The sequence below is a fragment of the Haliotis rubra genome, unplaced genomic scaffold (genome assembly GCF_003918875.1).
Source record: "Haliotis rubra isolate DU_JTF1 unplaced genomic scaffold, ASM391887v1 Scf63, whole genome shotgun sequence".
Classification (NCBI taxonomy): Eukaryota; Metazoa; Mollusca; class Gastropoda; order Lepetellida; family Haliotidae; genus Haliotis; species Haliotis rubra.
The window spans coordinates 1,606,231-1,745,742 of record NW_025767335.1 but is presented as its reverse complement, the minus strand read 5'-3'; the positions used below and the strand labels follow the sequence as shown (position 1 = coordinate 1,745,742).

Below are 139,512 nucleotides of genomic sequence, written 5' to 3'. Positions count from 1 at the left end.
TATACACAATCCATTGACATGTTGCACACCGACGTGAAGCTGGTTCCCAGGGCCAACTGGTGGTATCATCAGAAGTGACCTGTCTTTAACGGGTTCGAAGACGGGGCGCTTTTAAGCCCGATTTGACCCGATTTACGGCCGTATTTCACGCTGCAGATGCTTGTTATGTTTCGTACATCGACCACAGGGTTTTGTCGTTACTATGGATCGAAAGACCCGTGTCTTAGCTTTCACGTCATGTGCAACACGTGCGGGTGTCGTCACGTTTTCCCACCCTTAAAGCCCCCCGAAGCTAAGCCACGTGCGTGTGACGGGAGCCAAAACAGCTCAGATTTCATATCAAAAGGGGTTTGATCTCTGCATCCCGCTTGCACTAATCGTCTCGCACCCGGAGAAAGAAACATATGCACGCATATCATATATGAAAATGTTGCCACGTGCACAAGGCACCTGGGATCGTCACGGGGTCGACGTGGGGCACCTGGTTGGACGTCCACGTCCATTTGGCCATCTGATATAGACATGTCTTTTTACCAAGAAAAGAGCCTCGCTCTGCGATCATCTTTTATACGTCGCGTGGACGACAAATATACGCAGCCCATTGACATGTTGCACATCGACGTGAAGCTGGTTCCCAGGGCCAACTGGTGGTATCATCAGAAGTGACCTGTCTTTAACGGGTTCGAAGACAGGGCGCTTTTAAGCCCGATTTGACCCGATTTACGGCCGTATTTCACGCTGCAGATGCTTGTTATGTTTCGTACATCGACCACAGGGTTTTGTCGTTACTATGGATCGAAAGACCCGTGTCTTAGCTTTCACGTCATGTGCGACACGTGCGGGTGTCGTCACGTTTTCCCACCCTTAAAGCCCCCCGAAGCTAAGCCCCGTGCGTGTGACGGGAGCCAAAACAGCTCAGATTTCATATCAAAAGGGGTTTGATCTCTGCATCCCGCTTGCACTAATCGTCTCGCACCCGGAGAAAGAAACATATGCACGCATATCATATATGAAAATGTTGCCACGTGCACAAGGCACCTGGGATCGTCACGGGGTCGACGTGGGGCACCTGGTTGGACGTCCACGTCCATTTGGCCATCTGATATAGACATGTCTTTTTACCAAGAAAAGAGCCTTGCTCTGCGATCATCTTTTATACGTCGCGTGGACGACAAATATACGCAACCCATTGACATGTTGCACATCGACGTGAAGCTGGTTCCCAGGGCCAACTGGTGGTATCATCAGAAGTGACCTGTCTTTAACGGGTTCGAAGCCGAGGCGCTTTTAAGCCCGATTTGACCCGATTTACGGCCGTATTTCACGCTGCAGATGCTTGTTATGTTTCGTACATCGACCACAGGGTTTTGTCGTTACTATGGATCGAAAGCCCCGTGTCTTAGCTTTCACGTCATGTGCGACACGTGCGGATGTCGTCACGTTTTCCCACCCTTAAAGCCATCCCAAGCTAAGCCCCGTGCGCTCAGATTTGACTGATCTGTGCGTCCCGTTTGCACTGATCGTCTCACACGCGGAACCCTTTTGCCACTGCTGTATATCAACACAATGGGCCGAAACGACAATTATAGAGTTTGGGAATTACGATAAAATGATGATCTACCGGACAGGGCATGTGCGTTTAAACGTACCTACACATACACTTACGAATGGAAAGCCAGAACTGGGCATTGGCTTTTGACGTCAAGTGGACGCCATCCTTGCCTAACAGTGCAGGTCCCATCCTCATGTGCTGGCTGTGGTCCCAAAAGGTGGCATCCAGACGGCGTCGCAACATCCTCTTCAAGCGCCGATTCGTCTCCTCCGCCTTCCGCTTGTAGGCAGAGACCGTCATGTTCCTTGGTTTTACCCTCGGGAACAGACTTCCTATCACTGCTCTGGAGCCCGGCCGTTTCCACCGAAGGTAGTCCAGAAGATCCAGCAAGTCCTCAACCAGGTTCTGAGGATCAGTTGACGCCGACACGTCGTTCTCTCCCACTTGAAAGAAAACAATGCCCTGGAAACCTGCATCAAGGGCATCCACCACTGCTTTCATCCGAGCGACAGTCACCCCTCCTATCCCACGCACGGAAGTGATGATGCCACGTGGAGGGGGGACAGACTTGATCAAGTCGCCGCACGAAGCTATGTCCCAGGATGGCAAAGTGGACGGGCTTTGAAACAGGACCTTTAAAAAGTGTGTAGGCCATAGCTTGAATGAAGTCTTCAACAATGTGTTGTGTCAAACAATGTTAGCACAAGTGCCGTGATGCTTGTATCTGACTGCTAGGTATATATAGCCCGAGCGATTGAAAAGTGTTTGTATTAAGCTCTGCATTGAGGTCACAGAGTCAATCAATCATTCATGGATTAAGGCCGGTTGGTAGCTTAAACCTGACACGACTCACTCATCCCATTCACATATGCGATTAAACAACCGATCAACGATTGGCGCTTTCAGTCGTAATTCCCGCCACTTGGTTGGCTTCCATGTCTCACTCAGAAACTCTCGGATTTGGCATTACAATCAAAACATCAGAGCAGAGCCTGTGTGCCCCACCACAACAAGTGCCTCTGCAAACGTGACGCCAATCAAGGCTCATTTGAAGACAATGAGGTGAGTAAGAACTCACTATGAAGCTACTTTAGGAATGTAATTGTGTGAAGGTGACCTTTAGTAACCAACAATAAGAATTAAATATCACAAAAAACGTGTCTCCGTTTTCTCTTCACATGGAAATAAAGACAATACCAAGGCTAAACGCAGCAAAGAAATCGTTTTATTCATCCTTCCAGACAACATCAAACCAAGTGCAAACATAGCAAAAATTCACTTCGCCATCACACCAGGTGGAATTAAAGACAATACCACGGCTAAGCGCAGCAATGAAAAACCAGACAACATCAAACCAAGTGCAAACACAGCAAAAATTCAGTTCGCCATCACACCAGGTGGAATTAAAGACAATACCACGGCTAAGCACAGCAATGAAAAACCAGACAACATCAAACCAAGTGCAAACACAGCAAAAATTCACTTCGCCATCACACCAGGTGGAATTAAAGACAAAACCACGGCTAAGCGCAGCAATGAAAAACGTTTTATTCATCCTTCCAGACAACATCAAACCAAGTGCAAACATAGCAAAAATTCACTTCGCCATCACACCAGGTGGAATTGAAGACAAATATCCGGGCTAGTTCGTAGACATTGAAAGCATGTTCCCCTCACCTGGAAACAATACTATCAATGCCTCGGCCGGCCTACCGACTCAATTCATAGAACTTGAGCCAAGTGTAGAAAATCACTTGAGCCAAGGCCCGACTTTACCTCGATGTTTTTTCCCCGTTTAATTTACTGGTATTGTTAGTTCTTTGTTGTTATTGTTTTAAGTTTATGTCATTGCGGTTTGGGTTAGGGATTCAGCTTAAAGAGAAGGCCGTAGGCTTTTAGTTTTAATTTATGTTTTTTTTTTTTCGGTTTTGGTTTACGTTTTAACCTTCTTTGTTTTAAGTTTATGTCATTGCGGTTTGGGTTAGGGATTCAGCTTAAAGAGAAGGCCGTAGGCTTTTAGTTTTAATTTATGTTTTTTTCGGTTTTTAGGTTAGCGTTTTAGATTAGAGAGAGAAGGACTTATTGCCTTTTCACGCTAGTTTTATGTTACATCGGTTTGTGGTTAGTGTTAGTTTAGAGCGAGACAGTGTTAACTTGTACTTTTATTTTTGCATTCCCCATTTGTAAGACGAACATGATCATGACGAAGCATTTGTGCATCACAGTCATATACCCAGATGGATAACCATAGCTCACGCATTCAATACTCTAACAATTGCATAATGGACAGATGATTCAAACATGCCAGCACAAATATATAATACGAAACATTAAACCTGGAAGGATACAACTTTGATTTCAAAATCCGATTGCTGTGATGGCGCAGTTGAGTCTACGCAGGAAGGTCGTCGTGGTAGATCAGATCTCTGTGAATTCTTCAGGTACTGTTGACAATGGCAGTGGAGCTGCTACACGTGATGAACAATACATACTACAATTTACATCAACATGCATAACAAACGTCAGAAAACGTCAATGTCCGTCTGGCGTGTAATGCCATTGCGCCTACCCATCAATTGGGTGACTCGCATACATAGCTGTAGACACTACAGCAATATACCTCTCCTTTCCCATATGCCACACCTTAGGGAATTGTAAAGATTTGACACGGCAAATCATGCACAGTTACCGCCAAGTCGCCTCTGAGCCACTGCCAGGACTCAAACTGGTTTGGGTGCGCCAGCTACCGTTTTCACACCCTCGCTCCTCCTCCAAGGGTCGCCCCTTCACTCCCATGCAACACCATCATTTCGTCCTGCTTCCAGGAGAAATCCAACACCGTTTGCGCTTGCTTACTGCCAAGTCGCCTCTGAGCCCCTGCCGGGATTCGACCTGGTTGGCCTGCGCCAGCCAACGCTTCGCCACCATCGCCTCTCCTCTATGGGGCGACCCTTCACTCCCATGCAACACCAGCATTTCGTCCTGCTTCCAGGAGAAATCCAACACCGTTTGCGCTTGCTTACTGCCAAGTCGCCTCTGAGCGCCTGCCGGGACTCGAACTGGTTTGCCTGCGCCAGCTACCGTTCCGCCGCTAATGCCTCTCCTCTAAGGGTCGCCCCTTCACTCCCATGCAACACCATCATTTCGTCCTGCTTCCAGGAGAAATCCAACACCGTTTGCGCTTGCTTACTGCCAAGTCGCCTCTGAGCCCCTGCCGGGACTCAATGTGTTTCAGTTCTGCTACACCGTGGCCGCATCGAGCATCTTCGGGAGAACCAATGACGAATAGCATGAGCAACGTCGCGCGCGGTTACACAAGCTAAACACCAAGGCAACGAAAAGCTTGATCATGGTGGAGGTCGGAATTATCCCGTTATGCACTACCTTGGGTTCCCCCATCTTTCCGACCTCCGTGGGCAGACGTGGACGGCAGCGTCGCAATTTTCACATCGCCGTGCCCGTCGCATCGTCTTACCCGGGAACATAGGCAAATTTCTGAGCCAGTGGCCAGCCTGGCTCTTGTCCCCGTATAAAGAATACCCCGTAAATACGTTGGATAGTTAGACTTTCGCCTGAGAGTACTATGCATTTTAAAAAGTTAATAAATACTTTATTTGAAGGGTTAGAAAAACGCCCTTTTGCATGCACCTCCGCCATTGAATGGGCTTTCTGGCAATATAAGCCAATTTGATTTCTGACTTTGGACAGAAAAGTTATATAGGATTTCCTGCGGAAGTATAGCAAAACATGACGATTTTTACAAACAAATTGTACAATATATATTTTAATTTTCAGGATAGATCCAATCTGTGTTCACCACCGTCACCGACGTCAAAAGAGCTTTCTAATGATACCAATACAGGTTTGTTGCAGATAGGTATAACGGAGTTAGAAGCAAACAAAGACGCGATAAGGCAAAGACTGAACAAGGGCGCATTTGAAAGGCCGACCACACAAGAAGCGGCGGTATAAACCGACGTGCGTAACGTCTCAGCAGAACATCGCACATGTATGAGTTATACGTCGTTAGGAGCGTACTTTCGAGGGCTTTCGACTGCATTAGACATAGTGAAAATCGGACCATGGACATATAAATTATAGCCGAACACTACATCTGCTGATGGCGCAGGTGACACGAACACCACAGACGGCGGCAATTTCAGATGTGTGGAGCACCGTTGCAAAATACTCCACATGTGCATGTTATACATCGTTAGAAGCGCACTGGAAAGGCCTTTCAAATGCGTTATAGATATTAAGAATCGTATTATGCATAATGAATTTATGACAAAAAACATCTTCCGCCGATAGCACATGGAACCGGGACACGGACTGGTACCTTTGCACCATTATACATCGAACAAGACTGGAAGGCCTTTCACGCGTTATAGCGAATTTATGACAAAAACATCTTCCGCCGATAGCACATGGGACCCGGATAAGACCATTATACATCGTTAGAAGCGCGCAAATGTGCATGTTATACATCGTTAGAAGCGCACTGGAAAGGCCTTTCAAACGCGTTATAGATATTAAGAATCGTATTGCATAATGAATTTATGACAAAAACATCTTCCGCCGATGCACAACAATATGACCATCTTCCGCCGATGTTAGCACATCGTTAGAAGCGCACTGGAAAGGCCTTTCAAACGCGTTATAGATATTAAGAATCCAACATTGCATAATGAATTTATGTGGAAAATATCTTCCGCCGATAGCACATGGCACACGGAAATTATCATTATACGCGAACAAGACCTTTGCACAGCAGCGCAAATGTGCATGTTATACATCGTTAGAAGCGCACTGGAAAGGCCTTTCAAATGCCTTATAGATATTAAGAATCCAACATTGCATAATGAAATTATGCGGAAAACATCTTCCGCCGATGGCACATTGGAGACGGAAATTACCATTATATACGGACATCTATAGTACCTTTGCACAGCGGCGTAAATGTGCATGTTATACATCGTTAGAAGCGCAGTGGAAAGGCCTTTCAAATGCCTTATAGATATTAAGAATCCAACATTGCATAATGAATATTATAGCTGTCAAGGACCAACATCAGATATAGAAATAATTACCAAACGAAACATGCGCTGATTTTCGCTGATAGCGTCGGCACACCAGATGGGAAATGTCAAATTTGAAAGGGCTTCCATATGCATTATAGATATTATGGATCGCACAACGGATGAAGGACTTATTACGTCCGCTGATAGTGGGCGTGACGCGGGAAAAAAAGAGCGACATGTAGGCTGGTCGTTGGACACGAATTTGGATATAGACATTATAGCTGAAAAAAAGAGACCTTTTAAACATATAATATATATACATATACATTGTCATATGAATGAATGATAAATGTTGCGAAATACACGTACGTCTACGTATCAAATAAGTTGCACAATGGTGATTCATGGCCCGTCGGAACCACCCCAAAGAAACATTTAAGAGCTATTCGTATTAACCAGCACTCACCACGTGGAGGTTGCTCTTTTAAGAGTGCCATTTTCATTTTCCTGCACCATTCCCACAACAGCAAGTTCGAACAGCGAACCCCTTTACTACTGTTGTATAAACCTAATGCGTCAATACTGACATTAGGTTATGGAATTACAGGTTATATCCTATTACTTCTAGCCTATAGTTGATTATGGTTTGATCATCTTTCCCTGTTACTTTTACCTTTCCCTTCCCCCTACCTTCCACTATCCACCTAATTTATTACCTTTTGGGCTTGATGAGTTTGCCTTTGCCTTTACTTTTGCCTTTTCCCCTACCTTTGGGGTTTGGGGCTGGGGCTGGGGCGCTGTTGGAATGGACGCCGAGGCAGGTTCCTCACCGTCGTTTGATGCACTAGCTGCTTGTTTGATGACACCGGCTACAAATGCACACTCACTAGCAGCCTGTAAGGGTGTTTTTTTAGCATAATATTTATCTACTGTTTTTGGGCCATGTGCAAGATAGTCACTGGCCATCTTACGTTTTGCAGCATCATCGGGATGCTGCCTTGCCACTCAGTCTCCAAAGCTTTTCGAACATCCGTGGCTGTAAATGTCTTACGTTTATTTCCCTCGTTGGGTTTAAAGAAACCTCTTTCGCCCTGGAAGCGGGCCAACTCGAGGGACATGTTACCCACTTCGGTACCATTGTCCACCTTTCTGAAGAAAGGCGACTTTTCCGGCTGGACATCTTCAGGCATGTCACCACGTATATACCGGCGGTAATCCCTGAACATGTTGTACTCCTCTTTGCACAAGGTTATGCTGACCAGGAAGCTCGTGGACGTCTTGTGGTCCATGAACGAAATTTGGTACCTGTCGCCAACGGATCGTGCCTTATCAAAGTCAGCCAACTTCATACAGGATGCCACCGAAGGTCTTTGGGCATGACCAAGTTGAATTATCCCACAGGACAGGTACCGCATCACCAGGCGCTGATCGTCATCGGATTGTCGATCTGCCTTGGCCCGATCCAGGATGTCCCTCACCTCCTGTCTGGTTGCAGGATCTGTGTATCCCTTTGAGCAACGGAAATGGATGGCGGTTGCCTGGTTTCATCTCTGAATTCTGCAACAGATTTATGGGCTTCCTCGCGTTTATATTGTTTACTTACACCTGTATATGAACAATTTGTAGCACTTGTAAACCTACGCAAATTATCGCAAACCCTGGGTGACATTTTAACATATGTTTGACAGTAGGTGAGAAAGGATTTGACTGCTGCCATGTAATTTTTAATGGCAACTGCAGAAACCCCGTTTTGCGAAAATACCATGTTGAAATGATGTATTTCATCTACGTGCTCAAATATATCAAAATTGATACAAGCCATATTACTATTTGGGAATACCTGTTTTTGGATAAAATAGAAAAACTTAGAAACGCGGCGACATGTGTCACCAGCATTACGCCCTGCTTTTTTAAGAATATTGGTTAAATATTGCTTAAACCCTGAAAGTGTGGATTCACTTTCAGGGAACCTATCATATAAGCCAGAGTTAGTTAGATTAGCCCTGACTGAGTTGTGTTGGTAATTATACCGAGTACCATTTCTGGTCGACCCAGTTAAACCAGTACTGGTACTCGGCATTGGATTATTATTTGAAGGAGAGGCTACAGGTGCGTCCTCTCCTTGTATTGTGTGGCCAAAGTGTTTTAGTACCCTGATGTACTCAGGGATTTGGTTTTGTTTGTTGTGAATGTGCCACAAAATGCCAATAGAGCCGACATGGATACAAGCTGAGTAGCTGTATAAGACTCGCTTTGGCGGCGATTTTGGGCATGAATGGCGTTTATAGCAGCAATAGAACTGTTAGGATAACATTTTTTTAAATGCGCAACGCCTTTGTAATATGTTTTGCACTTTTGACAAACCACTGATACATTTGTGGAAGGCATACTGGCAAAAATTCACTGTACTATGTTTCTGGGAGCTACAGAAAAGGGCCTTGATGTCACAGTTTTGTACTTGGATATTTTAAGAACCCTATTTATGCTATGTATCAGTTTGATATATTGAGCAGCGTAGATGACTTATTAAAACAAGCAAAAGGTAATAAAAGTAAAGTTCACTTGCCAATAGGGATCGTCAACGCCGACTGGTATTCGTCCACTAAGACACTCGGTCTGTGATGATGATATTGTGAGCATTCACTTATATTACCACGTCCCCGCCAGATAGCCAATGGAATGGTTTAGATGAAGGTCACTGTCATGTGACCAAGTCGGATGATTTTAAGGGAGAGGAGGAAATTGTGAATTGCCCATCTCCATTCTATGCATGACGTCCATTTGGAGGGGCAAGGGCACGCCAAAAGGTGTGAATTGCCCATCCCAATGAAAACCAAGCATTCTATGCACATGGCTGAAATCAGTCGGGCGACAAGATTATAAAATCACAAAGCTGCTTATCAAAAGGAGGATATCTTCACGGTGACGAAATTAAATTTGCTGATTAGTGTTACATCTCCGGAAATTACCTGCCACGCCTCAGACTAAACAGTAAACACAGCAGAGTGATGGACAGCTAATGAAGTGATAATTAGATTTACAGGAAGCTAGAGATGTGCATGTATATACAACGAATCCACGAGGACAGGTCAAACAGACGTTATAAAAACAATGATGATACGTAGATGTGATATATAGAGTGTGATATAAAGCTAATTAAGTGACAATAGAGGCGGCTTTTGTGATAAAGTATAGCTGTCATAACGCCGACGGGCCGACGGAGCATGCACGCCAGATCATAGATTTGATCCGGTTTCAGCAAAATATAACGGCGCGCAGAGCCCGACTATCAGGTGTGACTCGAATGCACATTATACCTTGGCAGAACCGCATTTTCAAGGGCTTTCTGATACACTAACATTATAAATAATAACACTACAGGTATTGCTGTTATGGTTAGATTCCAAACGCTTGTACTTTTTAGTTATGTCAAGCATGTTCATACCTGTATTGCTCAACTATCTAATGTCGCACAACAACAAATTACATATTCCCAGAATCCCACATGAATGATCTTGCACATGCACTATAGATGTAAATATTAACACCGCCGGTAGCCGGTGTACACATTCATCTATATTCCGCCAATCTATATCACGTCCCTTATATTTTGCAGTTCGCACATTAATACTCATATAGCTCCACCACTGAATGTGCAACATGTGCGTATTATACATTGTCTAAAACACGCCTTAATAGGCTTTCAAACGCGCTCTAGAAATGTATATTCTGAGGTGATGTGTTAGAATAGTAGCCGTTATATCACGACTGCGCGATGTTGGCGAAAATTGCTATATCACAGAAGAATTGAACTTCAGTAAAATTACACAAAACATCACGTCGGAGTTTCAATCTGGACTGGTTACCAGGGGCAGCACAATATTCACGTTTGCATATTTGGAGAGAGCGTTTCCCAAGGTTTCCAAGAACGTATAACATGCATAGATATGACAAAGTAGAAGGCTTGAAAAATGCCATGGCGCAGGCGACTTCCACCGGAGGCTGGGTGGAACAAGTTTCTTCCACCGTGGCCTACGTGGAAGAAAAACGCACAGCTTAAAATCACAGAAACCTTAATTGCTCGGCTATAAAGTTGCGTAAAAACAAACGGAAACATTCTCCGTGTAGCCACAGGACACATCTATCCAACGACGCGCGGCATGCGCGTGTAAGGCGATTTATGCAGCCCCCAAGGGAGCCGTGCTGAAATAGGTGATACAATCTGGGAGTACTCTTTCCCAACCTTGGCGTGGACGACGTCATCGTTCCAGGGGCGGTTTGCTTGTCCTTCCAGATCAGTTTGAAATCTGATGATGATAAGCGAGAAGTCGTGGGGAAGCTGGGTCGAGCCATCGGGAAGAGAATGACCATCAAAATCAGCGGAAATTTTGAGCATCGACGACAGCGACGTGTCCTTCAGCTACACGGACCTCTGGAGAACCGCGAGTGAACGGGAAAACATGAAGTACCAGGGGATTTGTCCCAGTGTCCGTCGGGGTACGGTTTCGACCAAGCCGAACTTGCTGCGATGTTAAATAGACACAAGGCCATCGCCGAGGCATTCAGGAAGCGATTTTGCATTCCGCTCGACTTCGAGTTGCTGGAGGGTTACATGCCATTTTACCAAGCTGCACTGGGCGACAGGCTGGAGTAAGAACTCACGTTTAACGAATACAGCAACGTGATCGTGACGGAGAGTGGCGAGGAGGGTCGCTACACCATCGACAATATTTCACTGGAGTTTGACAAAGTGACGAATCCGAATTCGCAACCAGTATTCGGGCATGTTAGCCATCCTGTACGATCGTGTGCTTCGTCTTCGGAAGATCGTCACAAACAAGAGCGACACACTGTGGAATATCAATCTGAGTGTACCCGCGTGATCGATGAAGGCATTTTGATCCTGCCGGTGGAAGAATTGTCGCCGTTTCGAAGGATCAACAAAAAGTGTTTGAACCCTGAGATCACAAAAGTCGAGGTGACCATCGAGGGCGTGCCCAACCAGCTCTTCAGCCAAGGCATGCGCGCTTACCATCAGTGGGACGAGATCCAAAAGTTACTGGCGATCAAGCGCCCGCCAGAAATCACCGCGATCGTCAAGGACCTCGGTCTCGCCCACGTATCAGTAGGAGAGTACCTGACAACCAAGTACGCTGGACAGGCGATCCACGGACGAAGATCGGTTGCACGGCAGCGGGCGTCGCATCGAGAACAGCAGCGAGGGGATCCAATTCGCCAAGAAGGCTCAAAACGCGGGTTAATTAAACCTTTATATGTACGTGATCATGGATGTGCAGCTTAATATAGACAATTGAAAATTCGTCAAGCCATCTATTGATTTGCCTGGCGTTCCGCATTGCGCCATCATGTGAGGTCAGACGGGATGCGGGAAGACCGTGTTTGTCTTGGATATGCTGGAAGGGTACTATCGGAATGTGTTCAATCATATCTTGATTCTTTGCTCTACGTTACACGTCAATTTAAAACGTACATGGAGAGAGCGTGGGTGATGAACGACTCGGAGGTGTACACAATCGACCCGGGAGTACGTTTACAGGACTGGTTGCGAGCCTTTCACGAGAAGTTCGAAGGAGAATAGATGCTGTTTATCCTAGACAATTGCAGTGCGAATAAAGAGATAACCACAAAGAGACACATATTATCGTATTTAGCGTTTTCTGGACGTCACATGAAACACAGCGTTTGGGTCCTCATGCAAAAATTCAACTCGGTCCTGAAAGACCTGAGGGAACAGATGCTATGGGTCACCCTGTTTCACTGCAAGGATAGGACTTCGTTCGAGGAATGTTTAAGGGGAAAACGACATGATTCCGACCAAACCCGAGCGAGAACGCGTGAGAACCTTGGTAGCCGAAAAGAAACACGCCAAACTCGTGCTGAAAACAGACCAACCCGTGGCTTATGTGGTGTGCTAGCTTAGCAAAATCAAGCAACCTACTATGCAAAACCAAGCAACCTGCTTCGCAAAATTAAATGTATACCTCCTATAGATTAAAAACCATGACGACATTTGAAATTCTCGTGTTGTTTTACTTGACATTCATCTCGTTCTGTTTGGGTTATGTCTGATTTTTTTTATATTAGATTTAAAAACAGATTGATGTATTACAAGATGGAGTTTGACCACAGGCTCGTACAAATGATATCCAAGGAGGAGAAGGAGAGTGAAAATGGTCATGTCGGGGATAAACGAGAAAGTCTTGTGGCCCTCGTCGTGGGTGTGAAGGGGAAACGATACTTGGGCGAAAACATGACCACCGATAAAATTTATAAGATATCCGAGGGGGACATCGATAAACTGTACTCAAGATACGAATCCCGATTTTGTGCTGAAATGACGAAAACCATAGGGTCGACTCTAACGCAATGTTACACCGCGATCGCTTCGTCTCTGCTTTCTATTCCACCGGCACGTCGATCTTATTTGTGTGAAAATCTCGACGCGCATCCGTTTATCGGTCATGCCTTAAACACCCCCAGTTTTGAGTTGTATCACCCATACAGTGTATTCTTAGCTCCCATCACAGCAGCGATCATTACGGGCGAGGCACTGCCAATTCCGCCGGTAAAATGGGGGTTAGCTAAGCATCATAAACCGACCCTGCCGTGGATTCCGTATGCCGTGGTAGCCGCTGTTGTATGGTTCCATCAACAAAAGACACCACCACCACCACCGGTGGTGATGACCCAACTTTCGACAGAACCACAATTAGAGGTAGACCCACACGTTATGTTATAATCATGTCTAACCCGGACGGAAAAACGTTCGTCAACGACGCGTATCACGCTGCCTTGGTCAGCGGGCTGGCCATAGGCTAAGCTCGATTGAGCAAAATGATCACCAAACAACTGGCACCCAAACTCGATTTCAACCTGCAAGACATCAACGCCATGTCCTTTTCCGGCAGCAATTACCTTTTTCCCCGATTACGAACGTCCAACGCAGCCGAAATCGAAGCGGAACAGAAACGGCATGATGTGGCAGTGGAGAAATTACAAGCCCCACAAGCCGAGTACGCAAAAAACGCATGAAAAGAATCGATTTCATCAACGCCCAACTTCAACGCAAAAACCATACCCTTCGAACGCTCAAGGACATCGACGACGCCATGCAACAATACTACCTGCTTACCGGCAAACGATTGGAACCTCTCGGCGACGAACCCAGCCTCTCTCAGTATTACATCCCTCCCAAGGCACAGCAAGACCGAGAGCTGATATTTGTGGCCTTAGGATTAGCCGCGACCGTATTCGCCGCCAAGCAATTAGACTAAAATATATCTAAGTGCATATAGCGAAGATGAGACCCGCTCTGTCTCCGTATCATTGTCAATGTCATTGTCAATGGGAAAAGCCGAGACTTGCGGCAAGAAATGCAGGACTGAAGAGTACTGCGGCATACACATGATGTCCAGCCAAAAGGGTTTCGTGAATTACACGTGTTCGGAATGCGTTTTTGGAGTGAAATGACATTATGGTTTATGTAAAGCCCACGGAGCAGACGTGGTCCGAAACCAACTGATTTACGAGAAGAAAAAAGATTATCTCAACGAAATTTATGAGCGCTTCATTTTCAAAAAAAAGAGAAGGTCAATTAGACATTTGACTTTGCATGTGGATATATCAAATCAATTAGACATTTGACTTTGCATGTCGATATATCAAATCATGACGACCGTCGGCGAACTCAAAGCTCTTGCTAAAAGTCGTGGATTGGTGGGTTATTCTCGCATGAGGAAACCCCAACTGCTCACTTTGCTCGACATGAAATATGGCAAGCCTCCTACCATGAGAGACCTCAAACTCCGAGCTAAAGAACGGGGATTGAAGGGTTTTTCTTACATGAGGAAAGCCCAAACGCTCTGTTGGAAGACACCGAGCCGGTCGAGTTGAGATTCGTGCCGACGGACCATGCCATGGGTAAGTATCTGCGAGGATGGAAAATGACCGTGCAGTCTAACATCGACGTCAACAGCGTCAAACTTCTGATCTCTGACAAAGTCGAAGAAGACTTGGATGATTTAAAAAGTATCAAATACCAGTTGACCATCCACATGTCGCTCAACAAACAGCAGACGGATGGCAGTACCGAGTCCATCGAGCCTTACTTCAGAGGCAAGCAGAAAGTCGTACTTCAATCCGACTCGATCCCTTCAACCCTCAATACCTCGCTACAACAAATACAAGAATCGTTGGAAAGATGGACACACAGGGGTTCCGGGTGGGTGGTGGGAAGTATCAACACCATCTACTTTGGATATAGCGAACTACGTACCGTTCAGAGGCGGATCGTACCTGGGCTTGCAAGAATAAAAAAGCCATTTTAACGTTAATAATAACAACGATCACTGCTTAAGATGGGCGCTGAGATCTGCCTTATTCACCCGATTCTTCAGTGGCGAACAGACCTTCAAGCTATCCCGCAGACGATGGGCTGAACTTGGACGGTGTAGTTTCACCCACACCCATCTCTCAAATGATGAAGGTGGAAAAACAAAACCGTTTAGCCATCAACGTCTTCGGACACGAAGGCAATACGACGACCGTGCACCAAATAAGCTCCAGGCCCGATGATGTGCGCAGAATCAATTTCTTTCTCATCGAAAAAGGTGACTGGTCTCACTACGCGTGGATCAAAAGTCTGAGCGGACTGTTGTGCGATCAATCGAACCACAAGGAAAAGAAACATTTCTGCAAACGATGCCTACACGGTTTCAAGCAAGAAGACCTGCTGGAAGCGCACCGGGAGGATTGCCAAGGCGTAGGAAAGAACAGGAAAACATCTTAACGTTCATCATTCGCAAACATCAAATGCCCGTGCCCTACGTCATTTACACCGACTTCGAAGTGCTCATCAAAAGAACACCAAGCCTGCGGCTTCGGGTACGTAGTCGTTCGATGCGACGGACGAACGAACGTTCCCGTGATCTACCGAGGTCCAGACGCGGCCGAAACGTTTCTCACGTTCTTACAACACGAAGAGGGAAACATCAGGGAAGCTTTGTCGGCCCCGGCCCCCATGTATATGACGCCGGAGGATAAACTCGCTCACGAAAAGGCTCAGCGTTGCCACGTGTGCAACCAACCCCTGAACGGGGATGTCGTGAGAGATCATTGGCACATCACTGGTCGAGATCGAGGTGGCGCTCACAAAGCGTGCAACCTCCAGCTTAGAATCAATCCCAAAAAAATCCCCATCCCCGTGGTGTTCCATAATTTGAGAGGGTACGATGCTCACTTGATCATGCTGCCCATCTCGAACATCGATGGCTATATCAAAAGATGAAGGACGAATGCGTGGGGACACCCATCTTGGAATACATCAGATTAAGACCTAAAATGTATTTGATTCAAGAAGCCAATAACGGCGAAATCTGAAAGTCGAAAGTGGTCAAGAAATATGTGGAGAAACACCACATCAAACACACCCTCTTCAAACAGGCTCTCTTTGGTAAACGCACGTACAAACACCCCATGAACGCGTTGAGAAGTGTCAAACACAACATCTACGGCATCACTCTCAACAAAACGTCGCTGTCGCCCATGGATACCAAACGATGGATTGCGAATGATGGCATTCACACTTATAGCTATGGGTACCAACAGTTGACCTCGATGCGTTGGGAGTTTCCGAGACCCCCAATAAAGGAAACTCCACTCGATGCGTTGAGACAATTGAATGAAAGATAGGGTGTATACATCATGGAGAAGGTTTACTACAGCCCTCGGGGTTACTGGAAAGGTGTGAAGGCCATCCCAAAGCTAGCCAAAGCCGCTCGCGTCTACGAGGATACCGCCAAAGCTTGGCTTAAAAAACAAGCCATCTGGCAAGTGTACCTGCCGGCTCCCCGATACATCCCGAGATGAAAGTTGGACATTTCCATACCCAATGGTACCCATCAAGCCGATCTCCTGTTTCTCCTGCATGACAAGGTGAGAAACAAAGCGTACAAGTACGCCCTGACCGTCGTGGATGTTGCCAGTCGCAACAAGGACGTGGAAGCAACCAAAGATTCGCTAAGGCCTTAGAACGTATCTACAAACGCAGTCACTTGATCTGGCCGACCGAATTACAAGTCGATCCTGGACGTGAGTTCATGGGAGCCGTGTCGCAGCTGTTATCGAAGCATAAAGTCCAGGTGAGACGAGGCATGGCTGGAGCTCACCGAAGCCAAGCCATCGTCGAAAGATTCAACAGGACTTTAGCCGAGCGTTTGTTCGGACATCAGTATGCCTGAGAGATGGTCAACCCAGAAAAACGATCCACAGAATGGGTCGTACGCTTACCACGAGTGGTGTCGGGATCAACAACGAAGTCACTCGCCTCCTCGATAAGAGACCCGTCGAAGCCATTCGAATGAAATCCGTGACGACTGAATCGGCTGCACCATCGCCTCACGGCCAAGAGAAATATCTACCGAACCGAGTCGTCGTGAGGTATCTGTACCAGCCCAGTGAACTCGAAGGAGGGGATAAACGTCGCGCCACAGACCCCGTATGGTCCATGAAAATGTAACGCGTCAACCGAGTGGATATCAAAGACAACGAACCGAATTTGTATTACTTGAAAGACGGACCGGGTATGGGATTCGTCCAAGAGGAATTGATGATCGTCCCTCACGACACGGTATTGCCCCCTTCTTATTAAAGATTCGTCTTATGTCTCTCATTATCAACATGTGGAGATTGATCGAGAAACGGTTGTTCAGACGTGTCGGGGTGGACGTCCATGGCCTCGATATTATGCGCCCTGCGTCGAGTCATAAGTCGAGAGAAATTAACTTGCCTGTACGATAGTTTAGGTCTCGTGTGCACCAAACGGTTACAACGCCTCATGGATACGTTAGTCGATTATAGCTTCGAAGTCGATTATAGCTTCGAAACCCAAAAATGCGATGTCGTGTACTCCTTAATCCACTTCGAGGAATTCATGGCAGACCAACTCCATAAATTCGTCGTGGAATATTACGGCTACATTTAAATGGGTCGGTCGGTATAAACCCCGTTGCTAAGCTCGGCCGCCATCTTTGTTTGGCTTAGCAACAACGGTCCTGCAGGGCCGCCGTTACTAGGTTGGACGGCCATCTTGTTTAACATAGCAACGGCGGTCCTATCTTGTTTAACTTGCAAAAGTTTCCACCAATACCCCTTCTTGAACTCGCATCGCTGGATTACAAGTCCTAAGCTCTACCATCACACCACCGGGACTCCCGATCAGTCGGTTTTCGGAACTTTGGGTCTAGGCTGGCGGCACATCGAAGGATGTCTCTCGCTGAACCATCGCCGTTTTTAAGGGGGACTGGGGAACTTATTTCATAAAAATAAGCCTCTAAGCCGCATCTGCGGCAAAACCCCTTCTACTACTACGTCAGCGTTACAATTTTGAGCGTAATGGATTTAAATACCTTGTAACAGATATATCAGATATAAGAGGAAAGCGATAAAGAAAAGAAATATTCCTGCAAAGAAAGCAGGTTAGTATTCCTGAATGAGTTATAGTTAAGTTGCCTGAGATTGGTTTGGATATGGATTCCTGTTTTCATTGCTTGATATATACAGTAATATTATTTTTCCTTGGATAGTGAATCCTTAAAGATCCTGGTTACAAATGTTCTTCATCAACCCATGCTTGTCGTAAAGTGTGAGTAATGGGATCGGGTGGTCAGGCTTACTGACTTGGTTGACAAATGTCATCGTATACCAAATAGGTAAATCTGTGCTTGATCACTGGATTGCCTGGTCCAGACTCGATTATTTACAGACCGTCGCCATATATAAGTGGAATATTGCTAAGTGCGGCGTTAAACAAACAAATTCTTAAAATATGCTATGTTTATATGAGTAATTCTGCTTGGGGCAATATAATAAGTAAATACACCTTCATTAATATAAGCAGTTGACTCTTGCGTCGTTTGCATTAATTTCATGATTTCCAGTATCTGGTTAATGCAGCTGATCTGTATTGTGGTTGCAGTACAGTGTAGTAGTCAGATGGAATTGGATGCTGGAACCGGTGTGTTTAGTGTAGCCTTCTCCATCGACAGCTTCTGCCTGACAGAATGGATGTATATTTGTACATGGTATCATCATAATAACAAATAAACATATTCAACATTTGGAGTTTTATCTTATATTTTGTCTGTATATGTCAGAGTATACTTTATTTGAGTTGGCTCAGAATTGGCTCAAACAGTGCTTACTACAGAAGTCAAAGACTGTGTGTCTGGTTTTCATCCAAAGACCAGATGGAAACTATTTCTGACATCTAAAATTTAGCATTGAAGGCCAACACTCGGTAGAGTACTTGGAACACCATATAAGAATCAATAATGGGGATTTGAGGAAATCTTATCCACGAGGTCCATCTTGATGTCATGAATGAATCAATAAATTGATGACCCCTATAAAAGTTCAAGGTCAATTGGTGTCACACAATTAATCATTGTTTTCAAACAAATTGAATCTTGTTTTCAGTCCTTTGGTTAGAAATATTTCGATGGAAACTTGACTATGTCGGGAGGATGTGACCAAGTGTTAGTTTAGATTTAATTGGCCAGGAGCTAAGTTTGAGATTTCGCGAGACATTATGTTAAAACGTGGGTCAAAACTCACACCTTTAATTCATGAAAATAAAAAACCCAACCACATCACTTTATTCCAGAAATCTGCTTGCCATATGATTACTTGTAGAAACATGAAAGAATATTTAAAATATTCTTCACCCTTCATTCATACATTCAGAATTGTGATATATATGGAATACTGGAATATTTAATCTTTAAAATAACCAAGCAGTACAATTGCGACTATATGTACTGATCACAGCAGTCTTTGCACACACTTTCTGTTTTACACCTCTAGTACATAGTCAAGTTGTATTCAATACAGTTATCTGGCATGTTTGTTCACAAAAAAAAGGATGTTACTAGTCTGATGAGCATATGTTCAGATATATGTATCTCTTCATAGGTGCTTAGTGGCTGTCTTTATGAAAAATATTCTTACGATGCAGAAGGTGGGTAGAAACGTTCAAAATTGATAGAGAAGACTAAATCATCTGTGTTTCGATTTGGTAGGGTGGGTTCGTTATACAGATTTCTGTCTGGAAATAAATAAATCTGAAACATAATTTTAGAAAGTGGTCAAAATTACCAGTTTTCCATTATTGTGGACTCAACCTAATAAAAGTATTAGAATCTGAACTTTACTGGGATGGTGTAACCAGAAATATAGCATGTGTTAAATTCTGGGCTGACTGACATGCCTCGATTTGGACGAAAGTGCATCGCCATGAGACTGTTTAAGCTATCACCAGGTGTAGTCTATTTTAACACTCATTGACAGTTTCTGCACATACAGAATTGTCTCAGATGGAGGCCTAATTTTAGCGTACACCTTTAGAAGCAGGGTCAAGGGCATAGAAAAGCTGGAAAGTACATATTCCTTATTAAGGTGATTAGAGATATGCACTTTCTGTTTTACAGTTGGGGTACATAGTCAAAAGTGTAATTTCGTTACGAGGTAATGTTGTATTCAATACAGGCATGTTTATTCACAAAACTCGTTAGTAGTTTGAAGAGCATATGTTTTTATACATCCATAGAAAGATGCTTCAAAAAACCCAAAACATCTTACGGTGCATAATGTAAGTAGGAGCATTCAATATCGATAGAGAAGACAAAGTACTGCGTTAAAGGAGTTTGTTGCAAGTGTCATAGAGTAAACCATTTCAATAAGTTTCTGTAAAACTTCATATATTCAAACAATGTAATTGTTTCAATATACACGAATGTAATTTACAAAGTGCACCGAAATTCTATACCCTTTTTCTGTTTAGTGTATTCAGCAATCACTCTTTTCATTAACCCCCCACCCCTCCGGGCAGGACCCTTAATTCTTAATGATATCTGTAAATGCCAATCAACACCTTTCTACGTCTGCTTTTGTCCTCCATCTCTTGTCCACCATCCTGAACTACCATCCGAGAGTACCCCGACGAACGCTCTTGGACACAAGGTACAGAAATGCTTTTGTTGAGGGACCTGTCCGTGGTACACTAGTATTTACTTTAGTCGTGCTTGGCCCACTGCATCAATTATATGACTCCTGTAGTTTGTAATACACCTATGAAGACGGTACGACATGGAAATACAATCACTGCCCTGATGTGTCGAAGGTATGGCTGTCTCGAAGTAAATGCTTGATCCCTCCCTATGACGTATTCAGCCATCACTTTGGGTCGTGCTGAACCTCGGATAACTCGAAGTATGTGCATACGCCCCTCCAACTTTGTTTGACGCAACACAAGATAGCAGTGAACCGAAACAGATTCCACTCCGCGTGAAAGGCAAAAAAGTAGTGAAAACTGTATGAATGGATCACTAAACACGGCTTCATTGTGGAAATGCTAAACCTACTTTTCAGTAACATTGGTGTTGATTCTAGAAACAAACGATTGAATTTAAAGCGCCTGTTAAAGGAAGTTTTATGTTGTCAGCCGAGATCCAAAGGAGCTTGTTCCTTCTCGTATTGTACACATTCTTGATTCACGTTACTGCAGGAAAAGAAATTATGTAACATTATCAGATTGGACTAATTATCTCACCTTGGTCTTGTATCAAGGATCATCTCTTGTATTGTGCATTCATGATTCACGTGATCATCTCTTGTATTGTGCATTCATGATTCACAAATTATTAAACATTATTATCAGATACTACTGCTTTTGTCATCCTGACCTTGTGACTATATATATTCTGACCAACAGTGAGTCAGTCAGTACCCAGTCACAGATCCGTATAATGTGGAGGTGCGGTCGTCTAGCAGCGCTTACCCTGCCCTTCTGCCTGTCTATGGTGGGAGGTGTCAACGTCAACCGTGAGTTTGTTTACGTCCTATGCAACCTTACGTTTTTACTAATCTGTTGATATACTACTGGAACAAACTAACTGTGCATTGCGTGATGTCAAGCCACTTTTTAGTGCAAAGAGATAATAACATGATTTGCGGTGTTTTCTTTAATCTCTGTCAACTGCTGACAGGATAATATCGAAATCTGTATGATTTATCACTAGGCTTCGTGACGCTCCCTTGAAGAGATGTGGTGTCAAAAGTCAGGTCACAAATTTAGTCTCGTGTGTGGCGTTGATACAGGCTTGACAACGACGACGCATAGACGACACTAAGCCATTGAAGAAAGCTTGGAGAATGTTGTCCTATCTCTGAACCAACGCTTTGTCCCAGCTCAGATAATGTCAATGACTGATTCGGTATTTAACGTAAACGTCTCTCAATGTCATCCCAAGCCTGCTCGATAGGGGACAGACGCGAACAGACGTGGACGGGTATTATCTTGCAGAAGTGCGACAAGATTGGTTGAAATTAATGTGTTTTCCACAAAATTTAGAGGCTAGAGAATAATCAACCGTTGTTCAATTTTCAATATTAGGTGTGTGAACTTCAGGTGTCAAAACACATTCAAAATGTGAGTAAGTTCCTTGTGCACAAAGTGCGCGTGCCACGCGCGATACGTGACATCAAATTGTGTGCAAAGTGTTTTGCTACATGTTTATTTAGTGTTGTTTTTTTAATCTTTCAAAGCACTTTTTTATGTTATTTTATGTTTTGCACAGTTACTTTTTCCGTTAGTATATTATTTTCAGCGCACTTTTGCCTCATACCCATGGGAAACTGTACTGTTGGATAATTGAGGGTGATTATTTTCTGTCATTTAAGATTTCTTTAATATAAATCACAGACTACCGCCGCGCCGTTTCCCATCCCGTGGCACACATCAACGAACAGTCAATGGGACAAATGGCCTCGGGCACCTCCAGTAAGCTGACTCTGTGTCTCGGCTTTCTCGGGCTTCTCTCAAGTTGGGAATGACAAGATGACGGAGGTTGATTGTCCTACAGGTTACGTCCTGACCGGATGCTCGGGGAAAATATAGGTTAGCCACTGCAACAATGCATTCCTGAAAATAATCCAAAAACTAACTGGTAAATGTACCATGGATGGCTGCTTGTCCGGGGTATTCCATCCTTATCACAGAGACTGGTAGGCTAACTAAGATGAAGATTCACGCGCTTGTCCATACAACCAGCTGAATTTGTTGAAGACGTTCAAATTCGTTTCGCCCATACAGCCTAATAGGCCTGTGCAATATTACCGGTAAACCGGCATATACCAGTTAAGTATCTCGCGATACGATTATCGCGATATGGTTCAGATTCTGCAATATATTGGGTCATCCAGAGTAAGCTCCCTTCGAATTATCTGCCCTTCATTTCCATAGCAACAAAATGAGCTCTAAAAGTGCCAGATTTGCTTTTCTTTCTTTTCTGTTTCATGTAACATTTTACAAGTGGAAGTGTCTTTATAAGTGGCTGCAAAAGTGCCAAATATTCTACCAAATGCTTTAAGGTTTTGGGTTTGAATGGTTTCATATTTGACGTTTTGGAGGAATTAAGTGGCCTCAAATGGACCAATCTTTTACGAAAAGCAAGATTTATGCATGTCAACTGACACAACGTTTCGGAGTGTATGCTTGCTCCTTCATCAGGTCATGAATATCCACAATAAAAAAGTTGTCATCCATAAATCTTGATTTTCTTATGCATTCCACTTCTAATTGCCCTTAAAAATTTGACCAATCTTTTATTTGGACTTATAAGTAGAGCTACTGGGTCTGAGTGACCATTTCACAATTCACATTATTTTGTTATTTTTGTTTTGTTTCAAAATGGGACATATGTTATCAATTTATGATAAAGGCCAAAGTCTCATAAATTTTGTAGGACTGTATAATGACATTCTAGTGAAGGATCTTAGTTATTGGAGGTCACATCGGATTTTAAAGTCAAGTAGTTCACCTAAATCATGTTTTTGTTTCATTTTACAACAGTTCATGTTAACACATGTTTATATTGGAGTTGAATCTGAATGAATCACTGACAAACAGTAACAATAATTACATACATTGAAGTGCATTCTGTTGAAAAAAACAACGCTGACCATGAAAATCATGTTATAGTATTACCTTTATCATTATGTTCACAAAACTTTGTTGCAATCCAGTTGCTTCAATGAAACATTCCACATTTAGGCTCTATATCATTTTCTGTACACCACTGGCATACACCCTTACACAGTGGGGACAGGAAGCCTGAACATATGGTGTAACAGCAACTAAGAAGATGATGTCGCACACAGAGAGCTATTATGAATATATGATGTACACACTTGGACAGAAACCTTCCAGTCAATATATCACAATATGTATTGCAATATCTCTTGAATTATTGCAATATATTGCAATATGGGAATCAGGGCAATATCCAGCCCTACAGCCTAATCACTGGCTGTGAACGTCTATCCCTCGTTAATACCTACAATCTACCTCTTCTTCCAGCAAAACACCATTCATTTAATCATTCACACTTTCAATTTGATTTTTCTGAGAAAACATCGTTAATTGGTTGGTTGGTTGGTTGTTTAAGGCCGCACTGAGCAATATTCCAGCTATATGCCGACGGTCTGTAAATAATCGAGTCTGGACCAGACAATCCAGTGATCAACAGCATGAGCATCGATCTACGCAATCCTGTTAGTCACCTTTTATGAAAAGCCTGGGTTGCTGGAGATCAATTCTTGCCCGAATCTTCCCGGGTATGGATACAACATCGAATAGAAAATACTCCAGCTGTTGTCAGTTTGATCAAGAGATTCCATTGTCTCCATTGTTTATTGCATCGCAGGATAATCGTTATACCCGAGATGGGGAGGCCGTTTACATCAAGAATGGGACCCCCTTTTGTCAGACATATGAAGGGAGTCATGCAACTGCACGTGAGTTACAGAGCATGGTACAAGGGAATTATTGCTTCTGATTCCGTCGAGTGAGATGCGGGAGGAAATGTCATTGGGTAACATGTGATGTGAAAGATCAAAGCCTCCTCCTCGGTTTTGTTTGAAAAAGTGAGCCCGCGGCAGAGGGAAATTGGGGATTTAGTTTTTCAAACAAAACCGAGAAGGAGGTTTTGATTAAACCTATGAACCGACCGAAGATATACTTTAGATACAATTTTAATATTTGGTATTTACTGTTGAAATCAACTGGGATGCGACTTGAAGCCGACACCTTGCCTTGCATGCCAAATGCATGTGCTCTGCACGCACTACCCGTGTCCTGCACGTGCGCTGCACCACCCGTCTTGTGACGAACACATTGTCCATACTGACAAACAATGACGTTCTTCACAGCGATCTTCGTAGCCCAGTGGATAAATCCGCAAGCTTGTAGGCAAGGGTTGCAAGTTCGAAACCAGATATCGCCACAAAATGTTGAAAGTTTTCAATAGTGTGATATTTTACGATCGCATGCAGTAATAGCAAGAGAAAGTTATATCACTCTTTAAACTTGTGCGAGAAAAATAATTCAAAGTCAAGCGCTATTCCTCAGAAAATCACCTAGCATTCTGTAGAAATTCCCGGGATTTCTTGGAGAATTCCTGCGAAACTGCCTGTCGAGGCCAACTACGTAAGTTATCGTAACATGATGGATCATAGATGATTCCCGAACGTTAATAAAGGAAAAACACAAGGGAAAGATTCCAGTTGTAAAACAAAGACAGATAATGTACTGAAGGCCGCAAGGGCCTGCGGATATTTGAAACTGCCGAATTTCGAACGCTGCTTGTGCTTCTGTGTTGGGTCCCAGAGGACCTGTTCTTGTGTTACATGTGTGAGATGCGTGCAGCATGTTCTAGTGTTACAGTTTCTATTGGATATGTTACATCCCAGAGCAGACGTGCAAGGGTTACCTGTAACAGTATGAGATGCAGGAATCATCTCTTGTTACAGCTGATCAGGCGATAGCGAGATGTTGTAAACTGACAGGCCTGAAGTGTGACTACCGGAAGTCAGGGGTCTCACAAGCAGTGCTGGACCAGCGGCTGGAGACCCGGTGTCTCAACAGCATGTTCGCTACAGGTGAGAAGGAGTTGACCTGTGGTCATTTCTGTATCGTGTGCAAAATGTATTCATTTAATACTGGTATAATCAGGACCTCTTTGTAACCACTTTATCGTGTTTAACTTACCAGGTTGTACGGCTCGCAACAGCAACGAGCTCACCGATGGAGCGTTTCCTTCTGCCAATTCGTGTTTTGCACAGAATTCTGAAAACAATGGCGGTAAGATGAGGACAGTTTCCTGTATATTCATCGTAAGCGGATAATTACAATTCACGCAATATGATGTTTTTGTCATAACTACTTTTATTTACACAACCATTAATTAATTAACCTACATGTAGTCATTTTGATCCCCAGTACTCACCCCATTCCTTGTCTTATTCCAGGTGTAACGTCCTATGCCATGTGCTGTTCAACCCCTAATCTCACCTGTCAAGTGAAGACGTCCAAACCCACGGGCAACAAATTAGGGGACGAGGCCGGTGTTTCATGTGACTCGGGATGGGAGATCATGGGCTGCTCAGGATTTTCTGAGGATGGCAAAGTAGGAGGAGCGTTTATTAAAGGTGTGTTAATGGTGGAAGGTGACGGAGATTCCCACCGAGTGACTACGGTAATGTGAATGGGTGACTGTGTGGGGCAGCAAACTTGAGTTGGTTACCTGCTGGAGGAGTAAAATGTGAATGGATGATTTGTTGGAGGAGTTATTTTTATTGGGCGAACGAGTAGAAGAGTTTATGGGTTTGACTTGGAGGAGTTACTTCGTGGGTGACATTGAGTGCTCATAAGCGTGGTTAGCCTTGGGAAGTGAGTGAGTGAGTTTAGTTTTACGCCACACTCAGCAATATTCCAGCAATATATGGCGATGGTCTGTAAATAATCGAGTCTGTACCAGACTATCCAGTGATCAACAGCATGAGCATCGATCTGCACAATTGGGGACCGATGAAATGTGTCAACCAAGCCAGCGAACCTGGGCCTAGATTTTCGAAGCTCTCTTAGCGCTTAGATAGTCGTAAGTGCCATACATTAACATTAACTTATCTTAGCGCTAAGAGAGCTTCGAAAATCTAGGCCCTGACCACCCGATCCCGTTAGTCGCTTCTTACGACAAGCATGGGTTACTGAAGGTTCATTCTAACCCGGACCTTCACGGGTTCTAGGGAAGGAGTTACTGAGAGTGTGTGAAGGAGTTAAGGACCCAGGGAGACCTATTTTGAGGGTGTGACCTTGTCGAGGAGTTAATGAAAGTGGTTAGCCAAAGGAAGGCGTTACTGAAAGTGTGTGTGAACGAGTTTAGCATTTAGCGTGAGTGTTTGACCTAGGGAGGCCTATTTTGGGTGTGTGAGTGAGTGTATGGTTTTGCGCCGCTTTTAGCAATATTTCAGCAATATTACGGTGGGGGACATCAGAATTGGGCTTCACACATTGTACCCATGTGGGGCATCGAACCCGGGCCTTATGCCTTTACCACCTTGCTATCCCACCGCCTCATTGAGTGTGTGGTCTTGTGGAGGAGTTAATGATAGCGGTTAGCCTAGCGGGTCGGTTGGTGGGGTGAATGTGTACCCATGTTGGGAATCGAACCCAGTGTGACGAGCGAACGCTTTAACCATTAGGCTCCCACAGTAAACAGTGAGTGAAACATCTGTTTGTTCCACAATGGTTATTATTCAACTTTCTTTCACGGCCATAATAAAATCAGTTATTTATGTTCAAACAGCGTCTTTCTCTAGCCCTGACGAGTGCGTGGCGTATAATGGAGCCGAGAGACTGAACGGAGAGACGGGGGTCACAGCCTACGCCACGTGTTGCAAAACTCACTGATGGAGTTGTAATAAAGACAACATCACTGGGAGATGTATTTGTGTGGTTCACTTCTATAACGTATCAAGCGTGTCAATCGGCCTCGCGCGGACAGACGAATGACTGACTGAGTTTGGTTTTACGCCGCTTTTAGCAATATTCCAGCAACATCACGGTGGGGGACACCAAAAATGGGCTTCACACATTGTACCCATGTGGGGATTCGAACCCGGGTCTTCGGCGTGACGAGCCAACGCTTTAACCACTAGGCTACCCCACCGCCCACAGACGAATGAAATGAATGGAATTGAAAAGCTGAACTTAAAATGTCTGTGACACAGAGTGCTCTAGAGGGTTGTTCGTATATAGTGATGAGTGAGTCAGCAATATTCCAGCAATATCACCCCACGGGAAACCAAAAATTGGCTTCACACATCTTACCCATGTGGGGAATCGAACCAGTGTCTTGACGAACGAATGCTTCAACCACTAGGTTATCCAACCGCCCCTGTTCGTATATAAGCAGGCGATTGTTGACTGTTGAAAGACAGTAACGGAGAGAAACAAACCTCGATGTTAAGGATTGCTGCTACTGCAGGTATATAGTCGCCAGGACCCAACAGCCATAGTTCGGATCTATTCGGGTCTTATTCAGCTTGTCCGTCATTGGAGAGACCTTAAATGTCAATTTAGACTTATTCTGTATCGTCGCTGTAACCCGGTGCTTCAGTGTGTTTGTAATTATTGTCGGGCTATTCACATATAACTAAAAGACATCATTGTCTGCTTTCAATCATAACCTTTTGAAACCCGGAAGGTATTCACCCTTTAATATTTGACCACCATTAGCCTTGACAAAGGAGAATTGTCACTGTTTGAAATGTAGCTAGGCGACAATCTTACACATGGTAATGCTATAGAAAAGCTTCTCATAATAGTGGATATTAATGACACCGGGTGTGGATGTTTCGAGTACTCAGTGTGACATTGCCTTAACTATCCAGTCGTGACAACCTGACACACATAATCCGTAGTATCGTAGGTTATGCTTGATTTTTGTGTTCATTGGCATATTTGAATACTTGAAATGGTTAGTTTTGATGTCTTGTTGATATTTTACTCCGTCCTGACCGATATTTCGCCTATTTAACCTATCATTTCTCGTCACTATATGGCTGAAATATATTGTCGATGTGTCGTTCGATTTTAACTCACTCACTCATTATAATAGTAGTCACTCCTGAAGATCCGGGTTAGAATTGATCTTCAGCAACCCGTGATTGACGTACATGTATAAATACGACACGCATATAAATACCATTACATATAAATACCACATACATTTAAATACCACTCATTTAAATACCACACACATGTAAAGACCACACACATATATATGCCACATACCACACACATTGAAATACCACACATATTTAAATACTAGTACGACATACATTTATATACTACACACACATAAATACCACACACACACATATAAATACCACACACATATAAATACCACACACATTTAGATACCACACACATATAGATACCACACACATTTATATACCACACACACATAAATACCACACACACATAAATACCACACACATTTAGATACCACACACACATAAATACCACACACATATAAATACCACACACACATAAATACCACACACGTTTAGATACCACACACATATAAATACCACACACATATAAATACGTCACACATATAAATACCACACACATTTAAATACCACATATTTATATACCACACACATATAAATACCACACACATATAAATACCACACACATATAAATACCACACACATTTAAATACCACACACATATAAATACCACACACATATAAATACCACACACATTTAAATACCACACACATTTAAATACCACATATTTAAATACCACACACATATAAATACCACACACATATAAATACCACACACATTTAAATACCACACACATTTAAATACCACACACATATTAAATACCACACACATATAAATACCACACACATATAAATACCACACACATTTAAATACCACACATTTAAATACCACACACATATAAATACCACACACATATAAATACCACACACATATAAATACCACACACATATAAATACCACACACTACCACACACATTTAAATACCACACACATTTAAATACCACACACATTTAAATACCACACACATTTAAATACCACACACATATAAATGCCACACACATATAAATACCACACTCATTTAAATACCACACACATATAAATACCACACACATATAAATACCACACACATATAAATAACGACGTATTCTGAGCAGAAAAGTTTCACCCAGTGCCTACATTCGTTGCCAAAATGGCGCAACTGCAAGGACAGACTGAAAAAAAAAAAAACATCTTGAGATTGTGCAAAACAGATTTGCCCAGATTTAGGTATCTGTACTGAGAACACAGAGTTCAGGTAGAACGCTGTGAACATTCGCTTAAACGCGTCAATATACAACTGATAACTGAGATCGGTTCGATTGCCTGTCTTTGTTGGTCCAAAGCCGCAGAGGAGTGGAAACGAAAAAGTTGTTCTGTCATGAAGAAACAATTTGTTGTCATTGCTTGTTTTAGTGTGGCTACACTATTTGTGTATCTACATTTCAAATGGAATATATTAAACCTATCACAGTAAGTATCATTGCATGATTTAGCTCCCCTCCAATCCCAGTGGATGAACGTCACTGCAAACTATGCAACACTCAGGTGTGTAGAGGACGAGAAACAGTTTGTCACATGTTGTCCGTTCTACAGTGACATTAAGTATGAACTTCTCTCTCAGTTATCCAAAGAAGTGCCTGAATTTTATCATTTGTATCCCAATGGCATATTAATCTATTTAATGGAGAATATAGATATTAATATAGCTAAACTAATCCTAAAAATGTTTTTAAGAAGAAAAATGTTTACTTCCAATGTCACTTGCTTTTAATGTACATAGTTTATATTTGTGTACAAATTGTGTATAGTGAAATGTGTGTCAGTGCGCAGTCTAAGTACAGTGTACATGTATGTACAGTGTTATGAATGGCAGTGTTATGAATGGCGCATTGTATGTTTAGAACTAATTCTCTCTCTCTCTCTCTCTCTCTCTCTCTCTCTCTCTCTCTCTCTCTCTCTCTCTCTCTCTCTCTCTCTCTCTCTCTCTCTCTCTCTCTCTCCTCCTATAGAAACCCTATCACTATTTGAGAGGTTAAAGAAATTGGAATTTTACTTAGGTGTATTAATTAGATCATACCTGACAGCATTCGTATAACGGAGAATCAATCTACCAAGAAAATCACCGCAAGGCTTGTGACATTCACCAACATGGTAAAGTATTTTAAATTAAATGCACTACACATTGCCGCGTAAAACTAAACTCACTCACTCACATATAGCGTATTTTAACTTCTAACAAAAGTTCAAATTGAAGTATATTTTAGAAAGCACGGTGGCTCTGGCAAGTTAATTTTGTGACCAATAGCGAGCTGACATGAAATATCAACTCTTTTTACGGGGTTGAAAATGGGGTGTGTCATTGTTTATATTTCACACATGCCAAGACGTCTTTCGCTTACATAATGCTTTCCTTCAAGCGCGTGAAAATCCGTGTGAGAATTGGTCTTCAGCACCCCATGCTTGTCTAAACGGGATCGGGTGGTCAGGCTCGCTGACTTGGTTGACACATGTCATCGTGTCTCAAATGCGTAGATCGATGTTTATGATGTTGATTATTGGATTGTCTGGTCCAGACTTGATTATTTATAGACCACCGCCATATAGCTGTAATATTGCGGAGTGCGGCGTAAAACAACAAACAAACAATACAACAAAGCAACCGGAATGCGCGTAAGGACTGAGGCACATTGATAAAACATATTCTGAGTACTAAAATCAGTCATGCTATGGGTGGACAGTTCATTTGCATCTTTTTGTGACCTATGACAACGGTGGGTCAGGATGCGCTTGCCTCGTCGCAAGCAACAGCTATCATCACTATGTGAAGATACGTAAGTCCCGAAACATTTAAAGTAAATTTCAACTTACCAGATTCTTACGTTGTATTTTTGTGATTTTAATTTATGGCTAAATTCGACTACAATCTCCAGCGGCTGAAGGGATGATATAAATCCAGCTAGGGTCCATGCAGGTAGCAAAAGTACTATAAGTCTCCATGGTCCCTAGCATGGAGATCTACATTCAGTTGTTGGCATCAATAGCCCATTTTTACATTGTACTGTCCAAAATTAGTTTTCTACTTTTTAAGATAAATGCTAGCTAGTTTTAACTCATTTTGTGATACTGGAGTGATTTTACTGTCCTTCGTTGACAGGGTTTTATATATTATATGTATGCATTATGAATTTAGAACTTGTTTTAGTCACGATATTCATAAACGTATGCTCCTGATACGTTTTGTGTTTTGCATATCACAAACTTGACAAATGATCCACTGATAGTAATGTGTATTTGCTCAATTATCGCAAGAGGTCGGAGTAACAGACATTTCCAGCAAGCATATTTCAGTTACATTTCAGGTAATGTCTTCCTGAAACTTGCTTGCATCTGCCTAAAGAGAATTAAATGACTGAATCAATTTTTGCGAGGGGAGCATTCTGAAATCTCGTCATCAAACAAGAAGCACCAAAATGGAAACTACTGTCTATAAAGAAAAGATCTCCATTCACATATTTTTCATCACTAATTTGACTTTTACGCCAAATATATTCTATCTTGACAGAAAATGTAGTCATATAATTCTCTGGCATTGCTGTTTTGTATGTACAATATATGTTTCTAAATCTATTGGTCTGGCATGTCTTGAACTTACACCATGACTGATCCAATAGTAAGTAATTTGTACTGTTTCAGTGTCTACCTTCCTGCAAGAGGAGTGACCTATCTCACAGAGGAGGCTATGCGTTATGGAACAATCTTTGTGCCTTCCTTGTGTGCTCATCCGAACAAATCACGCATATATCTCAAACGCGCCCACAACGTCTACAATTTAGGAGATCAGGTTGAAGTGCAAATAGATCTGTATGATATGAATGGTAACCGCAAGAGGACTGGAGGCGATTTCTTGAGAGTTTGGATGGAGAAACCAGAGAGAGCAGCTTCCATTTCCGGTCGGGTGGCGGACCTCAATAATGGAAGTTATACTGCTTTGCTTAAAGCTGCATGGCCAGGAAGAGCAACAATTAAGGCATTTATTGGTACGAGAAGGGAAGAAATCGTTCTCAACTACATGATATACCAAAAGCATTGCAGTCTCTGGACACTCTTTGCTGAATATCGAGCAAACAATCTCACAGATGCAACACAGTGCTCAGTTAGGCAAGAAAAATCCTTAAAGAACGAATTGTGTAATTTCACGAATGAGAACGATGGATACACCTATTACTGCAGGAAGTCAAAAATCAAACAGTTGACGTGTAATACATGGTCGCATTCATATAGTGCAAACGGAATTTACGCTCCACTCAATACCACAGAGAGGAGCATCCTTGGTTTGTATGTATTTTTAACCTGTTGTTCCGAAAACTATTGGTTACCTGACGATCAGGTTTACAAATAACTTGGTATGATGGTTAGGTGAAAGGCTACAACGTTTCGTGTTTTTGAATGAAAAACGAAATAACAAGAAAACGATCGAAATAACAAGACATTGTCGAAGGAACGAGAATCATCTCGAACCTTCGAAAATGTAACAGTAATAAATAACGATATAGATAAGTGGCCACAGAAAGCTTTCGGTTACAGTCGCTGTAAAAGTTTTGTTCGGGTAATATGAGAGGAAAAGCCTCTTTTACTCAAAGTAATTTTAATCAAGTTATTCAATATGTTTTGTTTATATCGCAGATCCGTGGCGAATCCCCAAAACGATATTTTACAGAGTTCAATGAATGTGTCTGTCAAAGGAGGTAAGTACGCGTTTCGTTTTGTATACCGTTCACATTCACCCATAGTGGTGACACAAAAGATGCAATGTGTCACTACGGAACAAATCGCCCACCGCGAGTGTCACTTGACAAATCGCCCATTCACAGTGTTGACAGGAAGGACAGTGTCTTCAGCGTTACAAGTCGACTCGTTAACCCCTAGGTGGCAATTCAGCGTATAAATAATAATTATAATAATAACAATCCATTTGCATGCTCGAAGTGATCAAACAATCTGTGTATTTTTATTAATAAATAACCCAACCTGCCTGTTAGGCGCTAGAGGGTTATGGTCACATGACTTTATCCTGCCCATTTTCTGCTGGGTGAATAGAGGCAATTTTGAACAACCTCACTTGCTAATGTGAGACCTTATGTATCACATGTGCTTCGTTGTGGGGCAGGACAGATGCCCCAGAAACTCTCAGGAGAGTCAAGCTGCCAAAATGATTTACTGAGTGTAGTTTTATGCCACTGTAAGGTACACAGATATTGCACGCCAAACATTGCTCACAGAAATACAAATCTCGCCATGGGTAATAGCTCTTACGTCACTTTCGTGGTGGGTATATCCTTCTGATTACCAAAATTAGACTCACAAATATATATGTATGTATAATAATTTTTAATTCTTCCCGAGACGCTATTTCTTTTAACAGCTTCTAATGATATGGAACTGACGGCTCCTAGGACTCCCTGCAGCAAGCTGCCATCGGTGATAACATGGCAACAAGAGTCGCCAAATGGCTTCTTTCTCAAGAATAAGTGGCATTCCCTGTTGTGTACGGACACTCTCCCCCGCACCATTGATGCTTACAGACAATGCTTGAGAGGAAAGACGCTCTGGCTTCATGGGGACTCAACAAGTAATCAGTTTAAAGAGATTCTTCATTCAATTTTACGCTTTCCTTCTCATACCGACGCGCATGTGCCCACTACAGACACTGATGTTAAACACAATTTTTCAATTTCCTGGCAGGCTCACGAAGAACCATTCTATCATGGAAGTCGACGCTATAACAGGTCAACAAACCAGGGACAACAGGTCATGATGGACCGTCTCCCGAACACAACCAAGGACATCGTAGTGTTGTATATGTATGTTCATTTCACGCTTGTCCACCCGGATGTGTTCAGGCGACATGTTCAGGGACTTGTTCCTTCAGTAAAGAACCTCTTGGCGCGCGCTCCTAATGTTACACTTGCAGTTCGTGGCCCACATGTATTTTTTAGACCTATGCATGGTATGTTATCTTACTGGGGTCTTCTGTACACACATATTTGGCATGAGGCATTTGCTTCACTGCAACACCAGATTGTTTATTTAGATTTCTGGGACTTGACTATGGCTAAACCATCCCAGGATTTCCACCCAGCGGTGGACACAGTGACGGAAATGGTGCACAACATGATGTCATTTCTGTGCTTTAGAAAATGAGAATGTTTTTACGTCATGTAGACATATTCTTTGTTCTCTGCATTGTCCTCGTGAAGGTTGTGTCCTCAAATGCTCTGTGACCAGTGAAGATCCGGGTTAAAATTGGTCTCTGTCGTAAGAGACGACTTGCGAGATCGAACTTCAAACAAAAGTTCAAATAGAAAGAAAATTAAGAAAGCACGGTTGACGAAGGCTCTGGCAAAGTTGATTTTGTGACCAGCATCGTGTTCACACGACATATCAACGTATATATCGGGATTGACAATAGGGTTTGTCATTGTTTACATTTCACACATGCCACGACGTCTTTCGTAACTGCACATGTTTTCCTTCAAACCCCTGAAGATCCGGGTTAGAATTGGTCTTCAGCAACCCATCCTTGTCGTAAGAGGTGGCACGCAGAATTGGGTTGTCAGGTTCACTGACTTGGGTGACACATGTCCAGCTATATGGCGGCGGTCTGTAAACAATCGAGTCTGGACCAGACAATCCAGCGATCAACAGTATGAGCATCGATCTGGGCAATTGGGAACCGATGACATGTGTCAACCAAGTCAGCGAGCCTGACAACCCGATCCGGTTAGTCGCCTCTTACGACAAGCACGGGTTACTGAAGGCCAATATTCCAACCCAGACCTTCACGGGTATGTATTTTAGAAAATGTGACAGTGTATGTACATTCAATATATACAATATGAAAGAGATTGTGTTTGGCATTTTGTAGACTATGTCAGACACTAAAGAAATCATACTAAAGACGCGACACTGAAGACCTGGTCATTGACTAATTCATTTCTTCAGCGGGCTTGCTGTACATAGAAATTGAATGAAAAAAACTGTTCGCGGCGCAATCCCGACTCGTATTGGGCTGTGTCATGCGATCTTGTTTTACACCCAGTGTACACGGCGGCTTACTCAGTTCATGTAGATGTCGGCTATATCTGGCTAACTGTTTCATGTACACTAAACGCCAAAAGATGCGTTACCCTCCTACCTTTATGAATTACTTAAAAACTATCAAAGATATGTTAAAAGGTATTAGTTTAAACAGAATTTTATTTCAACCTTTCTTTTGGACATCTAACTCACTGTTATTGGTTTATTTCGGCGTGGACGAAAATAGAACAATTTAACTCTTCTGAAAAAGATGCATTTCGCCTGAATATGAATGCGTTTGAGAATTTGTTTTCGTCATTTGCATAAAGCTGTGTTGTTAAGCTTTCTTGTAAACTAATACCTTATAACATATCTTTGATAGTTTTGAAGTAATTCATAAAGGTAGGAGGGTAACGTTTCTTTTGGCGTTTAGTATATATCCTCCATATCGTGACGACAGAAAGTCAAACTAAACATAACTTCCTTGAGGCGCATTTAGAAGTTGGAGCAGCAAAGACGGATAACAATATATGATGAACAACTTCTACTGCAGTGGACCCGTGAAGACCCGGGTTAGAATTGGTCTTCAGTAACTCATGCTTGTCGTAAGAACCGACTAACGGGAACGGGTGGTCAGTCTCGCTGACACATGTCATTGTATCCCGATTGCTTAGATCGGTGCTCATGGTGTTGATCCCCGGATTGTTTAGTCCAGACTCGATTATTTACCCCCACATATCACTGGGATACTGCGGAGTGCGGCGTAAAACTAAACTCACTCACTCACTCTATTGCAGTGAGAGCGACGTGATACCTCATCACTTGCTTGATAACGGTGTTAGAACCTACATCGAAATGTCGCTCTCACTGCTATAAAGAATTTGTTCATCATAATATATAGTTATCCGTTCTTATTAACAATATAGTGTTAACTTTATAAAAGCTGTCATCGAAGGACATATTTTATTAGTCTTCGTATATTTAAACAAAACAAAATCGAAACAGGGAAATGTATTTTTATTCAGGGGAACAATATCATTCAAAGATAAAAGTACTAGCATGTGAGATTTAAGACATGCCCATTGCAAAAACGTGCATGTGTTCTAGTATTTCATAATATTTCTAAAAAGGAAAGTTAAATCTATCCCTTGAATACTGTAATGTACGTCCATTGCTTCAATATTGATGATTAAGGGTAAAGATGTAATTTCCCGCACAGGTCTCAGTACCATTCGGGTGATGTTCGTCATATTCAACCACGTGTGTACATGTTTTCAGTGTGTGTGACATGGATACGCACATAGATAAAACAAATGTTTTACAATCTGGCTTCATTGTGGTGGTGTGTGGTCTTGTGCATAGAGCCCAGGTCACAAGTCAGTTGAAGTTAAGCTGGTTACGGAGGTGAGGTGAGCTGAAATTGGGTTTAACGTCGTGCTTGAGAATATTTCGCTCATATGACGACGTGCATGCGTGTGTATGTGTATGTGCGGCTGCTTGTACTAGCCCAGACTGAAGCTGGTTTTATAGTGCTAGCCCACTGAGATACCATGCCGCAGTGAAGCATGAATACCCCACTCAGACACATTATACTGACTCCGAGCCGACCAGTCCTTGTTGTACCCATTAATGCCGAGCGCCTGGCAGAGACCAACAAGTACCATATTTTAACGTCTTTTGGTATGACGCGGTCGGGGATCGAACCCGCGACCTTCCGCTCTCCGGGCAGACGCTCTAACCACAACACCACGGAGGCGGTCCTGGTTACGGACAGTCCTTGGATGGGTGACCGTGTTTGGCAGCTTGACTCCTGAGAGTTTCTAGGACTTTTTTCCTGACCCACAACGAAGCAAACGTGACACATGTGGTCTCACCTTGGGCAAGTGAGTTTGTTCATGAAATTGCCTCTGTTCACCTAGCAGTGAATGGGTACCCGGTGGGATAAGACATATGTCTGATTTTTACCTTCTAGTGCCTTACAGGCAGCTTGGGTTATCCGGGGTAACAAAACGTTGGTGCTATGAGCATGCACAAGTGTGTGGAAACAGTCGCTTTATGAATAGCCATTATTAATATATTATTATCTGAATCCCATCTTGGGGCTTAAACTCCTAATACATCTGTTGTGTTTCACGCGTTATACATATTGTTTGTCGAAATGCATTATTAAAGAAACATCAAGATGAGGCAACACATATTAAGGGAAACAGAAACGACGATACCGCAACTTCTTCAGATAGGGTTTGAATGTGACGCAAATGATTATTTACATACTCTATAGTCCAAACATGAGGAAATGGCATTGGCAGTGTTTGTCATACGGTGTGTCTTGAATTCTGGATGTTTGAAATACATTGCGTATACTGCAGTATTATTACATTGACAATATGTGTACATTGTAATCTGACATAAAACCCCAGTGCTGTGTTAATCCCTCAATACGCAAGTGGTACGCCTGAACAGCGAGAGAGAGTTATGGTGGTGATTCTAGGGTACTGAAGATTTTGGTGAGTAGTTACTTTGTTCCTTTTTTTGTTCTGAATCTATTCCGTGAAGATCCGGGTTAGCATTGATCTTCAGTAACCCATGCTTGTCCTAAGAGGCGACTAACGGGATCGGGTTGTTAGACTCGCTGACTTTGTTGTCACATGTCATCGTATCCTAATTGCTTAGATCGGTGTTCATGCTGTTGATGACTCTGTTATGTACAGACCGCCGCCATATAGCTGGAATATTGCTGAGTGTGGCGTAAAACTAAACTCACTCCACTCCACTCGGATGTATGTGACTATTAAATATCCTTGTAATTGGGTTGAGGAGGAGAAATGTTAACCCGGATCTTCACTGGTGATTTTACTTGTAGGGGAGAAGTGGTTGGGGTGTTGGATGTAACTTTTAAAACCTCTTGCCTGGGACGGCCGCCAAACGCGGCGTAACACCATACCTACTCCTCATGTAGCCATGCACACACAACTGAGTAATGTACTGAGGCTATTTTCAGAGGTATACTCATGATTTTGTTGATGACGTTTCACGATATCCTCTGAAGACGTTTATTCAAATACGCACTGTTCAGGATATAATGTGTGTTATCTTATCAGCAAGCAGATGTTTCCGACACACAGTCCAGGCCAGTACTGCAGTGTACATCATGGGACAACATTCACCTGAAGACACATACGATGTCCAAACGTGTTTTACTGCCAGTGTTGGGACTTTGGTACTTCCTGCCTCTGGTAGGGGGGTGCGGCGGAAATGTTCAAAGACCCTGGATTTGAGAGTCCCGACCCCCACTCTAGTTGGGTGGCCAGAGGATGTCACATGACGTCTTCCACTGATCGTGTAGAAGGAAAGCATTCGGTGGAAGTGTCTTCACGGTAAGGGCAATACTCATCATCTAGGTGGGTCTAACCATTACGACCCGTGAAGATCCGGGGTAGAACAGGTCTTCAGCAACCCATGCTTGCCACAAAAGGCGACTATGCTAGTGGTAAGAGGCGACTAACGGGATCGGGTGGTCAGGTTTGCTGACTTGGTTGACACATGTCATCGGTTCCCAATTGCGCAGATCGATGCTCATGCTGTTGATCACTGGATTGTTTGGTCCAGACTCGATTATTTACAGACCGCCGCCAAATAGCTGGAATATTGCTGAGTGCGGCGTAAAAGTAAACTCACTGACTCACTCTAATCATGACCTTCACATCTTATAATTGTAGTGACTGAATATGGTTTTACGCCGCATTTAGCTATATTCCAGCAATATCACGGCGAGGGACACTAGAAATGGGCTTCACACATTGTACCCGTGTTGGGAGTACAACTTTAACTATTAGGCTTCCCCATCGCCCCTCATATATTATAACAATATAGCGTCAGGCTGGGGTTGGGTAAGTATACAATTCTCCCTGTAAGCTGCATCGTATAGCATATCCAGGAACCTGTGACCATGAATTTGAATCTCGGATTCTACCTGATTGTTTCCGATTTGTCGGCACGGCATCAGTGCTAATGTTCGTGTATTTCATCAAAGCGATCAACGCCTGCATCACTTTGGGTTATCCTCCCACATTTAACTGACACACCGTGAAATTAGAGAAATATTACACCCTCACTCACTCATGTTACTCTGTTCGCTCGTCACGCCGATGACCCGGGTTCGATTATCCACATGGGTACAATGTGTGAAGCCCATTTCTTAAGTCCCCCACCGTAATATTGCTGGAATATCGCTAAAAGTGGCGTAAAACCATACTCACTCACTCTTTTACCTAGAACTGCTACATGGGCGGGCCCAGGACAGGTGGTTACCCTCCAGCTCAACACTCGTTACTTCGTCCAGGCCCGTGTAAAACAGCTGAACGAGGTCACTGGAAAGATGTTTCAGAAGTTTGCCATCTTAATGGATATCCAGCATCATAATGGTAACTTGAAATAGCAAAATATCTCCACATAAATAAGCATTGGGGAGTCGTCTTTTCTGTCAACTATCGAAGTCACTATTGCATGAAAACCTTAAATATTTCATCTACACGTCCAAAACATGAGACCGCCTCCGTGGTGTAGTGGTTAGAGCGTCCGCCCGGAGAGCAGAAGGTCGCGGGTTCGATCCCTGACCGCGTCATACCAAAAAGACGTTAAAATATGGTACTTGTTGGTCCCTGCCTGGCGCTAGGCATCAATGGGTACAACAAGGACTGTGGTCGGCTCGGAGTCAGTATAATGTGTCTGAGTGGGGTATTCATGCTTCACTGCGGCATGGTACCTCAGTGGGCTAGCACTATAAAACCAGCTTAAGTCTGGTACAAGCAGCCGCATGCATGCACGTCATCATATGAGCGAAATATTCTCAAGCACGACGTAAAACCCAATTTCACCTCACCTAAACATGAACATATGTGGAGTCCAATGGAAGTGCTGTACCTTATGCGAATGTAATATCCTTGAGATAACAGAGCAATGTATTCTAAACGTGTATCAAGGCTGTACCAAGCCATGACCTTGATTAATAACCCATGTGGTATTCACAGTTCACCTTGCTGTACATAATGCCTTATGTTCCCAATTGTCTATGACTATAGCAAATAGTAATGGTTAATTTAAAGTGGACTACAACGTGCGATGATGACTGACTGTTTGGTTGTTACGTAGGTCTGAAGCTCCGCAAGTAACAATGCGTTACGTTCCGTAGCCGTGTCAGGATCTGCTGACATGTGATGAACTCCCACTTTGATTTATCCCATAACTGATATCATATGGGGTAGTTTTTAAAATATATATATTACTAAAGGAAACGTTTCAAGGTACAATTCCTTTGGTAACGATATATTCACTGAGAAGAATACGTCTCTCCCAGGTTCTCATAGCTATGTTGACGTAGTGGATAACAACGCCATCTACATCAACAAGGGGTGGACAACAATCTCCGGCTACTTCATCTTCCAGAAGACAGGTTTGTGTGTTCGTCTTTTCACGGTATGATTCAGCACAATTGCAGGTACAGGACAGCAGTCTATATAATGAGTGAGTGAGTGTATTTTTACGCCGCTTTTAGCAATATTCCAGCTATATCACGGCGGGAGACACCAGAAATGGGCTTCACATATTGTACCCATGTGGGGAATCGAACCCGGGTCTTTGGCGTGACAAAAGAACGCTTTAACCAATACGCTACCCCACCGCCTCCTATATAATGAACCAGACAATCCAGTGATTGACATTGTGAATAATAATCCACTCCGCTAGAGTACGATGACAAACTATCAGACTCGTCACCATGGGCGACCATCAGAACCATTTAGTCGGTTCTTACGACCAGCATAACTGCTGGGAAGAAATGATGAAAAGCCAACCCATAATCAAGCCCCTAAGAAATGTGACACGTTTGATGATGGTAATAATAATGTCGCGATTTGTAAGAGTATTGCTTGTGTAATGTATTGATGCTGTTAACAATACAATTAACAACATGTTTTATGTAGTATACAGTAACCAGTTATGATGGACGTCATCATACAGACACTGTCCTCCATTTTGTTCTCTAGCCCAAGAGCTTATTCTCTGCATAAAACGGTGTCATTAGAAGTACTTTACTCATCGTCCGTTGATGTTATTTTTGTTTGTTTCTTTGTTGCTTAACACCACAGTCAGCGGTTTATGACGGCGGTCTGTAAATAATTGAGTCTGGACCAGACAATCCATTGATTTTAGCGATCTACGCAATTGGTATACGTTGACATGTGTCATCCAAGTCAGCGAGCCTGACCATCCGATTCCGTTAGTCGCGTCTTACGACAAGAATTGGTTGCTGAAGATCAGTTCTAACCCGGACCTTCACGGGTTCTGCTGATGTGATTCTTGTTCTTGTTCAGATCACAAGACCATAGAACTGAGAGTGTACGGGCCAGACAAAACCATCAACTACTTGGTGGATGACATGTCACTCACGGAAATACCCGAGGACAATAACTGGAAGTCGGAGGCGGACAAGCGGATTGACCAGCTCAGAAAGAACAACATACACTTTAAGTACGGGATCCTGTTTGTCAAATAGTTTTGCGCAGGATCATTTGAATGTAAAAGTTAAAAGGTTAAGAGAGATAACTGAACGTCAAATCCTACAACATTCTAAATATGCTGAACACCATAAAAGGATACCAAAAGCTGTGCTATAAAACGTTGTAAAGGACATCTGAGGACGATACTTAAGTATTTTCAGGCTTAAACGCACATGGTGTGGAATGTTTCGGAAGCCAGATTTTGGGGGGCGAATAGCAATATGACTAGTTGAGGCTTGTGTGTCCATCATTGGCGGTGATGACGACACATATCTACTGCATATGGCATGTACAAGGTGAGGTGAGGTGAAATTGGGTTTAACGCCGTGCTGGAGAATATTTCGCTCATATGACGACGTGCATGCGTGTGTATGCATGTACAAGGTGGTAGATAGACGAGGCTGACATCCGATACCCTACATACAGACTAAACAGTTAAATTCTGGAAGACCACTGGTCCTAGTTCATGGTTCATGATATTTACACCTTAAACCAAGATGAATCACTGTGATCTAGGGATGACACTAGGCAGTATCAACATAACGTGTCACATTTTATGTATCATACATTGTCTGAGATAACAAAACATGACATCGATCATCACACTGTCTCACTATTTTTCAACGAAAGATCAGAAGATCATCATATCACAATTGGTACAAAACGATCATTTTGATGGGATTCATAAATGTTGCCATCATTTTAACTGTTTGGCATTTATTGCAGGTATTTGTGTATTGGTTCATACGTTGGTGTAGCATCGTGGCAGAAGGCCCGCATACAATAAATGAACCCCATTTCTTTATCTCGGGGACAATGTGCTGTTAAAGACGTAAAAGGAGTGACTTTCTTTTGAACTCTGACATTTCTTTAAAGTCAAATATATCAACAGAATATCAATGGTGTAAATGTCTATTACAGCATCCAAACTCCGTCAGGTGTGTCCAACGCTGACCTTGACATTCAGGTAAATAGACATACATGTACATAGTACATATATACGTATGTCATGAGGATAAATAGACGAGCGAATTTCACCCCAGCATTTTTAATATGAAAGTCCAAAGCCTTATATTTCATAACAATTTCAAGCTTTATAGTATACTTAGATGCTTGGCTAAAGGATAAAGACGCCGACCTTCGATAAAGTACACATTTTGCGTTACGTAGTAATGGCCTGAGGTAAAAAAAGAAAAGTTTATTAATTTCCCTTGAACTGATATATCCTTGGTGACATAGTTCTGTCATTTCTTGCAAGCAAATGGCATTTTCAAAAATATTATTGATACTGAAATAATGTCTTTAAGATTGTCGAATGGTTTACTAGGTTGGGCAGGTATATTGATGTACTCTCATTCAAGGTGGACTTGGTGAAACACAGCTTCCCGTTTGGATCCCAGACACGATATCATGAGATGTTTACTTACCCCCACTACGATGACTTGTTCTTCTACATGTTCAACTGGGCCACCGAGAACGACTACTACTGGTTCCAGAATCACCCACCACGAGTAAGCTTTTCAACCACGTTCTTACGTTCCTTTTGTTCAGGACCATCAACCACGGGTAAGCTTTCCTACCACGTCCCTATTTAGTACAGAAGAATAAACTGTCTTCGCTACCGGAGAAACACATTCCTTATGGTGTAAAGGGGAAATATCTGTGATATGGATTGGACACTTAAAATGGATGATGACACCATGTGTTCGAGAAAAGGCTATTACCCAAGTTCAAAATATCAGTCGTAGGATTGTCTGGTCCAGATTCAGCTACTTACGGACCGATGTCATAAAGCTTGATATTGCTAAGTGCGGCGTTAAACAACAAAAACAACAAACAAATAAAACGTATAAGCATGTCCTACCTCGCCATTCAAACAGTTTGCCTGAAATAAATATGTATTTATAGCCTGACGCCGCCAAAAGTACGCCTTTTGTATGTTGCGGCTCAAAGGTGTGTGTTGAGGGGGGTGGGGTTGTCAGCCTAGGCGGCTTGGTTTATTGTCACCAATAATCACTGGATTCTCTGGACACTTAGTCCTATGTAAAACGCACAGGCTACAAATAAGGTGAAGGTAAGAAACGTAGAGAGCTTCCTGTGCCTACCCTTGCCTCTCACAGAAGCACATTTGGCACAAGTCTCCTTGTGGCATGTGACCTTGTTCGAAATACGCCCCTCTTCACCCAGCAGGGAATGGATACCCGGAAGGTATAGTATTTTAATACAATCCTTCGAGAAAACATTGCGTGTGAGGTTATGAACTTTATAAGCAGTGTATTATTTATACAGGATTCGAACACAATTCAAGTGAAAATAGTGACGAACGATGGCTAATATCACGGATATTAACACCAGCATATTGTAATTATTCTGCCCTTCCTTTTTTCCAGCACGACCCGGACTACAGTAATGCTACAAAGACACTGGATCTGCTTCATCAGCATGGGTAGGTCTGCTAGGATTGCTGACTCGGTAATATTATGGGTACGATTTAGTATGTGATTATGATAGTAACTGTTGAATTAATGATATCATCGATACTATTTACATGTATTTATGCAAGGCTTAAACTAATATTACCTTATAATATTTCTAAAATCCAAAAGTAATTCAGGTAGTAAAGTATACTATGAAATTTTGCAAAACCCTAAATTTGCAAACCTGAAAGGCTATAGAAAAATGGGAGCTTTATCTTAATAAACACATTACTTAAACAGAATGGATAAATTATAGTTTGATGGCAAAATGATGTACACAAAGCAGTGACTTAAGATGGTTTCAATTTAAGATTTTATATAATATTCCCAGCACCAATTGTTATTTATATATAATTGGTTATGTCAAGTCACCAGCATGTTCATTGTGTAATGAGGGGCGGTGGGGTAGCCTAATGGTTAAAGCGTTGGCTCGTCACGCCGAAGACCCGGGTTCGAATCCCCACATGGGCACAATGTGTGAAGCCCATTTCTGGTGTCCCCCGCCGTGATGTTGCTGGAATATTGCTAAAAGCGGCGTAAAACCAAACTCAGTCAGTCAGTCATTGTGTAATGAACCAGCTGAAACATGCACATGTGCTTTATAGATATTTGTAACTGTCAATATACCATAGATATTTGTAACTGTCAATATACCATAGATATTTGTAACTGTCAATATACCATAGATATTTGTAACTGTCAATATACCATAGATATTTGTAACTGTCAATATACCATAGATATTTGGACAAAATTTACTGAATGGATTGAAGGATACATAGAATTTAAAATTCATTTCAGTGAAGAAAATATGTTATTTGGATTTAAAGGTAAATACACTATTAATACACATAATAATAACCAAATATATGTTGTATAATGTCATACGAAACCAGTAAAACCCCATTTTATATGGTTTCAAAAAGAAATAGTAGAACATTATGAAATTTCAAAGTTCATTGCGTTTTCTAATTGTAATTATGCAAGTTTTCAATCTTTCTGGCCATCCTTCCATTTACTTTTTAGAAATCCTATAACTGACTGACTGTATATGTACTTTGTATGTAAGTGTACTGTATATAAGAGGTAATGTACATACTATGTATTCATATCAACATTATTCACTGTACACTTAAAATACTTTTACTTCGAGAACCCGAAACTGCTGTAATGGAAATTGTAACATAAAATGGAATTAAAAAAAATGCAAGGCTAACTATTTCCGCTGAAAGTTTCATATGTAAATGTCATGACCATGGTATTTTACAACCTGCTCATACCTGAGAATTGGTAGAAATAGCTAACGTATATACAGTGTCAAACAGTAGATATGTTTCTCAATTCAGCTGACCTGGTCAGACATTTAGTCCCAGAATTAAAGTTCTCATATATTTAAAAACATAATATCTACAATAAATAATATAAGAAATACAAAAGGTGCCCAGAACAATCCCCGGCTAAGGGAATCTGGACTTGCTAAATTTCTTTCGAGCAGAGGTTATTATATTATCTTTTGTGTTTGAGTCAAACAGTTGACTAATAGTATTGATTTAAATATCACGAGACAGAGTTCCAATAATATTTACCGGTTTGTATTTAATGGCGAGTCTGGGGCAGAGTTTTTTGTGAATAATTGTTCCCTTGGGCATTCATAAATTCATTTATTTGTACATCGCTTGTGGTGACGAGATTCCTATTCAACAGGGCCATTGATATTACGTGGTGGTGGGTAGCCTAATGGTTAAAACGATCGCTCGCCACACCGAAGACCCGTGCTCGATTCCCCTAATGGGTACAATGTGTGACGCCCCTTACTGGTGTCCCGTCCTGATATTGCTAGAAAATTGCTAAAAGTGGCATGAAACTAAATCCATTCACTGTATTGCAATGAACTTGTGCGATATGGTATTCTCCATTTATCCCCGGTTTCGTGGAAACAGGGAAAGGAGAGGAGGTATTTTCACAATATTGCTAAAAGCGATGTAAAAGCATACTTACTCACTCACTGATTTGCTGTCAAGTCTTGGCAAATGTTTCTAATCCCCAAAACAAGGCATTCCAATCCCCAAAACAAGGCATTCAAAGTTCAGAAAAGGCAGTTATGTCGTATAGCTCTGTCGTCTATAGGTCTAATAAAGTGTGTATATATTTGACTTGCCGTTAGAATATCTGTACGAGGTCACAACATATTCTGGGGAAATTCTCGCCACACACCAACGTGGGTACAGGCTCTGAGTCCGGACCAGGTGAAGCAGGCCGTGGATGAAAGGATACAGTACATTGTCAAGGACACAAAGGGGAAGTAAGTCACAATCGGATAGTTTACATGGGTTACTAACATGATCGGGTGATCAGTTTCGCTGACTTGTTTGAAACATATCATCTTAACCAAGTTGCCTAGGTCGATGCTCATGCTGTTGATCACTGGATTGTCTGGTCCAGACTCAATTATTTACCGACTGCCGAGACATAGCTGGAATATTGCTGAGTGAGACGTTAAACAACAAATAAAAGAAAACCATTTCAAACGAAATTTCGGCTCGATGGACATTTTTCTTTTTCCTGCGAGAAACAAATCACATCTATTGAAAGATGCTTTTCGTCAAAGGTTGAAGCACTGGGATGTCAACAACGAGCTTCTCCATGGACACTGGTTCGAGGAACAAACTGGAGACAAATTCTTCTCTCATAAGATCTTTGCCAAGCTGCACCAGGCAGATCCCAGTGTCAAACTCTTCCTCAATGACTTCAATGTTGTGGCGAGAGGCACATCCACATCGGTGAGAATGTAGAAATATGGTTATCCCACATAGATTATTATCATTATGTCTGCAATAATTAACTGCTTTCGAAACCCTCGTTTCGGATGACACGTCCGCCAAATGGGAAGCACATAGTCTCTTACACAACAGTTTCCTGGATATGATATTTTGTTTCTGCCCACCTGCAGGCAAATTTAGGGTTTATATTGTTATTATTTCATCAGAATGGAAAATAGTGACACTTTGAAGTGTTCTGTTAGGTACAGGTTCATTTGCTGTGTGATCTCTCCAGGCATACGTGGACCAGGCAAGGGAGTTCAAGTCGGCCAATGTAGGCGTGTATGGATTAGGTGTGCAGAGTCACTTCACGCCGTACAAGGCTCCTGACCCAACACTCATCAAGGTAGGCAGAACATTTGAACCATTATAGGATAGTCCAGGTAATCAGGCCATTGACTGACAAAGCACCACACTCTGCATGTGAGCCAACACTCATCAAGGTAGGCAGAACATGTTTTACCATTATAGGATAGTCCAGGTAATCAGGCCATTGACTGACAAAACACCACACACTGCATCTGAGCCAACACTCATCAAGGTAGGCAGAACATGTTTCACCATTGTAGGATAGTCCAGGTAATCAGGCCATTGACTGACAAAACACCACACTCTGCATGTGAGCCAACAGTCACTGTGTTCGCACTATGTAACTATAAGATATGTCGGAGAAGCATATGCATATTTATGCCTGTAAGCAAAATGAAAGCGAACCTTACGGTATTGTCCCACGAGTTTGTTGTAAATGTTTTTCGTAAGACTCCTTGGCTGGAAAATACATTCAGAAATATGCAATACATTTCAATATAACCTTGGAAGTGGTGCTAATGGCATGACCTTCACATCGGATTTCAACATTAGTTTCTATTCAACAGGTAGAGCATGTGATTTTCGTAAACATTCCCTTACTCAATGCGGTGATCACACATTCCTGAACTAAGCTTGAATTAACGGTTACAGCTGTCTATCAGTAACCCATGCTTTGCATGAGAGGCGTCTAGCAGGATCGGGTGGTCAGGCTTGCTGATTTGGTTGCTACATGTCATCGTGTCCTAGTTGGGTGGTCGATGCTCATGTTGTCAGTTACTGCAATTAGAGTTACAGTTTTAATTCATGTCAGTGTTCAATCTATGTTTGTTCATAAATATTTTTTGTGCTTCGCTTTTTTCCGCTTCACCGAGTATTATACAGATATCTGGGCAATAATTCAGAGACGCCTGGACATGCTGGCCACGACTGGCCTGCCTCTGTGGGTCACCGAGTTGGATGTTGTGGCCAGTGACGACAACACCCGAGCTAACTGGTACGACACGGCACTGCGCATGCTGTTCAGTCACCCTGGTGTTGAGGGAATCATACTCTGGGGATTCTGGGATGTACATCACTGGAGAGGCCCGGATGCAGCTCTTGTTAACGGGCCCCAGTTCCATGTAAGTTTTATAAACATCTGAATTTACTTTTTGTTTATGACTGCTTTCTTTATGTGTTGCTGTCTGTATCTGTGATATTTCAATGAGTAAAATGCAATGTAATCGCGTTAGAATTTCAAATGTAAGCTTAATGTAAGCTTTAGTGAGTGAGTGAGTTTAGTTTTACGCCGCACTCAGCAGTATTCCAGTATACGGCGGCGGTCTGGAAATAATCAAGTCTGGACCAGACAATCCAGTGATCAGCAGAATGAGCATCGATCTACGCAATTGGGATACGACATCATGTGTCAACCAAGTCAGCAAGCCTGACCACCCGATCCCGTTCGTCGCCTCTTACGACAAGCATGGGTTACTGAAGATCAATTCTAACCCGGATCTTCACGGGTGTGAAGTTTTAGGGGTCGGGTCGAAATCGAAAATGTTCCAAGGTCATGATTAGATTAAGGCGTGTTCCAGATTAACGCAGCAGGAAAGAGATACATCGACCTCCTCTACAAGGAATGGAGTACACACGTCACACACAAAATGTCATCAGGGACACAGTTTAATGTCAGAGGTTTCCATGGTGACTACAGGGTCATCGTCAAATACCATGGCAACCCGGTTATGCAGCAGACTTTTACCCTGGGGAAACAGAGCAAACAAGTTAATATCCAGATCACCAACGTCAACAGTGAGTTTGTTTATGTTCCGCTGTTATCAATGACTCTCACCACACACTGAATAAACTAAATACTTTATAGTGAGATTATTAACGTATTTCATACCCTGCCAGACTACCATAATTTGGTTATTTCACAGATATCATCAACATCCCCACGGCTCCTTCCCCTCTGGATTACCATCATTCAGTACCCCATCCTGTGACACACATCAACGAACGAACAATTGGTCACATGGCGTCCGGCTCATCCAATCGGCTTACATGTATCACCAGATACTCAGGATTTTCGGAAGTCGCGGATGACAAGATGGCGGAAGTGGGATGTCCTTCCGGATACGTCCTCACCGGATGTTCAGGGAAGGTCAAGGTGAGAAATATGAGCAGATTACACGTGGGTAGATCCTTGCAGAACGTCAAGTATAAGTTTCTTAATTATATGAATGTATTTGGTCCTATTTGGTCCCGGAGGCGGTGGGGTAGCCTAGTTGTTAAGGCGTTCGTTCGTCACGCCGAAGAACCGGGTTCGATTCCCCACATTAGTATGTTGTGTGAAGTCCATTTCTGGTGTCCCCTACCGTGATGTTGTTGGAATATTGCGGGGTAAAAACATACTCACTATTTGGTCCCATCTAGTATTTACCAAGTGTAAACGGTATAGTTGCATCTGTCATTGTCTTATGCAGGTTGTTCATGCACGTATTTCTTATTGAAGGACAGTCGTGATCAAACTGATGGGGAGAAAATATCCTTAAACACTGGACCAACATGCAGTGCCTATGAAGGAGGATCCCCTACAGCCCGTGAGTCAAGCTGAAGAAACAGAAGTGTAGAACTTCTGATACTATTATTGACCTGACTATACTTCGTTAATGATAATCACCTCTTATTGGCAATGACGAGGGACTAGGTATCTATATCTGATCTCTGTGAACTTACAAAAGACGACGTAAGCATACACTCCGAAACGTCGTGTTATTCACAATAAAGAAGTTCACATCCTTAAATCTTGCTTTTCTTACAATTAATATGGTTTGGTACCTAACAGTAATATGGAACTCGGTTTTGATGTCATTATCTGAAGGAGGCTGGTGCGTGGCGTTAACATTATGCGAAAGTTATACATGGGGAATCTGGCCCAGAATATACCTACCTAGAAACCAGGGCCTCCTTTTACAAAGCACTGAGGTGATCGTAAGTCACTAAGGTAACCTTAGTGCAATGTTAAAGAATGGGAGTTAAGGTAAACCTTAGTAAGTGTTGTTTCGTGAAAGGAGCCCCTGGGCTTGTTTTAGAGCTTGGCCTGGATGGCTGCATGCAATCGCATCCAAATTCGATGTTCATATAATGTCAATCACTATATTGTCTGGTCGAACCTTTCTTTACAGCCAACAAAAAACTTCGTCATGTGTTCTATGAGACGTCCTTTCAAAGGGAGTGAGTGAGTGAGTTTATTTTTACGCCGCTTATGCCAATATTCCAGCAATATTACGGCGCGGGCACCAGAAATAGGCTTCACACATTATACCCACGTCTTTGGCGTGACGAGCGAACGCTTTAACCATTAGGCTACCCAACCGCCCCTTTCAAAGGGAAATCACACAACACACTGACTTGTCAACAAACAAATCACCATAACCGTGTTTAATACACTGTCGACCATCTTACACACCTGTGTTGAAATTCTCAAAGTTCACGAAATATTGATATAGCACTGATTTCAATTACTATTACTATCAGATACTTGGGACCTGCTCTGACCCGAAATCCAACCGTGTCCCCTTCTCAAGTATGTACTGAAATGGCGTCATCTTATATCTAGTTTGCGATCTCCATAAGCAGGTTACTTCTGTTTCAGCTATCCAGGCAGTGGCGAGATGTTGCATGCTGACAGGTCTCGTGTGTGACTACCGGACTTCCGGTCCTTCACAGGATCTTCTTGGCCAGAGAATTGAGACTAGATGTCAAAACAACATGTACGCTACAGGTGATACATCTAAATGTCATAACACCCTGGGAAATACACTCATAGGGTGAATACACAATGCCTTTCAGAAAGTGCCCAGTTGGCACTTGTCTGACGTTGTGTGTTAACGATTAAATTATGCAACCTCAAAAGGTATTGGAATCTGAACTTTACTGAGAAAGTACAATCCCAAATATAAACGATGTGAAGTTTGCTGTGGATAGACATTCAATAACCGACTATCCTCAACAGATCTACTCCAATCCTTGAAATGTACGTACATCTGACCTCACGTGAAGAGCAATCTCATTCTGTAATTACCAATAAAACCTGGCAGGAGTGTTGCCATGGTCTGAATTCAAGGCAGACAGTAACACGAGTCGTATCTTAAGCGATGTACATATTGTAAAACACGGCCAATGTCCTGATTCTTACTATCAGAGGCAGTGGGTAAGACGTCGCGAGTGACTACCATGTATAGTTCGATTCATGCGAAACGCCTTATCTATGCCCATTAGAGATAAACGTACAGAAATAACCCTGAAAGTTGCACAGCAAAAATCCAGAGGATCAATGGTGTCACCTTTGAAGTGAGCTCAAGGATCTTGCTTTAGAAACGGGAAATGCAATTACCGACTAAGATTGGTTTATTTGACCAGGAATCGTAGTTGCATTTTCATCTGGAGCTACAGGTTCAGACTGCAAGGCTTATATTTCTTCTTCTTCCCCATCAGGTTGTGCTGCACACACATTCTTCCGACTCTCTGACGGAACTTTCCCATCAGCACATTCGTGCATTGCTCAGAACTTTGAAAACAAAGGAGGTAAGTTTGCCACAAGTGTTTGACAACCACTTTATATTTACCATATGGCATAGAAGTACATCAATTATGAATACGTGTACTCAGTGTTACATATATGTAAGATTTAACCAAATCAATTAATTCTTCACATGTATGTACACATTCTACAATGAACACGGCGGTCAGGGAAGCTTGTGGTTAAAGCGTTCGCTCGCCACGTTGAAGACCCGGGTTCGATTCCCCACATGGTAACATTGTGTGAAGTCCATTTGTGGTGTCTGTCTTAATATAAGCGCCGTGACACCATTTACTCACTCACTCACTCTACAATTAATGTTCATGACCCCGGGAGAATTCTCTCTCACTGCTACAGGGCTGCAGTCCTCTGCCGTGTGTTGCTCGGGTCCCCATCTCACGTGCCAGGTGAAGATCTCCCAGCCCTCTGGTGACAAGTTGGGGGACACAACGTCCGTGTCATGTGACCAGGGCTGGCAGCTCGTAGGATGCTCAGCCTACTCGGAGGATGCTAAACTGAGCGGGGCCTATATTAGAGGTACACCTCATTGAACAATATTATTTAGTGGTTTTGAAAATGCTCCTTTTATCCCTACCTTATTGAAATCATTCTATTAAGTTTAGAATCTAGTAAACATTAATTATTTTTGTTACATATATGTCTCATAAAGAAGTTGGTTGACAGTGAACTTATAGGTTTCAACGCGGACGCTATACTGTATATCTCAAGGACCAATAGCCTTTCACACAATATAATTATATTTAATATATATATAATATTGATACCAGTTTATCAAAATACATTTTTATAATTACTCAAGGAGGAATATTTATATGCAGAGTATAAATATATACACATGATACATTCATACGCATTAAATCGGAAGATACATTTACATGTTCATAATATTACGTACATTTAATGTTCCAAATATACTTAAGGAGGACAAATAATATTTCACTCTGAAGATTAATATCGCAAAATCTTAGGTCTGTGTGTTATTGTTGTGGTGACTCGTGAAGATAAGGGTTAGAATTGATTTTCTGTAAGCCATGCTTGTCGTATGAGGCGACTATCGGGATCGGGTGGTCAGGCTTGCTGACTTGGTTGACACATGTCATCGCATCCCAAATACGTAGATGGATGCTAATGCTGTTGATCACTGGATTATCTGGTCCAGACTCAATTATTTACAGATCGCCGTCATATAGCTGGAATATTGCTGAGTGCGGCGTAAAACTAAACTCATTCATCTTGGTTTGTGGTACCAACATGAACCTATTCTAAGGTATATCTATTGATACAGGTAACGCAGACCAGTGCCAGGCAGTGAACGGAGCTGAGAGACTGTACGGGGAGATGGGGGCCACGGCCTATGTCACCTGCTGCCGCACAGACTCGTGACAATAAAGCTTGCAAATCTCACTGTTTGATTTTGTATTGAAATATTCATATACTAACCCCCCACCCCACCCACCCCCACCCCACCACCCCTGTCAAGTTCACGTAACTCTATAAAACAATAACCACAGCACAAGATTAGAAATGAAGGATTTCTTCCCTGAAAATGTTGACGGTCAGCTCGGTGTGCTTTCAATATAGGAGGACTATAAATTCTGGTGTGTTTTGTCGTTGTTGAATAGTAAAAGAGACAAAAACGTTTCGAGAATCATAAGAAATATCTCCTGAAAGCAGAATCCACCGTGCGATTCCGACAATATCACAAGCATACTTTTTTGAAACATAATCAAATAAACCGTGAAGATCCGGGTTAGAATTGATCTTCAGTAACTCATGTTTGTCGTAAGAGGCGACTAACGGGATCAGGTGGTCAGGCTCGCAGACTTGGTTGACATGTCGTTGTATCCCTGCAGCGTACATCGGTGCTCATGCTGTTGATCACTGGATTGTCTGGTTCAGATTCGATTATTTACAGACTGCCGCCATATAGCTGGAATATAGCTGAGTGCGGAGTTAAACAACAAACAAACAATATCAAATAGCAATGATACCAGGTGTTACCGTTGGTACCGAAACAAACACATGCAAAGGAAGGCCAATTGTGCACCTGAAAACAAGAGGGACACAAGGCACAGTACACGTGTTCTCTCTAAAAATTAATAATTTATCACTGTATGTATGTTTATTGTATTCTGCCCCAGTCAAGGTTAAACAGCACATTCTTCGGAAAAGCGTGTGCGAGTCAAATATATCCAAGATCTCATGCTCAGGGCTACACATTAGCCCCATTGGATGAAGGTGAGGTGAGGTGAAATTGGGTTTAACGTCGTGCTTGAGAATATTTAGCTCATATGACGACGTGCATGCGTGTGTATGTGTATGTGCGGCTGCTTGTACTAGCCCATACTTACGCTGGTTTTATAGTGCTAGCCCACTGAGATACCATGCCGCAGTGAAGCATGATTACCCCCAACAGCATTTGGTTTTCATCGATCGTGCTCGGATTATTGGTAATCATCACGGATTGACGCACGACTTTGACCGCCAGGGGTTCTCTCAAGTTTCGGAAAGGATCGCGTTTTCGTCCATAGGCCAACGACATCGTTCATATTGAAAGTATGTTTTTATATCTTCAATAGAACCATGGCTGAAGGTGGTTTTGGCAACGATATTCCCATGGACGATTCGGGAGATGATAGAACCCCTTTGCTCGACGATGAGGAGACCTCGTTCGCGCAAGGAAACATGGGCGAGTATCTGCTAAAACGACCGTCAATGATTATTACGATGCCCTGGAGCAAAAAGAAAGTATAGCTCCTCTTTATCGTGATCCTTCCAAGTTCGAACTCGAACATAAAGTGATACTGCGAGTGAAAGATGCTCCGGGCATCAATCTCATGTACTCCCGTACGAGAAAACCTCTCGCTTTGTCCACACTGGCTAGTCGCCATGGTGCCGACTTTATCCGTGACAAATTAAATATAACCAGCTATCGACAAAAAATGAACGGGAAGTTTGACAAGGCTTTACGAGAAGCGAATGCCGAGCTCGATGCCTTGGTGGGTGCAGTCGGTCAAGATGATGTGAGAGACGAACCACAATGCGCTGAAGACGCATCAAACAACGTCGAAAAACTATTGGCCACGTACCAGAACGAACGCTTGCCCAGGTTCGAATTTACCTTTCATGAACTGCGAGGGCTGGACAAGGCCATGCAAACCATTCGCGGATCAATCGTGGACAACGTAGCCAAACTGGACGATCGGTGAGCATATCGCTCGTGGAAAAAACAAACTCGACGAAGCGAAGGACGAGTTCAGACGACGTCGGATCGCAGAAAGATTGCGCAACTTTGAAGAGGAAAGATCGATCTGATTGGAAGTGGCGTCCTCCTTCCGAGACGAGCTTCGATCCCAGATCAGCCGTGTGTGCGAAACCATCGACCGATTGTTGAATGAGGACACCACGTAGGCCGACAGGATCCGAACGTTGTTCGGGGAACAAGGGATCGGGATCACCATCACCAGCGTTCTGACGGCTTTGGGCTTCATCGTCTCGACCCTGGTCTTAGCGCTGACTGGCGGCAGCGGCATGACACCAGCACCAGCACCACCCAAAAAAGGTGGCGACGTCAAAGACTGGATAAAAAAAACAGTTGAAATCGCTCGGGGAAACCCTTGCAAGACTGGCCAACATCTTGGGCAGCAATGTGTCCTGGTAGCTGGGCTTCTTGTAGATAAAAAGTCATGTGGCTCGGCCAGAACCTGTGGGCAGTCGGCGGCGGCGTGGCCGGCCTGGTGTACGTCGCCGCTAAAGAAGCTTTAACCAAATGAAGCACACCCCAACCACGATTCCACCGATCACGAGCGCCGTTTTATGATCGAGGTGTTGCTGATGTTCGACCGCCGATGTGGGGCATGGTGGTGGTGTGGGTCAAACGCGGGGCGGCTCCGGGGGTGGTTTTACTATACCCGTTTCGCCGGTACTCGAGGGGATGGGACTCGACTAGCATTGACATCAAGATCGACGCCCAGTTTCTGATGGGTCGGTCACGATGATGATTTCGTTGTTGAGCCCACCACTTTGTGGATCCTCAGTCGCATGTCGCTCGGAGCCATTACAGTCCCATGCCGAACACGTAGTCGACTTTCGACCAGGCGAATTGCAACGTGTCCTGGTAACGCCGGATGGCACTCGGTAAATCCACCGGTCTGGCGATGGCATCCTCGATGTTTGTCACGAACTGTTTCTGCGCATCGTAGGCTGTCCCTTGACCCACAATGTCGGAATGCGTTTGCGACTGCGCATCCAACAGTGCCCACACGTACGTTCGAATCGAATCATTTAACCGTACGGTACCTGCGCGAGTGAACCCTTTCGACGTGTCCAGCATAAATCGTTTCCAATTGTCCGCAGGTCCCTGCTCATACCTCCATGCGCGATAATCCTTGCTGTCGTCAAAAGCCATGAGATCACCTCTCCACTCTGAACTTGTGATGTAAGCTTTCGCATACGTTTTACCACCACATTCTTTCAACTTCTTGCTGGCTTCTACGAGGGGCATGTTGTGAATGATAGGACCCAAACCGTGATTACGCCTGGCAAATGCCAATCCGTGTTCAGATCGATTTCGAATTCGTCGCAAATCCGTTCCTATGCACGACGATCGTCCGGATTGTTCGTCACGTTCCACGCCTTGTCCTGCGGAATGAGGGTGGTGATTTCTTTGAGGATGTGTCTGATCTGGTAGTATGCGTGAAACGAGAACACGGACCGACTCAGAGGATCACGACGAGTGTCGTTCACGGTCACGACGCACCCGGTCGTCACGCACCACACGGCGAAATTGAATTGAAGAATTGCCAGAACTGCATCGGGTTGTGAAACTAAGCATGTACTGCCTTGACGTTCGTGACCGTCAGCCTATACTTTGAAAAAACATCGATAAATTGAGCTTGAAAGTGGGAACCCTCCTTCACATCCACCACGATTTTCATGTGCGTGAGATCGGTAGCACTTAAATTATCGCTTTTAGGATAAATCATTCCCGGCTTGTACTTGGGTGTAGCCATATTAAAAGTATACCGCAGTGTCTCGTATATGTGTAACATGTACGTCACGCTCTCCGGAATCACGAACGGTGAGCCCATTTTACTGCTGCACGCGATCGATAACACGTCGGGGGACCTCGAAGTCACTCTCTGCGATCTCTACTACACGCGATGGACGAACATCAGTCAACGTCAAGGGAACAACAAGCTCTTCATCGATGGAAATTACCACGAGTTGTCCGACGGTTATTACAGCGTGTGTATGCTCAATGACAAAATTTTCAAACCCATGGAAGCCAGCCTCAAACTCAACGATTCGAATGGTACGCTGACGTTCACGAATGGGGAAAAACCCATCCAATTCGGTAGGCCCTTGGCGAGAACGCTCGGGTTTCCGTCGAACAACGTACAAACCTGAGACACCGTCAAGGCTTCGAAATTACTGAGCCTCGTGGTCTATCACGAGGTGTTCGTTCATCTCGACCGGGTAAGCACGACCGATAATATTCAAGACGAACGTCCTTCCACGCTGCTGAGAGCCGTGCCGGTGAAAACGGAAAAGTGCAACGACGGCAGAACGGAATCGTTTTCGACCTTACAGTACAGAAAGTTAATGCGGGGCAACATCACGGAACTCAAACTATCTGTTTTAGATATGAAACATAAACCAATGCATATCGGCTATCTAAGCGCCACGCTGCACATCAAACAACGATGACTCAAGCTTCGGGTCGCGGAACAGCCATGCGAATTAGAAAATGCCCTACCACAGGGATCTCCGACCTCGGGGACACGCGCGGCTTCGACGAACCCGGGGTCGAAGGCAAAATATACTGTTTAGAATTAAGAAGCAATACTTATAGGCGAGCGGAAGTCCGCCGTGGTGGTGGTGGTAGCCTAGGAGATTGAAAAACACCCAATACAATCTCGTCCACAACGACAATAACAAATGGGTGATGGTCATTGAGAGTAGCATCGTAGACTACGCTTGTAACGACGTCGATGTAAGTCATTGAGAGTAGCATCGTAGACTACGCTTGTAACGCCTTCAGTGTAAGTCATTGAGAGTAGCATCGTAGACTACGCATGTAACGACGTCGATGTAAGTCATTGAGAGCAGCATCGTAGACTACGCATGTAACGACGTCGATGTACTACGAGAGCAGCATCGACGCTTGTAACGACGTCGATGTAAGTCATTGAGAGCAGCATCGTAGACTACGCTTGTAACGACGTCGATGTAAGTAATTGAGAGCAGCATCGTAGACTACGCATGTAACGACGTCGATGTAAGTCATTGAGAGTCGAATCGTAGACTACGCTTGTAACGCAGTCAGATTACGTCATCGTAATATGTTTACAATACCGTCACAATAGGTCATCGTCTAAAAGTATCGTCAACTTCGCTTTTGACACCGTCAAAATAACTTATCGTCTTCATCGCATCGTCCTGTACGCTTGTAACGCCGCTAAAAGAAATCAAGGAAGTGACGATATACCTGCAGTAGTAAAAGTCCTTAACATCGAGGTTCGTTTCTATCCGTAATTGAGTTTCAACAATCAACAATCGTCTGCTTATTTGCGGACAGCGGCGGTGGGGTAGCCCAGTGGTTAAAGTGTTCGCTCGTCACGCTGAAGACCCGGGTTCGATTCCCCACATGGGTACAGTGTGTGAAGCCCAGATCTGGTGTTCCCCGTCGTTATATTGCTGGAATATTGCTTACAGCGGCGTAAAACCATACCCCCCTCACTCACTATATACGAACAACCCTCTAGAGCATTCTGTATCACAGTCATTTTAAGTTCAACTTTTCAATTCCATTCATTCCATATTCTGGACGTCTGACCGCGTGAGGTCGGTTGACACGCTTGACACGTTTCTAGAAGAGAATCACGCAAATACATCTCCTAGTGATATTGTATTTATTCCAACTCCATCAGTGTGGTCTGCAGCAGGTGGCGAAGGCTGTGACCCCCATCTCTCCCCACAGTCTCTCAGCTCCATTCACCGCCACGCACTGGTCAGGGTTAGCTGAAACAGCAAGGAAATATTCTGTTTGAATATAAGTAACCGATTTTATAATGGCTATGAAAGAAAGTTGAATAATCACCATTGTGGTTAAGACTGACGGCTGGACTGACTATCAACATGGAGGCCTCAGAATGATTGATATAGAAATTAATGCTTTGAAATTATCCTCATTGAAAAACTATATAAAAAAGCAATAGAATCTATAAACATCTTTCCCGTAATTCAATTATTCTCACTTGGCTCCAATGCTGTTGACTGTTTATCTGACCATGATAATCCTTATTGGAGAGACGTTTTATCTTCTTGGAGGATATTCTATAAGAAACGTTTTTGAGGAAAATGATGTAGACCAAATCTTGACACTTTGGTTGAATCATTTCTTTAAATCATCAAAGTACGAAATTATATTAAAATAACTGGTTTAGTCACGGTATACATAGTATAAAATATATATGTGATGAAAATGGCTTTCTAAAGCCGCTTTTACATGCATACATTTACTTACAGGAGTAAATTCGCTTATGTAAGTAACTTTACTTATGGTAAGTAAATTAACCATGTAAACGTCACAAAACCAATTTACTCACGTAAGTACTTACCCTCCTGGAGTAAATTTACAATAAAAAGTACCATTGTAAAGATACAATGATAAAGGTGCCAGTACATGGTACTATCTGTAGTAAAGAACTTGTAGCATGCAATCCGCCGTGAGAAAAAGGGCATGTTTAAAATTTCGCGACACATCGTAAGCTATTTTTTCAAATCGTTACAAGGGGTTAACGCGTTTCGATATGGAACTGATTCAGGTCGCTGCTACAAGTCCTTACTAATGAGGGTCCCAGTTCAGCAAATGTTTCTTTAGTCATATTCGAAAATTCTCTACCCACTGGCCTTCATCAAAGTGCCTTGCACAATGTCTGTCCACCAGGCTCTTAAACGGGCCTTTACCCAATCATGTTTGTCGTTTGTTAAGCCTGGGACAAGTCCTGTAGTAAAACAAATACTGCAGATCTCGTCTGCGTTTTAAAATCAACAGCCTACTCATTTTATGTCTGAAGATTAAAAGACAAAAATTCTTCAAAACCAGATGTCTGGGTGGTATGCAAATAAGATGATCTCCTATTGGTTACATAGCTATGCGAACAGAATGTAAATATACTTTTACTCCTGTGAGTTAATTTACTCCACAAGTAAATATACTTACAGGAGTAAATGTGTGCATGTAAAAGAGGCTATGTTTTGAAAATTTAAAACAGAGATACAGAATGCAGGGCACTTTCTTAGATTATCAACGTTTGTCAAACAATATTCCAAATAACTGGAGATATCGGATAAGAAACAGGAAACTTACATTTGATCAGACACATATTAAAAGTATATACAAATATATTACCTGTAATGCTAAAGGTTCGAGGAAATTCTATGATAAACTAATTAAGAATGATACTACACCCAAGTCATTAGAATATTGGAACACTTTCAGCATGAGATTGACTAGAAAGATGTATTTATCTGTTATAGGAAATGTACAAATGGCTGTAAGCTCTTAAACTTTCAAAACAAATTTATAAACAGAATAATTTATACCAAAAAAAGAATGATTGAAGATGAAGTTAGTTGATGACGATACATGTATATCCAAAAAGAAACTGTGAATCTCAAAAACCCGTATAGATCATTAAGGAATAGAAGTAAAGTTATGAAATAATATCATGATAAACGTGTTATGACCACATTGAATTGATTGTTACGCATTTCCCGATAAAATCATGCACATCATGCGTGGGAAGTCACTACCACGTGATCTGCACGTGCAACCATACACCACTTTCAACAGTTGAAATCAGTGAATGCTGACAATATAATTTGAAGCTTTGTACTGCCTCCCTTTAAAAAAACAAACAAGAATTTGGCTGTTTATTCAGACAATATGCCACGACTGTCAAATGCACAACGTAATCAAGCAATTGGTTTGCTTGAAGCAGGTGTCTCTCAACAGGAGATTGCCAGGCGCTTCAATTGTCACCGAAACACTGTTGCAGCTCTAAGACGACAATACCGCCAGACTAATGACATTCAAGACCGACAGCGGACAGGGCGTCCAAGAGTAACCAACCCTGCTCAGGACAGATGGATACAGAATACCCACGTAATCGCATGCAAAATCTCGTAACAACAACCAGAACCATTCCTAACTTAAGGCGAATTCATCCTAACACCTTCAGAAACCGCCTACGTCAGTTTGGACTCCATGCACGTCGACCTGCAATTCGACCTGTTCTTACACAACGTCATCGACTTAATCGGCTGCAGTGGTGCAGGCATCACATCAGACATCCTCTTCACTGGTGGAGGAACGTCCTGTTCACGGATGAATCAAGGTTCAATCTGTCACATTCTGTTGGTCGCCAACGAGTCTACAGGCGCCGTGGCGAAAGCTATGCTCAGGCCTGTGTCATTGAAAGGAATCGTTTCGGTGGTGGTTCAGTGATGGTATGGGGTGGAATCACAGCTAAGAACCGTACTGAACTTGTGGTTATCCAGGGCAACCTCACTGGTGTTGGATATCGTGACCATAGTGTAGCCCCTGTCATCCTCCCCTTCCTTCAACGTAATGTACCTGGCGTTATTCTGCAGCAAGACAACACCCGACCGCACACCGCACGCAGAATAATGTTGACCTTCCGCCATGGCCTGCGAATTCACCTGATCTTTCTCCCATTGAGCACATATGGGATGAAATGAAGCGGAGATTACGTCGCCAGCCACACCCTCCAGCGACCGTGCAAGAACTGACTGCAGCACTAATCAGGATTTGGAATAACATTCCTCAAGTCTTCCTGATACGTCTGATTGGGTTGATGAGATGTCGTTGTAATGCAACGATTCAGGCAAATGGAGGTCAAACCCGATATTAAGGATGTGAAATTACTCTTTGACCCCTCGAGTGTTCTTGGACCTATAGGTACGCTGACGTTCATTAGAACAACCTACTGACTGATTGTTCAACTCATAATGTGCTTATCTATCCATAAACTTTGCCTGATCGTGTAATACATGTATTTCAAAACGACTGATTAAAACCGTAGAATGATTCAATGCACAGTTTCTTTTTGTACCTAGTACATTTTGTAAAACCGCCTCAGAAGATAGATGTTTTCTTTGAATAACAGTTTGTCAACTTTTTGCTTAAAGTTGAAGAATTCCTTAATAATGACCTCCAAACCAATCTGACACTATCTAAATTCATTATTATGTTTGGACTGTCCTCAAACAACCAAGTAGTAAATCACATTATACTACCTGCCAAAAGATTAATCTATACTTCAAGCCTGAAGCAGCAAGATATATCTTTTGCAGGATTTCTTATGTTGCTGAAGGACATGTGCTATATTGAAAGGTTTATTGCAATGAAAAATAATAAATTTAGTTATTTTACTAAGAAATAGCATCACTTAGATACCCTACTCTGACATGTTAATTTAGCACACACACAACTTCACCAACTAATGTGGCCATTACAGCTATAACACTTTTATCTAGCTCCTGTCTATCTATATATGTACACCCTCATATGTATATTCAATTTTGTATATTAACTTGATGATATAACTGCCAACATATGTCACTCTTCTGCCTGCACATGCAACTTGAAACGGAATTTAAAAAAAGATATAAAAATAGATGCTTCACTCCCTGTTTACTGGGGGCGATGGGGTAGTCTAGTGGTTAAAGTGTTCGCTCGTCACGCTGGAAATCCAGGTTCGATTCCCCTCATGGGTACAATGTCTGAAGCCCATTTCTGGCGTCCCCAAACCGTGATATGCTGGAATGTTGCTAAAGCGTCACTAAAACTCCACTCACTCACTATTTACTTCCTACTCCTTCACTTGTGTTTCCTTAAAGGTCAATTCACTTAAAAGCTGGTCTCCGACTCGTCAGTCAAATCCCGCTCATTAACTCTTCCTCTTGGTCAGCAACTCGAAAAAAAATCACACACACACCACCACCCTACCCCTTGGGCTAACCGCTATCATTAACCCCCTCTACAAGGTTACACACTCAACGGGGCGGTGGGTTAGCCTGGTGGTTGAAGCATAATGCCAGGATTCGATGCCCCTCATGGGTACAATGTGTGAACCCCATTTCTGGTGTTACCGCCCTGATATTGCTGGAATATTGCTAAAAGCGGCGTAAAACCAAACATTAACTCAAAACCGGTCTCCCTGGATCCTACACTCGTTCACACACTCTCAGTAACTCCTTCCCTTGGCTAACCTCTCTCATGAACACTCAATGTCACCCACGAAGTAACTCCTCAAAGTCAAACACATAAACTCTTCTACTCAATCGCCAACTAAAATTAACTCCTCCAACAGATCATCCACTCCGATTTTACTTCTCCAGTAGGTAACCAACTCAAGTTTGCTGCCCCACATAGTAAGCCATTCATATTACCGTAGTCACTCGGTCGGAATATCCGCTACCTTCCATCATGAACACACCTTTAATATACGCTCCTCCTACTTTGCCATCCTCAGAAAATCCTGAGCAGCCCACGAGCTGCCACCCAGAGTCACATGAAACACCGGCCACGTCCCCTAATTTGTTGCCCGTGGGTTTGGACGTCTTTACTTGACAGGTGAGATTAGGGGCTGAACAGCACATGGCATAGGACGTTACACCTGGAATAAGACAAGGAATGGGGTGAGTACTGGGGATCAAAATGACTTGGTTAATTTTAGTGAACAAAATGGTTGTGTAGGACAGTTTATTACACGCGTGTTCTAAATATCTTTATGAGATACTTCTGGTTACATGTATTTGAAACATACATGTGTTGTGTAACCAGTTGAAAGCTATCCAACAAGTGCTGTGTCACCAAACTAGGTTCTTCAACGATAGTGACGTCATAATGCGAACTTTGCCGGTATTTTAAATAAAATATTATCACTCCATTCAAGCAGTTTTTTACCAAAAATCTGAACCAAACATTAAAATTCAATTTTCGGTGTCCTGGCGTAAGTATTATTTTTCGATTGAATATTGTTAATTGTTCATTTCATCTTTAAAGTAGTCGTGACAGAGTTATCTTCCGTTCGTTTTGTTTACATCCGGTATCGTCTGCTTGATTTGTCATCATGGATCCCACGTTTTGCCGTCCTGTGTGTGATACATAGACCACAAAACTCTTTGATGCTGAATATGGAAAATATTCCAACTCAATATTCTTAAACGTTCTGATGTATTCACTAGCTTTGCTCGTTTTGAAATCGTAGACCATGATATTGTGTTAATTGTAATTGTCCACTTACGGTGAATATACAGGAAAAAGTCCTCATCTTACCGCCATAGTTTTCAGAATTCTGGGCAAAACACGAATGGGAAGAAGGAAACGCCCCATCGGTGTGCTCGTTGCTGTTGTGAGACGTACAACCTGGTAAGTTAAACACGTTACAGTGGTTACAAAGAGGTCCTGATTATACTTTCATTAAATGGACCCGTGAAGGTCCAGGTTAGAATGTGCCTTCAGTAACCCATGCTTGTCGCAAGAGGCGACTAACGGGATCGGGTGGTCAGGCTCTCTTACTTGGTTGACACATGTCATCGGTTCCCAATTGTGCAGATCAATGCTCATGCTGTTGATCACTGGATTGTCTGGTCCAGACTGGAATATTTACAGAACGACGCCATATAGTTGGACTATTGCTGAGTGCGGTGTAAAACTAAACTCACTCACTCACTTTCATTAAATTAGTACATTTTGCACACAATACAGAAATGACCACAGGTCAACTCCTTCTCACCTGTAGCGAACATGTTGTTGAGACACTGGGTCTCCAGCCGCTGGTCCAGCACTCCTTGTGAGACCCCTGACTTCCGGTAGTCACACTTCAGGCCTGTCAGTTTACAACATCTCGCCGTCGCCTGAGCAGCTGTAACAAGAGCCGCTTCTCGTATCTCGTACTGTTACAGGTAACCCTTGCACGTCTTCCCTGGGATGTAACATATCTCACAGAAACTCACAATATACATATATCACTACTACATGTCCTCTGTGATCTCACTTTGACCCCCTACACATTCTCACACAGTTACTCAAGAAACAGGGACGAATTGAGTCAACGTGGACAAGAGATGGACGTGTGAACATTCTCGAACAGATCGAAGGACGTACCCGTGTGATTCACGACGAGTCGGAACTCGATCAGTACAGGAGATAACTGTGTTCTAGTTGTGTTCTTGTGATGTGTGCTAATCAAGGATATTCATGGATTGTAAATATGTAAAATGTAAGTAAATTTGAAATCCACATTTTAGCCGCTATACATCCTGTTATCATGTTTTCTGTGTGTATATATCACTGTATATAGCCTTACCTTTCTTGTTTCCAACTTTCTCATTATTTGTACCAAATCTGTTATTTCTCCTCAGTATCCATATTCCATTATTGTATCCAAGCACAACCTCAGATCTGCATTGCCGTTCAGTCATATGTCACAATTATGCATGTATGTATCCACTATTGTTGACATCCGATCCGCCTGTCACACTGTAACCATATTCTATGTATCAGTCTGTTTAAAAAATGGGTAATAATGTTATGCAACATCGTGTGGCGATCGGTGTCTTCAATTGTGTCCGACTTTGCAAACAACTGCGTATGAATGTAAAACATTATTTTTTCAGCATGAGTGGCAAATCGTTCAGAGAACATTTTCTCACTGAGCTCTCCTTCATATATACTATCTTAACAATTTCATGTAAATCAAGCTGTGTGTTAGTTACTCTTAGTGTGCTGCAGTCGCAAATTGTCAATATCAATGTAGTATTACATCTGCTATTGTTAATTCAGCTTGCGGGAGACGTAGAGTTAAATCCAGGGCCATTTTCACGTGCAGACTATGACAAATCACTCTCAATCTTCCATCTCAATGTGAGAAGTTTACGCCACAAACTAAAATACCTGTCTGAATATTTATCTGAATATGACATTATTTGCCTAACTGAAACCCATTTAGATTCCGATGTAGATATTGATACGCTCAAATGGGTGAATTTTCATGAACCCATACGGAAAGACAGAAATTCTTTCGGTGGTGGAGTTATCATGTATATTAATCACGCTCTCTGTTTTACGAGATTATGTCATCTTGAAAATCACTGTGATGAATCTATATGGGTTAAAGTATTTATCCCACAAAAGCCACTTGTGTTATGTGTCACCTACAGACCACAATACCAAGGTTTAGAATACTGGAGTCGGCTTGATAGTAGCATTGAGACCGCATTAGATATCTCGAGTAAAATTACCGTTGTTGGCGATCTAAATGCAAACCTTTTGTCGAATAATAACACGTATCTGCATGATTTAATAGCCAGAAAAAATCTGAAAAATGTTATTAAAGACCCAACGAGAGTAACAAAAACAACGAGCACACTGCTTGATCCCATCATTATATCTGAAGATGCTGATGTTTTAGACAGTGGTGTTGTAGATTTATGTAAAAGTATAAGTGACCACAAAGGTACGTATATCACCGTTGATGCTCATGTAAATACCAGGTTAGCCTACAAAAGAAACGTATTATGTTATGAAAGAGGTGACTATGAGAAACTCAATGCTATGATTAATGAGACAAATTGGTATAACATATTTAGTAGTTGCAGGAATGTTAATGAAGCCTGTGCACTGTTTTATAAGCATCTCAACCGTTTTATATTTGTGTGTATTCCTTCTAGAACGGTCACCATTCGACCAACTGATAAACCTTGGTTTACTTCAGAACTTCGGAGAGAATGTAGAAAAAGAAATAGAATAAGAAAAAAGGCCCAAAAGACAAACCGTCTAGTAGATATTTTGGCTTATAAGAAACAAAGAAATAAAGTAAATAATATGAAATGTTATGCAAAGGATTCATTTTATGCCAGTCTCACAAACGATTTTTTACTTCATCTGTATTCTAGTAATAAAAATTCCTATTGGAAATTACTTCGGTTTTTGATTAATGATTCAGGATCAGTCACTTGCATTCCGTCTTTAAGACAAAATGATGCAGATGAAAACCCAACGTTATTCACTGATATGCAGAAAGCAGAGAAACTTAATCAGTATTTTCAGTCTATATCTAATATTGATGAAGAAAACACATATATGCCATTCTTTGACAAACGCACTGATTCTGTTTTAGATAGTGTAACAATTGATGTAAATGAAGTGTCCGATATAATCAAATGTTTACATCTTAAAAAAGCTTCTGGCCCGAACAGAATCAGTCATAAGTTTCTTAAAAATGTTGTACATTCAATAAGTATCCCACTGTGCATGTTATTTAATCAGTCATTAAAAAGTAGTATATATCCAAGTGTGTGGAAAGAAGCATATGTAATGCCCCTATTTAAAAAGGGTGATCCCTCAGTGGCCTCTAACTATCGGTCTATATCCTTGATCAGTTGTGTGGGCAAGGTGTTTGAGAGAGTGATGTTTAAACGTCTGTACAACTATTTTCATGCAAATCGATTATTGTATAAGTATCAATCAGGTTTTCAGTCTGGTCACTCAACTGTTCATCAATTAATTGAAATATATGACCAAATCTGTGCGGCTTTAGATGATAAAAAACACTATTGTTTGGTTTTCTGTGATGTCTCTAAAGCTTTTGATCGTGTGTGGCATAAAGGTTTATTGTTGAAATTAGAAAAATACGGAATTCATGGTTCATTGTTAAATTGGCTAGCAGATTACATAAGTAATCGTTCACAAAGCGTCTTTGTGAATGGAGCCCTATCCAAGCCGGGGTATTTACAAGCTGGTGTCCCTCAAGGGTCAGTCCTCGGTCCTTTCTTATTTCTTGTTCATGTCAATAATATTGCTGATGATTTAAACTGCTTGACACGATTATTTGCTGATGATTCGTCTCTTGGGTCATCTTCTCATGATCGTCTATTCATTGAAAGAGATTTGAATTTAAACTTGGAAAGGCTGCGGGCTTGGGCAAAGCGGTGGCTTATAACATACAATCCTGATAAAACTGAGGCAATCTTTTTCTCCTTGCAAAAGAATGTTGATGCACTAAATCTCTACTTTAACGGGGTTTGTGTCAAAACAGTTAATAATCATAAACATTTGGGATTAACATTTTCAAAAGATTGTAAATGGTCTGACCATATTGATAATATTGTAAAATAACTTCAAAATGATATCTTCTCTACGTAAACTCAAATTTTTATTACCGCGCTCTGTATTGAATAGAATTTACGTAATGTTCATAAGACCCCATTTTGAATATGCGTGTGAAGTATGGGATGGATGTGCTAAATATCAAGCAAATAAATTAGAACAACTGCAATTAGAAGCAGCAAGAATTGTAACAGGTTTACCTAAATATACTCATCATGAACATCTGTATTATGAAACTGGTTGGGAATCTTTAGCAGAACGTAGGAGAAAGCGTAAACTTCGCCTTTTTACAAAATACAGAATAATATGGCACCATCGTACCTTATTGATCTTGTTCCTGGGGACGTAGCATCTAAATGTAGCTATAATCTTCGCAACTCTGATGATGTCTCACTTCCTTTCTCGCGATTAAAATTTTCGTATGATTCTTATTTTTCATCCACAATTAGAATGTGGAATGAACTTCCAGTTGAAGTGAGAAAAAGCGAGTCATTGAATTCTTTTATATCGAATATTGTTATAAAACATAAAACTGCTCCTCAATACTTTGATTCTGGACCGAGAATCACTAACATCATCCTTACAAAACTACGTTACATGTGTAGTCAGTTGAATTATGATCTATTCCGTGCTGGTTTAAGAGATAACCCAAGTTGTTCTTGTGGAAATGTTTGTGAAAATTCTTATCATTACTTATTTGACTGTCAATTATATACAGTACAGAGAACTACCATGATGACTAATTTACGCAGTATTACAAATGTGGATATAACCTATGAGTTACTATTACATGGCAATGCAGATCTGACTGTTCACATAAATCAAAACATATTTAAAATTGTTCAAACATATATTTGTCATTCAAAACGATTTTCTTAATTGTTGCAATTGTTCCCCTTTTTCCCATATTTCTGCTCTGTTCTTCTCTGTCCATCTTGAATGAATGTAAATAATACTATGTAAATACTACGGAGAGGGTGTTCTAAGTTGTATAACTTGTACCCAATCCTTTTCTCATGAATAAAATATGTTTAAAACAAACAACGTGTCATTCGCACCTCTCACTGTCAGATGTAAACATAGCACATGTTCACACTGTTAAATCTAACACTTTGACGCGTGCTCCTCTAGAATCTCACACACAGTTACTTGTAACACAAACACGTGTCATTCGCACCTCTCATTGTCAGATGTAAACAGATCACATGTTCACACTGTTAAATCTAACACTTTGACGCGTGCTCCTCTAGAATCTCACACAGTTACTTGTAACACAAACACGTGTCATTCGCACCTCTCACTGTCAGATGTAAACAGAGCACATGTTCACACTGTTAAATCTAACACTTTGACGTGTGCTCCTCTAGAATCTCACACTTGTAGTTCACTTCGCACCTCTCAACACAAACACGTTAAATCTATTCGCACCTCAAACACGTGTCATTCGCACCTCTCACTGTCAGATGTAAACAGAGCACATGTTCACACTGTTAAATCTAACACTTTGACGTGTGCTCCTCTAGAATCTCACACAGTTACTTTAACACAAACACGTGTCATTCGCACCTCTCACTGTCAGATGTAAACAGAGCATATGTTCACACTGTTAAATCTAACACTTTGACGTGTGCTCCTCTAGAATCTCACACAGTTACTTGTAACACAAACACGTGTCATTCGCACCTCTCATTGTCAGATGTAAACAGAGCACATGTTCACACTGTTACATCTAACACTTTGACGTGTGCTCCTCTAGAATCTCACACAGTTACTTTAACACAAACACGTGTCATTCGCACCTCTCATTGTCAGATGTAAACAGAGCACATGTTCACACTGTTAAATCTAACATGCTTTGTGATCCTGGTTCTCACACGGTATTAGGTCAGATTATCACCTCCCCAATTTCCCTCTGCCGCGAGCTTACTTTTCAAACGAAACCGAGGAGGAGGCTTTGATCTTTCACATCACATGTTACCCAATGACATTTCCTCCCGCATCTCACTCGACGGAATCAGAAGCAATAATTCTCTTGTACCATGCTCAGTAACTCACGTGCAGTTGCATGACTCCCTTCATATGTCTGACAAAGAGGGTTCCCATTCTGCATGTAAACTGCCTCCCCATCTCGGGTATTACGATTATCCTGGTAACAAGGAGTAAACAATGGAAGCAATGGAATCTCTTGATCAAACTGACAACAGCTGATCAAACTCGCTGACCTGATTTACACATGTGGTCGTTTCCCAACTTCGTAGATCAATGCTCATGAAGTTGATCAGTGGATTGTCTGATCCAGACTCTATTATTTACAGACCGTCGCCATATAGCTGGAATATGTGCTGAGTGCGGCGTAAAACAACCAAACAAAACAACCAACGATGTTTTCTCAGAACCTGAAGGCGTGAATGAATGATTAAATGGTGTTTTGCTGGAAGAAGATAGGTAGATTGTAGGAAGGAACGAGGGATAGACGTTAACAGCCAGTTAGGCTGTAACGGCGAAACGAATTTGAACGTCTTCAACAAATTTAGCTGGCTGTATGGACAAGCGCGTGAATCTTCATCTTAGTGAGCCTACCAGTTTCTGCTATAAGGATGGACGACGCCGGACAGGCAGCCATGGCACATTTACCAGTTAGTTTTTGGATTTTGGATTATTTTCAGGGATGCATTTTTGCAGTGGCTAACCTTTATTTTCCCCAAGCATCCGGTCAGGACGTAACCGCTAGCACATCCAACCTCCGTCATCTTGTCATTCCCAACTTGAGAGAAGCCCGAGAAAGCCGAGACACAGGTCAGCTTACTGGAGGTGCCCGAGGTCTTTTGTCCCATTGAGTGTTCGTTGATGTGTGCCACGGGGTGAGAAATGACGCGGTGGTAGTCGATGGGGGACTTCGTTGTTGGAATGTTTATGTGATCTGGATATATTGTCAAACAGACATTTGCTATGCATAAGAAGTCAAAGTAAACCCGATCCTGTCAGATTTCAACAGTTCACCTTCCCTGCCATGGTATACCAGTTGTCAGTGATATGATTGCATCGGATGATCTTCGGCTTATTTGTGTAGTTTATATCTGAAATGATTATTCGTTATACCTTGCCGCGCCATGTTAGCTCTAAATACTGATTTTATACAATATTTGAGTGAGTAAGTGACTTTAGTTTTACGCCGCACACAGCACATATTCCAGCTATATGGCGGCGGGATGTAAATAATCGAGTCTGGACCAGATAATCCAGGGATCAACAGCATGAACATCGATCTGCGCAACTAGGATACGATGACATGTGTCATCCCAGTCAGCGAGCCTGACCACCCGATCCGGTTAGTCGCCTCTTACGACAAGCATGGGTTACTGAAGATCAGTTCTAACCCGGACCTTTACGGGTTACAGTATTTGAAACTGGTATCTTACTGATAAACAAGGCGAAGAGACGTTGATGTTTTAACATTGAGTTCAATGATAATTAAGTATTAGATATTCTGTGATTTATGTTAAATAAATTTTAAACGCCAGAAAATAATCACCCTCAATTATCCATCAATACAGTTTCCTTTAAGTGTATATGGCAAAAGTGCGCTGAAAATAATATACTAACGGAAAAATGTAACTGTGCATAAAATAAAACTTATTTGCAAAGTTATAAAAATAACACTAAATAAACATGCAAGAGCAAACAACTTTGCATAAAATTTGATGTCACGTATCGCGCGTAGTACGTGCACTTTGTGCACAATGAACTTACTCACTTTTTGCATGCTTTTTTACACCTGAAGGTCACACACCTGATATTGAAATTTGAACAATGGTTGATTATTCTCCAGCCTCTGAATGTTGTGGAAAACACGTTAATTTCAACCTAAACTGCGCGTCCGTCATGCCACGGCTTACGGAAAATCGGCGTCTCCGCGACGTGGGTATGCTGCAGTTTGGATTTGCCAAAAATAAAGTGGCCAGACATTTTGGTGTCCATCGAAACACGATCTCATCTCTTTGGAGACGTTCTCAACATCTCCAGAGAGATTTGCCTCGGGCCGGAAGATTTCATGTGTACAGCTCCGATGGTAAGACAAGGGTGTGCAGACTGCGAGGTGAACGGTATGCATTGTTCAACGTCGACAGTTTGGTGGCGCAAAGCGTTATGGTATGAGGGACGAGCATCACATGTCATGGTCGGACATGACTTGTCATTGTCAGTGACAGTCTGACAGTTCTGGATACAGGGATGAGATCATTGGGCCTCATGCGCAACCCTTCATTCAAGGACAGAGACGTAATCTCACGCTTCAGTAAGATGATACTCGTCCATATGGGTTTTTCGGACCTGTCCCCTATCGAGCACGTGAAGCATGAAATGGAGCGACGCTTACGTCAAGGCAACAATCAGCCATTGACGTTAGCTGAATTGGGACAAGCGGTGGTTCAGACATGGAACAACATTCCCCAAAAATATCTTCAATCTCTTAGTGTCGCCTATGCGTCGTCGATGTCAAGCATGCGTCAACGCCAATGGTGGACACACACGATACTGAATTTGTTAACTGACTTTTGACACCATATCTCTTCAAAGGCGTGCCACGATGCCTAGTGTCAAATCATACAGATTTCGATATTATCCTGTCAACAGTTAAATAGAGATTAAGGAAAACATCACAAATCATGTTATTATCTTTTTGCATTATAAAAGGGCATAACATGAAATAATGCACAGTTACTTTATTCCAGTAGTATACGAACAGATTAGTGAAAACGTAAGGTTGCATGTAAACAAACTCACGGTTGACGTCGGTGATCTGGATGTTAACTTGTTTGTCCTGTTTCCCCAGGGTAAAAGTCTGCTGCATCACCGGGTTGCCATGGTATTTGACGACGACCCTGTAGTCACCATGGAAACCTCGGACGTTAAACTGTGTCCCTGATGACACCTTGTGTGTGACGTGTGTACTCCATTCCTTGTAGAGGAGGTCGATGTATCTCTTTCCTGCTGCGTTAACCTTGTATACAGAAACAGTTTGTGCAATTTAAAGAAACCCTCGTCTGTGTTGATTTATCATATCGTCCAACACGCCCATATTTTAGTGACATTTGCTGTGACTGAGTAATAAATGTTAAGGCTCTCAGGGTCAATATTATTCCATAAAAGGGTGTATGGTTTTACGCCGGTTATAGTAATATCTCAGCTGTATCACGGAAAGCAACATCCGAAATGGGTTTCACATATTGTCCCAAGTTAGGAATCGAACTCGGGCCTTCAGAGAGACGAGCAAATTTTACAACCACTTGGCTTTCATCTGATCCATATGAAATATGTGTATCGTGTGTATATATACCAGTACAGATTATTCCGCTTTAACATACATGAAAGTTAGGTCCATTAACAAGAGCTGCCTCCTTGCCCCTCCAGTGATGTAAATCCCAGAATCCCCAGAGTATGATTCCCTCAACATCCGGGTGACTGAACAGCATGCGCAGTGCCGTGTCGTACCAGTCAGCTCGGATGTTTTCGGTACTGGCCACAACGTCCAACTCGGTGACCCACAGAGGCAGGCCAGTCGTGGCCAACATGTCCAGGCGTCTCTGAAATAGGACCACAAGAGCCTCATGTTGCTGAATGTATTAACAGGAATCGTGCTGGCCATTAATGAATTTGTGCCAGTCCATGTTGCGTTACTCAACTCATGGTGTGTTATTGCATGCCTCGGAGACTGTAGTATTATGGAACCCTTGTACATACTGCTGCGTTGTATACCGCCATATCAGAGTGTTGTATTGTTGTCTCCGTTTAAAGACTGAAATTGTTATCGCAAAACGTTTGTTTAAAAAATAGTACTGAGAGAATAGGACAGACAGACAGACAGACACTTTATTCGGTAATATACGGCCTTATGGCCCATTTTACAGTTTATATATATCATGTATTTTTAATGTCACGTGAGCACAAATTGAAATAGTTATCTAGCAATAAATATATGTTTTAACAATGTTGCAACTGCATGTATAACAAGATGATTTTGATAGTTTAATAAATTTACCATTAACATATTGTTTTTATGGACATGTTTAATATGTGGAACATATTTCTCTCTCAGATCTCTATATTTATCACAAACTAAAAATACATAGAATTCATCTTCAATAAAACCCAATTTACAGTTTGCACATTTAATTAGGTCAATATCGTCTTGTTTATACCTTCTGGAAAAATTGACATTAAAATTGTAGAGAGAATAGGGATTCTCTTCATACCTTCATGAGAGTTGGATCAGGAGCCGTGTATGGCAGGAAATGACACTGGATACCCAGGCCGTACAGACCCACATTGGCAGCCTTAAACTCCTTTGCTTGGACAACGTATGCCTGTGGACAAAAAGGAACTTGGTAGATACTTGAAGTACAGGTTACCACACTGTTGAAGATCGCCCTATCATATACTCGACAAAAGAAGAAATGCTGCTTTTTTCCCAGGATATCATACGAACTAAAATTTAATATGGCATTTACCCCTGTGTGAAATATGTTTTAGTTTGACAGAGTTTTTATCCGAAACATGCGCAGCGATATGATTAACCTTTGGGTAATGTGTAAGTTCATGCTTTTCTGGGGCCAAAGTATTTAGTGGGTTGTGATTGATTTTATCAAAGGTTCAATATACACAATTTTGGATCATATTTGATATTTTATTTCATAAATGTTGTCACGAGTCTGTTCCAGGGTGTTTAGAGTATCAATATGTTATTTGGTTTAAATCAACCCAGAAGTGTCAGAACATGACTCTTCTGTCAGATGAATTGACTGCAATTGATTGGCTTTCAAGCTGCTACAATAATAAAGAATCATGTCTGTATTCTATCCTTATCCCCCACTGACTACACAAAGCCCTTTATCATCTACCATCCACCCCTCGCTCTGTCTGTACTGTACTCATTTCCAAGTTTGTCTGGATTGTACCTATACCACAGTGTTTAGATAGATAAGGTCCTTATGATAACAGAATGTGGCTTTTCCACTCCTTATCATATCTATCTTTTGGTAGATGTCTTTATCACGTGAAAGGGGCGATGTGGTAATCTAGGTTCCCCACATAGGTACAATGTGTGAAGCCCACTTTTGGTGTCCCCACCGTGATATTGCTGGAATATTGCTAAAAGCGGTGTAAAACTAAGCGCACTCACTTACCCACTCATCACGTGAAAGCATGTGCGTTGCCTGTTCACTCGATCACAAGACACTAATACAGTGGACTCCCTCGAAACCGACATCGCTCGTGACCGGTGAAAAATATGGGTTTAGAGCTCGAGGGATGTCGGTCTAGAGAGAGTCAGTTTGCGCTAAAAACATGTTTTGGGACCGGATTGGAGGGATGTCGGACCGGATAGAGGGGTGTCGGACGGGATTGGAGGGATGTCGGACCGGATAGAGGGATGTCGGACGGGATTGGAGGGATGTCGGACCGGATAGAGGGATGTCGGATTAGAGGGAGTTACTTATATGATATTATATACGGACAAATTCGGGACCAAATAAATATGTCGGTTTACAGGGAATGTCGGATTATAGGGATGTCGGTTTAGAGGGAGTCCACTGTATATGTCTTATTGCTTCAGTTTCTTCATTATTTCCAAAGTATATGGTGCCACTGTTCCATGAGATAATGATGACGTCGACTTATTAAGATGATTGGATTTTACATCACAGGCAAAGATATGATACTGTCGTGTCCCGATACAGCCCATTATAGCATATAATAATTAATAAACGCTACAGCTCCGAACCTACTGTAGTAGCAAATCCGGTGGCCACAACATTGTTGTCATTGAGGAAGAGTTTGACACTGGGATCTGCCTGGTGCACCTTGGCGAACATCTTGTGAGTGTAGAATCTGTCTCTAGTCTTTTCTTCGAACCAGTGTCCACGCACCAATTCGTTGTTCACATCCCACTGCTGCAGTCTGTAGGAAAGGACATAGAGGGCCACAACATTAGAACATGTGTGTAAGAACACAGTACGTGGGTTTGATGGAACCGTGAAACCGGGTTCTCGTGTGTGTGTGTGTGTGTGTGTGTGTGTGTGTGTGCGTGCGTGCGTGGCGCGCGCGCGCGTGCATGTGTGTGTCCGTCAGTGGGTTCTGGGGAGAGGGATGTTGGCATGTGTGTGTGTGTGTGTGAGTGTGTGTAAATGGGGAGAGGTGTGTGGATGTATGTTGGTGAAAGTGGTGTGTGTGTGAATGGGGAGAGGTGTGTGGATGTGTGTTGGGGAGGTGTGTGGGTGTAAATGGGGAGAGGTGTATGGATGTGTGTTGGAGAGAGAGGTGTTGGTGTGTGTGTGTGTGTGTGAATGGGGAGAGGTGTGTGGATGTGTGTTGGGGAGAGGGTGTTGGGTGGGTGGGTGTGTGTGCATGGGAGAGGTGTGTGGATGTGTGTTGGGAGGGTGTGTGTGTGTGTGTGTGTGTGTGGGAAGGGGTGTGTGTGTGTGTGTGTGTGGGGAGAGGGTGTTGGGTGTGGGTGTGTGTGTGTGTGAATGGGGAGAGGTGTGTATATGTGTGCTGGGAAGAGGGGTGTTGGTGTGTTTAATGGGGGATGAGGCGTGCGTGTAGGTGTGGATTGCCCTGTTTGTTGTGCATTTATAAACGTGATAATATATGTACGGATATATGTGAACATATGGTTGATGTGTGGGTGTGTTGATCTGTTATTTTATGCATACAAGTACCGCTCTTGCTATGTATACTTGAAATGTAATGAGATAGTTACATTCTTTTACAAAACTTTGTTTAACCGCATCACGCTCCTAGCTTTACATCGTCTTTGTATGCCATGTGTGACATTTCACTAAGCAAAGCAGTTCGTTCGCCACCAGTCAATCGCTCGTAATGCCCGTATGAATTGATACCATGTTATCAGCAAATACTTATATCAATAACGTGAGATCTGTAAGACAAATTAAACCAGGTACGCGACATTTGAAGAATTCTTGTCCATGTGAGTTATTGTTGGGAGGTTGAGACTTACTTCCCCTTGGTGTCCTTGACAATGTACTGTATCCGCTCATCCACAGCTTGCTCCACCTGGCTGGGAGTCAAGGCCCTCACCCAGTCTGGAACCCATTGTTCGTGTGTCCCCCAGAAAATGGTGTGGCCTCGCACATTTATTCTGATGGACGCAAATCAAACTCTAAAATGTCAGCTGTGAATAAATGTGCATTCAGGCAAGAATATCTGAACACTACGTGGGTGAATTCCTTCCTAAAATAGAGGATCAGTCGCTACTGTTGTCTAGACTTCAAACCGGTGGAGATTCCTCAATGAATCTGTCAACCGCAGTCTTTGCTGGCCATAAGAGAGGAGTATATGGATCGGGATGATTACGTGGTCTTATAACATCACTAACGGTTTTGTATAATCCAGATGCTGTCGAGTAGCTGGAATATCGTTACGGCGTTACGTAACTAACAAACATTAAATATAAAACTAGATGGCACAGTATTTCTGAACACCTCTTACAAGCATTGATGAGTTGGAGCTGGCAAGAACTGTACATGTAGTACGAGGTAAGGTGTAATAGGATTTCACGTTTCAAGCTAGAAGCGACGTACATGCATACTCATGACGAGTTGATAGTGCCAGCCTATATAGGTGGGATGATAACAAGGCTGATGCATATTTACAAGCTCTAAGTTGTCTGTGGAGGAATGAAGAACTCAAAGATCATATAGAGAACGATGTTAATTATGCAGTCGATGAATTTGTATCTGTCATTCTTGGAGCTGCTGATGGTATGAAAAAGCCTCTTGGAAACAAAAATATCGTCAATAATTCATTCTATAATCATCATTGTAAATCTGCTAAAAGAGAAGCAAGACGTGCTTTGAGAAGACTCAGAAAACATAAATCAAACGAAACAAGAAGCACGTATTGCAAACTAAGGAATGACTATAAAAATATATGTAGAAAGTCCAAGGCCATGTTTAAGCTCAAAAGGAGAAACAGATTAAATACAACATTATCGGACCCAAAATCATTTTGGAAAGAGCTCCGATCAATCTCTGGAGGAAATAAGTTATCACCTCAGATCAATAAAAATGTGTTGCTTAATCATTTTAACACAGTTTTTAATAGACCTGTGCTCAGTGATACAGTAACTTGGGAATGTCAAGATGAAAAGGACTGTGTTGATGATATTGATGCAACTATTCTTGAATGTGAGTTCACTGATTCTGAAATTATATCAGCCTTAGATCATCTAAAAAGAGGTAAATCTCCAGGTAATGACTGTATAATTGTAGAAATGCTTACATGTTCTACACATATTATTTTACAATTTCTTAGAAAACTCTTTAATACATTGTTTCAAAAAGGTGTTTTCCCTGAAAACTGGACTAAAGCAATTATAATTCCTATACATAAAAAGGGTGACCGAAGTAATCCCGATAATTACAGAGGGATTTCCCTTTTAAGTGTACTCAGCAAAATATATACACGGATTCTTCATACCAGACTTACAACTTGGGCTACGATAAGAGATAAAATACCTGAATTTCAAGCCGGTTTTAGAAAAGAGTATTCTACAACTGATCATGTTTTCACCTTAAATGCAATAATTCAATAAAATGCAATAAAAAAGAAGAAATTATATGTTGCCTTCGTAGATTTTAAGAAAGCTTTTGATTCCGTCTCACGATATAAACTTTGGAACTGTCTTCAAAACTCTGGATTAAATGGCAAAATGTTGGCTGCAATAAAACGTTTATATGTATCTGTTACAGCTTGTGTAAGATGCAATGATAATGTTTATACAGATTATTTTGCTTGCCCAGTCGGTTTAAGACAAGGGTGTATTTTAAGTCCACTTCTTTTTTCATTTTTTATTGGTGAACTGTGTACTGATATTGTAGAAAGTGGTAAATTTGGTGTACAGCTGTTTCCTGATTTTTTAGAGATATTGCTATTACTTTTTGCAGATGATGTCATTCTCATATCTGACGTTGCTTCGGGACTACAAAAACAATTGAATATCTTAGAATCATATTCTGATAAATGGGGACTTGACGTTAACCTCGATAAAACCAATATTGTTGTCTTTAGAAGGGGTGGGCGATTATCAGCTAAAGAAATATGGTATTATAAAGACTCTGTTATTGACGTTGTGAATTCATATAGATATCTTGGTATTATATTTTCATCCACGTTTAAAATGAATAAATGTACAGACGATCTAGCACTGAGAGGAAAAAGAGCACTGTTACAAATACTATATAACTTACGAAAGGTTGATGTGGTTGATCCTAGGGTATTCTTTAAAATATTTGATTCACAAATTCAACCAATTTTACTTTATGGTGCGGAAGTATGGGGGATTAGCCGCTATGAGAATATTGAAAAAGTTCATTTGCTTGCATGTAAGAGATTTCTAAATGTAGGATTACAAACGCCTAATGTTATAATATATGGTGAATGTGGACGATATCCTTTGTATATAAATGCCTTATGTCGAGTTATTAAATGTTGGCTAAAGCTTACAGAAATGCACTCTGGTAGAATACCAAAAAATCATATGACATGTCAGTATATTTAGATAACATTGGGCAAAATAATTATGCTTCTCATATTCGTAATATACTTTTTTCACATGGATTTGGCTTTGTATGGTTAGCACAAAGTGTAGGCAATAAGGTTGATTTTCTTAGATGTTTTAAAGATGTATGTGTAAATATGTTCTACCAATCTTGGCATTGTACTCTCGACAACAGTTCACGCTACAATTTGTATAGAGAATGTAAGTGTTTACTAGAACCGGAAAAATATTTAAGTGTTATACATGAAAACAAATATCGTAATATTCATATAAAATTCCGAGCAGGCCTATTACGATTAAAAATAAATGAAGGAAGATGGTTAAATATTGATGTATCTCTACGCACATGCCCTGTCTGTAAACTCCGTATAGAGGATGAATTCCATTTTCTTTTAGTATGCAAATATTATTCTGAAGAAAGATTCTATTATTTTCCACATATTTACAACCGCATTCCAAATATATTTATATTCAAAAACCTGCTAACTTCTCCTTCAAATGAAGCATTATTAAATCTATGCAAATTCATTTATACTGCTTATAAAAAGAGACAGATTTGGTTAAACTCTTAATTGTTTTACATCATGTTTCCAATATATTTTGATTGTACATATGTTATATGTATATGGGCCGGTGGCCTTCATGCATAATGAAAACAAATTAAAAAAATAAAGATCTTTACTGGCATAAATAACATTTCATACAGACGTTTAACACTATCCAACTAACCACATGTAATGCTAGGTACTCCGAAAGCAGAGATCTCTGGACATGATGAATGGTTTATAGAATTGCAATGCAAAGATACGTTAAACACACGTTTTTACAGAGAGCATTGGTGGTTTGTTTTTTCCATACTTGTTTACGAGTGAGTGAGTAAGTAATACATTACCCATGTTTATGGAGCTCGTCAAGTGTCTTCGAAACTGCGCTGTAATCAGGATTGTGCTGGAGAAATATTTAAACAATGTATATTGCTTTATGTCGATGAAGACCAATTTTGTCCGGATCGTCCCGGGTGCGCAACAAGAGCATCCATGTTCAATATATTATTCCCAGTAATCATGGCGTAGTCAATTTTATGTTTCAGAATTAGGATGATATACTACAGTGTTCCTTCTCAAATTCATGTTGCTAAATCTTTGACTCGCAATGATGACAATGACGCCATATCTATGCTTCATTACTATACACAGTAACATTACAGTAACGCTTAGTCTCCAAATATTTATAATTCTGACGGCAACACATCTCATTTAAATTGAAAAGGAACCTCAGTGAGATAGGAGATTCAGACCTGAGGAAATCTATACTTGCTTCATTATGGGATTTAGTATTGTAGGAAGGGCTATTCAGTAGGGAAAATAATGTGGTTCAGGGACTGTGAGACAGACTAATATTACGGCATCGTTGTCAGTTTGGTATGGGAAGGACGTTTGATACGAATTTGATGAACGCCACCAGCAAGGCTAGGGTGCTGGCAAACCCACACTCATAATCGTTGCGAACCTTGGTTTGGTTGTTGTTTAACGCCCTCCCAGCAATATTCCAGCTGTATGGTGGCGGTCTGTTAATAATCAAGTCTGGGCCAGAAACTCCAGTGATCAACAGCATATGAGCATCGATCTGCGCAATTGGGAACCGATGACGTGTCAACCGAGTCAGCGAGCCTGACCACCCGATCCCGTTAGTCGCCTCCTACGACAAGCATGGGTAACTGAAGACCAATTCTAACCAGATCTTCACGGGTCTGCGAACCTAAGATTCCATTGAGAAGATGTTACTGGAAGTTCCTACCAGCGGCTTGGGGTCAGTGTGCCAGTAGTAGTCGTTGACCGTGGCGAAGTTGAACAGGTAGTAGAACAGATCAGCGTAGTGTGGGTCGAGAGACAGTGTCTTCGTGTTCGTTTGGGACCCGAAAGAGAAGCCATGTTTCACGAGATCCACCTTGACTCATGTAAGACAAGTAGTCATGGATTTAATATATACACTAAGTGTGAATGATTCTTGTAGCTAACGTTGGAATCTCAATACACTGGGTTTTGTGAAAGGTTTTACAAGTAGAAACACATATGCGAAACAACTGATCACGTATGAACTGAGATCCACCACAAATGCCCAGTAGAGTACATTCACCGCAAAAAAGCAGTGAAATGAATGTTTCTTAAGTACATCTGAGTCTATCGAAATAATCTGGCATATGTATTGAACATAAGCGACAAAGTCCTTATATAGTAGGAATATTCTTCGTCGGATCTCCAAGTCATTGTATTAATAAACTAATGCTCAAAAGAAACTATACACTGCAAAATATTTCATAAAAATTTACAAAAATAGACATGAAGTGATAAAAGCCATGTCACACACGTACAGACCAATCCTTTCCTGGACCAAACGGCGAAATAAGTTAACGAATCACCTAAACGGCGCAAAAAAATCCAAAACGACTTTGATGTAACACGAAATGCACGCGCATACTGACGGTGTGAAACGTCCTACGCGACACGTAGGCTACAGAGTAGTAAGAAAATTCGAAAGAGTGAGAGTTGTCGGAATGTCTCCAACAAAGAGCTAACCACACCGTCTTTGCCAGAACCTTCGGTTGCCCCCGAGAAAATTTCATCAGACTGATGCAACGACTTAGACAAACAGGCAATAAGTCAGACAGGCCTTGGAGTGGTCGACAACGTGTGACCAACGCTCGGTGATGATCGCCACATCTGGACAATTCATCTGAGAACTCATTTTGTAACGGCAACGTCAACGGCAGCGAAGGCACTAGGACATACAGTGTACCAGCGAGTAAGAGAACATTGTATTCGAGCACGTCGACCCTACTGACATGGATCAGGCGAGTTCGACGTTGGCAGATGCGTGATTGGCGACGTGTGATGTTCACCGATACAGTAATGACGGCCGAGCTCGTGTTTACAGACGAGTAGGTGAACGTTTAGCGCCGAATTGCGTTCAGCAAGTCCGACCGTTTGGGTCGGTAGCGTGATGGTGTGGAGATGGATCTGCGGCGAGCTCAAACTTGACTTGTGATTATTCATGGCAACCGACATGAATCAAACAGAACACTTACGGGACTATCTGGATCGACAGATCAGAAGACTACCAGCGCCACCTGTCACGTGCACCGCTCAACAACTGGAATAATGTCTCCAACAGGAGTGGCAACGGATCACGCCTAACGTCATTTGTCGTCTTACGTCATCAATGCGTCGACGTGTTTTGGCGTGTATTGAAGCCGATTGTGGTCACACTCACTATTGATTCAATATTTGGTGACATTTTGCACAAAAAAAACGCCTGCTGATTTGTGTAAAGGTTCAGTTTATGATACCACGTGTCTTTCAGTGTCTTTGTATGAAATGAAATTGTGAACATTTGCTTTAGAATGGAATACTCTTGAAATTAAACAGACGTTTATTTATATATGCTTTTCTTTTCTTTTCAAGTTTGATCAAACACACTGTGTACTTTCTTTTGAGCACTAGTGTAATATTATCAGGAACAATAGGCGCTAGATCTAAAAAACAAATAGAAACATTGGTAAAACTTCTTTGAGTGGCATTTAGAAGCTGGTACGATGAAAAGGAACAATTGTGTTATGGAGAGACAACATCTCTATTGTAATAGATGCGACGTTTCTGTGTAGATGCTATCACTTGCTTCATAACGGTGTTACCATCTACACCGGAACGTCGCAACTATTGCAATTAAGAAGTTGTCTATCTATAAAATATTGCTCCTATACATTTGGAAAGTAAACAGTAAGACGTATGCCTGTGATTCATAGAACAGTGTAAAGAGAGGACTCTTGAGTTTTGGGGCGGTGGGGTAGCCTAATGGTTAAAGCGTTCGCTCGTCACGCCGAAGACCAGGGTTCGATTCCCCACATGGGTACAATGTGTGAAGCCCATTTCTGGTGTCCCCGCCGTGATATTGCTGGGATATTGCTAAAAGCGGCGTAAAACCAAACTCACTCACTCACTCACTTGAGTTTTGTTTTAAAGGTTTTCAGATTTTCATAGACTTCAATGTCAAGGGTCGGTGAGTTCTACCAGACCGGGACAGTGTACGAAAATGATCTGTGACCAAAAGGTTTTAGCTTGTGGTATGGTACTGTCAGTAGATTCTGGTGCTGTGAGCGAAGTTCACAGGCTGGAACATAAGCAAAAAATGCGCTCTGATATGTCTTCAAGGCTGTTTTTTCTGGTCATAACTCTATGTTCAAGGTCAATGCTATGAGACAACATACCTGAATCACAAGATCCGCATAGGACACGTGGGGCGGGACTTGGATGCTGCGGAACAAATAATAACGAGGAGTCATCAAGGCAGTCGACGACATCAGGGGCGACAGATTCAAATACGTTGTTTGTTGTTTAACGCTGCACCCAGCAATATTCCAGCTATATGGCGGCGGTCTGTAAATAATCCAGTCTGGACCAGACAATCCAGTGATCAACAGCATGAGCCTCGATCTAGGCAAGTGTCAACCAAGTCAGGTAGCCTGGCCACCCGATCCCGTTAGTCGCCTCTTACGACAAGCATTGGTTACTGAAGATCAATTCTAACCCGGATCTTCACGGGTCTTATATTCAAGGACCACTACTTAGTCACAGTATTTATTAGGCATCATATTGTGTCTGATCCGATTATTTCAAGAACGCCATCGTACTGCTGGAATGTTTCGGAGTGCGACGTCGAGTGTGGCCTAAAACAGCATGCATAACGCATAACCGATTTTTATAACTAAAGTACTTTCTTCATTGTGTTTAATCATGTAAACCTCAACCACAGAATTATATTATATTATATTACTTAAAATGGATATTGTTCTTCCTGAGCTGGTCTATCCTCTTGTCCGCCTTTGATTTCCAATCTTTGTCCTCGGGTATTTCCGTGAGTGACATGTGATCAACCAGGAAGTCAACGCCTGCATCTGGATTATTCAACCTCAGACTCACTCTCCTGTAACCTGTAACATAGTCAATCGCGTAATATGCGCGGAATTAACTGCTAACAAAACATAGGATGGCCTAGTATTTTAACCAATAAGATATCAGCCTACATATACAATTCGGCTTAAACAACTGTACCAAGATGTAAAATGTACACAACATAGCAAGGTCTTTATCATTCTCAGTTCGTATCTGCCTGGTTTAGTTCGTCTTTTAGATAAGTTATGCTTCAGCTCGGAAGTGCCTACTCTGGATTAATACTCGATTACATATTTTGTCTTTTATCATTTAGGTGAGGAAATTGATTGTTGTACGGCAACCCATCCATTACTCTACCAGAATGGAAAATGCCATCTGTTAGTTCTGGGAACATTTCCTCTCCAGTCACCTTCCAAATTGCTTCCCTTGATCTGATGCAGTGTAAATTGTACAGGAAGATGAAAGTAAGTGAGTTGTTTTACCTTCGTTATAGAATACAAAGTCACTACGCAGTTGAACCCATCCGTCATGTGATGTGACCGAACGAAAGGCCGTCCGTATATATTCAGTAGATCCTACAAAGATTGGACAACTTCAGAATTTTAATCATTTAAAATCTAATGTAATTTCGATAACAGTAGTCTGTCGTACAGACCCTGAAGCAAATATATCCAAGAAAGCCAACGCAAGTCTAGAAAATGTGGCAAGTCTAGATTTCCTCAGCTTCAGGAATGAAGAAAGGCTCAGGGCTCCTTTTCATTATATTTTTTGTTGTTTTATTATGAAATTTTTTCAGTAAAATATGTTCATTTCAGAGACTAGTTGTTAGTCTACCATAACAGTAGCTATGAAAGATATTACACGCTGATCAGACTGGCTTATCTATCTATCTATCTATCTATCTATCTATCTATATATCTATATATAAAGTATCTATCTATCTATCTCTTTCTCTTTTTTTCGTTCTCTCTCTTAGTGGGGTTAGATATACTACTTCCTTTTACCTACTCTACAGATCATGAGATCATGGCTGGGTTATACAAACACCTACCATTGTTTCGGGTCACGTCCAGTTGTATCATGTAATGCTGGTACAGTTTCCCAGTCGGGTTGGTTAGCTGCTTCACATAGGACTGCAGGGAGTACCGGGTTTTGTCCCGGAGAGCAACGTTCTGTCTGATTCCTGACCGAGAATTAGTCCTAGCAGGAGGAGAAGATATAGTGTACAACCTCTGGATTTAGAAGCTTCAAAATTACATGTCATGGGTCAAGGATACGCTCGCTTGTCATTTCTATTTTGATAGCGATTCATGGAAATGTTTATGTTTGTTTGTTGTATCACATGACACTCAGCAATATTCCAGCTATATGGCGACGGTCTATCAATAATCGATTCTGATCCAGACAATTCAGTGATCAACAGCATGCGCATCGATCTACGCAATTGGGAACCGATGACATGTGCCAACCATGTCAGCTTCGCTTACCATCCGATCCCGTTAGTCGCCTCTCAAGACAAGCCTGAAGACCAATTCTAATCCAGATCTTCATGGGTGGAAAATGTTTTAAAGTTGGCTATAGCTAAATCGTTCAGTGGACATTACATTTACTGTGATTTCATATGATAACTCAAATGAATTTGTGACTGCTATTTGTCATTTTAACTACATTAATATCACATTTTCAAAATGAAGCTCAGTAGCATTTGTCTATGCTCAGACGAGAAATGTTTGGTTCGAGACATTACAACACTGTGTTGTAAAACAATTCTCATTCCAAAACATGTCTATTTCTTTTCTTCTAAGCAGTGGAAAATCTTAACTCCTTCGCAGTAGTCGTATTAGCAAATGGAATATCGGATTCATCGATCACTTGATTGACTATTTGTTTACAACCTTCGCCGCATGGCAGGAACACTGCTGTGTGACGTCAGGCTGTAAATACTTACATTTCGTAGGCAAACTGAGTGGGTTAGGAGGTGCTGCCAGTAGCTTTAGGCCGGGATATGCTGACCCATTTCGCTAACACCTGGTGTCATCACTATGTTCAGTGGTTCATTGTATGATTTTCACAGATTTCTGTCTTTCACACCAACATGGAATCTGTTTATGAGGATAGTCACAATTGGGTATTCTTTTGGGCATTGATGTTTTGTATAGTATTTTCATAATCATGTATTTTGTTACCTTCCCGAACGTTAGTGGAACATTGTATCTCCTTCTTCGAAGCTCCTTCAATGAAACAGATGAAAATCACTACTCACCACGAGTAATAATCGTAATTTTCTGGAAAACGGCGCCACCCGTCTTCCCACGCTTCACTCTCTCCGAATTAATAGCCCGACACTTTAATTTTGCAAAAGTGTCCGGGGGAGGTTGGGAGGGCTTACCTCATGAGTCAGGATAAGTATAAAATATCAATTTTATTCAGAAAATTACATATTTTTCCTTATCCTGACTCATGTATTTTTTTGCTTGTAGAATCCGTCGGATTTGGTGGTGGGTCAAGCCACTTCTGGATTCCATGTAGTGATTTACATCTTGCATACCCCCCTATGGGAACTTCTATTTTACTGCTATGCTCTGCTGCTGCTGTAACCCTTTACTTCCAGCTTTCTCTGATGGGGAGACCACAATTGTTAACTTTTGGTCCTTGCTTCTGTTAACATTTTATGTGGATTTTGCAACTCCATCTCTTGATGCGAGCATCAAGTGGAGAAGCGACCCTTTCCTGTACGAGTATCCTTACAAGTACTGGGTCATATCACTTATGCTAGTCTGTCTTAGACGTGCATATAGACTATAAGCTGAACTCTCCTGAGTGTAGGCTTTTGCAAGTCATGTGATAAAAAGGGCGAGACTCCGTCTCAGCGCCTTTGAGGGACTGTCAATTGTTGTGCAACAACAAGTGGGCCGAAATGGTGAATGCCGGAGACGTCCTCGGTGGCGATGTCCCTCAGGTAATGGTTGGCAAACACCATGTCCGATTTCCAGAAGCAGCCCTCCATTATCGTCCTGATAGAGCAATTCCCATGTAGAGCGAGTGTTGACGCCAGAGCTCTAACTTCATGTGGGTTGGAGGCTCTTGGAGGATCAAGTCCTGCTGCTTTGTAGGCCCGTAGTATGACAGTTCTGATCCAGATAGATATCGTAGTGCGGGAGACCTCCGTCTGTGTCGCTGTCGATATCGGGACGAAAGACGCTTGAATTTTCGTCTCCTGGTCTTAGATCTTTGTAGGTAGACTTTCAATGCTCTCACTGGGCATAAGGATAGGTCGTGCGTATCCTGTGGTCCAAGGACTGATGATAGTGCTGGGATGTGGAACTGTCTGTCCGGTTGACCTGGCAGTTGATTCTTTGCTATGAAGTCCCATCTCAGTCCCATATGCACGATGTTTTGATTTTCATCAAACCGTGTTCTCTCAAAGTCCAGAGCATGTATTTCCGACATCCTTGCTGCTGTTGCTAAGGCGATCAGGAACAGCGTCTTCTGCGTCAAGAACTCAAAAGATGTCTTATCTAATGGTTCGTAAACGTCACTGGTGAGATGTCGTAGAACTACGTTGAGGTCCCACGCCGGAGCTTTAAATCTCTGTTGTTGGTCCTCCAGTTTAAAAGAGCGTAGCAAGGCCAGTAACTCTGGTACTTTCGTCAGTTTTGCACTCGTCCTCATGGTGATAACTGAGCTCAATGCCGCTAGGTATGTTGAGAGTGTTGACCCTTTTAACCGCTTCGTTTGTCTTAGGTGACAAAGGTAGTCCGCCACTTGAGGGTGTGTCGCTTTTATGGCTGTGAAGCCGTTCTTCAAAGCGTATGTCTCGAATCGTCGCCACTTGTCGTCGTACAAGTTGCGTGTAGACTTGCGTAGAGCTAGTGTGACTGCTTTCGCTGCCCTGGCGGAATATCCTCTCTTGTTCAAGCACGCCTTGATACAGTCCACACGTGTAGCCGGAACACCTCTGGGTTGCCGTGTGCTTGCTTTGTGTGAGGATGTACTAGCAGATTCGACCACTCTGGTAGTTGCAGTTGAGGCTGTCCTAGTTCTTGTATGAGAATGGGGAACCATATTCTCGCTGGCCAGTAAGGCGCGACCAAAATCAGTTGTAGGATCTTCGTCTGACTGATTTTCTGCAACACCCTCGGTATTAGAGCTGGTGGTGGAAACGCGTAAGCGTTTAGTCCTTCCCAGGAGATGCTTAGAGCGCCCATTGCCCATGCTCGTGGATCTGGTATTGGTGAGACGAATGTTATGAGTTGATTGTTGAATCTTGTGGCAAATAGGTCTATTAGTGGCGCTCCCATCTCTTGTATGATCTGCTTGAAGATCTCTGGATGTAGCATCCATTCTGTTGGGGATGGCTGCGTTGGACGGGATAGTGCGTCTGCTATCACATTCTTGGCTCCTGGAATGTGGCATGCTCTTATGTGGATGTTCAGGTTGTCTGTTATGCTGAACAGTTGAAAGCAGAGGTCCAGAAGGTTCGCCGACCTTGTTGATCCTTGTCTGTTTATGTAGAACGCCACTGTGGAGTTGTCCGTATGTACTGTCAGATGAGCATTCTCCAGAATGCTGGTCCAGTGGAGTATGGCGTTTATCACTGCTTTCATTTCCAGCATGTTGATGTGCAGATCTTTCTCCTCTATGGTCCATGTCCCAGCTGACACTTCGTTGTCGAGGTGTGCTCCCCATCCTTGGGAGAGATGCGTCCGCGTAGAGATGCGTCTTGCACTCCAGCTCTGCTAAATAGGTGCCTCCGCAAACATTCGATCTCTGGGTCCACCATAGTAGATATGGTTTTAGTCCGTCCGGGAGTCCGAAGGGGTCCAGGTCGTCCAGATGAGCATTCACGAAGACCTGTAGTGGGCGTAGTTGTAGTCTCCCTCTGCGTGTCATGTCTTGTGCTGACGTGAGGAGACCCAAGAGACTCTGCCACTGTCGTAGTGGCCACGGAGAGAGTAGAGCTTGCGATATCGTCTGTTGTATCTTTAGCCATCGGTCCTCTGGTACTGCTATGCGGTTTTCTGTTGTGATGAACCGGATTCCTAGGAACTGCAGGTCCTGTGTAGGTTCTAGGTCCGACTTTAAGAGATTCACTAGCCACCCCAGTTGTGTGAGCAGTCTGATGGTGAAGTCCAGCTGTAGTCTGAGATGATTGGGATCTTGATGAACTTGAATCCCGTCGTCTAGGTAGAACGCACTGCGTAGACCTCGATGATGTAGGTATGTGACTATGGGCTTCGTCACTCTTGTAAACAACCAGGGGGCCGATGATATTCCAAATGGCAGGACCTTCCATTGGTAGTGTCGTCCGTCCAGTATAAACCTCAGGTACTTCCTTGAGTCCGGATGTATAGGAATATGCAGGTATGCGTCCTGTAGATCTATGCTGGCCATGTGGTCCATCGGACGGACGAGATGTAGTAGTTGTGGTAGATGAATCATGCTGAACCTTGGTGGTTTGCGTAGATAATCTCTGTTGAATGCCCTCATGTTGTAGATTAGTCGGAACTTTTCTTTGGAGTTTTTCTTTGGTACTAGGAAAACTGGGGAGTAGAATCCTGGTGAGATCTGGTCCTGGTCCACCACTTCTATGGCGTCCTTCTCTAGTAGAGATGTGACTGCTTCTCGTAGCCTCTCTGTCCGATGGGTTGTAAAGTCGAACTTCTGAGGTTTGTCTGTTAATGGCGGAGCTGCTTGTAGTTGTATGCGATATCCGTCTCTTAGGATGTTGGATACAAATGGATCTTGAAGAATTCCCCAGTTCTCCCAGTAGCTTTGTAGACGTCCACCCACTTGTGAAGGTTGTACAGGAACGGCTGGGGGTGGAAGACTCCAGTCGTTCCGAACCCCGTCCTTCAACGTCTATAGCCTCTGGCACCTCTGGGTGCCCTGCCTCGTCCGGATCGTCCTCTATAGTTGCCGGCTGGGCGACGAAAAGAGTCCTTTCCTCCTCTGGAGGTCACCATTTTCTTCTCTCTTGCTTTCTGGATGCCTGCAAACTTGGACTTGCCCGAGTAGCGCTGGGACGTCTGCCTGATGACACTGGCTAGTGTATCGATGGACTTGATCATTAAGACCTCCCTGGAGTCCTTCGTGACTTCCTTGGCGGCGGCGTCAATCTCCCCTGCGAAGATGGATGATGTAGACCATGGGGCTCTGTACAGCGACTTCGTGAAACGTTCGCTCCAGTTGCAGGATGACAGTAGTCCCTGTCTTCTAGCTAACGTCAACGCTGCTGAGATGGATGATAGATGGTCCGTCATAAACTGCTGGTCCTTCTTCTGCGTGAGTAGAGCAGAATAGATCATCCGGTCCTCCTCTGCAGTAGAGTCCCTGAACTTGGCGATGAGCGTGTCATTCACTGCCCTGGATCTGTTCAGTCCGAAGAACATCCTTCTGGTTATCGTGTCTATCTGCGCCAGCTTTTTGTCCTCAATCTTGTAAGATTTGGTCCGGGTGTCGTTGATGATCTTATAGTTGTCATCGATTTCTTGTGCCTTCATGAAGGGGTCCATGTTGTGTAGAGAGAACTTCTTTGCGTTGAACTGTGGGATATTCGGAGCCTGAGACTTCATTGCCTTCCTGAAGGCTGCGTCCAAGTTCTCTGGTACTTCCGAGATGGGATCAATTGGCGGTAGAGTGATCGTGTCGACATCATCGTCCTTCATTAGGTACGTGAGTGCTGCATTCTCTTCCTTAGAGGGTGACGCTAAGTCCAGTCCATTAGCCATCCAATATTTTATCTCTGAGTCCGAGAAGATGATACTGCAGTCGTCCTCTGTATCAGGTCCACTGTTATGAGATGGTTGATCGTCCTTCGCTGGGGATCTGCGTGGCGATCGCGTGGTGATCTACGTGGAGATCTGCGTGGAGATGAACCCGTTGAGCTGCGTCTATGGGGCGACCTGCGCGGAGCCCTGGTAGGAGATGAATCCTTTGAGTTGCGTCTATAGGGCGACCTGCGTGGAGACCTGTGCGGAGACCTGCGTGGAGGTGAGCGTCTCTTGGTTCGTGAATGCCTCGTTGAATCCCGTGATGATCTGCGAGATGTTGATGATGTCCTTGAGGCTACGTCTGATGACCTTCGCGAAGGTGAGAGATCTTGATGAGGGTGCGAGTCCCGAGACGTCTCTCTGGTCCTAGGTTTCTTCCTCTGTGAGGTGGGTAGCCTTCGTGAAGGTTCTTCCTCTGCCTCCTCCTCTGAAGACGAGCGTGCCGTCCTGCGCGCAGGCTTGTTCCTGGAGCTAGCTTTGCTGGAGGGCCTCTCCGATGTATCGTCAGTGTTGCCTTCGTGCAGGTCCGAGTCCTCTCTGCGGGTGATGCCTTGAGCATGGGAGCCCTGTGGTTGATGTGATGCTCTTTCCTGCGCGAAGCGCTTCTCCATCATCTCCATTATCTGCTGAGAGAACTGCTGCATGAAGGCCCCGGGGTTGAACGTCTGCGATGATTGAAGAGCTGCCCTCTCTGCGCTGGTAGCAATTTGGTCCAGGGATCGCTCATCTGCCGCCAGTGTAGATGGTACCTCGGACTGCGTAGATAGATCTGCTGACGTTACCTGCTCAGAAGCCTGCTTCTTCCTCTTATGCTGTATCTCAGGGATGATCAGCAGCGGCTCATCATATAATCCTCTCTCTTCCATCGGGACGATCTCGGCCGAAAAGGTCCTTGTAGTCTGCGCAGACGTCCCCGTAGAGTTGCTAGACGTCTTAGGGGCGTGAGGCTTTTTCTGCGTAGAGGAAGGCTTCTTCTTCTTCGTCTGCGTTGAGGAGTTGTCCGATGTAGAAACCCTCTTCTTCGAAGTGGCGGACAACATCCCACGCCCATCCTCCGAGGACATCTCCGGCAGGTCACTTGATGGAAGTAAGTCATCTGACAACGATAGACAGCTCGTGAAGGACTCAACCGGTTTATCCATGACTTGTAAAAGTCGCCTGGATTTGTCGCTAGCACGCCTAAGTACAGAGAATAAATATTTATTAAATTGAATTTTTGTTAAATGCTGACAAAGATTACAGCGAGAGCTGGAAGTACATGTTGTTGTGCAGCTAGGGCACAATAAATGCGGGTCTGCAGCAGAGAACCTAAACCTACAATGAAAACAGGTTTTCATGAAATGTAAACAACTGAACAATCACGTACAAAACCGTGAATAAACAGTCAAATTACGAATAAATTTCAAACCATATTGTTGAAGGATACTCCCTAAACCCCTATAAAGGTAGTATATAGGGTAATAACTAATTAATCAAAGGATATAGTGTCGTATTGGAGAAACAGGTGCTCTCCCAACCGTCCACTAGGGCGAAGAAGGAGAGAGTGAAGAGACGGGTGGCGCCGTTTTCCCGCCAAAACGGCGAGGGAGATAACTCGTGGTGAGTAGTGATTTTACATCTGTTTTATTGAAGGGAGCTTCAATAAGGAGATACAAGTGTTCCACTAACGTTCGGGAAGGAAAGGAGACAAGCAAAAATACATGAGTCAGGATAAGGAAAAATATAAGCTTATGCCAGTATCATGCATATCCATTAGCAGTATGTGTCTCTTATTTCTGGGGCGGTGGGGTAGTCTAGTGGTGAAAGCGTTGGCTCGTCACGCCGAAGACCCGGGTTCGAATCCCCACATGGGTACAACGTGTGAAGCCCATTTCTGGTGTCCCCCGCCGTGATGTTGCTGGAATATTGCTAAAAGCGGCGTAAAGCCAAACTCAGTCAGTCAGTCTCTTATTTCTACAATGCACCTTTACTTTAATACAACAAATTTCAACTGGGGCATATATAATATAATTTTAAACATCAATATACATGATATTTTTTAGTGAATTAAGCATACAACGGGCATATTAGGACATGATAAATATTTTCGGCATTTTTCAAAACACAGATCTGACACTTTCTGTCTATTCTAACATCGCCATATATCTTCTTCCCGTGAGCAAGATGTACATCTGGACTGTGCAAGCGCAGATCGAAATAATTTTAGTGTTACATAAATTAAACATTGCTTTCAACAGAAAATACTCTTTGAAGAAGGTATAAGTTGACAATGTCCTGGATGTGGGTGAACGATTTCAATTGAATCTACATATATTTAGCTGATCCCATAGGGCGATCATGTGCACCTTCAATATTTTAAAACTATCCGGGGATGTTTCGAACTCAGTTAAAAATGACATTTTTTCTTTAATGCATCATAGGATTCACTTTATCTTTCAGGAACATTAAAGAGCATATTATCATTTCTCCTTGACTTTTACCGCTTCTCTCCAAATCGTCAAAAGAGGTTAATCCTTAAGCTGACAAAGTAAGGATGTCAACTGTGTTAGGATTCCACACCCTGCTACAGTCCGTTTGAGTCAGAAACGGACCGATGAATTGCAAATTTTATCATTGTACAAAATTGCCACATAAATATAAATAGTACACATGTTTATCATTTACTAATACCCAACAGCTTTCTTATATTTGAAAATTTTCCGGACTCCACCAAAAAAGTTGTTTAAGAAACTATCATCATAGAAAACGCAAAAGTTGTTATCTGTCGCGGCGGGGTGAAACCGCAGAAACGGAACAGCCACTATCTCGTCGTGCACGGGATACACATGCCTGATGAAAAATGAAGTTGAATGCTGACGTGAAACAGTTGATGATTAAAGTGTACGATTTTTTCCGTGCTGAAGCCGAAAGGGGCAAACCATTTTATGCCATTAATAAAGTCCGTAAGCAGGCAGCAAAAGCTTTAGGAGTATCAGCAAGGGTACTGACAAATGTTCTGGAACACAAACATTGTGAGGGTGATGCGAAGCAGGTAGGGGTCATGTCAAAATCACACAAAGTAAAACATTTGGACAACTTTCAAAAGAACCTTGTAAGGCAGTCCATCAACAAGCTCTATTCTGAAAACAAATACATGTCGCTGAAAATGTTAAAAAATCATTTGGAGCAAGAACACAACCTCAGAGTATCAAAGTACACGCTCTGGTGACTCTTACACTCTTTCGGGTATCGTTATAAGAAAATTTCGGGGGAGAATAGGTCAGTACTCTGTGAACGCCCTGATATCGTTCGCTTGAGAAATAATTTCCTCAGGGTTATAAAGAAGAAGCGCGAGGAAGGGTTCGAGCCAGTGTACTTGGACGAGACCTGGGTCAATGCCTCGCACACTGCCAGCAGTCAGTGGGTACCCGATGGGGGTGATAAGGGGTCACGTAGAAAGCTGCCTCTAGGGAAAGGAGAGAGACTAATCATTCTCCGTGCTGGTTGCTCCAGCAAAGGCTTTCGCCCAGGCTGCGACTTGGTATTCAGGGCAAAGTCCACAGATAACAGAGACTACCATTCCGAGATTAATGGTGCGGTTTTCCTCGATTGGGTTAAAAACAAGTTGGTACCAGCTCTACCAGAGAAGTCTTTTATCGTAATGGACAATGCCCCATACCACAGAGTGCAGGACCCCGACAGTAAAGCCCCGACATCGAACAGTCGAAAAGGTGATATGATATCATGGCTCGACAAATTTCAGATCGCACGGCCTTCAAAGGCAACGAAGCCTCAGCTATATAAGATCATAAAAACCCACAAAGGTGAACCTTTCTACAAAGTTGACAGTTACATAAAAAGTAAGGGTCACGATATTCTGCGACTTCCACCCTATCACTGTGACCTTAACCCCATTGAAATGGTATGGGGTATTGTCACAGGAGATGTTGCCACAACTTTTAGATTACGTGACGTAGAGGTCTTGGTTAAGGAATCCCTTAACAAAATGACGACTGTAACTTGGCAAAACTGGGTAAACAAGGTAGCTATCGTCATTGAACAAGGTTACTGGTCTCGGGATGGCTTACAACAGGCAACTGTGGCACCACTTGTCATCCCTTTAAGTCGTGACTATGACACTACGACAGACGAGGAACCGACAGGTCTCCCGGAATAGATTTTGAGATGTCCCCCGCCATGACTGGCTGTTCCGTTTCTGCGGTTTCACACCTCCGCGACAGATAACAACTTTTGCGTTTTCAATGATGATAGTTTCTTAAACAACTTTTTTGGTGGAGGCCGGAAAATTTTCAAATGTAAGAAAGCTGTTGGGTATTAGTAAATGATAAACATGTGTACTATTTATATTTATGTGGCAATTTTGTACAATGATAAAATTTGCAATTCATCGGTCCGTTTCTGACTCAAACGGACTGTACATGTTTATGATAAATATATTTCAAAAGAGAAGTTGAGATGACTCACTGAAGTCCCCCGTATATGTGTATCACCAGCCAAACTGATCGTATAAACACGAAAAAAGAATGTGGAGATTAATCGGAATTTGCACATTATAACAGTGTTAACTGTTCGTAGGAATGGATATGGGTAAATGCACTTCGTGGATCAATCCAACCACCAAACAATGTGAATGTCGACTGACCATGGTCTTTGCCCCTACCGTGCCGAGACCTTGAGTGAGTGTCTGCCCTCTGTGTGGTCACTGGCCACTGCCATATGACAGGAGACACATTCCCAACTACTGAGGGGGTTGGTGCTCTCGAAGCCAGGGTTCTTGAATATTTCTGCTGCACCTCCCACCATGGACAGGCAGAAGGGCAGGGTAAGCGCTGCTAGACGAACGCACCTCCACATTATACGGATCTGTGACTGGGCACTGACTGACTGACATAATATATAGTCACCAAGAAATGCCAGAGACACGGCCAGAGTGAAATAAGTAGTGCAATCTGATAAGAGTGTTATATAATTTGTTTTCCTGCAGTCACGTGAATCAAGTATGTACAATACGGGAGATACTTCGACAGACAAGACCAAGGTGGGTCAAGTTGTGTAATCTGATATGAGTGTTATATAATTTGTTTTCCTGCAGTCACGTGAATCAAGAAAGTGTACAATAAAAGAAGGAACAAGATGTTTTGGACCTCGGTTGACAACAAAAACCTCCTTTGGTATAAAGTTGAAACGGGCGATTTAAATCTAATCCCTAGTTCCCGGAATCAACACAAATGTTACTGAAAAAGCAGGTTTAGCATTTCCACAATTAAGCCATGTTTTAGTGATCCATTCAAAGTGTTTTCAACACTATTTTGCCTTTGAAGAGAAACACTTTTTGTATGGACCGACAGCTTCTTTATTGCAATAGATAAGACGTTCCTCTTCATCATACCAGCTTCTAAATGCCACTGAAAGAAGATATTTTGCTTTTCACGCGGAGTGGAATCTATTTCGGTTGACTGTTCTCTTAAGTTTTGTCAAACAGCATTGTGTCGAAGTCAGAGGGGCATACGCAAATACTTCGAGTTATCCGAGGTTCGACATAACCCAAAATGATGGCTGAATACGTAATAGGGAGGGATCAAGCTTTCATTTCGAGAAAATACAGGAGTCATATAACTGATGCAGTGGGCCAAGCACTACCAAAGTAAATGCTAGTGCACCACGAACAGGTCCCTAAACAAAAGCATTTCTGTACCTTGCAACAAAACTCCGTCAACGCAATTCTTTGTCTTCTCGATCAATATTGAATGTTATTTAAGATATTTGGTACAATGTGTGAAGCCCATTTCTGGTGTCCCCGCCGTCATATTGCTGGAATATTGTTAAAGGCGGCATAAAACCATATTCATCATCTGAATCTATGAAAGTCCTTATCTAAAAAAACCTTAATAACGAATATGTACTTTTCCACGTCCATGACCCCACGTTCTAAAGGTGTCAACTAAAACCAGGCCTCCATCTGTGACAATTCTGGCTGTGCAGAAACTGTCAACGAGTGTTAAAGTAGACTACACCTGGTGATAGCTTAAACAGTCCCATGGCGATGCACTTTCGCCCAAACAGTCATGTCAGTCAGCACCAGATTTGGATTTCAGATTTATTTCCATACAAAAACGAAAGAAGCGCAGTTACCACATTTTGCTAAATGCTCCTAAACATTCCTACAAAATCTGTATAATGAACCCACCCTACCCAATCGAAGCCCAGCTGACTTAGTCTTCTCTATCGATATTGAACGTTTATACCTACCTTCGGTACCGTAAGATTTGTTTATAGAAAAGGAAACTAGGCACCTATGTATACATATATAAAACATGCTCTTCAGACAAGTAACATCCTTTTCAGTGAATAAACATGTTGACAGACTGACTGACTGACTGAGTTTTGGTTTTACGCCGCGTTTAGCAATATTCCAGCAACATCACGGCGGGGGACACCAGAAATGGGCTTCACACATTGTACCCATGTGGGGATTCGAACCCGGGTATTCGGCGTGACGAGCCAACGCTTTAACCACTAGGCTACCCCACCGCCCCACATGTTGTCAGATACTGTATTGAATACAACTTTACCTCATAACGAGATTACCCTTTTGAATATGTACAACTGTAAAACAGAAAGTCCATACCTCAAACCACCTTGATAAGGAACACGCACTTTTGTATCAACATTTGTTTCTGACTGGTTTCCATACTGTTCAAGGTCTTAAACCCAACATACTCACCGCTATAAAACCCGTGTGCGTCCAATGCAGTAAAACTATAAACCTTCATGTGCTTCCTCACTTATATTATCTTGACAATCTCACAACCTGTAGCCTGTGGTTAATTACGGAGGGTAACACCACTGTATCATGGCTGCAACACTTATTTCTCCTACATGACCTTCCAGACAATTTCATATTGCAAGTATCGATTGTATGTAAAGACTTGCGATCAGGAAATATAGTCTCAACTGTTCTGTTGGGTTTTTATTCAGAATGAATTAACGGAGTGAGTAAATATGGTTTTACGATATTCAAGTATTCCACATAACAAATGGGGGAAAGAGTATCACACATCTGGGAATCAAGCACAAGCCAGCCCTGATATTTAATACGACGGTGACCCTTATGTATGGTGTTCATGTATACTGAAACATTGTTCATGTGGGGGCACCCTTCAGAATTTAGTCACCCTCATCACTAGTCCTAATCTATGAGGGCGGTAAGGTAGCCTAAAGGTTCCAAAGAGAACCATACTCATCATCTGAATATATGAATGAAGCTTGGAGATTTTTTTTTACTATTCCTTCATGTTTCTACAAGTAATAATATGGCAAGTAGATTCCCGGAATAAAGTGAGGTTGGTTTTCTTTAGTCTCATGAATCAAAGGTGCGAGTTTTGACCCACGTTTTAAAATAAAATCTCGTGAGATCTTGACCTTACCTCCTGGCCAACTAAATCTAAATTAACACTTGATCACATCCTCCTGATCTAGTCAAGTTTCCACCAAGACATTTCTAACCAAAGGACTGAAAACAGCATTGCTTGAAAACAATGATTATGTGACACCGTTTGACCTTGAACTTATACATAGGGATCATCCATTTATTGATTCATTCATGACATCACCATCAACATCATGGACAAGATTTCCTGAAATCCCCATTGATGCATTCTTATACGGTGTTCCAAGTACTCTTGTTGATGTTGGCCTTTAGTGTCAGAAATACTTCCAAGCTGGATTTTGAATGAAAACCAGGCATAAAGTCTCTGACTTTAGTGAGCAACGCATTTAGCTGCCACTATTATATAGAACTGCTTCACACCCTGCAAATAATGACTCAAAATGGAATGTTTCACATATTCTTAACACCATTTAAAGTATAATCTGACATATACAGACAAAATATAAATATAACTCCAAATTTGGAATATGTGTTTATTTGTTATTATGATGATACCATGTACAAATATACATCCATTCTGTCAGGCAGAGGCTGTCGATGGAGAAGGCTACACTAAACACACCGGTTCAAGCATCCAATACCATCTGACTACTACACTGTACTGCAACCACAATAGAGATCAGCTGCATTAACCAGATACTGGAAATCATGAAATTAATGCTAATGACACAAGTCAACTGCATTTATTAATGAAGATGTATTTTCTTTGCTAGTTGTCCAAAGGAGAATTACTCACATGAACTTCATGACATATTTTAAGAGTTTGTCTTCTCTTTAATAGATTTCATGATTTACAGTAGATCTACTCCATCCATCATATGGTTCAATGCATGTACGTATGAAAGGATACTATCAACCAGATGGAACTGCATCTACCAGATGATACTGCTTCAACCAGATGATACTGCTTCAACCAGATGAAACCGATTCAACCGGATGAACCTGCATTAACTGGATAGAACTACATCAACCCGGATGGAACAGGATCCAGGATACTGCTTCAACCAGATGAAACCGATTCAACCGGATGAACCTGCATTAACTGGATAGAACTACATCAACCCGGATGGAACAGGATCCAGGATACTGCTTCAACCAGATGAAACCGATTCAACCGGATGAACCTGCATTAACTGGATAGAACTACATCAACCCGGATGGAACAGGATCCAACACATACATCAATATGAAGCTTAAACATCCATAACATGAATCTATAGCATCCACCTTATGGACGAGTTGTAGCATCCTCCATATAAGTCATTACACCCAACTTTAGGGTTCAAACTGCAATAATGTTAGTATTAGTATCTTTCCCAGCCTCCTCCTAAAGCTTATCTGCAAGTTTGAGACAACTCACTAGCTGCCCTGAACATACTCAGTGGTCGAAATGAGAAAAGATTGCTTTTCCATTACACATATCAAGTGACTGTGTCAGTGCAGTACATAAAGGAAAACCAACTTCTATGGATAGTCAACTTCTTTATTGCAATGAGTCTGACGTATCGGTGTAGGTACTAACACTGCAAGTGCTTGATAACGGTGTTAGTACCTACACCGAAACGTCACACTTTTTGCAATAAAGAAGTTGCCTATCCATAGAACTTGGTTTTCCTTCATCTATACAACTTCTAAAATTCCTCTCAAAGAAGTGCAGTACATAGTATAGTAGCAACAAGGTATACCTTGTGGAACCACAAATATAACCTGGTGTATGGCATGGTGTTGTTAGTATAACAATGTGCAGGACTAACTGTCAGGATACTGTCTTACAATATTCTGTACTCCCAGAACATCATCAGGCAACATGTCACTCTGATATTTTGATATGACATAGGCATATTGTTAACAATCAGATGAAATAATGTGCTACAAAAATAATAAATTGCAAAAACTACAAAATACAAGAATGCATTTTCAATACACCAGAGTATGAGGTTATAATCGCTACTGATCATGCTGATGGAGTTAAGTCAAAGGTTTTAGGTGAGCTATAACGTGTTAACTGTAAAAGGAGAAAGTCATGTACAAAGTTCTACAAATTCATGTACTTAAAGTCTTTCCAAATATTGCATAGCATACAAACAACCTCTACTGGATCCCAAACATGAGCTGGAAATACTGTTTGTTCTGTTAAACAGTGGTGACATGCAAGAAAACACACAATGCAGTTTGAAATGTCTAAGTGGGGTCATTTTCACAAAACAATTCGAACAAGAAAAACCCATATTTCAGCAGTAGGCTTACACCAATCATTCTTCTTTATTGCTTAAAGAAACCAGACCTTATTTCGACTGGTACAGGATCTCAGACACAAGCCATCCCAACATAGAGCGTTATTAGTAGTGTATTCAAGCAGCTCACTGAAAACCTTTGAAAATATGTCCACCACAGCTGAACATTGATACAGATCTACAAAAATAATGAAATGAAAACAGCACTTGATGACAACAAACAGATGTTGGCCACAAGTGGACTATGATGTTAAATATGCATAGTAGTCAACATATGATAAATACTACACACAGTTCAATGTTTTCTAAGAAAAAACAATGAGACAACTGAAATGTTTCGACACTTACAGATTTATCGATGATTCCTATTATAAAATGGTGTTACTTGAGTAGAATGGACAAGCTCTTGCTGATATGATTGAAAATGTGAACAAAATATGTATTTGCCCTGGTGAACTCTTCTAAGGATATCAGGAAACACACATAACTTGAAGGCTGCTTGTTGCAATACCCACCAGGGCAGATTAACTATGAAATATTTGGGTGTTCTTAACCTATTTTGAATACTATATGCTATTGAGGTTGCTTGAGCTTCTAGTTACTGGGTAGATAACAAACCTGGGATGACGGACTTCATTGGCACAAGCAAAATACTGGTGTCTTTATAATCACTATATTAGCCATGAGGTGTGGTGGTACTGGTCACTTGGTGACAAGCATGACTGATAAAATTTCAAATGTGTAAAACATACATTATTTCCTGTAAAATGGGCAGATAAACTGACATCGTGAATGGCCATGTCATGCCAAATGCAGTCCACCTGTGTACAACAGAACTCTGTATCCATGCGCATCCAAGAGACTGACAAGGCGATGAGCACGAGATGAGGAAGTTGTCAGAATTATCATGATGCCTGCCTTATGTGATAATAATAATCTGTGTATAAAATAACTGAGGCTGTAAGGAGATTTCAGCATTCTCAAACTATTTCATTTTATTACAAGAAATTAACCTTGTCATCATGGTCCTAAAAATTCTGCAAAATCTGTACAAATAACTGATGACAAAATGAGGATGACATACAGAATGATGACGAAGAGAAATGATATGGAGAAACAAAACCTTTCCTGAAGCAGATCCAACATAAGCTGACAAATCAAACAATATCTTAATAGCAATAATTAAATCTAAAAACCAAGCTCAAGTTGCAAATATAAAAATATATGAGATAGCTTTAATTTGGAAAGCATCAATCATGAAGATATGTAATTGCCTGCAATTACTGTTTGTGACAATGATTTAGTAGTACTGAAAGGCATCACTCAGTACTATTGATAAGTACTAAGGACGTCCTGTGACATGCTGTTGGTTCAGCACCTGTACAGTTCCATCACTTCAGTTAGTGAAGGAGTTTGATCAGATCACTGAAGGATGTACCACCAAAGAGAACTAAGGAGTATTATTGCAAAACATATATTTTCCATTAGCAATGCTCAGTGAATATTCAAAAACATTTAGTCAAAACAAAGATCTTTGATCGTGAGAACGATGAGAACGATCAGCTACATATTTGAAGACAGTAGCTCGAGCATACCTTCGAACACCTAATGAAGAAGCTTGGTCAAAAATGCTCATTAACAGGTAGCATTCACAGGTGCAAGGACCACTTGACAACATGGGGAGTATATATACATAGGATACACAATGGCAGGCTTGGATAATCACAGAAGCCTAAAACACTGATAGTCAACTCTCCACTGTGACACTATCTCAAATCTTTCAACCAAGAGCAATCAAGAACAAACATGACATACATGGATTTCCACCCAGACATTTTTCAGCCAAAATTTTAACATCAAGCTTTTCAGTTCACTTCCAATACAGATGTAAACCCATACAATACATTGCCATTGGGATTCAGTTAACACTCAAACATTTACAGAAATTCTAAGATGCAGTGTCTAGCCAGCATCCATTGGAGTGCCTGAACACCTCATGAGCTGAGTCCTAACTGTGCAATAGCAATAGTGGCATCTGATTAACCATTACAAACCATCCCCCACATTGACACACAGAGCTACAACATTAAGGCACCAATATATTTAAGTAACATCCACAAACTGGTTTTTACAGAATACACTTAAATCTGCATAGATGAATTATTTTGGCTCCTGTGTTGCAGACTACATCCAAGGACACTGACCACTGTCACCACAGATACTGTTTGTGCATAATGCTGTCATCACGCAGTGTTCCAACTAGAAACAGTAGTTGGACACGAACCACTTTCACCATGGAAACCGATCACCATGGTTACTTTGATGTATGATCAGGTCTTCATCTGATGGTCTAACAATGCCCAATGTAGCTAAGCATGGCAAGACAAGACACTTCACAACATCAACACAAGACTTACAGGTCATGCAGCTGTGTTTGTGTAATGTGAAATAGTGAATTTGCTGGATAAAGTTCCATCGGCCATCACTTAATACTTAAAGTACAGAGTCCAAATGTCTAAAACTACATAGTGGAAATGAAAGAGGTTGAGACTATTAAAGTACTAAAGCAAATGTAGGTAATCGGTTAACTGATATGAAGACTGTATCTAATAAATAAGTACTCAGAGTTGGTGGCTATTCTCATGTGTACTGGAGTGAGGGTGTTCATACATACAGTTGCACGCAAGCATCCATTTGAGCATACATGCATTTGCATTGTGCAGGGTTAGCTTTTCAATCCAAAAAATAAACCCTGTGGCTTTTATACACCACACATCAATGGTATTGATAATATTAACAAATGGATACACAAATAATTTGTAAATTATGTACATAATTTGTGTAACTTAGTAGAAAAGCAAAATAGGCACAATATTGGTTATTTGTAGCAATCAAGACAGGTTTTCTTCCACTTGGAACCTAGGTCAGACTTTACAGTTTGTTTTACGTAACTGTTGTGTAGTCATGTCAAGCATTGAATTTAACGTATGCTCCATTGCACAACAGCACCGCCACACATCACACAGTGCCTTAACACACCTGTGCCATCCAGTGTCACAACGAGCACAACCTTCACAGATGTAATACTGTGCCTTATGGAGGGCACCTGCTGATGTCACACGCTGGCTGACTACAGTGTGAAGACATACAGGCTGAACTACTTGTAGACAACCCCTGCTCCTATCCAATTATATCTGGCCACGCCTCTGCATTTGTTAACAGTGAAACCCTGTACACTCCAGCTGGCAATACGTGTAACAAATATCTGCAGGGCACATGCTCACTACTTAATTGTGTTGATGTGTGGGGTATGTACATGTCTTGACGAATGTATCAAGTATAGAAACTTCATCTGGAACAGAACCTGAGCAATGAATTTAAACTTCCACCCAAGATCAAGATGGTTCTGTGAGACAGTTTGGTGGGCCATAATATTGCCATACTTTCGCTCCTGTTTCAATTAAAAAGTAACAAATTTGTATCATAAATAGCCTGTAACCATTTTGATAAATCAAAGAATCTTACAGAATGTTTGTGAGACCTTTCATTAATATTTAGGGAGACAAAGTTTTGTACGTCACATGGAATAAATAATACACTTGGTAGAAATAAGATTGACACAGAGTGTAACAGTCTCATAGAATCAAGTGGAGCATTGTTGGTCATTTGTAGTGTAACTCTACACCCTCACTGATCTCAAGGCATTTAGTTCCTCTAACACCTTGTGAAACGTGGGCCTGTCTTCAGGCTTTAATGCCCATGCTTTCTTCATGATGGTATAGACCTCCGGGGGACAGCACTCAGGGGCTTCCATCCGGTACCCACGCTCTACATGCACCACCACATCAGCTAGAGGCTGAAACAAACAATCACTTGTTATAAGGGGAGGCACTGTCCATGTATTCTATATACTATATATCTATCATCTTAGAACAGCATTTAGACATGATACACATAAAGGCGAGAATTTATCAATGTCAACTTCTTTATTTGAGGAACACAATGTTTCGGAGTATATTCATACTCCTTCATCAGGTGAATGATGACCTGATGAAGGAATATACTCAAAAATTTAAGTGAAATATTCTTGCATTGCAAACAGAATAGTTTGGTGAAAACACTGAAGATTAATGAACATATATATACTTACTATCCTAGGATATGGTACTCTTCCAAATGAGTAAATCTCCCACAGTAGAATGCCAAAACTCCACATGTCAGATTTGTTTGTAAAGGCCTGTAAAAGCAATTGGAAAAATTGTGTCAGCATTCTTTGGAGATGGATAAACTGGACTGTATGGCTTTGTGACAGGTAATATACAGAACATATTTCCTTTCTAGTACTGTATACTCTTGAACATAATGACACCCTCAGGTACAATTGGAAAATTGCTGTTTTGCAAAATGTGCAGTCAAAACTACATCATATTGCTTCAGGTGAACAAACTGGAGATATCAAATTTAGGGGAATCAAAGTGTGAAATTTGCACAACAAAAAAAACATCACAGGACACAATGATCTACAACATTTCCCTTTTATATATATCAAGATAAAGAATAATTTGTATAACTGATTTATAAAACAATCTGGAGTTGGAAAGTCAGCCATACACACATTTTCAAAATTAACAAGTGATTCAGTTAAAAAAATATTACAACTGAGATTTTTTTTAATACATGATAATGTATGAATAACATCTTCTCTACAATTTGCATCTGAAATTATGCTTCAACACTAAGAGACAAAAAACACAGCCAAGTACTCCTTGAAGATTGGAAAAAGGAATTGTCTGCTGCTTCTGACTTACATTGTCCCGTAATGCCTCCGGTGCTGTCCACTTGATCGGGAACTTGCCACCATCAGTGCTAAAGTCTTCAAATTTGGCTAAACCAAAGTCAGAAACCTGTCAAGAGGCATAAACATTGTATATCACTAAACTGTGATCATTAGAGGTGCAACATCATAGCCAGATGTATAATGAGAGTCAACACATGGGCCAAAAACATATAATATCTTGAAAAATGGACCCCATCAACATCACATCAAGGGCATAATGTGAAATATTGAATAAACTGAAACAACAAATGGTTATCATTAAGCAAAATTCTAAGAAAACTACCTCTATAACATCATAGCATAGCAATAATTTCTGTATTTTGGTTGTCATAGTATATATTCCAATCGTGACAGACACTCTGCCTTGTTGTGATGCTATATGATAAGTTCCGTGGAATATAATAAAACACATACACTACACAATGCTGTAAAACATCACTTCTAGACATATTAGGGAGGTGGAAGTGACTTTTCCTGATGGGTAGAGACGGTATTTTCTATGAAGCAGTTCAATAAAATTCATTGTGGGACTTCCATTGATAGCTTGACACTACTAATGCAATAGAGGCACCTTGGGTAATGTGGTACTTGGTTGTTAATGTACCGAGATTTCAAAAGATCAAACAAGGGGCATAACTCTATGAAGCATGGATGATCTATGTTTGTTTTCAAGCTTGATCAATAAAAATATCCCTTAATGATTGCCCACAAGTTAGTGGAACTGTACACCATGTTAATATGTTCATCTACAGTGGTTTCCGGGACATTAGTGGTAATGTACACAGATTTCAAAACATCAAACAAGGGGCATAACTCTGTGAAGCATGAATTATCTCAGTGTTTGTTTTCAAGCTTGATCAATAAAAATATCCCATTATGATATATGCTAAATGTTATCCTTGTATCAAATCAAACAAACAAAATGTTTCTACAGTTAATTGTAAAGGACTTCAGCACATATAGCAGTCTGTAAATAATCGAGTCTGGACTAGAAAAGTCTGTGATTAAATTCATGACAGAAATGTAATACGACACATTACCATGATACATGCACAATGTAATACAACTGGATAATATACATGTCCATAATATGGGTCAATACGTATGAAAACATTAAACTGAACAGAACTGAAACATTTCATTGTGAGGGTTTACTGGAAGTAAAGATCATAGAGGCCTGTTTTGTGAACGTACCTTGGCAGTACCATTATCATGTACGAGGACGCTACGAGCTGCTAGATCCCTGTGCACTAGGTTTTTATTCTCTAGGTAGTCCATAGCCGCAGACGTGTCACTGCAAAAAGAACATCCCTCCAAATGAAGTGATCACCTTTAATCAATCAGATAATGCACTCTTTATCCTGTGAAAATGACCAATTTCACTCACTGTCAAATATTCATTAGTAAATACTGAGCCTAACCATTCAAATTTTAAAAACAAAATCCTACTTAACCACTATTGTTCAAAGTTACAGTCCCAAAAATTAAAATAATAACTGATATAAGTCTGACAACACATGACTTAAAACATAGAAAGCTCTGCTCAGGTGAAAACTAGAAACTTTTCAACTTACGTAGCAAAGTTAATCTGGTCCTTTTTCGTGATGACACTGCGACCACGACTTCGGAGATACTCTACCAAGTTGCCTTTACCCATGAACTCTGTGACAAGGAAGAACTCATCACTGAGGACCACACCAATCAGCTGGACCAGGTTGGTGTGTCGTAGCGACCTGGCAGAAAAAACACAAGGAATTTACCACTACTCTTGTCCGCTGACTGAATTAATCAATTGAGAAATATTGCCAGTGTGTTTGCTAACCGTGCATATTATTTTTCGAGTTAAATGCATCTGCTATTTTGTACTTTATACTGCATGGGTACCTTTCACCTATCTGATGACATCTGTTAGACACAAGGTAGGCCAAAATAGTGGAAATAAGCAAAATATAGAAAACTGAAAAACTTTCAAATCATTAGAAACAAGAAGACAAAGTCATCAATGGTAATATACTCTTCATGATTATGTCTACGAGTTATGATTATGTCAAATATTTAGGTGTGTATATAGAAAAGTGGAAGGAGAGTATTGAAAGGTTTGGTAAGTTCTGCTCCAGAAAGGAGCACTATCACCAATTTCAGTCTAAGTCAAACTTGTTGCCATGGAAACGCCAAAAACATTTTATTCAGAATTCTAAAAGTACCAAAAGGCACCAGTACACCACCAGATCTATCTATGTGCCAAGTTTGGTGAAGAAATATTTAACGGTTTTAGAGTTCTGCTCCGGAAAAGAGCACTACCACCAATTTCAGTCAAAGTAGAACTTGTTGCCATGGAAACGTCAAAAATATTTAATTCAGAATTCCAAAACTACCAAAAGGCACCAGTACACCACCAGATCCATGTATGTGCCAAGTGTGGTGAAGGAATATTGAACGGTTTTAGAGTTCTGCTCCGGAAAAGACAAATGTGCATGGACGGACGGACAGACGCACGCACGGACAGAGTCCATTTAAATATGATGAAAGTATATTGGGACTGCTTGGTTTGGTTTGTTGATTTACGCTGCACACAACAATATTCCAACTATCTGGTGGCGGTCTGTAAATAATCGAGTCTGGACCAGACAATCCAGTGATCAACAGCATAAGCATCAATCTACGCCATTGGGATACGATGACATGTGTCAACCAAGTCAGTAAGCCTGATCATCCGATCCCATTAATCGCCTTACGACAAGCAAGGGTTGCTGAAGACCAATTCTAATACAGGTGTTCATGGGTTATGTTTGACTGCATGCAAGGAGATACCACTACACATACAAAAGACTATGATCGTATATAAATGATGAGATGCACCAACAGGATTTACTGAGGTGTAATATTTTTTATGAAGGAACTTACGTCATGACAGATGCCTCCTTGAGGAAAGTCTGCTCAGCTTTGTCCTTATCTTTCAGTTGTTTGATGGCAACAGGTTGTCCTTTATACATCCCCTTGTATACATCTGTAACACAATAAACCTGTCATACATCCACTTGTATACATCTGTAACACAATGAACCTGTCATACACCCCATCTATACATCTGTAACACAATGAACCTGTCATACATCCCCTTGTTTACATCTGTAACATAATGAACATGTCATACACCCCTTGTATACATCTGTAACACAATGAACCTGTCATACATCCCTTGTTTACATCTGTAACACAATGAACCTGTCATACATCCCTTGTTTACATCTGTAACACAATGAACATGTCATACATCCACTTGTATACATCTGTAACACAATAAACCTGTCATACATCCCCTTGTATACATCTGTAACACAATGAACCTGTCATACACCCCCATTTATACATCTGTAACACAATGAACCTGTCATACACCCCCTTGTATACATTTGTAACACAATGAGCCTGTCATACATCCCCTTGTTTACATCTGTAACACAATGAACACGTCATACACCCCCTTGTATACATCTGTAGCACAATAAACCTGTCATACATCCACTTGTATACATCTGTAACACAATGAACCTGTCATACACCCCCTTGTATACATCTGTAGCACAATAAACCTGTCATACATCCCTTGTATACATCTGTAACACAATGAAACCTATTTACATATCTGTTATATATACAGAACTTTCATATGCTCTTTCACACATCTGTCACATGAAACATTCATTGGTTTCATGGAAATGGAAGATTATGAACATCAAATGCCACAAGTTGAAAGCCAAAGTAGAAAATGTGCCCAATGCTAAATCATACAACTTAAGGTTTCCTTAATTCTGACTATACTCACTTCCAAACTCTCCCTTGCCAATTTTCTCCCACTCTAAGCGATTGTCCATCTTGATGACCCAGCCGCTGGACTGGAAATCCTGTACACTGACTGTCGTAAAACTCTCCCCATCCTTTTTGACTGGGCGCACTAGCCTTGTACAAAGGCCGTCAGCATCAGTCTTGTAATGCTAGCGATACAGGGATTAGAGTTACTATGGTTACAAGATCCAAACAACAGAAGTATGGTCAAGATTCTTCTTAAATTGAGGTTTGTAAGATGCTTGGCATTTCAAGCTGAACACAAACCCATTAAATCAGAGGAATACAGATTGATATTAAATACTGACACTAAAAAACAAATGGGCTAATTAGAAATATATCTGATAAGGAAAATTCTACAGATACTTATGACTGAATGTAGACTTGAAACTTAAGCATGAAAGAGATTTATCATGTTTATTGAAGAGATTATTTGTGGTTATTCTGGGTGAGGGTCTTCAACAGGTCCACAGTGGTATCAGTACAATACACCTACAAGGCATGCAGCATGCTGTCACACTATTATCATGGGAGGACACATATTGCAGGGGTGTGGAAATATCAGGTGTTTTAACTTCTCCTTGGATAACAGTCAAATATCACTGGAATACTGACAAAAATGGTGTCTTGCAAAAACAAAATAGAAGAAAATGTATTTTTGTTGTCTAGTTCCAGTTCATAATGTAATGTAAAACATATAACTTCTAAACCTGTCATACACCCCTTGTATACATCTGTAACCTAACGAATTTATATCTATATTTGTGCTACATGGTATCAAAGAACATGTTCTACAGTCCGTTTGAGACAAAATGATAACTATGAATTGCAATCTAACACAAAAACAAATTGACATAAAAGAATCAAACCAACACAGACTGCAATAAAGACAACAGACAAAATCTTGAAAAAATTGCATAATTTGTGTCACAAAAATATAAAAAGTTGCTTGAGAAACTGTCATCATTTATTTGTGCGTTTTCCAGGTTTGTCACAAGGGCGCAGTGGCAACTAAAGGAACAGCCCGAAAAGCGAGATGCACGTGCATTAGTGACGTCAGAGACGTGTGATTACTGCTGATTGACAAAGTGAATGAAAATGAAAGTCTATTATTTACAAAGTCTATGATTTCTTCAAGGATAAAAATGACAGGGGGTGACCCAAGTATGCAATTACTAAGTACATACAGCACACTGCATGTGGAGCTGGGGTACGTGTCATCTCGCCAGCTCAAAAAATTGTTGAGAACCCATTAACGCACATGCATCTCACTTTTTGCGTTGTTCCTTTAGTTGCCACTGCGCCCTTGTAACCGCACAAATAAATGATGACAGTTTCTTAAACAACTTCTTCATTTTTGTGACATAAATTATTCAGTTCCTTTCTAGAGTTGGTCTGTTGTTTTTATTGCAGTCCGTGTTGGTTTGATTCTTTTATGTCTATTTGTTTTTGTGATAGATTGCAATTCATCGTTATCATTATGTCTCAATGGACTGTAAATGGGATTCAGATCAATCAGAGAATGTTCAAAAGTGGGAGTAAGATCAATCAGAGAGTGTGTTCTAAAAATAGAACTCAGTTAGAACAAGGAAGTAAACAACAACAAAGCTGCCTGTCAGATTGATCAGGAAACAGGATGTTTATGCTCTTTCAAAACTAATTCATTACTTGTTACAGATATTTGATATTGTATACAAAACTGACGAACAGTCTGCTAAATTTATAGGTGGCTAATGTACAACAGAAGCTGATTTTCAGTTTTCCCAATTATTTGAGCCATCACGATTTGATTTTCCACACCCCTCATATCTCCATAGAAGTATTCTCCAAATGCCTGTAATATTAGTGCAGCATCATTCAGAAGTGCACAAAGTACAAAACTACAATTGGTTATCATGCCTACGTCCTTCACACAACAACCATGGTGGTCCATGTGTTCAAGCTGAACATATCAACTCCTTATCTGACTTTTTAGTAACACGCTAACACTTAGTTTACTCACAATGATCATGTATTTATAGCTAGTCAAGATCGGTTCATAATTTCTCAATTTGTTCTGCTACCTGTACTAATTCTGCAAGGTTCCGAAAATACACCTCTTCGTCGACCGTGAGCCTGTTGTTGCGGTATAGAATGCGATAATGTTCCACCTTACTGCCACAACACACACACAGCGTGTAGTCCCCGGGGTAGTTGCTGCTCTCTCGTATAAGGAACAGACCATCTTCCGGGGGACTCAGCAGCCTCTCAGCGTCACCTCGGGATATCTTACCATGAAACCATCTACAAGGAAAGCAGGGGGAGGCATACACAGGGAAGTCACTACAAGGGACTACAGTCATCATTAGAGAATGTTTGTCAGGGAACTTGGCGACAATTCACACTTTCCATAATCTCTCCAAGGTCCTGATCACTACAAGCTATGGCATCAGCAAAGGAAAGTGAAGTATATCTGGGATAACATGAGTGAGTGAGTGAGTTCAGTTTTATGCCGCTTTTAGCAATATTCCAGCAATATGGGGACACCACAAATGGGCTTCACACATTGTACCCATGTGGGGAATCGAACCCGGGTCTTTGGCGTGACGACAGAACACTTTAACTAGGCTACACCACCGCCCCCGGATAAGATGAGATACTAGAAAACACAATTCACAAATCTTCAAACAGGAGGGGCAGAAGGAGACAGCAAGACTCAACCACGGACACCTCCTTAATTTACATTTGATCAGACCTATACAACCATGGTAGCTGAGAATCAATAGAGGATGAGCACAACCTCGACCGAGCCATCAAATTTTTTGACCAAAAATATCTTTCACAAGTTGTTGTTATAGATACTACCCATCATGACAACACATGGACCTACATCATGTGATAATGTGAGCCTTAATTATAGCCCACAATGATCACAGAACTGACAAAGCCAAGACTTATCACTCCTTATAAAGCTTCTGCCGTCAGGCAAATCTGTTTACTATAACATTAATAAGTGGCACCTTAACAAGCAAGAACGTGACATCCTGGTTGTCTGCTCTCATGACAATCTGAGTCACAAGATGCCATGGTTAATATAGACAGATGACAGACTATCAGATTGTAAGGAAGTTCTTGTCTTGCTCCACCTACGTGTGTCTGGTGACAGTTGTAAAACTACCCTTGGCTGATGAGGATGTAATGGATGCAACAGGATGTTGTATTGCACAGACCAGGATAATCTAGCCTGTCAACATACTATCAGTGGAATGTAGGCTGTTTTCCTAACAACTAAGTCACTTTTGAGGAAGATTGATACTGACATTGTAATACGAGCCTGTGACAATGTAAAACAGAGATCACTTGGACCAATGAAGCTCGACTGTGACTGATTCTGTCCCTAGGAGTGAGTGAGTGAGTGAGTGAGTTAAAATTTAAATTCACACTGTCCCTAGGAAGAGGGATCAGATTCAAGGTTACAATTTTGTCAGTTCAGAGCATCACTTAAATGCCATTTAGCAAACCACCAGTCAAACAATGTCATTAAATTTGAAACCATCAACCAAATCAATCCAACAAACTCTCATATAAACAGACATTTAAATGAAGAAAATCAACTTATTTTTGTATTGAAAATGATGCAGTGGAAACAAACATCACAAGAGAAATGAGTGCAATATATCAACTGCAAAACATGGATTCAAATCCAAAAATTCATAACCCAGGAGGTGAAAACCACAGATAATTACAATCACCTTCACGTTGCTGATACAGGATCCCAGTCAATGAAATGATGTCATCAGCAAATGTTTGATCAGCTGACACAAAGATGTTTAGTGTAAGAATAAAGGAGTGAGTAAGCTTTCTGTTATATCATTGACTGCCAGATGAGAGCAGAAAGAAAGACCAACGTGACAAGGTCAACTGTTACCACTTTGCATGGGCCGGCAAACGAAGGGTTATACCGGTAATCAATATGAATCTGGAATTCAAACCCTGAATCTGCCGATCCTGGCACAACTAAGGGATGCAACTCTGCAGAGCAAATTGTGTCACCATAGTCCACAGTAATGAATGAACTGGAAAAGGTTACTTCATGCGCATGTGAGCACATAAACTGCTTTTATCACATACATTCACAAATAGCATAGTGCTGGGAATAGCGAAGAGATGCCAAACATGAATAGCAATCATGGTGATATAGATTAAAACAAGATGCAGATATACAAAGAATGAATTCATCAGCTCCAATCAAAACTAAATCATGTCAACTGGAACAACTTGATATGTTAATATGTATTTCCTTAAAGTGTGAGGAAGTACGACATGTTATAATGTTAATGTTATACCACACACAACACCAGACATGCTCAATCCGTTACACACACTGGTGAAATGCAAAAGCTTGGATTCCATCAAGCATCAAGACATAATTAAGGTAGGTTCATGCCAGGCTATGACAAGAGAAGGCAACCACACAGGGAGGTGCACAGTACATGGTTAGTACCCACAATGCACTGGACAAAATGGTGACTAAGACCAACAACAAACTTCCATATGATTACATGTTCAAACACACATGACCAGGTGCTGTGTACACTAACCTAGGACACTGTGCACACAAAGACAACTCCCTTGCCCCTCTCACACTCCAAGACAAGCAGAAAGTAGGCTGTCCAGAAGCAGACAGAGCTAGCTAGTCCACACCTCATTTCTGACAAGTTATTTCCATAAAATTACACTTGTAAAATAATTAGTCTCACTAGATCATAATTAATCTAACAGACTAGTGGCCATGTCCAACCCTGCTGTCGTTGCACAAGTGTTCACTGACATCTCTGATTTAGAGAATAGTTACAGTGAGTACAGGTTTTCATTGCTTTTAACAATATTCCAGCAATATCATGGCAGGGACACTAGAAATGGTCTTCACACATTGTACCCATGTGGGGAATCGAACTCAGGTCTTCAGCATGACAAGCAGATGCTTTTACCACTTGGCTACCACACTGCCCTTATTTACATATATGTATTCATGGCATTTATGCATTCAGCTCTTTCAGCCACTACTTGTCCCAAACCATGGCCTATAAATATGTCTTTCAGTCTAGTTGGCTTTGCTAAAAGCACTATATAATCTACTTGATATGATGTCAACTGGCAAACTGGTGCCAGTGTTTGTGTATGAGGCATGAAGTACAGAGACAAACCCAGTCTGGATTTACCAACATAGAATTATTTTCTAACACATCTGACGTCACATCATGTCAAAAACCAGATGATTAACTATTCAAATCCCAAGCAAGGGAATGAACCCTAGAGTATATGTGCATTATCCTTCGGCCATATGAAAGTAAAGTTCAACCATGACCATGGGGTTTACTACTTTTGTAGCCATGAAATTCGTCATTCATCTGAGGTGAAATGGGGTTAAACCTCGTACATATGAATTTTTCGTTCACATGACGACGTGCATGCGTGTGTATGTGTATGTGTGGCTGCTTGTACTAGTCCAGATTTAAGCTGGTTTTATAGTGCTAGCCCACTGAGATACCATGCTGCAGTTATGCGTGAATACCCCACTCAGACACATTATACTGACTCCGAGCCGACCAGTCCTTGTTTTACTCATTGATGCTGAGTGCCAGGCTGGGAACAACAAGTACCATATTTTAATACTTTTGGTATGATGCGGCTGGGGATAGAACCCATGACCTTCTACTCTCCAGGCGGATGCTCTAGCCACTACACCACGGAGGCGGTACTCATTGATCTGAGACAGGAGGACATGAAAGTGTGCTAGTCTTAATGGATGAAACCAGCTAGCGACACAGACGTGCTAGTCGCGACAGAGGTTCTGACATATAACAGGGACATGGTTAGTGCTCGTCTTGCTGTGTGAGAGGAAGACAAGGCTACACAAGAGACATCCAAGCTACCTGAACCAACTCTATCAGATTGTGAAATGTGCAATCTCCTCCATCCACTTCCAGTTCTCTGTTACGAGCCAACACCCGATAGTGATCAACTCTCCCCTCATACACTACTGATAACGTGTAGTCGCCATGGTAATGTACACTGTCACGAATCAAAAACACTCCATCCTCCTGAAATTTCAACAGACGTTCTGCCTCTTCCCGTGTCATACGACCATGATACCATCTACAAGAGAACAGTAGACTCAGTGAGGTCAGTTGCTGATATCTTCTACAAGAGAAGATGGCCCCTTTGAACTCTTAATGAAGACCTGCGAGCTGAAACCTCAGAATTTACAAGATGGCAGGCTTGATCAGGCCAACTTCAGGACAAAAGCAGATCGTTGTGATACCCTATCAGGCAAACCATACATTGGTGGAACTTCTGACACCTGTATCTTATATCCATTTGCTCTGTAAGTAGGAATCTCTTCAACAGTGACATCTCTACAATACACGTGGTATAGGGATCAAGGATATGTACCATTACTATTATTAACAGGCCTTGAAACATCAACACCATCTCATGAAACAAAAACATAGGCATTATTACTCCTTCCATCAAAACCCAAGACTAGATAAACATCATTGATTTCAAGGTTCACTTGATACATTTGAAGCTTGTTCAGTGATAACCATAGCAATAAATGTACATCCAATGTATCATTTATCTTGGCAATATTAACTCCCATACTTTAACATAGACTTTAAAAGTAGCACTAAGATCACTTTGTATGATGATAAACAGATGCGACATCTTTAAGGAACAAGGGAATCCCTTTGGTATGAACATGGACAAATTTCTTGACAACAAACACACAAGTTGGCTAGCATCTTATTCATGGCCATGATGACCAGATGAGTTTGTATCTTGTTCAATGTCATACTCAGCAAATAGTCAAGCTATATGACAGCAGCTAATAAAACACCAAGTGTGGATCTGACAAACCAGTGACTTATACTACGAGCAGTGCTGCACAGTATCGGGACATGATGACACATTGTCGACCTGGGCCTAGATTTTTGAAGACTCTAGTCTTAGAGCTAAGATAGTCGTAAGTGCCATACATTAACATTAACTTACGACTATCTTAGCACTAAGAGAGTTTCGAAAATCTAGGCCCAGGTCACCAAACACAACCAACCAAGTCATTTAGTCACCTCATACAAGAAGCTGCTGGGGAACTATTCGTAATCAGAATCAAAACAGCATCAGACAATCCCTACAATAGTAACACCTTGAGAACACAGGTGCTATTTGGATCTGGGAAATAATACCTTTATCATTATTAAAACACCTTTAGCAAGTTGTCAAGAGGCTGCACCAGTAGATATTTCCCAGGCAAACTATCAAGCGCACAATTTATAATAAAACAAATGTGAATACAAATAATAATGGAATTCATTTCAGATTTTTTAATTTTGAGTAATTGAATGACAATTATTCATGTTTCTTTTTCCAGTTAGTTCCTGTAAATGCTGTTCTGATAAGTTATATATGTTGGTTGTACTAGGGTACATACGGCATTGCATGGAGGGGTACGGAGGTGCGGGGCTGTACATATGTGGCTGGGATCATCCCTTCCTTGCCAGTGCTGTCTTTGGCACGATACCAGTTGGGATCCTGCAAACAAACAAAATTGATTAACTCTAAGAATTTCTAAAAAAATTGCACTTTACACTTTTATTCTCATATACTGCATTCCTGCTAACTGTTTTCGACCCTGAGTGTAGGCAAAATCTTGAACATCTATCCTTTACACTCCCTGCCTCAGAACACCTCATCCAAACAATCCATTCATATGCTCATATACACATAGGGCCAGCATGCACAGGGTAACTAACCCATGACCGTCTCCAATCTAGTCAATTTCTTGCTTTTTGCTCCTGAGTGAAGGCTTTGAGTTTCAGAGAGAATATATCATTTCTTCTAGTGTATATGATTCTGAACTTGGCAACTTGCAGTCTTTCTTATTGTTTCTCATATTACAGATCAAATACAAATAACAAACATGAAAACCAACATTTAAACTTTATTATATTTTTACAATCAATGGAAAACAGCAAAATACCCAAATGAGTTTGAGTGAGGTGGGTACAATCTATTTGGTTACTCTAATGAAAATTAGGATGCCCTATTGTGATGAACACAAGCGAGTACATAACTCAATGACCAAAAGAGTTATCTGTAGCTCTGAATACTATCAATCCTCCCACAGGGTAATGGCAAATGTTATTATCATCATACTCACCGCATATGTACTTCCAAGTATAATTCCATTTCAATTTCACCTTTATTTCTTTTTCCTTTCTCAGAAATTATAAGTGTTGCGGCACTTCGGCAGATTATATTATAATCAGTGTAAAAATTGCATATACATGGCAAATAACAAAGATTCATTTTTTCCTATCCTGGAGCATTTCTATGTACCAGTACAATTGACTTGTTCAATGACCACATACACAAATCAACCAATAACCTGATTGTATCAACTCACCCGTGTAGATCGGACTATAAAGAGAATATCACCCTTCTGGAAGGAAAGGTCTTCATGTGACTTGCCAGGGAAGTTGTAGTTGGCAATAACCTCCATGCCCTGGGTCCATGGACCATTCGCCTGCAAACAGAAGTAAGGTACAGAGACTACTGGCAATCTGGGTGCCACCTACAGCCTACAAATTCATGGTTGTCTGCTCGACCCAGACTAAGAAATGTTACTGATGGTAGTCCTCATAGACAAGTAGTGCCTGTTCTATAATTCAGGATCAATATTTCATCTTTGCTATAATTTGAATTAAACGAAACTGTCAGAAAAGGTAAACACCTTAAACATTTTTGTCTTGTTCTTACAGGACTAGTGTAATGAGGTTACATTGGTCCTGTAAACTAGTTTTTAAATAGACAAAGACTGCACCTACACACATTTTCACAATTCCTAATTATTTTGACAAATTGCAATTCCAATGAATTTCCAGATCAGGATGAACAGCACCTCCTGTGATCAACATCATCAACTTGACAAAGAAGTGTGTGAATATATTCAACATAAGTTTCAATATCACCATTGCCACCTCATCATAATCACTGGCATGTTTTACCCAACATGAGGAGAGTTTACCTCCTTAGAAACCAAGAAACATAGTCCATAATTCAATCCCATGATCCCCAGATGTAACTCCGCTTCCCACTTTAGGACATGGAAATGACTGATATTGATATATATAATGTGACTAACATGTATAGCTTCAGAGATCCAGACAAGTTAACCATCAAACACATTTTGCACCAAGTTGTGTTTCCATGGAAACAGCAAAAAATGAAATTCTGATAAACTTTAAAATATGAAAAGACACATCTGTGGGTCATGATTAACTTGTGTATTAAGTTTGGTGATCCTAGCATGTATAGTTTCGGTGATATGTTCTAGACAAGATAACCATCAAACACATTTTGCACTAAGTCATGCTTCCACAGAAACACCCAAAACTAAAATGTTGATAAACTTGAAAATAGTAAAAGGCATATCTATGGGTAATGATTAACATGTGTGTGAAGTTTGGTGAACCTAGCGTGTAAAATTTAAAGATAAGCTTCAGACAAAGTTTTGGGGCAGAAGGATGGAAGGATAGAATGACAGAATGAATGCTATATATACCCATTACTTTATAAGCGGGGGAATACACATACTAAAAGAAGAATCTGTCAGTCATAACTATATGACCAGCTCAACAGAACTGCCAATTTACCACAATTATTTGTCAGCACCAGATAATGATCACAAGAATTGATGAAATATCACAAGAAGCTGTGACATAGGGTTGGGAATTGGTTAAAATCTCATAATTGATGATTGCATCATTACCAATGAGCAGCAACGAAAGTAATTGGTTAGCCTTATTTATCAAATTTTCCATGTTATGTTTGTTAATGCACACACAAAAATTAAGGAAAAACATGAAGTTCTGCATTTGCAAATTTCACATCTTTAAAGGATGACTAGTATGTTAGGAACATAAATTTCCAGGAGTCTTTAAGATAAATTCAATGATGACTTTGAACGAGCTTGTAGTGCTTATGAAATGTAAATATAATGACAGACAAAACAAACCTTGTGACAAATATTGTTAATGCAAATAAGTGTTCCAAAAATGTTTGGGTTTGATTATGAAAAAACATGATTGATTTCTTGGTCGTTTAGTCACTGCGACCAATCATCAATTATATCAGTTAATGGGACCACCACTTTGTGACATGGCTTCTAATTTGCCCGATGAGACAAGCGTTGTGGCCTACCTGTGCATTGTTGTCCAGATCCATGGGCATGTTTGTACGGGTGCTGCGGTCCAACCCCAAATCTCCGTGCAAAACCTGCACAGCCAGCGTAATGGTAACCAGGAACTAACCTAAACAAAACCATAATACATTATATCTATCCGTAAATCAAACACAGCGATGTCTGTGTTGGGATATCCTGTAGAAAACACACATTCGACTGGATAACAAAGTGAGTGGGATGCAGTCAGGTTACATGGGCATTGTTTCCACCATACTGCAGCAATACAAATGGCCAAGAATACATCGAACAGACACGACACAGATAGAAATGCACTAATTTCTTTTGCACTAGATTATTCATTGTTAATTAAATTTATTGAGAATGTTTTAAGTCTTCAGATTTTCCGCACTTGTTCAGACTTCAAAGCATTTCCAAAGAGTAAAGAATAACAAAAAACTAATGTTAATAAACAGTCCTTCAGCTGAACAAACCTTAATAGTTGTCATACTATGTCTTCACAAATCACTGGACATCGGTTTCAAAGGTTTGCTAATAATCTGGGGGTCGATGTTAAAGTAAAAAGCTCAGAGTTATATCCCTATATTTGCAATGGGACGCAACTCTAAACTCATTAAGAGACATTCGGGAAGCCAACATGTATTGCTTTAGGAACATGGGATCGATTTTCATGATATCTAATTCAGAACAAATAATTTTAATAGTGCATATTTATCATACGTACATATCCATGCTCTCAGCATGTTGAAATAGATTCATGTGTAAACATTTTTTACAATTTTTATCGTTTCAGTTTTTTAATATCTAATTTTTACAAAATTATGTGTGTAGGCAGTTGTCTTTTGGCCTATATGTCAGCAATGCCCATGCCCATGTGCTGAATCAAACCTGGGTCTTCAGCTGACGAGTGAACGCTATCACCACAAGGCTACCCAACTGCCACCAATTTTCTGGAAGGGTGGCACAGGACACCAGACAGATAATTTAGGCATCCCTTTGTGAAAATAAGCGTGCCCATATCTTTTGATGATGCAATTAAACTTAAAACATCACAACAAATATTTCAATTTCAATTTATTGTTAATACATAAGTAAACATAATGTACACCTGTAAACTTGAGCGTTGGATTTCCTTAGCACTATCATGACTGTGAGAACAGTTCGACTTCAGTTGTCCTAGACCCATAAACTAACCCTCAAACCATGTTACTGTCCAATATGGGATTTTCTGTTATGGCATTCACAATTCATGTTAAGATTGGAGTGCCACAAATACATTGTTTGATGGATGGCAAAAATAGGTTTTGAATCATTTGACTTGGCCTAACTTATGACTCTTTCTATTAAATGAATCATACTCATAGTGAGCATTATTTGTATAATTTTAGGCATGCCACCAGGCCAGGGTGAAATATGTTATTTGTGCCATTTCAATTTTCACCGTGCCTAGGCACACAAATTAAGCATTATTTTGATCGCTGCATGATCTGTTTAGCATATCAATAACATTGTAAATTGTGTCTTAAGCATAAGACTTCAGATGCAACATAAACAAAATCTGTAACCATGACAACACTGTCCTATCTGTAATTACCTATTGTCAATGTTTACTCCTAATAATATCATGGTAACCCACCATTCACCAAAAGGTGTTAACCATTTTGTTCCTGATCATGGTGACTGTAGTCTTAAACAGATCAGAATACATTGCTGAACTTCCCCTTTCAAACACAGGAACCATACTGTTTGTCAGCTGATTGACACTGGCCCTTACCAATTCAAGTCATCATGGTCTTTAATTTGACTGCAAAGTGCAATCATTAAATGACAATAGCACAGAACATAATAAAGGATTGCATAATTTTCCTCCAGGAGGAAGTATTGATATGATTAAATGTCATGTATTTTTGGACTGTGACTTGTATAATTGGTAGATGTATAGTAACAGGTTTGATTTTAACTTGTGGGAAGCTTGAAACGAACCAGCTGGTCTTAATTGCCCATCTCAGATGTATGTCATATGATTGAACACTACCATGATTATTGAACACTAGAAACGATGAACCTACACAGACATGCACTGCAGTGTCTGTAGTGTATCACCCCTATCTTCATATTATCTTGAAATTATAAAATGTCCAGGAGTCTGTTTTACAAAGCAATCATAAACCTACAAATGTATATCGGTTTAAATATAGGAACTACAACAGTAATGGTGCTACGACCACTTTCATAAACAGTTCCCTAGGTCCATTCCCTACCACAGTTTGGGTTCACATGGCCACTAGACAAAGCCCTCAGATGACACTCTTTGCTTAAAAAATTCTCTGAGAAACCAGGCAGCGGGAGAGGATGACAGAAATGGCTGCATCGTGAACATCATGATCACTTCAGGAACTACAGTGGTTTATGTGTTGTTAACGTAAACGAATTGAAACAGTGTCATAGTCAAGCCACAAGTTCATACTCATAGCAAGAGCTTGGTAGCCTGGTAACATTTTGTTCAGTTAAGCCAAGTCCTGATGCTATTGGTCGAAGGATACACATACTAACATAATAGGCCTAATTTAGCTATTTAAAACATGAACAAGTGCAAACTATTATTGAAAGAACAAACCAGATATTTATGATCAAGGGTGAGTGCATGGTGTATGCATGACACTTACAATTCACAAAGAGTGAGTGAGTGAGTGAGTTGAGTTTTATGTCGCACTCAGCAATATTCCAGCTATATTATTATATGGTGGTGATCTGTAAATAATTGAGTCTGGACCAGACAATCCAGTGATCAACAGTATGAGCATCATCGCCCTTACAACAAGCATGGGTTACTGAAGATCAATATTCTAGCCGAAACCTTCACGGGCTAATTCACAAAGAAACACTATAAAATCTTACAGATCCCACAAATAACAAAACCATACCATGCTACATCAGGTATATACCACAGAGACACATTACTTAATTACTGTATTATTTCTGCATTTGTCCAAGTCATAATTGTTGGCATAATAAGGGAAATAAAACAACAAATGGAAACAAAGAATTAAACTGAAATATTTTGCCTCACAAAATTATATATTTGAGATACAAAAGGCCTGGAGATAGGAGTCCAATGCTAAGTGACAAAGCGAAAATTCACAACAGAAATACAGGTGATGTTGACATTGGCCTGAAACTAAACCTACAGTCCCGTGTGACTGTGTCAGTGCCTCTTTCAGTGATTGCTAGTCCCATTGAGACTTGAGGGTGGAGCAGGTCCACAGCCACTAAGGACCACTCAAGTCATTCTAAACTCATCAATTTCACAAGTGAACTGTGACGAGAGCAAGTGTAATCAGGTCAGTGGTATGACATTGTGTATCCTGACTGGGACAGGATACTTGATAGCGCCATGCTTCAGCAGAGGGCGAGTATCTCTACTAAATACATCATGGACCAGGGATTTACAGTGAAACAAATTCCTTGGCACGAATATTTTGATAGAAATTGTGAAACTGTTAAGATTGGACTTACCTGACGTCCTCACTTCATAGATTCAAACTAATTGGAAAGTTGAAAATTTAAACACAGGATTTTTACCATGTTTACCGTCATTTGATACAGGAAAGAGGCCGAATTTCAGTCTCTAAGTACGTCTGAACAAATTCGTAAAGATAACGACCTGGCTCAGTTTAATTACAACTTTAAGATATGCTACATTTCATTACAAACTTTAAAAGATGTTTTCAAAAATGCTTTAACTTCCTGATTTCAAAATGCTAACCTTTATAATCAAAGACTTACCACATGCAGTAAAACACATATGTACACAATTCATATTTCCATAGTTTTCTATTTTTGGTTAATAAGCTGAACATGTTCCAGGTGTTAATTTATTTATCATGATCAGACTCAGAGACCATATACCGATATATGGTCTCTGTCATGATGGATTCACCATATATGTAAGTTAATGCTGTAGGGACATAATACATCATCTGGATGTAACTCCTTCTTCTGAAACAATACAGTGCGGTGGGATAGCCTAGAGACTATTTAAGTGAGCGAGTGAGTTTAGTTTTACATCGCTTTTAGCAATATTCCCGCAATATCATGGCAGGGGGCATCAGAAATGGAGAGGTTATTTGAAGCGAATGCTCATCACACCAAAGACCCAGGTTTGATTCCCCACATGGGTACAATGTGTGAAGTAGTGGTAATCCGATTAATTGAAATAATTGAAGATTGATTGCAGTGACCAAACGACCAAGCAATCGATCACATTTTGTCATATTCGAACATAAACGATTTTGGAACTACTGTTTTAGTCTTTGAAATACTTGACAATGGAACATATTGTTGAAGTTGTCAGGGCCTGAAAACGTGTTTAATTCTTAGAAAACTCACTTCACTAACTGAAAAGCCATGACTGAATATTTCTTGAAGACTCCGGGAAGTTTATGTTCATGATATATTAGTCATCACTTTAAAGTAGCAAGTTGCATCATGTTATACATATCTGCAATAACAACCTGGATAGGAAAACCTGAAAAATGACGCTAACCAATTTTTTTCAATGATTGTTCGTTGGTAATGAAGCAATCATCAATTGTGAGATTTCAACCAATTCCCAACACTAGTGTGAAGCCCATTTCTGGTGACACTACCACTCTGGGCAGACTCTCCACAAGACCATGGAGGCCCTCACATATTAATGATATCAACGACACCCAAATATGATCTAGCAACGTCAAGCTGGAGCATGAATCCATGTGTTCATTATGATGATCATATTCATTCTTATCAGCATGAAGTTTAACCTTTGTATTGTCTGTGCTGGAAAATTCTGGCATAAATTTTGAAAACACACAATACACACATAACTATTACAAATCCTTTATCATCAGTGATTGAACATGGCAAAATTCAAGTTAGCAGTTTTCCAGTTACACCACAACAGTGTTAAGTGAGTCACAGACAAACCAGAGACGGAAAGAGTGATTCGCTTCTAGGGTCATGATGACATGTAATCCCTCCACATCAAAGAGCCTGACTTCCCCATCTAAATAAGTCACTATTACACAAGCGTGAGGTAGTCAAGCCAGTCAAGGACAAATACTAACCATTGCTAACCATGGATCGTTATTATCAACACTTGAAGACAAATATAATATGCATGTGAGGATCAGGATAAGAGATAATTTTACTACAAATCTTTTTCCATAGATTTCTACAAGCCATTCTGTTCACCAAAACAGTTGAATATCTGAAAATGAGCTAGGAAGAGTTTAGCCTGTCCCTATCCCTGATAAAACCAAGCACATTTAGAAAATATGACAAAAACTTAAATGCCACATACATTGGTGTTTTGTATGAACATATACATAAATTCCACCTCATTACTGCTGTGTTGTCAATGCATGAGAACAAAAGAATGCTAAGGTCAACTTGTCATCCAGTATAATTGGAAGAGATATTATTTATCATGGTAACATTCTCCTTGTCAGCTGGTGAACACTTGTACCAGTGTCGGACACAGAATGATGAAGAAGACACAAAGGTACCTTTATTAAATTTAACAAAGAAAATTTCACGCCTATTTACAATATTCAGATTACCCTCTCCACTTTCTAAGCATGCTTCATCTACAATTCAAGGGAATTAATCCCTTGCCAATGTGCTGTTACTGAAGATTGCATGGGGCATTTCAAGTACTGTGCTCTATGACCCATTACAATGGCAAACTAGCTGGTAATCCATGACACATATGGTAAGATTGACGGCTTTATGTGTTTATTATCTATCACCTATTTTTTAACCATGTTTACATGCCATATGAATAATTTATTTCTATTTATCATAAGCATGATAAGTGTTGCTTGGTAATTGGCAATAATTAGGAAGATGTATTGTGGTAAAGGTTATCATGGTTAAAAGGTCTATCAGCATTATGGCCTGGCATACCATACCATATTTGAGTTTTATACTGACCTGACATTAAATTATTCAATAATGACCGGGAAAACAATTTCTCAACTATAAGTAGATGTTTGAAACCACAGTGTAGAATGATGTCTTTCTCTAAGCTGAAGTCAGGATAAAAATAATAGCCAAAATATTAATATTAAAAGCTCTGATTTGTATGTTTGTTATTTAATGCCACAGTCACCAATATTCCAGCTATCGGTATATGACAACGGTTTGAAGTGAGTGAGAGAGTGAGTTTAGTTTTACGCCGCACCCAGCAATATTCCAGCTATATGACGGGGTCTGTAAATAATCAAGTCTGGACCAGACAATCCAGTGATCAATAGCATGAACATCGATCTGCACAATTGGGAACCGATGACATGTGTCCACCAAGTCAGCGAGCCAGACCACCCGATCCCGTTAGTTGCCTCTTACAACAAGCATGGGTTACTGAAGATCAATATTCTAACCCGGATCTTCACGGGTATACAACGGTTTGTAAACAATGCAGTCTGAAACATACAATATAGCAAAGCATTGATCACGTTGATTGGGATGTGACATCATTCCCCGAGCATTGATCATGATTGCTACAGATCAATTCTAACTTTATCACAGGTTGAATAGACTTAAATAGACTGCATCATTCAACTCACTGTGTCAAAGGAATTGAGGTTGATGTGCGTCTTGTTCACCTTATTCACAGAATCCTGACTTACAATCCAGATACTATCAGCAGCAGACAAATGTACATCTCAGGGTTGTGACTAGTCGTACTGGACTATCATGCATATTTACATGTAACATTACTGCTGTTTTTTGGCCTTGAACATGAATGGGCTACCAGCCACATTGCAGTAACCAAAACCCTGCTCTGAAAAGAGGAAGTTTATTTCTCAAGTCATGTTACGGTCAGAATATGTCTGTTAGAGTGTGTGAGTTTAGTTTTACGCCACACCCAGCAATATTCCAGTTATATGGTGGCGGCCTGTAAATAATCGTGAGCCTGGACCAGACAATCCAGTGATAAACAGCATGAGCATCGATCTACGCAATGGGGAACCGATGACATATGTCAACCAAGTCAGCGAGCCTGACCACCCAATCCCGTTAGTCGCCTCTTACGACAAGCATGGGTTACTGAAGATCAATATTCTAACCCAGACCTTCACGGGTCTGTTAAAAGAATGGTCACAGAGTTTTGTTCAGTATACAGTAATATAGTAAAATCAGTGATCATCTTTATCATTGGTGTCTGTTGGTAATACCTCAGAGTCAGAGATCCCTATCACTGTGCAGATACTTGTTTGATCCTATCTTGGACACATTTAGAATACCGTATATGACCGTCTATAAGCCGAATTTTTAGGACCAAAAAAAGCAGTCTGTAGAAGGGGGTCGTCTTATCCATGGGTTACGCTTTCGTCAAACTTTTTTCCAGGGGTAAGAAAACAACATCGTATCACTTCGCGTGAACAAACAACAGAAGACGACTTTGTCAGTAGAGACGTCAAATTTGCAATTAAACATCACTAGACAAGATTATTTACCTTTTAAGTTATAAGTTGTTTTAGCTGGGCATTGTATTATTTGCAGGGATTAAGATTACCGTGTGCCGGAAATAGCAATCAGCTGTGCACACGTTTCCCGGTGAACAAGTTCAAACATGCACAATAATATAACGGGACGAATTCTGACGCAGTCATCAGTAAAATATAATACAGAATACTATTATTTAACCCAAAGAAATATATCCTAGCATTGCGTAATTTTAGTTACAGTTTTTGCTCTATAAATTAATTAAGATTACCATGTGTATTTGAGCCGGAAATAGCAATCAGCGTTGCACACGTTTCCCGGCAAACAAGTTGTACGCACATGGAATGGGGTAAAATACGGAAGCCATTTACATTCACACATTTTTACCGATGTTACTGTAAACTAGCAGTCAATGGAAAACGAGGCGGTAATCAGTTCGTGATTGTTGAATGGGGTAAAATAAGCAAGCCAGTTTGTTGCTACAATAAATATGATATTTAGAGAAGCAAAATATATTATGCATTTTCTGTCAACTACACTTCGTTTCGATCCGTGAGTAGACACAATATATATGACTGTGAATTCTTTGAATAATGTGGACCAAAGTTATAATTATTGGTAACTGCCAGTTGTCTGTGGTCTGTGTTTGCCGCAATTAGGACCCCATCGCGGGGGATCGACTTATGCACGAAACATACCATTTTGACACTGATTTTAAGGGTCAAGTATGGGGGTCGTCTTATCGACGGTCATATACGGTAACATTTTCTCAGGACAAGCGTACAAGCTACATTGATCATGCTTGTGATTTCACCAACCCATTTCAGGTTCTTGAGGATCACAATCTTCAACGGTTTTACTTTAGCATGCTCAAGATGTTAAGCATAAAATATTATCTTAAAAGCATTAAAAGGCACACTTGATCAAAACTTCTTAGACTTCTGCTTCTCTTCAGAGCAAAGAAAAATCTCTCTAAATATCAAGAGAAAATATAAACACAACACAACATAATCATCTGGCCGAAACACATGCACATTTTGAGGAAAGAAACAAAGTGTAGTTCTACAACTATTTCCTGTGAATAAACTGACATTACCTATACATAATAGTAATGCAAATTGGTGCTGGCCTAAGTCAGTTTTCTGTTGTTAAAACTTTCCTGAGGGTTGGCAGACAATTTCAGGCTTTGGGTGTGTGGTTGGTGTTGATGTAATCCCGCTATTCTTGAGGCAATATACCTGCTTCAATTGAAGCACATATTGTATACTTCAGCTGTTTAGTCATTTCTCAAAATTTCTCTGTTTCTTTCAAAACATACATGCTGGAATAACATAACCTTACTGTTCATTGTATCATAACACCACAGCCAGCTGATAGCACATCAGGATAGATAGTGTTACAGGGCTCCAGATACCAGATAATTTTTCAACATCAGGAGTACGTACTCCTTATTTTTTCAATATAGGAGTACCGGAAAAACTTAAGAGTACATTTTGAGTACTGAATGGAATTTAATGGCGTATCAGTAATCCTGTGTTTGGTTTCATATATGCACCACAACATTGCTACTCTTGTGTAAACAGGACAATAAACAATAAAACAACACTCTTTCAGATAAATACGTCTGTAAATGATTCCAAGACCGTACAGCATTGCTGTGGTGCGTATGTGCTACGTTTTCTAAATTATTTCCTACCGTATCATGCATATTCTTTATCCGTACATACACCGATACAGCTCTTATCTGGAGCCCTGGTGTTATCATGGTAATGACTGTGCAATGTGTTGATTAGTTTATGAATCTTTGTTTGCAACAGTTGGCAGTTGACAAAATGATATAAACATTTGTTACTAATTACAACATTGCATTTACTGCTACTTTCATAAGATTACATGAAATCATAGTCATAACTGGCTCAGTAGTCATAATTGGGTTGGGATTTTATAAAATGTAGAAACATACAATTAGTAAAGATATAGTTGGTGTACTTTACTCATAATCATGATTATTTGTGACTACATTGACAAATAACATACCCAAGACTGGCATACATCTGACATTTTTTAGACCATACAATAACTGAAAAAAGTAATGACCTAAACATTAAGATGATAAACTATTAGGGGTTGGTATTGCAGAGAATTTTCATATTGCGATATATTGCGATGCGAAAGCATAGATTGCGATATGTATTTTAAACAAAAACCTATGTAAATAATGGAGTTAATGCTTGATTCATAAAGCATGAACACAACAAAATCACTATGCTTGATTAAGCTTTAATAAAAACTTTTAATCATGACAAAATAAAACTGTAAATAATATTTGGCACAAATGAAACAAGGAAATATCCGAAGATTTCCGAGTGTTATGAAGTTTTCCAAATGCAAGTCAAAATACTGGTTTTCGATCAGCTTATCGCAATATGTATCATTTTCATGTCTGAACCGATAAATACCGGTAAACCGGTTATATTGCGCTGCCCTATAAACTATGCTATAGTCTGTCTCACAGTCCCTGAACCACATTATTTTCCCCCTACTGCCAAGCCTCCTCTGCAGTGCTAAAGCCCTAAATAAAGCAAGTCTAGATTTCCTCAGGTTCTGAATCTCTGGTCTCCCTAGGGCTCCTTTTCAATATACATGGGCTTGTTTGTTACTATCAAAATTATATATATTCAGAGACTAAGCCTTAGTCTAACTATGCTAGTGCAGTAAAGGTTATATTGCTGGATCTTAGGTTATCATCTGTTCATGTGGCAGTGCTAACTAGGGCTATAACAAGGGGTGTTGTGTGACACAGCTATTGTAAATTCTTGAATTTAGGATAAAGTTATGTTTCACAAGGAATCATAAGTCAGTGAGATGTTTTATAATCGTCCATGTGATAAGAATAGTAACAAATGTTTCATAAGTGTCCAAAACCCCTCAATACAAGTATAACACATTAACAGTTCAAAATGATCAATATAACCTTTACATTTGTAAGCTGAAACATGTTTGTATGAGGAGTACTACTTCAACATGGTACGACTAGTAAATAAAATGTCTGCAAAACGTCTACATTATATATTAAACATCCTGTCAAGGTATCATGCAGTGTCAAAGTCTTAATATTGATCACCTTACTGTTGATCACTTTCATTTGTTTCTCGAACCACACACGGATGTCGTGAGCAACATGTCAGGTTGGTTACCACAAGTATTCAAATATGGTAGAATAGGAAAAACTAACCCAACTGTCAATTCAAGGATATGCTGTCTTATCCTCGTCATCCCCAAATAAGTGTGATTAATCACGCCAGCTCACTCTGACACACAAATAATTAAATGCGACCGGTCAAATTCTGCGAATATTTCTGTTATTTTTACAGACAAAAGAATGAAAGAAAAAGCTTATGACGAATTCAGACCAATTACCACGAAGCAAAATGTCTAAGAAGTGTCATGACGGGTTTCACTTACCAAAAATATCCTTACTAAAGTGTCAATAAACAAATTTAACCAAACAGGAAGAATAAACTTCGTCCGCCATGCTCGGAAACAACGCCCCCTGTCTACCAAGGGAGGTAACTGACTGTCAGTGGACCTAAATAAGTCGTTACGGGTGGAGAGGGAGGACATACACCAGGGCTGGAGAATATACTTAAACTTTTAATCACATCAAATTAACAATGAAGATACGGGAAAGCATTTTTGTGTAGTTAACTAAAACAGCATTTTAAAAAAGTGAAAAAAAATCGTTTTGAAGGAAAACCTAGCCCTACAGTAAAAAGTGGCTACTTTTTTTTGTAGATATCGTGCAGTGCAGTACTCATAAATTCATATATTATAATTTTGCACACACTTAAAAATATGTCTACGAAAGAACTAGTTAATTATGTACAGTCGATGTTATTTAAATTACAACAGAGACTATGGTCTCTGATTAAAGGAACGATATGAGTGGGATACAGAGTTTACCGACCTTAGGAAGGGAGACAACTGCCGTGCTCAACGAATGGGTTATCTTAAGAAAACCTTTCTGACAGATCGTCTCGATGTACTGGGTTTTACTTCCTTGTCGACGTTGCAGTTGTTGTACACAGAATGCTGACTAAACGTCACGCTTTTCCCTCTTCGAAATACAAATACACCTATCAAGGAACAAGTATAAAGGGAAAACTTGACAATAGGCTCAATTTAATGACCGCTTCATGATTCTCATGCACAAACAAGAAGTTGCATATGGGTAATTTAATTGTCATTTTAATGTAACACCACAAGAATATTTTATTGGATTTTTTTCTGTCGATGTGAATTTATTCAGGGCATATACAGAGACCCCCTGTTAACTGGTACCTGTGTACAAACAAACCTTTATCTATCAACGATCCACCATTGTTAAGCCAGTGTAAGCTAGATCAGTAGACCCATGCATGCGTCAACACAGCGCACTTTAAACTCTAGACGAGCCTGTTTGTAAGTTAGGTGTTTTAATAACCGGGAGTCGTTTCAATTACTATGGCCGTATTCTGATGACGTTGGCATTATTTTAGCAGTATTCCAGCAATATAATGGCGGGATACCAGAAATCCCCGCGCTTCACACATTGTACCCATGTGGGGAGTCGAACCCGGGTCTTCGGCGTGACGTGCGAACGCTTTAACCACTGGGCTACCCCACCGCCCTTACGTTGGCATTAATATCACGTGCTTATAACCCGTACCAAATCTTGGGTGCAGTGGCATACAAGTTCAAACGATGGTTTCGGATTTTTCTGCCATAATAGGTGCCATTTAAAAGTTAATTCCTTATTTTATGACATCACAAGATCAAGTAAGGATGTCACAATATAGATGATAAAAATCTTTTTTTGTTAAAACAATACAGATTAACGGCAGCATTTCGTATTTTTCACCGTATCAATTATTTGTATATCAGTAAAGAAATCACTCAATTACTGCTACCATACACGAGGGAGTGAGTGAGTTAATATTTAACGCCACATCGGTAATATTTCAGCCATACTGCCACGAGTGTCAATACATTTATAATGAGAAATAAGATATCATACGAGGAACAGTATTAGATAAAGTGGCTTGGACAATTGTACAAATGTGTTCCTATTACTGTACATGTGGGCGTTAGTAGCTGGTTGAGGCGTGATTTCATACAAAAAACTGTGTTACATGATACAATATCTACCTGCATCACGTCACTAAATCAGTTGCTCGGAAAAGCAACAGTTGTATTGACAAGTACATCCTTCATACACCCTACTTCATCACCAATATTTCACAAGAGGATCCAGGAATGGGTCACACAGATGTATTACTTATTGTCTGTCTGTCTGTCTGACTGTCTGACTGTGTTTCTGTCTGACTCTGACTGTGTAAGCATGTTGGTATTTGTATATGTTTGCGTGCACATGCACACATACATGCGATACACACATATACATACATACATACATACATACATACATACATACATACATACATACATACATACATACATACATACATACATACATACACATACATACATACATTCATAAATGTGATACACACATACATACATGCGATACACACACACACATACATACATACATGCGATACACACACATACATGCATGCATGCATGCATGCATACATACATACATGCGATACACACATACATACATACATACATGCGATACACACACACATATACATACATACATGCGATACACACACACACACATACATACATACATGCGATACATACATACATACATACATACATACATACATACATACATACATACATACGATACATACATACATGCGATACACACATACATACATAGACACACACACATACATACATACATACATACATACATGCGATACACATACATACATACATACATACATACATACATACATACATACATGCGATACACACATACATACATATACACACATACATACATACATACATACATATACATACATACATACATGCGATACACACATACATACATACATACATACACACATACATACATACATACATACATACATACATACATACATACATACATACATACATACATACATACATACATACATACATACATACACACACATACATACATACATACATACATACATACATACATACATACATACATACATACATACATACACATACATACATACATACATGCGATACACACATACATACATACACACACACATACATACATGCACACACATACATACATGCGATACATACATACATACATACATACATACATACATACATACATACATACATACATACATACATACATACATACATACATACATACATACATACACATACATACATACATACATACATACATACACATACATACATATATACACACATACATACATACATACATACATACATACATACATACATACATACATACATGCGATACACACATAGATACATACATACATACATACATACATACATACATACACACACATGTACATACATATTATACATGCACAGTATACATGCATGCATACATACATACATATAATACGTACATACGCACGTACACACATGCGTACACACACACACATATATTGTTATCTGGAACTGCGAATTCACACCGCACACTGACTGCTTAAGTCTTCTCAACATTTTCCCTATAGTAGCTCTTAGGTTTGTTAATTGCTGAGCTGCAGCTGGGTCTTTTACAAGCTGGTGAGTGTGTTTCCTAGCAGTTTTGGCAAGGAGTGTCGTTATTTTGGGCGCTTGTCGAATTACACGCGACGTCACACACATGTGAGCAATTGGATACAAGGAGGGGTTCCGGACAGAATGGCTTTTATTACAACACAGACCCGGAAGTGAAATACACCAGGAAGTAGGTGGCCCAGCTCGGCCTACTGCTTCACATCTACATATCATAACTAGATATACATATGCCCTCCACCCAAACATAATGCAGCGTTATAAGTCTGTATGAACGTGACAGGAACAGCATTGGTTCCCGATGTATTCCATTTCTTCAAGGCTTTTATGTTACAAAGACGTAACTATATACGCCGAAGCCCTGGGTTCGAATCCCCACATGGGTACAATGTGTGAAGCCCATTTCTGGTGTCCCCCGCCGTGATGTTGCTGGAATATTGCTAAAAGCGGCGTAAAACCAAACTCAGTCGGTCGGTCAGTCAGTCAAAATATAAAAGTGATCAAGGGGAAAGAACGGCTGAGCTGACTACATTACAAGTGGAGCATAACTCACGGGCCCTGTATGCAGGAAGTAAATAGCTGTTGACAGGTTTTATGTGTGTAACTGTGTATCGTGTCTGAAGTGAGAACAGTGTACAATATATATACACTTACTGTGTGAGTTAAGTTATACGAGGTACACAATTGGCATATACCCAGCCAATAAAGTCGCACCTTGTGCAGTGTTAACATCGTACCTGTTAATTACTATTTACCTGAATAAGGCATGGCATGTGCAGGTTCACAGGTGATATTTGCTTTCATGCCCTTCCATACGCATACAATACATGTAAATCTGTAGACAGGGGTTGGCTCACATGTGCCTATGTGTAGGGCCTAATAGTATGTATCCATTATTCTCAGGCTGTGGTAAGCATGTTAAACATTTAATTCTCAATATAGCTTTGATAACTAAACGCAAACCGTAAATCTTTTGTATGTGTAAAAAAATATCAAGATTTGCTTATTTGAACATTTCTATATTCGAGTTAATGCAAGCAGCAAAACGTTTTCCCCAACACGTGCTATGCAGTGAACAGACCTCGTAATGAATGCTATCCATTTTATATATAATACAAGTGACTTTTCATGCAATAGTGTAGTGCATACATTATACCCAATACATGAGACGTTATTAGTTCAATTGTATATACATATACCATACTTGATACATGTCACGTCACTTCAAAACTGTAGTGCACACACACCTTAGCTTTATCGATACACGTGGCGCCGTACGCACCACTATACCACATTTAGAATGTTCAACACATCCAACGTCACATTCTCCACTACAAAACATTTACAATGTTCGATACTGCTGACGTCACATACATCACTATACAACCTTTAGAATGTTCAATACAGCTGACGTCACATGCACCACTATACAACATCTACAACGTTCAATACAGCAGACGTCACATGTACCGATGTACAACATTTACAATGTTCAATACAGCTGACGTCACATGCGCCACTATACCTCATTTACAATGTTCAATACAGCTGACGTCACATGCACCACTATAGAACATTTACAATGTTCAATACAGCTGATGTCACATGCACCACTATACCTCATTTACAATGTTCAATACTGCTGACGTCACACACACCACTATACCACATTTACAATGTTCAATACAGCTGACGTCACATGCACCACTATAGAACATTTACAATGTTCAATACTGCTGACGTCACACACACCACTATACAACATTTACAATGTTCAATACAGCTGACGTCACATGCACCACTATACCACATTTACCATGTTCAATACTGCTGACGTCACATACATCGCTATACCACATTTACAATGTTAAATACAGCTGACGTCACATGTACCACTATACAACATTTACAATGTTAAATACAGCCGACGTCACATGCACCACTATACCACATTTACAATGTCCTATACAGCTGACGTCACATGCACCACTATACCTCATTTACAATGTTCAATACAGCTGATGTCACACACACCACTATACAACATTTACAATGTTAAATACAGCCGACGTCACATGCACCACTATTCCACATTTACAATGTTCAATACAGCTGACGTCACATGCACCACTATACCACATTTACAATGTTCAATACTGCTGATGTCACACACACCACTATACCACATTTACAATGTTCAATACAACTGACGTCACATGCACCACTATAGAACATTTACAATGTTAAATACAGCCGACGCCACATGCACCACTATAGAATATTCACAATGTTCAATGCAGCTGATGTCACACACACACCACTATACCACATTTACAATGTTCAATACTGCTGACGTCACCTGTACCACTATACAACATTTACAGTGTTCAATACTGCTGACGTAACATGCACCACAATACAACATTTACCATGTTCAATACACAATATATAGAATGTTCAATACAGCTGACGTCACATGTACCACTACACAACATTTACAATGTTCAATACACAACATTTACAATGTTCAATACTGCTGACGTCACACACACCACTATACCACATTTACAATGTTCAATACTGCTGACGTCACATACACCACTATAAAACATTTAGAATGTTCAATACAGCTGACGTCACATGCACCACTATACAACATTTACAATGCTCAATACAGCTGACGTCACATGTACCACTACACAGCATTTACAATGTTCAATACACAACAATTAGAATGTTCAATACAGCTGACGTCACATGTACCACTACACAGCATTTACAATGTTCAATACACAACATTTAGAATGTTCAATACAGCTGACGTTACATGCACCACAATACAACATTTACAATGTTCAATACACAACATTTACAATGTTCAATCCAGCTGACGTTACATGCACCACAATACAACATTTACAATGTCCAATACAAAACATTTAGAATGTTCAATACAGCTGACGTTACATGCACCACAATACAACATTTACAATGTTCAATACACAACATTTACAGTGTTCGATACAGCTGACGTCACATGCATCACTGTACAACATTTACAATGTTCGATACAGCTGACGTCACATGCACCACAATAAACATTTACAATGTTCGATACAACTGACGGTCACATGCACCACTGTACAACATTTACAATGTTTTAATACAGTTGACGCCACATGCACCTCTGTACAACATTTACAATGTTCGATACAGCTGACGTCACATGCACCACAATAAACATTTACAATGTTCGATACAACTGACGGTCACATGCACCTCTGTACAACAATTACAATGTTCAATACACAACATTTAGAATGTTCAATCCAGCTGACGTTACAATGTTTCTACATAAGCCTACTTTCATCAAAATTTAAAATAATTATTTTACCGATGTCGGCCATATTGAATTTAATTGGGTTTTGTACACACAACCAGGAGACACTGGAGTTTGATTTTGTGCCACAATTTGTTTTTTATCACAAATGTCTTGGTTAAATAAATATGACGTAAATTTCTACTTGACTGTAAAAGCATCAGTGTGCACTTGAATTTCGTTCCCAGCCCCCTGCGAGGGTATACAAAACTAAGCTCCTGTGAGGTGTAACAGGGTTATGATTGACATACCATCTCAACCTTCCAGGTACCCATTCACTGCTGAGTTAACACGGGCATTGATGCACAAAGTCACCACAAATGCTACATGTGCTTCAATGGGGTAATGTCGATGTCCTGGAACCTCTTGGGAGTCAATCTGCCAAACTCGTTGATCAATCCAACCATTCTTCACGACCAACACATTCGTCACCTTTCTCCACCAACCTCCAAGAAGCGACTTGTCCCGGAATAACACGAGCTGGTCACGAATGCGACCAACGATGATTCATAGCAAGTGATTTGTGACTTGTGAGCGCTCAGGACAACATGTAACCATGATTCACGAAATACTTTTCTAGCTTCAATGCTTCATATGAAATTGTTGGCTCCTGATGAGTCAGATTAGGAATGGTCAGCCAGTTGTGCTCTTGAATCTTACATACTTTCACGACGATAAACGAGTTTTGAATGCCTATTGTAATCATACCCTACTTTCAAGAGACAATGGAAATGTTGATGACATATTTCCTAATGATGACAAACAGGAAATATGCAGATAGTTTGGTGTCTTACATCATCATAACAACATCGTCCCAGACAGAGTCCAGATTGGGACTGACCTCTGCTTTTATCTTTAGCACTAACGATCGCTTTCTGTCACCATGAAAGAGAGGCGGTGGGGTAGCCTAGTGGTTAAAGCGTCTTCTCGTCACGCTGAAGACCCGGTTTCGATTGCCCACATAGGTACAATGTGTGAAGCCCATTTCTGGTCTCTCCCGCCGTGATATTACTGCAATATTGCTAAAAGCGGCGTAAAACCATACTCACTCACTCACTGACAGACAGTGACAGACCCACGGTATCCCAAGCTGGTACAACAAAAAAATGGAGTGTAGGGCAAGACGAGGAGGACACGGCAATATTCAAGCTGAAGCTGGTACTACAAAAATGTTATATTTTTCATATTCAAATAATGTTAGCCTAGTGGTTAAAGCGATCGCTCGTCATGCAGAAGACCTGGGTTCGATTCCCCACATGGGTACAATGTGTGAAGCCCATTTGTGATTTCCCCCGCCGTGATATTGCTGTAATATTGCTAAAAGCGGCGTAAAACCAAGCTCACTCACTCACTCACTGTCAACATCCCAACCACCACCAT

The 139,512-nt window shown here is 41.1% G+C and overlaps 5 protein-coding genes across 6 annotated transcripts; 3 read left to right on the top strand and 2 right to left on the bottom strand.

The window, feature by feature from the left end:
• The first annotated feature begins 22,354 nt into the window (after window positions 1–22,354).
• Window positions 22,355–27,428, top strand: LOC124256570 (proprotein convertase subtilisin/kexin type 9-like). Its single transcript, XM_046690554.1, has 6 exons — window positions 22,355–22,546; window positions 24,354–24,444; window positions 25,459–25,587; window positions 25,700–25,789; window positions 25,957–26,136; window positions 27,294–27,428. Exons 3-6 carry the CDS (start codon window positions 25,575–25,577, stop codon window positions 27,395–27,397), a joined length of 387 nt encoding a protein of 128 aa, XP_046546510.1. The 5' UTR covers window positions 22,355–22,546; window positions 24,354–24,444; window positions 25,459–25,574; the 3' UTR covers window positions 27,398–27,428.
• Window positions 27,429–32,256: 4,828 nt separating this feature from the next.
• Window positions 32,257–34,802, top strand: LOC124256489 (NXPE family member 3-like). The gene is made up of 4 exons (XM_046690477.1): window positions 32,257–32,849; window positions 33,285–33,346; window positions 34,024–34,230; window positions 34,693–34,802. Exons 1-4 carry the CDS (start codon window positions 32,257–32,259, stop codon window positions 34,800–34,802), a joined length of 972 nt encoding a protein of 323 aa, XP_046546433.1.
• Window positions 34,803–38,788: 3,986 nt separating this feature from the next.
• On the top strand, window positions 38,789–53,832 carry LOC124256517 (endo-1,4-beta-xylanase 3-like). Its single transcript, XM_046690507.1, has 18 exons — window positions 38,789–39,055; window positions 39,954–40,102; window positions 41,035–41,130; window positions 42,050–42,206; window positions 43,157–43,202; window positions 43,597–43,746; window positions 44,626–44,681; window positions 46,877–47,014; window positions 47,321–47,492; window positions 47,767–47,877; window positions 48,743–48,961; window positions 49,418–49,634; window positions 49,763–49,992; window positions 50,338–50,425; window positions 51,481–51,609; window positions 52,323–52,412; window positions 52,765–52,944; window positions 53,714–53,832. Exons 1-18 carry the CDS (start codon window positions 38,934–38,936, stop codon window positions 53,809–53,811), a joined length of 2,448 nt encoding a protein of 815 aa, XP_046546463.1. The 5' UTR covers window positions 38,789–38,933; the 3' UTR covers window positions 53,812–53,832.
• Window positions 53,833–59,321: 5,489 nt separating this feature from the next.
• Window positions 59,322–96,817, bottom strand: LOC124256552 (endo-1,4-beta-xylanase 3-like). 2 transcript variants are annotated; one of them, XM_046690536.1, is made up of 18 exons: window positions 96,590–96,817; window positions 86,208–86,356; window positions 85,639–85,731; window positions 85,038–85,194; window positions 84,472–84,517; window positions 82,005–82,154; window positions 81,100–81,155; window positions 77,646–77,786; window positions 76,414–76,585; window positions 74,884–74,994; window positions 73,996–74,214; window positions 73,415–73,631; window positions 71,323–71,552; window positions 70,688–70,778; window positions 65,259–65,387; window positions 64,799–64,888; window positions 63,957–64,136; window positions 59,322–59,451 (listed from the first exon to the last, which is right to left on the bottom strand). In XM_046690536.1, exons 1-18 carry the CDS (start codon window positions 96,781–96,783, stop codon window positions 59,357–59,359), a joined length of 2,520 nt encoding a protein of 839 aa, XP_046546492.1. In that variant the 5' UTR covers window positions 96,784–96,817; the 3' UTR covers window positions 59,322–59,356. The 2 variants fall into 2 exon arrangements, 1 of the variants encoding a protein (XP_046546492.1); XR_006892954.1 differs by lacking the exons at window positions 59,322–59,451; window positions 63,957–64,136 and having other exon boundaries at window positions 64,800–64,888; window positions 65,259–65,379.
• Window positions 96,818–100,784: 3,967 nt separating this feature from the next.
• LOC124256532 (tyrosine-protein kinase CSK-like) lies at window positions 100,785–131,593 on the bottom strand. Its single transcript, XM_046690517.1, has 12 exons — window positions 131,499–131,593; window positions 120,542–120,651; window positions 118,746–118,865; window positions 117,771–117,871; window positions 112,360–112,579; window positions 110,277–110,445; window positions 109,355–109,457; window positions 108,025–108,183; window positions 107,645–107,744; window positions 106,422–106,517; window positions 105,764–105,850; window positions 100,785–105,469 (listed from the first exon to the last, which is right to left on the bottom strand). Exons 2-12 carry the CDS (start codon window positions 120,569–120,571, stop codon window positions 105,293–105,295), a joined length of 1,362 nt encoding a protein of 453 aa, XP_046546473.1. The 5' UTR covers window positions 120,572–120,651; window positions 131,499–131,593; the 3' UTR covers window positions 100,785–105,292.
• Between the last annotated feature and the right edge of the window lie 7,919 nt (window positions 131,594–139,512).

Excerpts from the sequence above, each read along its gene's own strand:
- LOC124256517 (XM_046690507.1), top strand. The coding sequence starts at position 38,934 with ATGTTCAAAGACCCTGGATTTGAGAGTCCCGACCCCCACTCTAGTTGG. Across the intron at positions 43,747-44,625 it reads TCCAGAATCACCCACCACGA|CACGACCCGGACTACAGTAA; the intron begins GTAAGCTTTTCA and ends CCTTTTTTCCAG. Across the intron at positions 52,413-52,764 it reads GAACTTTGAAAACAAAGGAG|GGCTGCAGTCCTCTGCCGTG; the intron begins GTAAGTTTGCCA and ends TCACTGCTACAG.
- LOC124256570 (XM_046690554.1), top strand. Across the intron at positions 25,790-25,956 it reads GAATTCTGAAAACAATGGCG|GTGTAACGTCCTATGCCATG; the intron begins GTAAGATGAGGA and ends GTCTTATTCCAG. Across the intron at positions 26,137-27,293 it reads AGGAGGAGCGTTTATTAAAG|CGTCTTTCTCTAGCCCTGAC; the intron begins GTGTGTTAATGG and ends ATGTTCAAACAG.
- LOC124256489 (XM_046690477.1), top strand. The coding sequence starts at position 32,257 with ATGACTGATCCAATAGTAAGTAATTTGTACTGTTTCAGTGTCTACCTT. Across the intron at positions 33,347-34,023 it reads GAATGTGTCTGTCAAAGGAG|CTTCTAATGATATGGAACTG; the intron begins GTAAGTACGCGT and ends TTCTTTTAACAG. Across the intron at positions 34,231-34,692 it reads GCTTCATGGGGACTCAACAA|ATTTCTGGGACTTGACTATG; the intron begins GTAATCAGTTTA and ends TTGTTTATTTAG.
- LOC124256532 (XM_046690517.1), bottom strand. The coding sequence starts at position 120,571 with ATGCCCATGGATCTGGACAACAATGCACAG. Across the intron at positions 117,872-118,745 it reads TTATAGTCCGATCTACACGG|GATCCCAACTGGTATCGTGC; the intron begins GTGAGTTGATAC and ends GTTTGTTTGCAG. Across the intron at positions 107,745-108,024 it reads GACCAGATTAACTTTGCTAC|TGACACGTCTGCGGCTATGG; the intron begins GTAAGTTGAAAA and ends TTCTTTTTGCAG.
- LOC124256552 (XM_046690536.1), bottom strand. The coding sequence starts at position 96,783 with ATGTGGAGGTGCGTTCGTCTAGCAGCGCTTACCCTGCCCTTCTGCCTG. Across the intron at positions 71,553-73,414 it reads CCAGATCACCGACGTCAACC|ATCACATAAACATTCCAACA; the intron begins GTGAGTTTGTTT and ends CAATATATCCAG. Across the intron at positions 64,889-65,258 it reads CAACAACATGTTCGCTACAG|GTTGTACGTCTCACAACAGC; the intron begins GTGAGAAGGAGT and ends TTAACTTACCAG.